This window comes from Meles meles, chromosome 2, assembly GCF_922984935.1.
Source record: "Meles meles chromosome 2, mMelMel3.1 paternal haplotype, whole genome shotgun sequence".
Taxonomy (NCBI): domain Eukaryota; kingdom Metazoa; phylum Chordata; class Mammalia; order Carnivora; family Mustelidae; genus Meles; species Meles meles.
The window spans coordinates 102,821,694-102,965,872 of NC_060067.1; the positions used below are offsets into that span (position 1 = coordinate 102,821,694).

The window sequence follows — 144,179 nt, forward strand, 5'->3', positions numbered from 1 at the left end:
TTCCAAGGGCCTTCTGACTCCTTGGAGAGCTTCTGAGTATCCTCTAGACCCAGTACATGGCAGTCATCCCTGGATCCTCCTTCACCATCAACCTGGGAATTCCCTTTGGGCTGTCTCCTGTGTGGAAACTCCTGTTTTCTGAATGCCATGTCTCCTTTTTTTTCCCATTTAAGCAGAGCATATCTTCCATTATTTCCTTGAGAAAGGTTGTAAAACTCTAGGTTGAAAATTCTTTTCTTTTGGAACTCTGAAAGTATTGGTCTATTTGTCTTCTAGTTCTCAGTGTTTTTCTTGGTACCCTCAATTAATTTTCATTCCTGACTGTTTTGGACTTCCCTTCTCCCTGGAAGCTAATAGGGTTTCCAAACAATAGTACTATGCTTTGTATGTTCAATTTTTATCCACTGAGCTGGCAGTAGGGAAGGATGACTCAAGTCCTTCACTTCTAGTATATTTTGTTGAATAATTTCCTTGGTTACTTCTTCTTGTGATTTTTCTCTTTCTGGAATTCCTAATATTTGGATGTTGGGTTTCCTGGACTGTTCTTTCTTTTAAAAATTCTATTTCTATTTTGGGGGATTTTTGCTCTGCATTCACCAGGTATCTTCACCTTCTCTTCCACTCCTGCTATCTTGTGTTTAATTTCCAAGAGCCCCATTTTGGTTTTGAATACTTATGGCATTTTCATTTCATTGATAAAGCCTTTAATATGTAGCTTTAAAAATCGCTCCTTAAAAAATATAACAACAGGGGCGCCTGGGTGGCTCAGCGGGTTAGGGCCTCTGCCTTCAGCTCAGGTCATGATCTCAGGGTCCTGGGATTGAGCCCCGCATCGGGCTCTCTGCTTGGCGGGGAGCCTGCTTCCTCCTCTCTCTCTCTCTCTCTCTGCCTGCCTCTCTGCCTGCTTGTGGTCTCTATCTGTCAAATAAATGAATCTTTAAAAAAAAAAAAAATAACAACAAAGCTATTATCACCAAAAATGTAAACCTTTAATATCAAGTATCCAGGGACTTCAAATTTTCTCTCTTGCTATATACATTAAAAATTCTTCTCTATATGAGTCAGTGGTCAAATATATTCCATATATTTAGTTAATTAATTATTTTTTAAAGATTTTATTTATTTGAGGGGTGCCTGGGTGGCTCAGTGCTTTAAGTCTCTGCCTCCGGCTCAGGTCATGATCTCAGGGTCCTGGGATCGAGCCCCGCATCGGGCTCTCTGCTCAGTGGGGAGCCTGTTTCTCCTTCTCTCTCTGCCTGCCTCTCTGCCTACTTGTGACCTCTCTCTCTGTCAAATAAATAAATAAAATATAAAAAAAAATTTATTTATTTGAGAGAGAGAGAGAGAGACAGAGAGTGACAGAGGTAGCAAGAGAGAGCATGAGTGAGGAGGAGAGGGAGAAGCAGAGTCCCCACTGAGCAGGGCCCAACACGGGGCTCAATTCCAGAACTCTGGGTTCATGACCTGAGCTAAAGGCAGACACTTAACCGAGCCACCCAGGCACCCCAAATTCCATATACTTTAATTGCTTAATAGTTATCTTAAGTTTCCTTTTAATCTTTAGTTCATTTTTCCCCCCTTTAATTGAATTATTTGAGAATCAGGTCATTATAATGTAGGGTTTTCCACAGTTTGGATTTGACTGCTTGCATTTATGGTGATTTTACACCTTCCTCTTTCCTCTGCATTAACTGTAAACTAGGTAATTAGGCCTGAAAGCTTGATTAGAATCAGGTTTGACCGTGAAGGGGCATTAATAGTACAGGAGGCAAAAAATCATCAGAAGGCAAAAAAGTTCTGATGTTCTTTATTTTCGTGATGTTAGCAGGCGTGAGCATCATTGTCTTTATCCATTATTTCATTAGAAGGCAAAAATGGTAATATCATAATCCTCTCTTCCCTTCATTTATTAGCTATATTTCTACAAGGAGAACTTCCTCTCATCAATGTTTTAAAAAGGTTTATCTATTTTAGAGAGTGTGTGCATGATGGGCAGAGGGAGATGGAGACAGACTTTCAAGTGAATCCCTGCTCGGCACAGAGCTTGACATGGGGCTTAATTTCAAGACCCTAAGATCATGACCCAAGCTAAAACCAAGAGTTAGATGCTTAATCAACTGTGCCACCCAAGTGCCCCTCTCATCAAATTTTAACTACCTGACTTACAGTTAATGCAGAGAAGGCGGGGTACATATTTACTTCTTTCATTTATTGGTTTTCAAAATAATGAGCTGGTTCTCTAGCATCCTCCAAAGCTGACAATGAGTTCTCTTTTAATTATCATCACGTCAACATCTACATTTAAACATTTTATTTGTGTCAACACCTTACAGTTATTATCCCTTTATTGGTCTAATCCAATTTTGCCATCTTTGATGTGAAGGAAGCCAACTTCTTGAAGTTGGCTTCTGAGTCCTTTTGACATAATCCTGTGGTTTTGTTGTTGTTTGTTTCATTCTAGTGTTTCTTGATAATTTCCTTGTTTCTGGTTTGACAAGGTGTTACAAGCTCATTCGCACGACTGATGCCTGGACTCATGAATTTGAACTGAGACTATCAAAGTAAATGCACAATATAATTTAACCCTAAAAATGTCTTTCACTGGAAAATCTCAGAATTATGGACTGAGAAGCAATAAGCACACCTAGAAGCCCAAATTGTGCTGTCTTTCTATCATTTCCCTCTAAATATCATTTTGTAGAACTAGTTGGAAAAATGGCTGATTCCAAATGCGGTGCTTTGTTCTCATTTGAACTTCCAAGTTCATTCCTGTTACTGGCAGAATTGAGAATAATATTGAAATTCAGTTTTATATGTAGACTTCAAATGGAACATCCCCTAGCAAAAGCTATAGGGAACCACTGATATTTTACATGGTTAAGTAAACAAAGTCAGATTTCCATTTTAGAAGTACCACTCTGACAGCAATTCAAGAATTGAATTGGTGTGTGTCACGGGTGTGGGCAGCCGCTGCACAGGTGGGAGGATGCCTAGTAAAGCGTATTAGTTGTCATTCATCTTGGCAAGGCCTAACAAAACACAGCAACAGTGGGAGAAATAGAGAACCTATTTCCTAGCTTTTATAAAGTAACAGCTTCAGGTCTTAGTGATTGAAGACCGTGTATGTGTGGAGGGGCATGGAAGGGTGGGAGGTGGAGAGTACGAGAAGCAGAGCTTCAAACAACTCTTCGTGCCAGGGAAAGTGGTGGAAAAGTCCTTAGAGTAATGAGATGGGGGCGAGAACCCGTGGAGGAAGCTCCCCCATATCCCAGCCCATTTCCCCATTAACTAGTCCTGTAATAATTAGGTGAACTTGAAAATGCCCTGTACAGGTGGGCATTCTACCCTGTGGTAACCAGCAGACTTCCCTAAGCCTGGATTTCAGTCCTCTTAAGAATTTCTGGAAAAGCTAGTCAATAGGAGCCCATTTGGCCTATCGGCTGAGAATCACTGGACGGAAATCTCCGGCTATGAAGAGAGGTCTCCAAATGGGAAGGAGGCACCTTGCAGATAACCACGAATCCCAGTGAAGATATTAATTATTGATGACCAAGGATGGGGTATTGACTGTTTTTTGAAGTTGTGCGCCGCTGAGCAGACTTTTAAAGCCACTAGGCGGAACGTGTGACGAATGAGCTGTTCGGTGAATCATTTCTTCTCTTTGTGAGGCTGTAAAATCCCTTTTTAAAGGTCACCAGGGTGACAAGGATAGCAATTGGACACATAGGAGACCGGCAGCCAAGCTAAAGGAGTAAAAGCTAGAGGGGCAAGAGACTACATCAGTGTCTTCTCCCAACCAGCATCAGCTGAAAGGGAGCCAAGCGCGCTAAAAGCTGAGAGCAGGTATCTTCTTTGCCCTTCCGTGGGCGGCCGGCGCCGGCCACTCGCTTCCAGACTCAGCGCCTGCGCAGCACAAGGGGGGAAGCTGGGGAGAAGCCAGGAAACTTCCACGACTACTTTCCCAGGCCCCGCCCCTTCCTCAGAATCGAGAGGGAGGAGCGTCGCGCGTGCTCCGAGCTCTAAAGCCCCGCCCCCAACTCTGGCCTAAGGTTCGCGCCCGGCGCTTCGCCCCTCCCTACATACCTCAGCTCCAGACCCATTTCGGAGGCGCGACCGACGCGCCACGCAGGAGGCACGAGCACGAGCGCGTGCGTACGTAAGCGCGCGCCGACCCCAGCGCGAAGAGGCCCCGCCTTCCCGTCCCGCCCCCTCCGGCCTCTCCTCCAGCTACGTTCGGGAAGGTTAGGATCCCAGCACCCGCGCGCACTCGGCGGTATGGAGGTCCCTGGGAGCCTGTGCAAGAAAGTCAAGCTGAGCAATAATGCGCAGAACTGGGTGAGTCGGGGCAGCGGAGCGAAAGAGGCTCTGGGAGGCTGTGGCTGCAGCTCGTTCCGGAGCCGCTGCTTTCCTCCCGCCTCCTCTGCATCCTCCGTGGAACTCGGGGATGGTACCCGAGGCCGCGGCGCCTCCCAGCTGGAGCGGTGGGGATACCAGACAGGCTGGCGCGGCGGGGGTCTCTGGCTGGGCGCGGTGTGCGGTCCGACCCACCTTCTGGGGGCGAAGAATGCCCTCTTCCCCAGCTCCTCGGCTCGGGAGAGACCTGGAAGATAATCTTTAGAGAGTGAGCTGTCGGCTGCTGAAGCGTAAAACTCCGACGGGGGATGCTGCCCGCATCCCTTGAAGTGGCCTGAAGGTCTGCAGAGGAGGAGGAGGCGGGTGCGTTTGGTGCGTTCTGGTTTATCTTGGCTCTGCCAGTGCACTTAGCCCAGGTTTGGATCCATCTCCACGTCTTTCCATTTCTGAGTTTCAGTGTGAAGGGAGAGTACCCAACAATGTGGCCATTCATGAGTTGAGACTGCTCTGAACTGAGGTTCTTTGTGGCTCGGTATTAAATTGGAATGTCTAACAAATAACATGATGCAGTTTTAAGGACTCGATTTCTGGAGACAGTAAGGTATGGGAAGACTAATGGTTTATAACGTTTAGCAAGAACTGCCGGTTGGATTTGATGGTCTAGTGCTGTGCCCTCAGAAGGTTGCTTCCTTCCTTAATTCTTTGATGATCAACAGCCTTAAGATTTTGTAAGTATAGAGCAGATTGCAGTGGGGGAGGGGGAGGCAGTGTCCAACTTTTGAGTCAGGAAAGGAAATGGTTTTCAATTTAGATGGGTTTTTATTTCACAGTACAATACCATCACGAGGTTTAATTTTAAATGCAGCTTTGCAAATCATCATAACCCTTGATGAGTCAAAGAAAAAAAGCCATTTCAGGCAAATACTCGTTTGAAGTCGTGAAATTACCATATCTGTTCTTACCAAGGATTCTCATCTGATTCCTTTCTCCTTTTAACCTTAACATGATAAGAAGGGAAAGGAGATAAAGGTGAATTACAACACTGGAATGAGCATTGGAATGAGCATTGGGCTACTGGCATGGTCTTTGGTCCCAGCTTTGTCATTTGGTAGCTGAGTGCTCTAAGGGAAAACCGTCTATCTCTTTGAACCTCAGCCGACTTAACAAGGATGTAATAGTGTGCGTTTCACTGGGCTGTTTCGAGGAGTAAACAAAATAATGAATTTGAAGTTTCGATGAAATCACTACCATGTAATTTAGTATTGCTCCTATACCTTGAAGTATTAACTAGTTAGGAAATAAGGTTGGCTAAATTAAGGTATTTACAGATAATTTCAGTTACACCATCCATTATTTATCAACTTTTGCTGAATAGGTGTGTGTTCTTTGTAGAGACCTGTGCTGCTCATGGAGAAGATGAAATATGAGGGACTTCGTGCTTACCTTCCAGTTGCTCATGGCCTGGTTGGGCTTGTAAGTGGCATTTGCCAGGTGATGAATATATCAGACCACAGTGAGTGGTGTAAGACATGTTTTATCGCAATTTAGAGCAGAGATTAGTTCATCCTGGGTGTTTGGGGAGGGTTTATGGAGGTGAAATATACTCAGATTTGTGAGTCAGAGGGGCACTGAATAAGTAAGGGCTTGGAATAAGAATTAATATTATTTTTACTCCAGGAACAAAGAAGAAACCTGTTTATTCTGGGGAATTTAAAAAAAAATACATTTTTATTTGGGGCATCCAGGTGGCTTAGTGGGTTAAGGCCTCTGCCTTCGGCTCATGGTCCTGGGGTCCTGGAATTGAGCCCCGCATCCGGGCTCTCTGCTCAGCGGGGAGCCTGCTTCCCCCACCTCTCTGCCTGCCTCTCTGCCTACTTGTGATCTCTGTCTGTCAGATAAATAAATAAAATCTTAAAAAAAAATATATATATATTTATTTATTTGAGAAAGGGGCAGAGGTCTAGGGAGAGTGAGTTGAGGGAGGGGCAGAGAGAGAGAAACTTTAAGCAGACTTCCTCCCGAGCATGCCACCCATCTTGGGGCTTCGTCTCCTGACCCTGAGATGATCTTGGCCTAAAAGAGTTGAACACTTAACCGACTGAGTCACCCAGTCATCCCAACTCTGGAGAATTTTTATTGAGGAGTGGAGTGACGTTTTAATGGGTAAGGTGGGGCTTTGCTGAGTTAAGACTTGATTCTGTGGGACATTTTTGAGGAGGCTAAATTTTTAATTTTATGGGCCTTAGAAGTCTTTTTTTGCCCCAATAGAGAACATCCCTCATATTTCCCTTTCACATACTTAAGTCAGCTGATAGACGCTAGTGTAAAGAACACATCCATACACTTTTAAGTTTCCATCACATGATGAAATTGGATTTCTAGGAAGCCTGGGCTACTGAGGAAATTAAATACTGCTAGAGCCCAGATGTGGAAGTCCTGGAGAACAGACAGGGTTATAGTGAGGTTTTAATGAGTTAGTAGATTTGAAGCATGCCTGGTGCATGAGCACTATTTAAGTTTTTCTTGGTATGAATTCGAGTGTGAGGGTACAAAGAGCTAAGCTAAGGTGGTGGTGGGAATAGTGGAATAGGTGCGTTAAAAACACTCAAAGAATAGTAAGAAGGAGCTAACTGGAATTAGGGGATGAAAGAGGGAGGCTGATTAAAAGTCGATCCTTAGGTTTTAGTCCTGGGAAATGGGGAGAAGGGTGGTGACATGCTGGGAAATGGGGAAGTAAGTTGGGGGCTGGGATAACAGTGATAATAGTTAAACACTGAAGGAGAGTGTACTGTGTGCCTGGTACTGCCTGAAATGTTTTACCTAAATTAACTTACTGAGTTTTTGCAGCATTTCTGAAGTGGGTGTCATGAGAGATAGTCCTTTAAAGCTGCCTGGGCTCAGATCTGGGCTCCACCATTTACTAACCATGTGATCTTTGGCTAGTCTCTTAATTTCTCTGTATCTATATCTATATCTGTATCTGTATAACATGGAAATGCTAGTCTCACTGGGGTGTTGTGAAGATTGAAAGGCGCTAAAATAAGAAAAATGCTTAGAAAAGTGTCTGGCATATAGTAAGTATTATGTCTGGTTCTTATTTATGTATTTATTTTTTTACAGTTACCCTCTTCATTACAAGTAGTATTTCTACATTACAGATGAAGAAACTAAGGCACAGAGAGGTCATAGAGTTTGTTAGTGGTGGATCCAGTTTTCAGCTTGCTTAGTGTGAGGGACAGCTTTATTAGATATGCTTTCCAGCAGAAATACAACGTGAGCCACATATATAGTTTAAAATTTTAGAGGGCCCATTATAGAAAGTAAAAGAAATAGGTTGAAATAAATGTCAATATTGTATTTTATTTACCCCAATATATCTAAAACAGTCATTTCAATATAAATGTAACTTCAATACTACCATAATCAATATAAAATTACTAAGATATTTCACTTAAATGTGTATTTTACATGTACACATCTCAGTTCTGACCAGCCTCTTTTCAAATACTCAGTAGGAACATGTGGACAGCACAACAATAGGGACTGAATTGGGTTAAGGTTGGAAATAAAGATTTAATGGTTAAATTTGAGTTAGAGAATAGAGAGAAAAAAGAGAGTAAGTCCTAAGCTTTGCGTAGTATCTCCTGTGAAAGAGCAGGTAAAAGAAGTGGATTCATGAGAGATAGGCAAAGACATGGGAAAATGTCATGTTACGGAATTGGGAATGTTAATTAGATTACAGGAAGGCGTCTCCATACGTCTACAATAATGGGAAAGAGAAATCAGGAGTGAACTTACTCCATTAGCTTCCTCTTAGCTCAGTCCAACAAAGCACTGGATGTAATGAATATCATTCTCAATCTGATAGAGCCTTTCTCCAATGGGATCAGCTTTTATCTGCCCTTGGGAGGAGTGTGTTAGCTGGGCTGAGGGAAATGTGGGGCACTCAGTTCGGGACCAAGTTTATTTACCCATTTGGTAAAATCATGTTGGCTAGAATTCCTTGCTTAGACCTGCCTCAGGGTGGAGTTGGAGCCTACTGCCCACAGAGTGATATGACATTCAGAAGCACATATAGTCTCCCTGTGGTTTGGCTTTCAATTTCCCTCTCTCCCACCACTCCCAAATTTTCCATAGCTCCCTATCTCCAGCCTCAATATCCCTTCCATACCTTCCATCCTCATGGTTTTACACAAGCCCTTTCCTTCTTCCTGAGATGCCTGTTAGCCTTTATTATGTACTAAAATCTTCAGAGCTGTGGGCTACTTTACCATATGGCATGGCTCTTCTGTGTGCACAGACTCTTGCATGTTGCTGAATTGTTTGCACCCCTGTATTATGTTGCATGCTGCTATTACCATGGATTATGTAGTGAGATTTCGTTACAGGTGTGCTGTGTCTACACTTTCCTCATACAGCAGGATGGGGATAAGGAGTATGGTATAGAGTAAGCTTTGTTGCTTCAGATATGAAAAGCCTATACAACATTAATATCTCTGCATAGCTTAAGTTAGAGAATGAACTCCGTACATGGTAGGGCTCAAATTACAGTTCTGTCATTAACCACTTATGTGATCATGGGCACATTACCTAATGCCTCTGAGCCTCCCTCTCCTCAAAGGTAAAAATGTGGATAATAAAACAGAGCTTATAGTGGGTATAACAGTACATCCCTTCTACGGTTGCCGTAAGGTTTAAACAGTCAGTGTATTTGAAGCACGATGGTGGTACCCGGCACATGAGCAGTATTTAAGGTGTTCTTGTTATTATTTATTTATCAAATATTTAATATCATCTTTGTGCAAGCCTTCGTTCTAGGTGCTGGGGATGCAGTGGTAGAAAAATCCTACCTCTCATGGATGTTGCATTTTCTGTAGCAGGGAGTTAATTAAAAGGTAAACAAATGAACAAGATAATTTTTCCTTTTCGAGTTCTACCTTTTCGAGCGATTTGTTCCTTATAGTGCTATATGCCTTTCCTAGAAGGCCAGTAGCCCGTTCTAGCTTTTCGAGCGATTTGTTCCTTATAGTGCTATATGCCTTTCCTAGAAGGCCAGTAGCCCGTTCTAGATTTTGGGGAAGACCGAGTTGGAACAAAAAGAAATGAACCTGCAGATATGGAACACACAGCTGATGAAAAGCTCGGAAGAGGCCAGTATACTCATTCTTCAAAACATTGGTCTGACTGTGGTCAGGCATAGGTATTGATCTTCCTTCTGGAAGCCAGGGAGATGCTGCTGGAAAAATTGCATAAAGAAGAGGGAAACTCAGCCTCTACTAAGAATGGACTCTTTATGTTGATTAACGCCAATAACAAGAATGATAGCAAGGTCTGGATCTGTGTTGTCTGATCTGATAGTTGCTAGCCACGTGTGGCAACTTAAATTTAGTTAAAATTAAGTGAAATAAAGAATTCTTCTCCTTCATTGCACTTGCCCCATTTCACATGCCACATTGCCATGTGGATCTAGTGGCCAGTGTTTTGGGCAGTGCAGTATAGGACATTTTTGTGGTCTCAGAAGATTGGACAGGGCAGGTCTAGATCTTTGGGATGGCTGCCAACACTTTTTTCTACTCTCTATATATTTATGTATTTTTACTTTTAGGGGGAAGGAAATATCAAGAGCTAGTGGCTTCTTTGGAATCCTGCTTCTGGGCAATTCTGCAGCCCTGGCTTCTGGTAGGGTACCACAGTGTTATCCTTCCCTTAGCAGAGCTGTGGCTCTCACTGTGAATTATGAAATGAGCTTTGCCTGGGTCTGTTACATTGACTTTTGAGGGGTAGTTCTCTACTTCAATGGTTCTCAACCAGATAAAATTCTGCCACTCCTAGGGGGGTTTTTGGTGACGTCTGGAGACAGTTTTTTTTGGTTACATGTATGCACACGCAGGCACTGTGGGGCTTCTGGCATCCATTGGATAGAGGCCAGGGAAGCTGCTAGACATCCCACGGAACACAGGACAGTGCCCACAGCAGATAATTACCTGGTTCTAAAAGTCATTAATGCTGAAATTGAGAAACAACTATTTTAGTCTTGGCTTTGAGTAAGAATAAGAGAAAAAACTGCCCAACTGTGAAATGCAAACTTAGTAATTTAAAGTAAAATCTAGTTGATAATACCATTTTCTCATCCACCAGCGTGGAAGTGACTATCTTTTGTTCTGAGACAGATCAATTATTTATAGCATACTAATGACAAAATAGTCAAACTCCAACCCTGAATCGTTTTGAGAGCAAGTTCCTAAGTAATTTAAGTGAAGAGAGTAACTTTTCCTTTTGGTATTTACCTAAGTCGTAGTTGTTTCTGTGAAATATTGTTTAAGGATACAGTTCTTTACCAAGTGAGTTTTAACTGAAAAAAAAATGCTAGGAACTTCGTTTGATTCCAGAGGTCTGGGGTGGAGCCTGAGATTCACTTCCTGACCGGAAACATCCTTCCAGTGAATGTGAATATTATACATTTATAGAAGTCCAGTTTTTAATTTTTAGGTGAATGTAGCCATTATTCTGTCTCTTCTCTCTAGTTTCTTTGATGCTTGCATCCCTTACCTCAGTCTCTCATACGTTTGTACAGTTGGTTGTTTTTTCACTATATTCATGGAGTTATATCACCATCACCAATATCCAATTTTAGAACATTTTCATTGCCCCCAAAAGAAATCCCGTACCCATGAGCATTCATTCCCCTTCCTACCCCTTCCTCCTCTGTAGCTCCTGACAACCAGTAACCTACTTTCTGTCTCTGGATTTCCCTATTCCAAACTTTCCTATAAATGGAATCATACAACCTATGGCCTACTGTGTCTGGCTTCTTTAACTTAGCATAATGTTTTCAAGGTTCATCCATGCTGTAGTGTGTTATCAAACTCCATTCCTTCCGATGGTTGGATAATATTCCATTTTATGGATATATACAATTTTGTTTAACCGTTCATCAGTTGATGGACATTTGAGTTATTTCTCTTTGGCTATTACGGGTAATGTTGCTGTGAACATTTGTTTACACATTTTTGTGTGTACTCTCCTATGGCTTTAGTAGTTAATTTCAACTTCTGAGGGAGATGTTAGTGTATTTTTTTTTTAATATTTTATTTATTTATTTGACAGAGAGAGAGAGATCACAAGTAGTCAGAGAGGCAGGCAGAGAGAGAGGAGGAAGCAGGCTCCCTGCCGAGCAGAGAGCCCCATGCGGGGCTTGATCCCAGGACCCTGAGATCATGACCTGAGCCGAAGGCAGAGGCTTTAACCCACTGAGCCACCCAGGCGCCCCGTTAGTGTATTTTTGTCTTTCCAGTTTCTGAGCTTCATCTTATGTGTAGTTACCCTGGAGGGAGGCGCAGGGGTCTGTCATGGTGTAATGATTTCTTTATGTGTTTATAGTTTGTCTCCTCCTCCGGAATGTTTTTCTTTTATGCCCAGTATCTAGAAGGGATCAATCACCAAATAATCTTGGATTTATTTCTGACTTGTAGGAATTTCTTACAGCTGGGCTTTCCACCTGGAGGTCATCCAGGGGCCCTTCCATTAAAGGTATTGACGTTATAAAATCCCCGTTAAATATTTAAATGTTACTTAATCTTTAAAACAGACCTGTTGGAGAGCTGTCATGTATATACAGAGCACGTGCATGATAGTTGACGGCAATCAGGTAAGGGTACCAGGAACTTTGTTTGATTCCAAAGGTCTGGGGTGGAGCCCGAGATTTACTTCCTGACCAGAAACATCCTTCCAGTGTCTGCTGTGCGACATGTTTTGCTGTAGGAAGGTTTTAAGCGTAGCATTTTCAAATTTTCTCAGCCTCCAGGAATGTATGATCTTCACTTTTGCTGTTTGACTTTGGCTTGTTAATGTTCAGAAGATTAACTTCAGTTGTCAGTAACTGCACGATGTGATTGGTAACTCTGTGAAGTAAAGGCTTCTCCTTGTGTGTACTCTACCATCTCTCCAGTTTATTCACGCGATACTCTGCCATCTCTCCATAGTACGTCTTGAGACATAAAAGAAACATGCCTGTTACCATTTTAGAGATTCTCTTTGGGGACCACACTGTTTAGCAGTCAGTTTAAGGGGGGTGGTAGAGTGGCTGATGGATGTGGAGTCCAGAATTATGCTTGATATTTGGCATATGCTCTGTGCTTTTACAGATTTCACTTAAAAAGGCAGTTTTTCATCAGATCATAGTAAACTCACAAGGCATACAGTTCTTTAAATGACATCATAGGAGAAGTTAATTTCTCCCATAGGGAAGTGGATAAAATAATAAAACCGCCCATGTGGAAATTAAGGTGGGTCAGAAAAGGTACCCAGGGCCACTTGTGTGTGTCATGGCAGACATTTGTAGAATGTGTAGAAAATGCACTCCACAAATATCAGAGGCCTTGTGATGTTAGCCTAGAAACAGGACCAATGGTTGTTTAGCCCCAAGTGGAGAAAGTGAGTAAATTCTCTTGAATGAATTATCCCACTTCTGCTAGACTAAAGATTTCTGAATGTCAGTCAGCATTTCATTTGTAAGTTATACAGAGAAAACAAATCATGCTTTAAAATAAATGCCTCAGATCTAACTAGCACTGACTAGGCACACAGAAAGAGGTTGGGCACTGGGGAAAATAGAACTGTTAACTCATGTGCTTGACCTACCCTCCCAAGAAAGTACAACTATATACACATAGAAAGGCAGCTGAAAGTATAAGACAGTCTCGAAAGAACAAATCATATGGGCAGTAAGTATTACAGGGACTGCTGAGTGTATGTACCAAGCCACATAAATATTTCTACAAACCTCGCAGCCTCTTAAAGAAATTTGTAAGCCTGATTTCTCTGTCTTGTGGAGAGAAGCTAGGCGACTGAAGACAGAGTAGGAATATAGAATCACTCGGCCTTAGTGACTCACTAAGTGAGTGTCCTTTCTTCTGGTGGAATTCTAGGAGGATTTGGCTAGCAGGGGTGGAAAAGAAGGGAAAGGGGACTAAAAGAGTTTTTCTGTTGGAAGTGGCCTTTAGATTCTCGGTAAAATTCAGGCATAATGCCACCACCTTGCCATTCCAGTAGTTTTTTAAAAATGCACTTTGATTTACTCGGAGAAACTGGGAGGTGGGAGATTGTGACAAATCTTTTTTAAGAGTGTTTTTTAATATGAAAAATCTCAAGCACACATAAACATTAAGCCTCCTTAGACTGCTATATCTGCCGCCAGAAGTTTTTTAAAGATTGGAGGAAGGAACCCTGAGGTAGCATTCTTTTCTCATGGTTAAAATAGACAGCCTCTGTTTATCTTGTATTTTCTCCAGATCACATCCTCCATTGTTTATAGCTTCTCAGGTAATTTTGTACATTCTACTCAATTTAAAAAGAAAAACAAGACATATTTTACAGGGCCAGAGTGAATTAAAATTCATCCAGTACATATTTCTTCTTGCCCTAAAGCAGAATAACTTGGAATAAACCCCAAAGCAAAATGACCCCAGTCAAACAGGTTCTGCCAGTGTAGGCAGCTAACTCACCAAGCACCCTCCTGAAACCACCCCCTTAACCCCCTCCCTCAGACTGTGCTCCCTTCTCCCCAGGCAGCTGGGCTGGGAGCTGAACCTAGTGACTGATGGAAGAGGTGTCACTGATTTCCAAGAGACGAAGACTTCCGTGTATGGAACCTTGTTTTTGTTTAAGATCTTGGAAATGTCGAGCTGGAAAATAATGATTACTTCATTAGTTCATTGAAAAGAAATAGGTAGGAGAGCCATATTATAATTTTTCAAAAGTGATTATTGAACATGTAGAGCATAATTTTATTGGAAATGCGTTTGTTCATGAGATGATTAGTGGGGGAGGGGTGCAGTTTTTGTGGTGTGCCTTTTAAAAGAATTGTCAGATTGTCCCTTTGGTTACAAAGGGTTTTCTGCAATGAGTGATAGTAGGACTCAGAAAGGTAGAGATGCTTTGTCTTGTACACTAGGAGGATCGTGGAGGGGGAGGTGGGAAAAGAGATCCGGCACCTCAGGCAGAGACCATTTTTAGAAAGGACTACCATCCAAAAGTTGATCTGGACAGAAATATATTCCTTTACAAATTCATACTTTTATTTTTATTTTTATTTTTTTTTAAAGATTTTATTTTATTTATTTGACAGAGAGATCACAAGTAGATAGAGAGGCAGACAGAGAGAGAGAGAGAGAGAGGGAAGCAGGCTCCCTGCTGAGCAGAGAGCCCGATGCGGGACTCGATCCCAGGATCCCGAGATCATGACCTGAGCCGAAGGCAGCGGCATAACCCACTGAGCCACCCAGGCGCCCCAAATTCATACTTTTAAAACAGCCCCTCCCGTCTCCCCTCCCTCCCCAAACCACAAAAAACCATGGTTCCTGCTTCTATAGTTGCAAGGCTGTTTATTCCCTGTTTTGAAGACCCACCCCCCCCCCCCCCCCCCCCGCCCCGTCTGGCCAAACTACAGCTCTGGTTGGATCTACCCAGGTTGTTCCTCCTTCCTTCTGTGTCCCTGAAGTGGCTGCAGAAAACAGGACCTGGTGACTGGTGTTGCTTTGAATTGATGATTGTTGGCTTCACGTGAGTCATTCGGACTACATGGCCACCATCCTAAACTTCCCTGGTCCCTTGTGCTCACTCTGCGCTCTTATCTGGAGGCGCTAACCCCAGAAGTCATCACAAGTCTTAAGTGTCCTTGTTTTGCTGAAGGCTTGGCTGGCCACCCTGTCTGAATGTCACTTCTCTGAAATTTCTTCACGATTTTGCTTTGTTTACTTTTTTCTTTTCAATATTTGTTCCTGCCTAACTTATATAATTTATTTATTTATCCTCGCCCCCTCCCATTAGTCCAGGGCTTTCAAACTCGAGCTCGCATCCTAATTGATTAGAGGTTTTTAAAATACAGATTGTTGGGCCTTACCCCAGAGTTTTGGATTCCCTTGGCCTTGGGGCAGGACCTGACATTTCTTTTTTTTTTTTTTTTTAATATTTTATTTATTTATTTGACAGACAGAGATCACAAGTAGGCAGAGAGGCAGGCAGAGAGAGAGGAGGAAGCAGGCCCCCTGCTGAGCAGAGAGTCCGATGCGGGGCTCGATCCCAGGACCCCAGGATCATGACCTGAGCTGAAGGCAGAGGCTTTAACCCACTGAGCCACCCAGACACCCCAGCCTGACATTTCTAATAAGTTCACAGGAGAAGCTGCTTCCTCAGGGGCCACATCTTGAGAATCACTGCACTAGAGACTAGATAAGTGAGAACTAGATAAGTCCCATGAGGACAGTGATTTTTATTGGTACTGTTTACTGTTGTTTCATCAGCACCTAGAAGAATGTTAGGCATGTGGTATGCATTTAGTAAATAGTTGAATGAGTGTTGAATAAAACTGTCTGGAAAAGTCAGAGCTATAAGCAGTATCAAATACAAACACCCTATCAAAAAATGCTGTCACATACCTATTTTATAAATACATGCTTCTAACTACTGGTTATTTACCCTAAAGATACAAATGTAGTGATCGGAAGGGGCACATGCACCCGAATGTTTATAGCAGCAATGTCCACAATAGCTAAACTATGGAAAGAACCTAGATGTCCATCAACGGATGAATGGATAAAGAAGATGTGGTATACACACACACACACACACACACACACACACACACACACACACACACACACACACACAAAATGGAATACTATGCAGCCATCAAAAGAAACTAAATCTTGCCAGTTGCCGTGATGTGATGGAACTAGAGGCTATTACGCTAAGAGAAATAAGTCAGTCAGAGAAAGAAAATTATCATATGATCTCTCTGATATGAGGAATTTGAGAGGCAGGGCGGGAGATTGTGGAGGGTAGGGAGGGAAAAAATGAAACAAGATTACAAAAAGGCACATCAAATGAAAACCACAAGGAGACAGATACCTCTATAACCCACTAGAATGGCTATAATCAAAAAGACAGTAACAAGTGCTGGTGAGACTCTACTGAGAATTTAGAATCCTCAAACATTTGCTGATGAAAATGTAAAATAGTATAGCCACTTTGGAAAACAGCACTTTTACAAAATGTTAAAATATAGTTACTATATGACCAAATAATTAATTTCATAGATATATACTCACAAGAAAGGAAAACATATCCAAGCAAAACATATATACCTAAGTTCATAGCAGCATTATTCAAAAAGCCAGAAAGTGGAAAAACCCAATTGTCCACTGGGTGAAAATTAGATAAACTATTTGAAAATTTATGTATCCATTCAATGGAATGTTACCTGGCATTAAAAAGGAATAAAGTACTCAAACACATAACAATTTGGGTGAACCTCAAAAAAATGATACTGAATTTTTTTTTTTAGAGAGTCGGGGGCAGAGAATAGAGAATCCCAAGTAGGCTCCATGCCCATTGTGGAGCCCGATATGGGGGTCAGTCTCACAGCCCTGAGATTATGACCTGAGCTGAAATCAAGAGTCATATTCTCAACTGACTGAGCCACCGAAGCATCCCTGAACATCTTTTAAACTGCCTGTTTTGTCATTTGTATTTTTTCTTTGGAGAAATGGCTATTCAGATTCTTTGAGGCCTGTGTAAATTTATGTTGTTTTTGTTTAAGAAGAGAATATTGGAAGAAAAATTGCATTCCACTTTTTTTTGTGGAATAACCACAAATAAGCAGTGTGTCTACTTTTTCCATCGTGCATTTCATGTTACCTACAGACCTTCCACGTTTCATTCAGGAGTCTCCTTAGATGCTTCCTTTTCAGACGCGTTTGTTCGTCCTTCTGTGTAAAGAGGCATCCATCCCTGATCCCTCTTTCCAGTCTTACCCTGTTTTATTTTCTGAATGCACTTGCCACTCTGATATTACAATAAATTGCTCTGCTTTGTCTCCTGCAGTGGAATGCAAGCCCAGTGAGGGTAGGGACCCTGTTGAGTTCACTTGGTATACTGGTAGGGCCTCAGTAAATACTGGCTGAATGAATGATTGAGTGGAAGACTGGGCTCTGGAGTCCACCACTCCCTTGTTCTGGGAACTTGGGCAACCCGTTTTACTTTTCTCAGGTTTAACACCTTCATTTGTAAAGCCACGGTACTAAAAGTCTTTGTGTTCCTCGGTGGTTCTAGGGTTAATTTCACTGGTGTATGTAACGCACCAAAGGCCATGCTAGGTACTATAAAGAAAAGAAAGCTGTTAGTTTTAATCTTTCTCCTTGCTTTTGGCATGTTATATAGAATAGTGACAGCAAGGAATATGTGTTTACTTTTTAAAGGACTCAGGTGAATCAAAAATTTGTTTCTTTTTTCCAGGGGATGCAGAGAGCAACTAATGTCACCTATCAAGCTCATCATGTCAGCAGGAACAAGAGAGGCCAGGTTGTGGGGACCAGAGGTGGTTTTCGTGGTTGCACAGTTTGGCTGACAGGTATGGTCAAGAGAGATAAACCAGCTAATTTCAAAAGCAGTGTTTTATAGGGGCGCCCGGGTGGCTTTAGTCAGTTAAATGTCTGCCTTCGGCTTAATTCAGGATTTCAGGATCTCAGGGTCATGGGATCGAGCCCCATGTTGGGCTCCCTGCTCAGCAGGAGCTGCTTCTCCTTCCTGCTGCTCTCCCTGCTTGTACTCTCTCTCTCTGTGTCAAATAAATGAAATCTTAAAAAAAAAAAAAAAAAAGCGGTATTTATAGATAGCCTTGAACCGGAATGAAGCATATTTATTTAGATTTTGAGCTGCCTTGTATCTGGAACATCACCATGTGAAACTAACAACATTGCTGGATTATAACATATTTTAATAATTCCCTTTGTTCTTTAGGAATTGCTGAAGGGGAAAACCAGAGTGCATCTTAAAATGACTTTCTAGGGGACACTTGGGTGGTGCAGTTGGTTAAGTGTCTGATTCTTGGTTTCTTCTCAGGTCATGATCTCAGTATCATGAGATTGAGCCCTGCATAGAGCTCCACGCTCAATGTGGTGTCTGCTTCAGCCTCTCTTCCTCTTCCTCTGCACCTCCTCTTGCTTGTGTGCTCATGCATGTGCTTTCTCTCTCTAAAATAAATAAATCTTTTTATTAATGCACACAAAATTGCTTCCTAGTTGATAACTACATTACATTCTATAAACTTTTTGCATGCAAACAAGACCTAGATTCTGCCTTCAAGAAGCTGATGATGTAAACCATATGAAGAGAAACAATGAGTGATAAAGAATTTCTCATCTGTTTCTGTCATTCACCTTTTGGTTTGGCCTCTGTTTGTCTCTCGCACTGGTTCTCCCAGAGTCTCCCTTTAGGCCCACCTGGTGAAAGGGTTAATTGATCTAGATTTTGGCACTTCTAGAATCATATTTAAAATTTTGATGCATGTTACCAAATAAACCACCAAAATTTTATATCTGTTACTCTCCTACCAACAGTGTGGGAGGAGTTCCATTTCCCAGTGTCTTCATCAACGTGGATATTACCAGTACTTAAAATATTTTCTGGTTGGTGAAAAGCAACGTTCTTGTTTTGTGTGTGTGTGTGTGTTTAATTACATGCTTTGATTGTAGACAAGTCTGTTTGTTTCTATGTGAAGGAAGATACCATCCTCACATTCTTCTCATTCTTATATCTAGATTGTTGATAAATTGTTACTTTTCCATTGTCCAGGTTCATAATACTTATTCTTAAATTTTCATAGTTCTTCATCTTAAATTTTTATAATTGTTTGTTTTTGAGTACTGTAAGTAAATTGATTCTGTATCGATCAACTCACCATCAGTTCTTTTATTATGGTATGTCCAGTCATGAGCTCTTTCTCTAGGTCCAGTTTTAAGTGTTCGTATTTCATCATTAAGTGGTTTTTGAAAGATAGTGTTCACTGGATTCTGAATTTCCCGAGTTTTTATGTTTGAGAATGTCTTTTACAACGATTTGACTGGGTCAAATAGATATTTGGTTCAACTTCTTTTTTTTTTTTTGGTCTTGTAATTATTAAAATATTATTCCATTGTCTTCCAGTATTAAATGATATGAAGAAGTGTGAGACTCATTTGATTTTTTTTTTTTCTTTTTAGAAACTTTCCTATTTTCATCTGGATCCCTGAAAAATTATCTCTTTTCCTATATTTTAGGAGTTTTGCCTTTCTCGTTTAGGCCCTTACCCATCTGTGGTTGATATTTGTATGCATGTGAAGGAGGGATCTATTTTCTTTTTTTTCCATGTGGATAATTGTTTGTCTCAAGAACATATATTGATGAGGGCATCCTTTTTTTCCTGCAATGCCAGCTGTCATATGTCACATTTCCACTTATGTGTGGATTTATTTCTGGGCTCTCTGATCTGTCCTGTTGGTCTATTCCTCTATTATTACCACATTGCCTTTTTACTATATATTTATAAGTCTTGAAATCCAGTGAAGTAACTTCTCTTACCATATTCTTCATCAGTAATATCTTGACTTTTTTTCTTTTTGCTCTTTTGTAATTGGTTTAACCAGTTCCTCCAAAATCTGGTAGGGACTTAGTTTGATATTACATTGTATCTAGAGGTCAGTTCAGGGGAAAATCAATCTTTAGAAAAATTGGGTAATGCTTTTCTTGAACATGGCTTATTCCATTGATCTTATCACTTGGTGATGCTTATAAATACTGTTCATCAGATTTTTTTGGTGCTTGTTTTATGATCTCAGATCAGTTTTCATAAATACAGATTTGACAAGAACATCTATTCCCTGATGTGTATAATATTTTGCAATGTTCATTATATCAAACTTGTTAATTATGTTGTCAGATTTTCTATAACCTTTGTTTTTGTTTTGTTTTGTTTTTTTTTTTTTGACAGTAGTTTTGGAAGCAGAAATAAAGATTTCTCTTTGTTGCAATTGAGTAGCTTAACCAGGATCTGTCAAGCTATTGAGAGGTTTGCCATTTTCCTGGAATGCAGTTTGTTTTTTCTCAGATTTTTATTTCAGATAAACTTTCTTTTATATTTTTAGATTGGTTGGTCTCCTAGTTTCCCAGGGGTGCTGTAACAAGTTATTTCAAACAACGTGGTGGCTTCAAACAGCAGAGATTTATTCTCTTACAGTTCTGGAGGCTGGGAGTCTGAAATGAGGATTTTGGTGGGGTTTGTTCCTTCTGTAAGCTCTGAGGGAGATTCTGCTGCAGGCCACTCTCCTGGCTTCTGGAGGTTGTTGGCAGTCCTGAGTGCTCCTCGGTTTATAGATGTAGTGCTCCAGTCCCTGCTTTCATCCTCATATGGCCTGGTAGTGACACCATTCACTGGATTTAGTGCCTATCCTAGTACTGTATGACCTCATTTTAATGTAATTAGATCCACAAAGACTCTGTTTCCATATAAGGCCACATTCTGAGGTTCCAGGTATATATAAATTTGGGGGAGGGGGAATTAGTTATTCAGTCCAGTACATTTGGTTTCTTTTCTTCAGATGTACTAATTTTCCTTATCTAGTTCTGGATTATCTCTCTTGTAATTTTGTGTTAAATTTTCTCTAATTGCTCTAAGTTCTTTGCCTTCCTATCTGTGTTTGCTATAATCATCTCAATGAAACTTTCTATGTCGGTAATTAAATTTTCAGCAGTCTTCTTACTTTGTTTCAAATACATACATAAGATGAATATATATACAAGTGTATGTATAAATAGGTACTTTTATTATCATTTAGGTTGTCTCGTATAAAAAGTCTAAGAGTTCAGGTTTCACGGTTTTTTTCCCCCTCATAGTGCTCACTGCCAGTTAAAAACAACAGCAAACAGAACCCCCGCCTCCCTCTCTTTATTCAGTTACTATTACTGTGTAACAAATTACCCCAAAACTAGTGGCATAAAACAACCGTTTTAATTTGCTTACCATGTTGTGGGTAAGGAATTGAGGAGGGCTCAGCGGGGCGGTTTTCCTGACGTCTGAAGGCTCATCTAACTAACTAACTAACTCACTCACTTGATGCTGCCTGTCAGCTGTGAGCTTAGCTGACTGCACCACCTGCTTGTGATCTTCCTGGCATGGTGGCCTCAGAGTGTTTAATAGCAGGCTTCTCTCAGATGCAGAGTCCAAAGAGAACTGCGTAATAGCTTTTTCTGACTCTGCTTTGGAAGTCACACATTGTTGTCATTTTTACTACATCCTTTTGGTGATAGGTGAATCCTAAGACCAGCGCAGATTCAAGTATAGGGAATTAGGGAACGTCTTGTTGTGACAGTGGTGATGTCACATTGTCAGAGAGGTTTTACGGTGGGAAATTCTGTCGCAGCCATCTTTGGAAAATACCATCTGCTATAACCTTTAATACAAAGTGGGTTTTTTTTTCTTTTTCTTTTTTTTTTAAGATTTATTTGAGAGAGAGCACGAGCAGGAGGGGCAGAGGGAGAGGGAGAGTTCTCAAGCAGACTCCACACTGAGTGACCATGAGATCATGACCTGAGTGGAAACCAAGAGTCAGGTGCTTGACCTGGTGTACCCTCCAGGGATCTCAATATACAAGTTTTTAATGTATAAAGCAAGTAATACTATTGATCCTCCTAACATATCATCCACTTTTTTTTAGTCATCCTTCTAAACTACTAAACTATCATGACTTCTTTCAAGGGAATCAGTATGTGAGACTTCCTTTTTTTTTACATTTTAGTTATTTATTTGAAAGAGAGAGATCACAAGTAAGCAGGCAGAGAGAGGGGGGAAGCAGGTTCCCTGCTGAACAGAGAGCCCGATGCGGGGCTCGATCTGAAGACCCTGAGATCATGACCTGAGCTGAAGGCAGAGGCTTAACCCACTGAGCCATATAGGTGCCCCAGGACTTCCATTTTTTTTTTTTTTTAAAGATTTGCCTGGGTGGCTCAGTGGGTTGGGCCGCTGCCTTCGGCTCGGGTCGTGATCTCAGGGTCCTGGGATCGAGTCCCGCATCGGGCTCTCTGCTCAGCGGGGAGCCTGCTTTCCTCTCTCTCTCTGCCTGCCTCTCTGTCTACTTGTGCTCTCTCTCTGTCAAATAAATAAATAAAATCTTTAAAAAAAAAAAAGATTTATTTATTTATTTGACAGAGAGAGAAATCACAAGTAGGCAGAGAGGCAGGCAGAGAGAGAGGGGATAGCAAGCTCCCTGCTGAGCAGAGAGCCCGATGCAGGGCTCAATCCCAGGACCCTGGGATCATGACCCGAGCTGAAGGCAGAGGCCTAACCCACTGAGCCACCCAGGTGCCCCCCAGGACTTCCATTTTTATGTCTTGCGTCATTAGTTGTGAATTCTGTACTTACATACTCATCAGGGTGGCAAGTGTTATATGCTTTCCTTTTCCTTTTTGTTATTTAGTGAGTAAACATTGGTAGAGGAAAGTGAGTTGAAGTAAGGATATTCTCTCAAGGTTAATTATATTATAAATTGGACTTGCAGATACTTTTATCATGGAAGTCTATGGGATGTATCGATCCTGGGATATAAAGATAACTTTATAATATTATTTTTACTTACTTTTGTCCTTTTTATTGCTTCCCCAGAAATAATTTGGGCGTATCACTCTGTTTTTACTTTGGCACGTGGCGTTGGAATAGTGGTAATGAGAACAAAGTGAATATCTACTCTTTGAAAATGAGTAATTTCTAGGATACCTTTGGGCATAGACAGGTGTTATTAAAAACATAAATGCTTGAGTAGGAAACCCTATAATCTTGTATCAAAATGGTGAACGGCCTGCTGTTGCAGCATTAAGCTGGAGGGTATTCAGAAATGGTATCACAGTGTTGCAGTTCAAGAAACTAGTGTTAGTGTGAGATGATACAGTATGTGAGAATGATGACATGAAGGAGGCCATGAGGCTTCCTCAGAACCTGTAACACCACAGGGTGTTTCACACTGAGAGAGCACGGGATCTGACCAGGAGGAAACAGATTTTGCCTAATGAGCCGTGGATGTAATACAAGGAGGGTAGATTCTACCTTGAACCCCATCTGAAAGAAGTTCTTTGGGAAACACAACAGAAAGAAGAATGCGCAAAGAATAATTGTGGAGTTGAAATCTGTGGTTGCAGCTGCCCTCAAATATTTTTAAGAAGTTGAGTAAACCTGAAATGTGCCATTGAAAACTATTTGAGCTACAAATCTATTAATTTAAATAAACGTCTGTTGTGATTAAAAAAAAAAAAACCCAGAACATAAATGCTTATTTTATTAGAACTACAGATGCTTTTCTAGCTCAGATGTATATCTTATGGAGATATGCAGGAAAAGTGTTACTTAGAGATGGCTCTGAAAAATGAATGTAATTAAGCCTGTGATTTTAATTCCTTATAACTAAGTGGTTATCCTTCTAATGCTGCATTTGAACTCTGCTTGGACTGTTGGCTTCTAGGCTTATCTGGAGCAGGAAAGACCACAGTGAGCATGGCCTTAGAGGAGTACTTGGTGTGCCATGGCATTCCGTGCTACACTTTGGATGGTGACAACATTCGTCAGGGTCTCAATAAGAATCTTGGCTTCAGTCCTGAAGACAGAGAGGAGAACGTTCGACGCATCGCAGAAGTTGCTAAGCTGTTTGCAGATGCCGGCTTAGTATGCATCACGAGTTTTATATCACCTTATACTCAGGTACATGGCCTTTGTGCTGTTGCTGTTCTCATGTCGTTGATTGAGAATATGCTGTCAGGGAGAACAAACTGTTTAAACACGGACGTGTGCATTGAAGATAAATTCAGATTAAAATAATTAACCTACAGCATTTCTGTGCTGTGACTTCTGAGTAAATTCAGTTTTGGTAAAACCTGCTACGAGCCCCCCCCCCCCCCCGCCCAAGTATAACCAAACGTGTTGACCTCAAGCCAGTGGCCAAATTATTTCAAGCTTGTCTTTTCAATTCAGTAAACATACAGTAAATACTCAGCATGTGTCAGACATCAGGGAGAGTTTTCGGTTTCTTCATGTGGGCCTGACTATGGCTTTTTTGCTCCTAGGTCTTCAGGCTCTTCTTTCCTTACACTCTTCCTTTTATTTTAGCACCAATTCACCATTTTTTAAATTTTTTGTATTTCTCTTAAAAAATTGTATTCTCACTGTGCGAGTTTTGTTTCCCTGCCTAGAAGGCACTCTTCTGCTTCTACTGATCCTTCTTTTCTCCTTATCAGTTGACTCCTGTTTGTGCTTTGAGAGTCAAGTTAGGTGTTTCTTCCTCCTGAGTACCTTCTCTTGGTCCTTTGGGCTTACCTGTCTTTGGTGCCCTTATTATTGTACCATAGTGCATTGTTCCATTACAAATACCAGGTCATTGGTTGGTGGTGCTAATAGCAGCAGTTGTAATAGTAGTAGTAGTAATATAAAAATCATAACAGTTAACATTTATTGAATACCAACTAGATACTATGAATTAATCGATTTAGTGCTCATCAGCCAATGGAGAAGGCAGACATGGGGTGCCTGGGCGGCTCAATCAGTTAAGTATCTGACTCTTGGTTTTGTCTGAGGTCAGTCCTGAGATCAAGCCCCACATCAGGCTCTGCACTCAGCGTGGAGTCTGCTTGAGAGTTTCTTCTCCCTCCCCATCTGCCCCTCCCCCTGTTCACTCACCCTCTCTCTCAAATAAATAAATAAATAAATAAAATCTTAAAAAAAAAAAAAGACAGCTGTGAGGAGACAGGTGTAAATAACCCAGGGTCACATATTGTACATGGTAGAGCAAGGATTTGTACCCAGACAGTGTCGCTGGAATCCATGCTCTTTCTCACCATACCTTGTTACCTCTAAAACCCACTGGCTCCTTGAAGTCTGAAACACATCTTATTTATCTTTGTAATCTTGATGTCAAGTCCGGCTCCTGGAACAGAGTAGATACTTAGTATTTATTAAATGACAGCATAGCTCAGATGTGAAGGAACAGGTGAATTACTAAGTGGCTAAAGGCTTTGCGGCCAGAAACAGTGAACTGGAATTCAGCTCTGCCTGTTGCTGTTATGACCTTGGCCAGTTGACTTGACCTTCATAAGCTCAGATAATGCCTACTTCATAGCGCTACTTCATAGGATTAGGTAAGTCATACATCCAGAGCTCTCAGCACAGTGTGTGGTGCGTAGTACGTATTCAGTAAATATAACATAATAGCACGGTTCTAGTGCTATATTGTGAATTTGCATGGTTATTTAGACGTTTTTTTAAAAAAGCAACACTAAAATATGAGCTATTAGAGTTATAGGGAAGTATAAGATGGAGTGTTAATTATAAAATTCACTTAATTGAACCATGGCAGGAATCCTAAAAGGTCCTGTGAGGACTACTTTTCATTTTCCTGAAACACTGGAAACAATGTCAGTGTATCATTTTAAAGGATACCAGGTTATGAAGTATATAAAAGAATGATAGTTGTTTGAGTTCTTGAATTCTTGGATATGCACAGTTTTCAGAATAATATAGTAACTGATACTCCTGTACTTTTGGGAATTTGTGCAGCTCTTGGAATAGGAGAGGGTAACACGGGATTTGGAGAGCTGTCAGCTGGGTCTCTAAAAGCGTATGTTGATCTGCTTTTTGGCCTTCTTGTCTCCATAGTATGGAGCAGAATTTGTTGATCTCATCTCTAAAGGCACTAATAGTGAGGTTTGGACTCTGCTTAGGATGTGTCAAAATTTGTAATATTTATATCAGACCATGTAATATAGCATATGTATATTATTCCATGTCACCATTGAACTTGATCTTGGTTCTAAAAATAAACCTGGTGGTTCCTAGCTAGTCTCGTGGGAGCCTAGAGATGGGAACAGTTGCAGCATGTTGCAGCAGGAGATGAGGTCGATGTCTGTGGAAGGTCCTGTGGAAGAGGTGCCACTTGAAATGAGTCCTGGAGGAATCAGAGCACACCAGTGAGATGCGAGGGAGGACGCCACTCTGGCAGAAGAGACTGCCGTGTCTGCCGCAGGATGGAAATGTCAGGGAGCTTGGTCTTTTGGGGAACTGTAGGTAGTTTGTTATGATTGCTGTGCAGGATGAATGTGAGGGGAGATGAAGCTAGAGTGGTTTGCAGAGGTCCGATGATGAACCTTCACTGCTCAGAACTTTGCCTCCCAGGGGACTGAACAGTTTGAGATTGTTCTGGTAAATGCTGTCACTGGGCTTGCATTTTAGGAAAAGTTCCCTTTGAAGCCCGGAATAAGCATGGCCTGGAGATAGGAGACCAGTGAGGAGGCTTTTGGAGTGAATTTAAGCAGCAATAATGGGAATGGAAAAGATGGAGCATTTTGAGGGCTCTTGAGCCCATAGCATCAGAAGGGCGTGGTGCTGAGTTTGGGGTGAACATGAAGGCTGGTGCTTTCTGAATAGAAGGTGGAATGATTGAGGTGGAAAATACAGGATGGGGAGGGAGGAGATGACGATTTTATTCTAGGTGGGTTAGGTTTGAAATTCTAGTGGCGTATCTAAGTGGGCCATTGGAAAATTGGTCTTGGAGCTCAGGAAAGCTGTGTAGAATTGAGAAAGATTTAGGAATCATTAACTTTGTTCATTGAAACCTACTTAAAATTGAGTATAGAGTAGTTATATAGAATGAGAAGAGAGCCATGGCTAGAAACTTGGAAACACCTTCATTTAAAAGGACACTTGGAATCAGTTAAGGTCACAACTTAATCATTCTGCTACATGCTGTGGTGGTAAAGCTAAGGAAGAGTTAACCAATATATCAGAATAAGATCCCTGACAGGTATATAGTGGATACTCCGAGAAGCCAGAGGAAGTAAGGGCCCTCAGTCATTCTGGGCATGTGGGGTGAGCTTCCTGGAGGAATTCACCACAGAGCGGCGCTGTGAGCAGCACATTGCTTTAGGCAGAAGAGAGCAGTGGAGGGTTTCTGGCAGGACGGATGGCTAAGGCATAAGGCCCAAACAACCTGGTAGACCAGGCAGGTATTAATTATTAATAGAACATGAAGTGCAAGACCGAGAATGGTGGGGCCAGGTATAGAAGGCCTGATGCCTGGGGTGCCTGTGTGGCTCAGTTGTTAAGCATCTGCCTTCGGCTCAGGTTGTGATCCCAGGGTCCTGGGATTGAGTCCCATATTGGGTTCTCTGCTCCACGGAAAGCCTACTTCTCCCTCTTCTACTACCCCTGCTTGTGTTTCTGCTCTTGCTCTCTCTCTCTGTGTCATATGGATAAATAAAATCTTAAAAAAAAAAAAAAAAGAAAAAGAAAGGCCTGATGCCTCCCACTAAGAAATTTGGGTTTTACCCTGATGGTCATGGGCAATCTCTGAAAAGCTAGTGGCATGGTTGGGGACAGTGTTAGAGTATGGCTTTGAGTAGAGCAAAGCTAGAAGCCAGCACACTTTTAAAAGGGTGTAGCAATTGACCAGTTGGGGAATGAGGTTGAGCTAGGGAGTAGGGAAGAAATGCAGACTGGATTGGTATAATAAGTAGAGGCAAAATTTGAAGGACTTTGTGACAGAATGCACAGGGGGCAGGAGAGTGGGGGCAAAGGAAGGAACCAGAACAACTCTTTTTTCTGGGTGAATAGTGTTCCCTTTCTTGATCTGGGCAGTATAGGCAGGATTCTAGCTTGGGGGAAAAAGAGAATGAACCCCGTTACGGACATGCTAAGTTTGAGGTGGCTGTGGGATGTCCAGGTGGGTATGTTTAGGAGGAAGTTGGAAATGTGTTTAATTTTGGGAGAAAGGGCAGGGCTCAGACTTAAAAGTTGGTGTAAATGTTGTGGTTGACATTGTGAGGGCTGCTGAGAAAAGTGCTCAAGGACTTAATGTGAGCAGTGGGCTCCTGATGGACTGTGGGCAACAGCAGTATTGAAAAGATGGGATAAGTAGGAAGAGCCCGGGGAGCCTGCATTAGGAATGATCGGGGCATCACTGCCATACACAGGGTTAGTAGTGTGGAATGCAGCAGAAAGTCCTGTCGTTTAAAGGCTGAAGAGTACGCATGATTAAGGGATTTTGTGTAATTTGTTAGTTCACTTGTTTTTCTTTCTTTCTTTTTAAAAAGATTTTATTTATTTGAGAGAGAGCACATGTGCGCACACAAGAAGGGGGAGGGTCGGAGGAGGAAGCAGAGTCCCTGCTGAGCAGGGAGCCCTATGCTGGGCTGGGTCCTGGGACACCTGGATCATGACCTGAGCTGAAGGCGGATGCTTAACCGACTCACCCCGGTGCCCAGTTCACTTGTTTTTTTGTGGATGAGTGACATGTTTGTTGCCTCCAGGAAAAAGCTGGTGGAGAGGGTGGAGGCTGAAGATTTCAGATGGGTTGAGCAGGATTCGCTTGAGGGATGGGACTCCGGAATCTGATGGGAGGAGTGGCAGGAGTGAGCGAGACAAAGGTAGCTGGGCAAATAGACACACTTGTGGCGGAGAAGAGATAGAGAGCGTCTGTGCCTGTGGATTTTCTTGTTGAAATAAGGAAGAGGAGAGTGCTGACAGTGGAAGTAGGCATGGTTTGTCAGAGGGACCATAAGAACTGAATGCTAAAGTGAGCTGGGGGGGGTCAAATGATGGGCATGGTGGGGGCTGACTTTGGAAACATCGGCCCTGCTTGTGTACAGAGTATGAAGGTGAGAAAATCAGTGGATCTCTGGGGAGATCCCAGATCTGGTGGTGGTGCTTGGACCAGAAAGAAGAGGTTGACTTAGAAAGGGAACTGTACCAGAGGACAGGGCAGAGCAATGAAGGTGATCACCAGAGAGTTAGGGGTTTAGGGGTAGGGCCGAAAAGTAAAGTTTTGGGAATGCTCAAGATGAGAAGTGACCACAGGCCACTTCTATACCTGGCCCCACCATTCTCAGTCTTGCACTTCATGTTCTATTAATAATTAATACCTGCCTGATCTACCAGGTTGTTTGGGCCTTATGCCCTAGTTAATGTTTGGCAAGTGGATAACCCCTCAGGGTTCTGAGTGGACTTCTTGGGAAGTGAAGTTGCTTTCAAGTCTGCTTAGGCTGAGGTTGAATGTGTTACCAGAGAGAGGCCTGATGACCTCTGCATCAGGCTGGGCTGTGGCTTTGGTTCCTCATAAAACTTGGTGAAGTTTTTTATGGGACATCTATTGTTTTCTCTTCTGAACTCCCCAATATCTTGGATTTTTAGAATAGTATGCCCCTTAAAATTGTTTTAAAGAAAGAGTATATTAACCTAAGAATTATATATATATATATATATATATATACATATATATACATATACATATGAATCTAAGGATTTCATATATATATATTTTTTTTTCTTTTGAAAAATTTTATTTATTAGAGCACAGTGAGGGGGAAGGGCAGAAGCAGAGAGAGTGAGAAGCAGACTCCCCACTGAGCAGGGAGCCTGATGCGGGGCTCCATCCCAGGACCATGACCTGAGCGGAAGGCTGACACTTAACCAACTGAGCCACCCAGGTGCCCTACATATATATATATATATATGTGTATATATATATATATATATTTTATATTTATATTTTATTTATTTGAGAGAGAGCACCTCTCTCTATTTATTTGAGAGTGTGTGCCCAAGTGGAGGGAGGGGCAGAGGGAGAGAGAGAATCCTTAAGCAGACTTCCTGCTGAGCGTGGAGTGCGATATGGGGCTGGATCCCGGGACCCTGACATCATGACCAGAGTCAAAGTCGGAAGGCTTAACTGACTGAGCCCCCAGGTGCCCCTCAGTTTATACCTTGAAATATAAATTGTTCTGTTTAGCATTTGTTTTCCACTGATTCAGCTGTATGTCTTCTTTCTAAGGATCGCAACAATGCAAGGCAAATTCATGAGGGTGCAAGTTTACCTTTTTTTGAAGTATTTGTTGATGCCCCTCTGCATGTTTGTGAACAGAGGGATGTAAAAGGACTCTACAAAAAAGCACGGGCTGGAGAAATTAAAGGTAAGTACTGTTTTTTTTTTTTTTTTTCCCAGTTTGTCTTTACTTGCTTTTTTTTTTTTAAGGTTTTATTTTTTAAGTAATCTCTATACCCAGTGTGGGGCTTGAACTTGATCCTGAAATCAAAAGGTATGTGTGCTGTACTGACTGAGCCAGCCATGCATCCCTTTGTGTGCATATTTTATCCTGCCGTATCTGAGACTGATCATCTTTACTAGGACACTGGGAGTATTCAAACAACTTGGAGCTCCTTGAGAAGAAAAAGTGGGTCTTGCTCTACTCTTGTGTCTTTGAGACCTACCAGCACTACCTGGCACTGCGTGTACTCGGGGGTATTTTTGATCATATTGGAATCTTGCTCACAAGACAGAGTTTTAGAAGGTTGGGACCTCAGAGACTGCTGGAAACCTGCTTGATATAATTAGGTGCCTAGCATTAGACTGGATATCAGTGGCTAGCTGCTGTCCGTTCTGCTTTTTGTTCCAATGAAAATGAAGGAAATTCCATAGCTAATGGGAAGGATGCTTGAATTATAAACATCTTGAGAGCAAAGACGGTGTCTTGTTTTTATTTACATTGTGGTGCTTGGAATGGTCCCTTATTCATTCTGTGTACAATTGTTAAATTAGGGTGAATCAATATATTGCTGATTCCATCAAAATAGAGATACCTTGCTTTTTAGGTTTTATGATTTGCTTCTAAAATTTCAACTGTGGTGAACTTTTGTGCATAAGAGACATTAAGAACCTGTCTGCTGTGGCCTTTGATACCGATCATAGTAATCTTCTAGACGTTCTTGAACATTAGTTATGTTCTGCTGTTAACAGAGGACAGGCCAGCATTAAAAAAAAAAAATCAAGGATCAGTTCCTCAGTCAGCACTGTGCAGGGATCAGTGATTCATGCAGGTAACTTTGATGCCTTCCCAATCAGGGGTACGATAGCCTGGGGCGATCACAGGAGCTCCCTTGGGTTCTGTGAACTCGGCATTTTGTCACTCAGCTTTTGGAGGTGCTTAGGAGAAGGTGGAACAGGAAGGACGATTCTTATTATTCGGGCTGGGGCAAGTGCCACCTGTTGTGGTGAAATCTGGTTCCTTAGACCAGGTTGACAGCAGTTTTGCCACCATGGAGACTCAGTTTCACCCACAAAGCCTGTTCTTTCTTTGTTCAGCAGGTTGCCTAACCTGAATAGTTGACATCATTGGGAGGGGAACCATTTCAGCTCTTTTTATCATTGGTACCAACCTCTTGTTTGTCAGTGGCAGGCTTTCACTTCAGTTTTTCCCCACAGAGATTTGGCAGAGAGAAGCAAAGTGGTGTGTCTGGGATCCTGAAGTCTAAGTCCTATTTTAATTGTACTTGGTTTTGTTGTTTTGGCAAGCATGGATGGGTGAGGAGGGTAGATTTGTCTCTCTGGCTCTGGAGTAAGCTACTGGGAACGGGGTAACATCTTGAATATTTTTCTGTCATTAGAGTTTAGCACAGTGTGAGGCCCAAAGACCAGTACCTGACACACACAGAGTAAATGCTTACTGGATACGTGAGAAGAGGGAGTGGAAATTGGATGTTCAACACACATCGATCAGTGCTTTCTATTCCTGAGGTAGATATTTGGTGCTGGGATGCAAAGATGAATAAGGTCACATGCAAAATACCTTGAGTCATTTACAATTTGTGTTCTCTTTTTGGGAGTGTGTGTATTAGCTTAGTTTTCTCTGTGTTACTTCTTTATTTTCCCAAGTGTTTTTAAATTCCTCTGACTAGGGGCGCCTGGGTGGTTCTGTAGGCTAAGCATCCGGATCTTGGTTTTGGCTCCGGTCCTGATCTCAGGGTCCCGGGATCGAGCCAGGCGGTAGGCTCTACTCTCAGTGGGAATCAGCTAGGGGAGTCTTTCCCTCTCCCACTGCCCCTATCCCTGCTTGTGTGTGTGCATGCACGAGTTCTCTCTCTCAAATAAACGCTTAAAAAAAAAGTCCTCTGAGTAGACGTTAATAAAATGTTCTTTAGGTTAACATATATGTGTGTGTGTGTATACATATATACACACACACACACACATATACATATATATGTTAACCTAAAGAACATTTTATATATAAAGAATATACACACACACACACACACACACACACACACACCTGTGCACAAACATTATGTTTCCCATGGTGTTAGAGTTTCTGATTATAGATTTGTTTGATTTAAAAAATCAGTTACTCATTGTCAGATAGTGCTTGAAAGTTCCCTGTCAATGCTGTTTCAGAACTGTGGTGGTAAGTGTTTGAGGACAGAAGAGATTGCATACATTCACAGACCTCAGGCTTATAAAAGCTTATAAAAGTCTTTATGTGACATTTACTAAACTGTAAATGTATCCCCGGGTCAGCCATTCTAATGCTAGATTATTTTCATGATAACTACTCTAGTAGTTATTATCTACTTAAATATAAATGTTGTTCTTAAGTATACGTTTACTATAATCACTTATAGGATAAATTAGCTAGCAGGGAATTCTTGGACTTCTAAAATGCTAACCCAGGTCTTCTAACACAGTTTTCAAGTTTTGCTGCACATTAGCATTACCTGGGGGAACGTTTCAAAATCCGTTTCCAGGGCGCCTGGGTGGCTCAGTAGTTAAGTGTCTGCCTTCAGGTCATGATCCCAGGGTCCTGGGATCCAGCCCTGCATCGGGCTCTCTGCTCAGTGGGAGGCTTGCTTCTCCCTCTCCCACTCCCCCTGCTTGTGTCTCTCTCTCACTGTGTCTCTCTCTGTTGAATAAATAAAATCTTATTTATTTATTAAAGATATTACTTATTTATTTGATAGAGATCACAAGTAGGCAGAGAGCCTGATGTCGGGCTCGATTCCAGGACCCAGGATCATGACCTGAACCAAAGGCAGAGGCTTTAACCCACTGAGCTATCCAGGCACCCCAATAAAATCTTTAAAAAAAAAAAATCTGTTGCCAAAGCTGTACAAGTGAAATCAGATGTCATGAGGATGGGACCTGACATTTCCATTGTGTAGCTGCGTTTGAGAATTAGAGCTTAAGAGCTAGTGTTTTAGGTCTGCCTGGGTGGCTCATTCGATTAAGTGCCCAAGTCTTGATTTTGGCTTAGGTCATGATCTCAGGGTGGGGAGATCAAGCCTTGCATTGAACTCCATGCTGGGTGCTCGCTTCAGCAGCACATATACTAAAATTGAACTCCATGCTGGGCGTAGAGACTGCTTAAGACTCTCTCTCTCTCTTAACCCCTCTTTCCCCCCAACCAAACACTCTTTCTAAACAGAAAAAAAAAAAAAAACCCACAAAACAAAATTAGTGTTTTGTTTTGACCAGAATTATTTTTCCCCAACTATTTTACTGTGGCTCTATTAGGAATATTGGTAATGCAGAAATCTCCTTCTTGGATTCAGGACTTCATGTGATACTTAGAAATATGAAATAGAAAAAAAATAACGTGGGCCATAGACTTGGAGTATATATTTTAGAACTCTCTTGGTATGGAGTATATATTTTAGAACTCTCTTGGTATGGAGTATATATTTTAGAACTCTCTTGGTGACTGTTTCTCTTAATAGTAATGATTTTAAATTCATGTTTACCATTCTGCCCCAGGGTTGACCTAAGCCCTCCAAGGCAGACAGGTCTTAAGTGACTTACGCATGAGGTGATATCAAGGGTGTAATATAGGAACAGGGTATGTTCAGCTCAGCCGGCCCATTGTTGACAAGCATCATGCATTCTTGCTTGACACTTCCTTGGTAACACATATTTAAGGGGAAAATCTAAATAGGGGTTAGTATCTAAACTAATTGTGTTTCATTATGGGATCTATTTTGTGATATATCACGATTCCCGTTCTTATTCATGTTTTGCCAAAGCTAGTAGTAGTTCATTTGTCTTTCCTGAACAGGTAATCCTGGTGGCAGAAGAAGCCTGCAGGCTTCAGTTTGGCTGTAGGTAACCCCTGTGACTATAATGGGCAGATAGACTTTGGTGTGTCAGTTTTGTATTGAGAGGAAGAAAACCTTGTTGAGTTTGACTTATGCTTAGGAGGTAAGTACTATGTCCTGTCTTTCCCTGGGGAAATGGAAAGGCTCTGGATCCCCTGGTCCTCATTCCTATTTCTCTGTTGGCATTTCAGGCATTTACTTAAAATATGACGGAAGCAGCGTAGTCAGACCTCATCATTCGGAGAGTCCATATTTGCAAGTTTTCCTACTCACTGAAGTTCTTTTTTTTCTTCTTCTTCTTCTTTTTTCTTTTCAAAGATTTTATTTATTTATTTGGCAGAGAGAGAGAGAGATCACAAGTAGGCAGAGAGGCAGGGGGAAGCAGAGAGCCCGATGCGGGGCTCAATGCCAGTCTCAACCCTGAGATCATGACCTGAGCCGAAGGCAGAGGCTTAACCTACTGAGCCACTCAGTGCCCCTACTCATTCAAGTTTTTTAGCCCCCACGTCAGTACTCAATGGTGCTTTGGCAGTCACTTGTGGACATATGCAGAGTGGGAAAAGTTATAGCCACCCCAAGGATGTGTGCCCAGCTGAGGCTGAGCAACATGATACTCGGCCTTCATGTTTCAGATTTTGTATCACAAAGAAGGGTCAACAAATTTTGTGATGACTGAGGCTTGCAGGAGCCTAACCTCATGTTTCCCCTAGGAGCCTGCGATGCAGATTCACTAATTTAGTGTCTGTGCAACATTATTGAACTGCGAATGAGAATCGACTGTGTATATTTAAAGGAGAAATGGAAGTTTAATCAGAAATCTTCCCAAGAAAGAAGTTTTAGTACCGTAATCCTAGAACTCCGAAAGGACAACATAAATATGAACTTTGACATAGCAAAGACTTGGACTGAAGAAATAAGCCTGTCTTAATTTCCACCTGCCTCTCTCATCTGGTCCTTTTGCAGGTTTCACTGGAATCGATTCTGAGTACGAAAAGCCAGAGGCTCCTGAATTGGTGCTGAAGACAGACTCCTGTGATGTGAACGACTGCGTCCAGCAAGTGGTGGAGCTTCTGCAGGAGCGGGTAGGAGAAGGTCAAAGTGGGAGTCCTCAGAAGAAGTGTATTTGTCTTGTCCTCTTCCCCTGCCGAAAGAACAGGTGGTGGCGATAAGGAGTACCATTTGTGTTTCAGGTTCTGGTGGTGCTGACGGTTTTCTGAGTGTGTGTGTGTCCCTGTGTTAGGTGCTGGGGGGGCACCAGTGCATACAACGTACGAAATATCCTGGTCAGTGTGGAACACAGGTGGCGTGAGAACCAGAGGCTCTTTTATTTATTCTAGCAGTAACTTTACCACACAGATAGCTGTACATTCAGCCGTGATTATTCAGCTCTACACCTTGACGTTACTGTATTTAAAGTTGAGGTACATAATGTAGCCAACTCTCCTAGTCTCTTAGAGAGTGCCTGGATTTTCCTGGTGCAACACGATAAGGGTGGTTGAGTTTTAGGAAGGGAAATGTTCCAGAGCATAAAGATCTTTCTCTGGTTCCTGAGCATATGGAAGCATAAAGATGCTGGCTGTTTTCCCAAGCACTTAGGCCCTCCAGGACGTCCATGATTCTCTCACAGTTTAGTCCAGGTTCAGTTTTTAGAAACTCTTTTCTTTCCTATTCGTATCTTCCCTGGTCCCAACAGAGGATCACGCAGTTTACTTAGTTGGGGAGGGTCTGGCCTCTGTGTGGTTGTCTGTAGTGACCCCCTTCCCTGGTCAGGATGTCCACACCTTTGCTGCCTAGTGCTGTGCAGGGACTCCTGACGTAGTGGTACGTAGACAGTGATACATCACTGTGCCCCATTTTGTCCTCTGTGGCCTATGGCATCTGAACCCCCTTGATTTTTACAATCCCTTTATCATAAACCTCTTTTGTGTAGTATCTCTTACTGGGTATATCAGACATACAACTTAAAAAATTACCCACGCCTGAGTATATTAAAAATGTCTAGCCTTAGAATTTTTTTCATATTGTAAAATTCTGCCAGATAATTAACCTGGGACTCACCTTCCTAATGTGAGGCCTCCCTTCTCTAAACATTTTAGCTGAATAAGTGAAATGATGCGTCACAGCACTGCTCTGATGTGTTCCTTTGGATGTGCTGCTGTGCTGTCTGCAGGTTCATGAGGCCCCATCCTGCGAGGTTTTATGCTTGTCTTTTTGCCATCGGGTTTCCTGTTACCCAGCTTCTGGGCTCTGGAGCTTCTCGATCTTGGTGCTGTGCCTGTGGCTTCCCTCTATTCAATATCCATTCTTTCAGCATCAGCAGTCAGATGTCTGCTGTATTTTGTCATAGTCCTAGGCACTGGTAGTACAAAGATTAACCAGGTGTGTCTCTGTCCTGTAGGGTTTACATTGTAGGTGATGGAAATAGGAATAAGCGCATACAGCTGCTAGAAGTTGTGTTAGAAACATGGTTTCAAGGGCTCCTGGGTGGCTCAGTCAGTTAAGTGTCTGCCTTTGGCTCAGGTCATGATCCTGGGATCGAGCCCCACATTGAGCTCCCTGCTCAGCGGGGAGCCTGCTTCTCCCTCTCCCTCTGCTGCTCCCTCTGCTTGTGCTCTCTCTCTGTCAAATAAATAAATAAAATCTTAAAGAAAGGAAACATGGTTTCAGCACGTGCATAGCACTCTGAGATGCACAGAGGAGTGGGTTAGAAAGGTTTTATATCCGATCTTTCTCATGTTTGCTCTTTTTTTTTTTTTTAAACATTTGATTTATTTGAGAGAGAGAGAGAGCATGAGTTCCAGCACAGAGAGGAGCAGAGGGAGGGGCACAAGCAGACTCCAAGCGTGGAGCCCAATGCAAGGCCTGATCCCATGATCCTGAGATCATAACCTGAGCTGAAGTCAAGAGTTGGATACCCAACCAACTGAGCCACCCAGGCACCCCTTGGTCATTTTAAAAAGATATTTTCACTGGCCATAGTATTCTGGGTTGGCAGGTTTTTTTTCTTTTGGTTCTTTAAAGATGGTGCTCCATTGTCCTCTGGTTTGCAGTGTTTCTGATGAGAAGTCTGATGCAGTTCTTTTCTTGGCTCCTCTCCCTGTAATGTTTCTTTTTATTTGTGCCTCAATTGAAGATTTTTCTCTTATTCCTTAGTTTTTAGTGATTTTAGTACGTTGTGTCTAGGGTTTTCAGTATTTTTAAGTTTTTTTTCTTTCAGTTTAGGGTTCTTTGGCTTTGGTTCTTTTATTAGTTTTTGAAAACTCTTGGCCATTACTGCTTCAGATATTATCTTTGCCCTATTCTTTTTCCTCCTGGGATTCCAGTTAGATGTTTGTTAGACAATCTAATATTATCCCATGCTTTTAAGTGCTCTGTTCTTTTACTCTTTGTTTCCTCCTAAAGATTTATTTACCTTCGAGAGAGAAAGAGAGTGGGGTGGGGGGAAGACGGGGGCAGAAGGAGAGGGAGAGAGAAACTCTGCACCGAGTCTGGAGCCCAATGTGGGACTCGATCTCATGACCCTGAGATCAGACCTGAGCCAAAACCAAGAGTTGAATGCTCAACTAACTGTGCCATCCAGGTGCCCTTCTCTCACTCTTTTCATGTTAATTTTTTAGTTTTAATAATTCTACTCATTTTCAAGCTTAGTCATTCCTCAGTTATATGTCATATATTGATTTGCACTTAAAATCATTAAACTGATAATCATTACAAAAATTGGGGGGGCGCCTGGGTGGCTCAGTGGATTGAGCCGCTGCCTTCGGCTCGGGTCATGATCTCGGGGTCCTGGGATCGAGCCCCGCGTTGGGCTCTCTGCTCCGCGGGGAGCCTGCTTCCTCCTCTCTCTCTGCCTGCCTCTCTGCCTACTTGTGATCTCTCTCTCTGTCAAATAAATAAATAAAATCTTTAAAAAAAAAAAAATTGCATCATTTTTTTAAATAGCGTGTACATCTCTCTATTGAAATTTTCTATTCACACACTGTCCACTTTTGCACTAGATCCCTTAACATAGTAATAATAAAGTCCTACCTGGTAGTTCCAACCACTGGGTCATTTCTGAATCTTGCTATATCTCTTATTGCTGGCTTTTCTTGTTCTTTTTGGCATATCGTAATTTTTTATTGAATGGTAGACATTGTGTGTGGAAGCATAGTAGAGATTGAGGGAAATAGTGTCTATGCTCTGGGCGTTTATATTCTTTTTCTGTCACACTGCATAGTGTGTATATAGTATAGTATATTGAGTTAATTTAGTAGCTTAGATGGATTTGGGTTTCTTTATTCTTTAGTTACTCATAAAGTATCTAAAGAATACAAGCGGTAGACTACCCTTGTGCCTAGTCTGGGATCTGGCCTCCTATGGGGTCTTTCTTAGTGTTTCTGCTCCACTCTGAGCTTTCAACATTCCCTGGATGCCTGCATCTCAGAAGGGGTCTCCCTACATGCTGTCACTCCTTTCTCAGTGGAAAGAGAGTTACGCTATTGCTCAGAACTCAATGCTAGGCTCACGATGGGGGAGCAGTGGTGGTTCTCGAGTCTGCTGATCCAGCCCCACTCTTAAGCAGGATCTATACTCCGGGGTCTTAGATGGGTCCTTTGTCAGTGTCGTTTCCTCTTCCTGCATGGTAGCCAACCTCTGCTTTGAGCCTGGGAGGTCTTAGTCCCGTGCATTAGCAGATTGCGGGTTTGTATCAATTCAGGATATCCTGGGCTAGGAGGGTTTCCTCCACATCCCTTTAGCTGGCCATTTTTACCTCTACTCCTCTTTCAGAAACAGTGGACCCTGGGAGGGTTTCCCTCCCTTCCCTATCAGCTGCAGGCCTTGTGGTATGAGACAGTGATCCAGGGAGTATGGGCAGAATTTTGTACCTGTGTGTCACCGAGGAGAGCTCTCTAGTTGTGAGACCTTCTGATCTTTCTTCCAAGCGTGCTGGTAGACCTGCTTGTGAGTGTAGAACTCCTGGTGTCTGTGGTTCCCAGGTATGCAAACCCATCACTAGTCCTTACTTGGCCTTGAAGAATGCTAAAAACAGTTAGCTGCTTTTTTCTTTCCTGCTTTTATTGCAGCCACCTCTTCCTCCCCTGTGCTCCTGAGGGGCTTGTTTATGGGTCTTGTCTTTTGCTGGGACTTGTCACTCTTTGGGAGCTGTTCTAGGGACTGTGTTAGGACCTCAGCTCTGTGATGGGCTCAGGAATGTTTACAATTTCATTTATTAGCTGGCCTTTCCTCTTGTTACGTGATGTTCTATTCCGGAATCTCTGTTTAATTTTCAGCCAACCGTCTATTCTTGCTCTGCTTTTAGACTTCCGGGGTTCTCTATGTTTCCAGTATTTTTCCTTTTTATTTGGATTGTAATTTGTTTGCATTTTTCTGTACATTGAGCCTATCTTTTTTTTTTTTTTTAAACTGGAGATTTATTAATGTAAGGAAGCTGTACAGAGTTTTATTTTCTGTTAGTTTGAGTTATCCAGTTTTCATATCCAATTAGTGATTTTTAAGTGTTTTATAGAACTTCAGGAAAGTACACAGATATTCTCATGTATAGTGTAGGGGGCTCAGGAATCTCTGAAGCTAGATAATTTCAGGTAGCACAGGCACTTCTATGGGATTATTAACATAATGTGCGGTGGGTGCTGCACTTATCTCCCTCCCTTGTCTTCCCTTTCATTCCTAACCACTTTTTTTAAAAAAAGAATTTTATTTATTTATTTAATTTGAGAGAGCGTTCAAGCATCAGGGAGCAGCAATTAGAGGGAGAGGGAGAAGTGGGCTCCCCATGGAGCAGGGAGCCTGATGTAGGACTTGATTCCAGAACCCTGGGATCATGACCTGAGCTGAAGGTAGACACTTAACTGACTATGCCACCCAGGCGCCCTGATTCCTAACCACCTCTTTGGGGCCTGGTGTAGAATAGCATCCTTTGGGTTTGACATTTCACTTACATAGAGGCTTTTTTTGGGGGGGGGTGGAAGTGAGCAGGCTATTCTGCTGTTTTTATTTTAAAAAATTGTATTTTGGGAAAATTTTGCAATTGTCTGTAAGTCTAAAAATAGTACAGAGAGTTCCTGTCTATCCCTCAACTGGGTTCCTCTTTCCTTAATATGACGGTAGAAGATTTCTCAAAATTAAGAAATGTATCCTGGTAAGATTCTATAAGCTAAAGCGCACATTTATGTGGCTTTCACGTTTTTCCACTAAGGTCCTATCCTGTACTGGGATTCAACCCAGGATCCCAGACTGTACTTAGTCAGAAATTGGGTTTTAACCATGATTCTGTGGAATGAAAATACAGACTTCATGTAGTGTCTGTTGTGCCTGGGACTTTGTAGTCCCCTACCCCCAATGCTTAAAACTTGAGGGCAGACTGTCCCTGTACGATTTTAGGCTCATACTACCTGATATTCCCTTAACTGGTTACCCTGTTTCCATTTCCTTATGCCTTTTATTCCATCCCGTATTGTTTAAAGAATCCTCTTTCTCAAGTTTGTCTAGTTGTTTTGTATTTTTTTTCTCTAAAGAATTCATTCATTTTTCTCATGGTTTATAGAATTAAGGTGATTTGTGTTCAAGGTTCTCCATAGTTTATTTTTATTTTATTTGTTTTTATTTTTTATTTTTATTTATTTATTTTTTAAAGATTCTATTCATTTATTTGACAGAGAGAGAGATCACAAGTAGGCAGAGAGGCAGGCAGAGAGAGAGGAGGAAGCAGGCTCCCTGCGGAGCAGAGAGCCCGATGTGGGGCTCCATCCCAGGACCCTGAGATCATGACCTGAGCCGAAGGCAGCGGCTTAATCCACTGAGCCACCCAGGCGCCCCTATTTTATTTATTTTTTAAAAGATTTTTATTTACTTATTTGACAGACAGAGATCACAAGTCAGAGAGGCAGGCAGAGTGAGAGGAGGAAGCAGACTTCCTGCTGAGCAGAGAACCTAATGCAGGGCTCGATCCCAGGACCCTGAGATCATGATCTGAGCTGAAGGCAGGGGCTTTAACCCACTGAGCCACCCAGGCGCCCCCAAGCTTCTCCATAGTTTAGCTCTAAGCTGCATATTTTCATATTATTGTCCTTAATTTATTTTGCCACTTTTAAATGAAGCCTTCTAATGTTTGCCCCTAATTAATGATTATACTAATTGCTCTTTTATGTGGCTGTTACTCTGTATTATGCCTGCTAGACAATTGGATAATTGGACAGTTTCCTTGAAGGTTTGAAAAAGAGGGGTAGAATAAAAAAACTAACATTTACTGAGGACTTACTATAAGGGCCATATATGTGGGGCTTTGTGTATTTTAACGTATTTGGGGTTTTTTTTTGTTGTTTTGTTCTGTTTTTTGTTTTTGTTTTTTAAAGATCTTATTTTTTTTTTGAGAGAGAGAGAGAGTGAGCGAGCACAAGCTAGGGGAACAGCAGCAGGAGAGGGAGAAGCAGACTCCCTGCTGAGCAGGGAGCCTGATGTGGGGCTTGATCTCAGGACTGTGGAATCATGACGTGAGCTGAAGGCAGATGCTTAACCGACTGAGCCACCCAGGTGCCCCAACATATTTGTTTTGATTGTTAGGATTTGAGGGCAAGTGGCATTCCTCCTAGTTTAGCTTCTAACCACTTCTTGCTCTAATTACTGTGACAGCTTCCAAATGGTCTTTGTGCTGAGTACTTTTTATATGTTTTCTAATTTTATTCACAGAGTAAACCTCTGAAATATTTCAGAAATATTGAGTAACTCTCTTATGGACATACTGGATTCTATACCTAGGATTCCAGGCGTATGATTTCCTAGGATTCATTTCCATATGCCTCTGGCTTTTACTTTCAGTGGTGTTCTCATTATACCTAAAGTGCAGTGTAATTAAATCCACAACCAGAAAGGTATTCTGGTTATATTAGTTTAAGATGGAGAAATTTTCTTGTGAAAAGTAGTTTTTGTCATAAATCTCAATGGTGACAGAAGAAACGCAAATGGTTCCTTAATGCAATTGCTTTTTTTTTTTTTTTTTTGGAGAGAGGGACTGAGAAGAGGGGCAGAGAGAGAGGAAGAGAGAGAATCTCAAGCAGGCTCCATGCCGAGAGTGTAGCCTGACAAGGGGCTTGATCTCATGACCCTGAGATCATGACCTGATCTGAAATTAAGAGTCAGGTGCCACCTAGGCACCCCTTTTTCTTTTCTTTTCTTTATTTCTCCTTTCTTTCTTTATTTCTCTCTCTCTCTCTCTCTCTCTTTTTTTTTTTTTTTTTTTTTCTTTTCTTTAGACAGAGGAGGGGCAGAACACATTTGCCTTCTTTTGGTACCATCCTCATTTGGGCAAAAGATATGACTTCATTTCCCTTTGAAAGTATGTATTTCTGTGTTTTACTTGGTTGATTCTGTTAGTTAATTTAATAGATAGTTAGTGCTTTATGTGCTAGGTACCATTATAAAACATGGGGATGTAGCAGTGAATTAAAGAGTAAAAATTCCTGCCTCGTGGACCTTAATTTTTGGTTCTTATCACCATTATCTATAGTTATAGACTAGAATGACCGTTTCAGTTCATTGAATTTTTTTTTTTAAAGCATGATACAGAATTAAAGAACATAGTTGAAGGGAGGCATACATACACACATACACAACTACTTCTGTCCTGGCGTTTGTTCTCCTGTGACTGTTTGTCTCACAGAGTTGCAACTCCGATGCACGTTAGGGCACGCAGGTAAGCCGGTGAATACCTGACAGTCTGCTCGGAGTTGGTGGTGCAAGGAGTCTTTGCTTGCCACACCCTGATGGCAGGGGAGCTTAGTGTCGCGCGTACCTTCTGAAGCAGCCTGTCCCTGCTGACCCTGGGGTGGCACAAACCGTGCAACTTCATTGTTAGCACAGAGGCATTTGTGAGGTTTTCCGCCAGTGGGCTATGGGAGCTCACGGAGCTGATCTTACAAAGCTAGACATGGAGGTGAGGGGGCTGACGATGTCGGGTGCAGTGGTGATAGTGAGGAGCGAGGGTGTGAAGATGAGAGGTCCTGCACTAACCAGTGTCACGTGTAAGACTATCATTGCACTAGAAGGCAGTGTCATGGGCAGAGATGGAAACCACTAAGAACTCCCACGGAAGCAAGGCCTTCAGTAGCTATTTCAGGAGCATTCCTACACTGAGTGTGTTAAAACTCTGAGAAGTGGGTTCAGTTATCCTCAATTTACAGATGGGAGGCGACTTAGAGCGGTGACGTTGAATGTCCCTGGACAGCGCCACGGGGGGTAGTGTTGGATTTGAACACCGCACGAAAGATGCTGCAGCCCACGCTCTTCTACACTGCCTTTCCTTATACCTGGATTCCTTCCCTTTAGTTGGTTTCTGAAACCTCAGTCCTTTCTGTGGCTCTCTTGTGCATTCCTTGACCATCTTTTCCGAAGTGTAGTTGGGATTGAGAACTCGAGAGTATTGGGTCTTAGAAGGAGTTGATATTATTAGAATACTCTTAGAGGACTTCAGAGCCACTCAGAGGCAGCGGTATCTGGAGAGGAAGGAATGTTGACCTTGTAAAGAAGGAAACTGCCTGTGCCTGTTTCCGGTTCGTGAGAAGTATTTGTTCTCTGTAGTGTAAAGTAGGATGTGATTGTCGGTTACCTGAGTTCCTTTTGCAAAGCTGGGGCCCATCATGCCAGATGGATTAATGTACTTTCCTGAAACCTAAATCTCAATGGTAAATGAGCACCTTGTGTTATTAAGCCATATAAAACAAAATCTTATTTTAAGTACATTTTATTTCCTCTTCGGGCTCCATTTGTTAGACTTTTAAGGTTTTTTTTTTTTTTTTTTGTCCCCTCTAACTAATTATCTGGTTCTCTGATACTAATTGGGTGTTCAGCAGTTGGATTCTGTGCTGACACCAAGTGTCCGTAGTTAGCTTGGATATTGCAGGCTAAGGGCTCAGTCCCACAGAGTGCTTCTTTAGATGCCAGCTATAAGTAGGGTGCCCAGATACCTGCATTTCAGCTTGCTGACTGCCCATTCATGGGGCACCCGGACCCCCCACAGCCTGGGTGAGTCATTTGACTCACAGAACTCACGAAAGCACTTTACTTGCCAATACCAGTTTATTGTAAAGGGTACAGCTCAGGAACCAGGCAAATGGACGAGGCCTATAGGACAAGGTCTGGGCCAGAGAGAGCCGTGGTGCCTCTCTGCACTTTGGGCACTGTTACCAACTCAAAAGCTCTCTGAACTTGTCCTCTAGGGGTTTCTACAGAGGTTCCATCACAGAGGCATGATTGAGTCTTTGGCCATTGGTGACTGAACTCAGTTCCAGCTTCTACCCAAGCCCAGAGTTCCGTGGATGGAGTTGAAAGTCCCAACCTTCTCATCTACATATGGGGTGGTCTTTCTTGAGGAGCCTCTTGGCCTGGAGTCATCACATTATCACACCAAACACCCTTAATCACTCAGGAGATTCCAAGGATTTTAAGAGCTCTGTGCCAGGAACTAGGGACAGAGACTAAATATATATTTCCCATTGTAATATATGGGAAACTTTTTATTGGAGCAGAGAGGGTAGCCTGATTTGGGGCTTTCTGGAGAACGAAGTTCAGTATCCATGACAGTCAAGGCATTTTTCTATCTGATGATTGTGTTGCTTTGGAGAGACTCTCCCGAAATGAATTCCACCAGGTATTGCTTCTTTAATCTTCTTTCTGTACAGTGGCTATTTTGGAATGGTGGGTATTTTGGTTAGCATAATGTTAAGTATCATCAGTCATCTCTACATTGTCTTAATTCTCTTTCGATCTGGCCTGTGTAATATAATTGGGGTAAAGAAATGTGTTTGTTTTTATTAATACTTAATTTCTCAGTGTTTGGTCAGAGCATCTTCAATTTCTTAACGTGCTTCAGTTGGCATATTTTCATATTTTTATTCAAGAAGATAGAAGACACTGAAAAATATAGAGGATTTTTGGATTTAAGTTTTTCCCCGAACCCTTGGATGGTCACTAGATGGCCTGCTGGTATCGCATTTTAACTTGGTGTGTTATGACATAAGGACGTAGGGTTCTTGCTGCTGGTTTTAATCTAAAGTGATATTTTAAATACTGTTTTTAAATCTACTAGGAACTCGAGATTTACTAGTGCTATAAATTATTTAAAGGTTTGTCTTTTTCTGAAATGGTGGTTTAGTGCTCTAAATGGATTTTATACTGCACATAAAAACCTAACTTCGCAGCTCAGTTTTAAAGTCTTGCCAGAATGCTGTTTGGTGTTCATGCTTGGGATGCATGTAGTTTAGATAATAGAAATTTAGTAGTTACATAAAATATGAATGAGTGCTAGCCTTCAAATCTGGTGAGCAGATTTGGCTCAGGAAAAAAGTGCCGAAAATACTTAAAGGCAAAACTTAGAATATGGAATCATCGTGTTTATTAACATGTTCGCAGTTATTTAGGAAGATTCGAAAGGGAAGACAAGGGCATTACTATTTTCAGGTAGTGAGTGTTTGTTTTGTTTGCCGGTTTCCAGATAAAAATAAACAACTCTTCTTTTGAGCAAAGATTATAGATACAGTATATGTTAGCTCTTAGATTGTGTTTGGTCAGTCAAGCAAAAAAAAAAAATTTTGAGTACCCATGTCACATTTTAGAATTAATATTTACACATTCATAATATTTAACTATTTATAGACCTACAAGATTAATGGTAGCATGTGAATTGTATACTGAGTCCTGACTCGGGGGGCCCCCCCTCTATTCCCTTCACCCATAAATGCGGGTGACTGTGGTGCTCTTAAGATTGGTGGTGAGGGGTTTAGGTATATAAGCACTTGCTCCAGGCCTGGTTTATGGTCTATTTTTATTTTAAAGGAAATTCTGTGAAGTAAAAGATTTTATATATAAAAGTTGAAGAAGAACGCATTGTTTTCTAATAGCTGACTGTGTCTCTGGAAATCGTAATGAACCCCAAATAAAATGGACCGCTCATGTGGCCGGGACTTCACATTATGTTGTCCAGATATCTTGTCTCACTTTGAGGTGGTTTTTGCTCCTTTTAGATGTTTAAGATTAGTTTTGGGAACTGAAAAGATTTGTCAGTAGAATGTGCTAGAAACTGGCTGTGTGTACATTTAGAAGGTTCTTTTTGTATTCCTGATAGCGAGTTCTCTTCTCTCTACACATAGAATCTATATAGAACTTGCTTCCTTTGAGCAAATGTTCCATGTGCCTCTTGATTCATGCTGTTATGTTTGTGCTAATTCAAAAAACATTCACTCAATGTATTTTTTTTTTTTTTAGAAGAGAAAAACAGTAGCAGCCTCTTGAACTTTAGTTTTGACTTTAGTTAGGCATTGGGAGATTTTGTATTTAAGTTGTAAGGCTAAAATTCATTTGAAAATATTGCTTGATGTGATTTTGAAAAGGGAATGATTGTAATGCTTAGAATGAAAAAAATTATCTTGACTCAAAATAAGAAAAAAATTCCTCCTTTGTTAAAAGGAAAGTGATTATAGCCTCTCTGTTCATGCATATAAAGCAGCACATTAACTAAAAATGTATTCATCCCAAATGGTTCATGGCTTATACGAGTGCACAAAACATTAGAAAAATAGTTTGGTTGAGCTCCTAGTGTAGATACTATTCTTTCATGTTCAGACTGGTTCTCTTGGAGACACAGGTTTGCTCACAAATTATCTGTATATTTGTTTTCTTAATTTAGGATATGGTCAGAAGAAAGAGATAATGTATAGAAACATTAGTTAGTTCTCCGTTCTTACTTCAAATGCCCCTTCAGAGGGAGTAGATTGACATACCCGGGTGTACTGACATACCCGGGTGTACCCTGCAGTGTGGTTCTGGAGAAGGGTGGTTCCCCGGTGGAGACAGCACAGCCTCGGGCCTGGGACATCACATGGGGGTCGCTGCTGCTGTTGCTCAGTATTTGTGTGCTGAATCTAGTGATTCTGGCTTAGGAAACCAGCTAAAATGCCCTGATGCATCCAGCAGAGATTAAAAGATTAGTCCCTTGGATGCTCTCCTCTGGCTCTCCAAAACTATTGACGATCATCAACGGTAACTGTAGTGGAAGAGGAGAATGGTCAGCCCCTACAACGTAAAAAAGATCTCCTGTCCTTACAATAATGTAGGCTCCAGGGGTGGCAAAGAAAACTTGATGTAGAATTTTTCTTGTCAGTGAAATCCTTCTCTTTCCCTGGACTCTCGCTGTTATTTATTGCCGGACTGTGGATTCTGGATTTTGAAGTTCTAAGCGGTCCATTGTGGTGGACATGGAGGTTTTCAGCGTATTTACAATGAGGCAGTTTGGAAAGTTGTTTGAAAATCGCTCACTTACCCTTCTTAGAAATGTTTAGAAATCTTTAGGCCTAATTGAAGTGTTCAGTATCTTTATTTTTTGTCTAGTACTTTATCAACATACAAAGATCACATACCAACAACCCTGGGAGTTGTGAATGTTTAATAAAATCATGAAGGTACACTAAGGACAATTTGTGTGACAAAATGTATCATAGCTTGTTTTCACGAGAGAAACAGTAATGGTTATTTTTAATTTTTTTTATTTTTGGAGAATAGTAGTGGGACCTTAGTTGGAATCCCAGCTCTAACATTTGTCAACTAACTACATGACCTTGAAAAAATACCCCCCCAAAAATTTCTCTGGCTTCAGTTGTCCTGAATAATAGTGCCTGTCCTAGAATTGCACTGAGGATTCTCTGAGTTAATGTATGTAGGATGCTTAGAACAGCTCCTGGAATGTGGCACGCTTGCTCGATTGAGTATTTATTGTGTGTTAAGTGCATTGGAAGACAGAACAGCAGGGATTCAAGCCAGTTATTAACCTTTTCTGAGCCTCAATTTCCAAATCTGTTCAAGGAAAATACGTCTATCTTCCTTGATAGGATTGTATGAGAATTAAATGCATCTGTTCCCAGGAAGCCTTTGGGACAATGTTGGTTTTGCAGGGAGTGTCCATCTAATGTCAGTCCCTGCAGTTCAGGTATTTTAATTTGCTGGATTTCACGGCAGACCTGTAATGTATGCGTATATATATATATATATCTATATATCTGTTTTAAACAGCTGGGAAGGAGACCAGTTCAGAGATGTGGTGATGACCTGCTAAGGTTGCACTGGTTGACCTCAGATCTCAGGTGTAAACATCAGGAATAACTAACCTATAGACCCTCTTGCTTTCTCTTGCCTCTTTTTGGTTTTGAAGATATGTCCCTAACGTTTTGTGATTAATGTGTTTAATTTTAAGTCTGTTTTATGGAACTTTATCACACTCTTCCTTGTGAAAGTCCTAATGAATGCCTCACTTTTTGTGTAAATTAATTTTAGCATTCATTCCAAGTGTGGAGGGTTTCAGTTCTTTATTTTGCAGCAGGAAAAGTGGGTATGTCTCAAGACGTCTTTGAGAGCTTTACGTATCCAAGAAGCTAATTGAACAGATAGAGGGCGTGCAGTTTTCCTAATGCATGTCATATTGTTCTTGTAGGAAAAGTGGATTCTGAATTTTTATTTTCTAGTCAATGAAATAATAGGTTTTGTATGGACTCCTGAAACCACCAATGCCCTGTAATGGGGAGGGAATATATAAAAATGACAATGATAACCATATGTGGGGTGGTTTGTTTTTCTCAATTCCAAATTCTCTTAACTGCTATAATTTAAAATAAATGTATTAATAGTCATTCCTGAAATTATTCCTTGTTATTGCACAGAATAGACTACCTTAAGCTATTTCTTTTGCCAGATTATAGGAAGTCGTTTTTTTTTTTCTTTCCAGTTTTATTGAGAAAAAATTGACATACAAAGAAAACAAGGGACTTTTCTATATGTGATTTCCTCTTCAGGTACACAGTGAAATCAAGTATTGTGTATAAATCGTGTATGTATACTTAACTGCTTCTTTGACTATTGGCAAAATTTAAGACATGCCTCTCTAGCTTGGCATCACTAGAAACAATATGCCTCGGGGTGCCTGGGTGGTTTAGTAGGTTCAGAGTGTGACTCTTGGTTTCAGTTCAGTTCATGATCTCAGGGTCCTGAGAGCAAGCCCTGCATCAGGCTCTGTATTCAGCGGGGAGTCAGCTTAAGGATTTCTCTCCCTCTCCCCCAACACCCCTTCCCATGCTCATGCTCTTGGGGGAAAAAGAAAGAAAGAAAGAAAGAAATAATCTGCCTCATTAATACAAAATTGTATAGTATTTTTATCTATAGGAAGCTGGTGGAAAGTGTCGTTCTTCCTTCACCATTGTCTTGAATGCCCTCATGTAGTATTTGCCCCATAAACCAATGAATAGCCTTCAGTTGCGGGTGCCTGCTGGAGGCTTTACTGCAGAAGGCCTGGCAAGGTATATGAAGTGCCCTGTGCTGTGCATGGCTTACGTTGTAGATACTCCCTTTTCCACTTTCTTCCTCCTGTGAACAGTGGGATGCTCGAGGGACAAAGGGGTCCCCCAGAAAGTTCCCATGTTTGCACACCACGAACAATTAGCTAAACTTGGTATTATAGCAAGCAGTGTTTCTTTCCTGTATTTAAATTGTATTCTTTTCTCTTTTCCTTCATGCTTACAGTCCTTATTCTTGGGTTTGTCCTAAGAAAGATCAGAAGCCTTGAATTTGCCAATGGGAGCAGACTGATTTTGACACATGATTTAGCTAATGCTGAACTATATCTATTTTGTTCCATTTTGGAGGAGAAATGTAGGAGCATCCGTCTTTCTAGATTTCAGAACCCATAGGGGCCGCTTGAGTAGTGGCACCAGGCCTTTCGTGAGACCATCCTACCTTTGATACACATATATGACTGCTTTTCTCCTCTGTTGAAGTTATTAACATAAATCCGTAAGTCCAAATACAAGTTGGAAGTTCCTTTCCACACTTAGTCAGGAAAATAGCAACCAGATTTGAAACTCTGGTTTGTCCATTGATACTTGTTTTGAATTGCTTTTGTTGTTGTTTTGCATTTTTTTAATGGGCTATTTTTAAGAGGAGTTTTAGGTTTACAGCAAAAGTGAGAAAGTAGAGTGAGTTCCCATATATCCCCTACCCCCCCGCCCCCGCCGCAAAGCACAACCTTTTGTATCAACACCCCTCACCAGAGTGTACATTTGTTATAGTTGAAAGACCTACTATGACACATTGTCACCCAAAGTTAATAGTTTACAGTAGGGTTCTACTTCTATGGGTTTTGACAGATGTATACTTACCCAGTGTAGTAGTATCATATCGTTTCACTGCCCAAAAAATCCCCTCTTGCCTTCAGTTCCCCTCAGCCTGCCCTCACCCATAACTCCTGGCAACACTGGTGTTTTTATCGTCTCCATAGTTTTTCTTTTTCCAGAACGCCACATAGTTGGAATCATACAGTAAGTAGCATTTTCAGATTGGCTTCTTTTACTTAGTAATGTGCATTTAAGTTTCTTCCATGTCTTTTCATGGCTTGGTAAGTTTATTCCTTTTTAGTGCATTCATTGTCTGGATGTACCAATTTATCCATTCATCTACTGAAGGACATCTTAGTTGTTTCTGAGTTTTGGCAGTTAAGAATAAGGCTGCTTTAAATATCTGGGCAGGTTTTTGTTTGGACATAGGTTTCAGCTTGTTTGGGTAACTGCCAAGGAGCAGTTTCTGGATTGTATGGTAAGTGTGTGTTTGGTTTGGTAAGAAGCTGCCAGACTATCTTGTAAAATGTCTACGCCATTTGCATTCCCATTAGCAGCAAATGAGAGTTCCTGTTGCTCCACATCCTCACCTGCAGCTGGCGGTGTCAGTGTTTTGGATTTTGGCCGTTTTCCTGATGACATGATGTGGAGTATCGTTTTATATGCTTGTTGGTCGTTTGTATATCTTCTTTGGTAAGGTTTCTGTTCAGGTCTTTGGCCCATTTTTTTTTTTTTAAATGTGTGTTTTAGATAACAGTCCTTTTTCAGATACGCCTTTTGCAAATATTTTCTCCTGGTCTGTGGCTTATCTACTCATTCTCTTGAGAATTATTTTGTTTCGAATAACAAAGTATTGCTTGGATGAGATACATGTATGAAAAGCCCTTAATCATTGCCAACTTTGTATGCTTATAAAAGTGACCTAATAGATTTGGCTTAAAAAAAGTTGAAGCAATTAAACACATTTTGGTAATTATTCCTTGGGGTCTGACAAGTGAGCAAGACTTGTAGAGATCCTCTAAGGAGCTGTGTTGTGATGATCACAGAAACATTCTTCTGTGTTCTTAGAGACAAGCACTGTCACAATGTTGTGTAAATGAGTACTCGGAGTTCACATGAAACTTCTAGACTCCATTCCAGATGGGATAAAAAAAAGCGCTATTTCTCAAACCACAACAGTGGGAGTAAAGCTGATGTACTCAGGAGTACCTTGTGGCATGACTGAGAAGGTGGCTTTGGTGGCTCTAGGGATAAAGATGCATACGGAAGCTGAAATAAAAGGGTTTTTGACATGTTAAAGATGAAAATGGTAGTATTTAGAGTGATTTTGTTTGTTCCCAAATTCTTCTTATTGTTACCTCTTAGTTGAGGTCACCTGTTTTTCGCAGTTGCTTGATTTTGACATCGGTGGCACATTCTCAGAATTTATTCTTTGTCACTAGGTAGTGGGATGTGATGCTTAAGGACTTCTTGTACGTGGCATATTATGTGTTGAGAGTAGACAAGCAGACCTCAGGAAAGTTGACTGGGGAGGCACAGGATTCAGAGCCCACCTTTATACTTTGTTTTGAAGTCTCCTTTTGGGGTATTAAATTTTCTTCATTAAGACATCCTTTGGAGAACTTTGAATTGTTGAATCAAACATTTAAATGTACTTTGTTTGTTGTATAGGATATTGTACCTGTGGATGCCTCTTACGAAGTAAAAGAATTATATGTGCCGGAAAATAAACTCCATCTGGCAAAAACAGATGCAGAGACATTACCAGCATTGAAAATTAATAAAGTAAGTGCTTTGTTGCTTTTCATACCACGTGATTTAGCCTTACATATAGTCATTATCAATAAATTTTGTTTAATAACTATGTTTGAGGGCATGGGTGGTGATGGTAGGGGGTATAATTGTAGTTTATGTCACAATTTCCAGGGGTGGGAAATGTATTTAATTTGTGAAGTCATATTCCCAAAATATCATGGCTTTGATTTGGTTTTGGTCATAATATGTACTTTATTTTTAAGTGGGGGAGAGGGGCAGAGGGAGAGGGAAAGCAAGAATCCTTAGGCAGGCTCCCTGTCCAGCACATAGCCTGATACTGGGCTCCATTTTATGACTCTGAGATCATGACCTGAGCCGAAATCAAGAGTAGGAAGCTTACCCGACTGAGCCACCCGGGTGCCCCAATATTTACCTATTTTGAAACAGCAAAGACCAAAGATTGTATAAAAGTTTTCGACTTAGGAGTGCCCGGTTGGCTCAGTGGGTTAAGCCTCTGCCTTCGGCTCAGGTCATGATCTCAGGGTCCTAGGATCAAGCCCCGTGTCAGGCTCTCTGCTCAGCAAGGAGCCTGCTTCCCCCTCTCTTTCTGCCTGCCTCCCTGGCTACTTGTGATCTCTGTCTCTCAAATAAATAAATAAATAAAATCTTTAATAATAAAAAGTTTTCAGCTTACCAGAAAGAATGGGTTCTTAATGCTTCAGAATACTCTAAGTACAATAATTAAAATGAATATTTTTTTCCCTCCAAACAAGTTTCATAATCCTCTGCCAAAACCCTGAATTTCTTTCTTATTTTGTTAAGAGTAATTCTGTGTATGTCAGCTCTAATATCATTGAGTGTCCCCCTCCCCAACTCCTTTCCCCCATCAAAAAAACTACTCAGCTAAACGGGGTATGATGACAATGGAAACTATAATTTATCATTTTGAAATATTAGAGCATTTTAAACTGTATCATTTAGATGTACTTTAAAAATGAGAGGTTAAGGACTGAGACCCTGGATCTTCTGATCTTGGATCTTGACTTTCCTAGCCTTTCTTTTAGTTTGTAAAAATCCAGAACACTCAGGGAAGCACCAAGTCTTAAAGTAGGGAGGAAAAGAAAACAAACAAACAAACAGAAAAAAACGCCCACCAACAAACTTCTGAGCTTAGAGAAAGCCTCTTTAAATAGTTATTCAAATACTCGATTAGGAGTAGATTACTTGATGCACTTTGTATGGCTGGGTCTGATCAGAAGCTAAGACATGCGGCGGGGGGTGGGGGTGGGGGTGGGGGTGGTGGTGGAGGAGATGGGGAGGGCTGGAGACTAGAGCCCCTCAGAAAGGTGACTGTTGCAAGGGAACAGAAGTTGTCACTGACATATTTTGCATCGAATAAACCCACACACACAGGGCTAGAGAGGAAATATGAGAATGAGAATGAATGAATATGAATCCGGGTCAGTCAGACTCTACAACCCAGAAACACAGTAGTTTTTTTAATATCGTGGTTTTTTTCTTTGCATGGCAGGATGAAAAGTAATTAATTAAAAAAATTCATCTTAAGTTAGTAGTGTATTAGTGTGGGCTGCCATAACAAATACTGTAGACCAGAGGCGTAAGCAAAAAAAAGGACTCTGCTAACTGTTTTGGGGGTTGGAGAGTCTAAGATCAAGGTGCTGGCTGATGTGGTAGCTGGTGAGACTGTCTTTCTGGCTCGTTGACAGCCCTCACTCTCTGTGTGGTCAGAAAGTGGAGAGAGAGAGCTCTGGTGGTGTCTTTCCTCTCCCTGTGAGGGCACCAGATCTGTTGGAGTAGGGCCCCACCCTTAATGACTTCATTTAACCATGTCCTGTCCTCATAGGCCAGGACTCCAAATAGAGTCACACTGGGGATTAGGCCTTCAATATAGGAATTCGAGGGGAGCACAGACATTCAGTTCCTAACATGTACCATCTAGAACTGGATTTCAGTGGAGACAGGTAATGGCCACGTCTGAGGGTTAGGAATAATTGATGAGAGGAAAGCCTGAAAGTAGGTGACACAATTTGGCCTATGCAGATGATTGTTCCTGTGACTGGAAGGAGGGGGATACCTGTTACTTGATTGTGAAGTGAAACACATTGGCCGGCATACTTAGGGAATAAATAGTAAGCTACATTTTACTGCACACCCCTCGGCCAGCTGCTTTATCTTTTCTCGTTTGAGAAACACATGCACAGTACGTGCGCACACACGCAGTTAAAAAACGAGCACATCCAGCTTGCCTTAATGATATATAGTCCACCAACTCCTTAATGTTCTGGTAGGAGATGCTACAAGTCTCGAAGATCAAGAAGTCGTACAGTCTTTGTAAAATGAGGGGTGCTCTGACATTGGCAAGGCACTTGTTCTGATAAATATATTTTTTTTAAGATTTTATTTCTTTATTTATTTGACAGAGAGATCACAAGTAGGCAGAGAGGCAGGCAGAGAGAGAGAGAGGGGAAGCAGGCTCCCTGCTGAGCAGAGAGCCTGATGCGGGGCTCAATCCCAGGACCCTGAGATCATGACCTGAGCCCAAGGCAGAGGCTTAACCCACTGAGCCACCCAGGCACCCCATTGATAAATATTTTTATGTAAAGTTTGCTTTAGTTTGAGGCAGTAGTTATCAAAGTCTAATTTCCAGACCATCACTGTTAGGATTTTCTGGGAACCCATTAAAAATACAAATTCTTGGGCCCCACAGCAAAGTGATTGAAATAGGATCTCTGGAGGTGGAACAATCTTTATTTTAATAAAGGCCTTCCCTGGGTTTCTTAAAGCACATTAAAGCTCGAGAAACACTAGTGGAGGAGATGCTGTCCTTATTAGAAATGCTTTGAAGCCTAATGTTATTTACAATTTTTAGGAGAAATGCACATTTTCCTAGTGCCCTTAATCTTGATTAGATTTGTATAATCTATAATCATTCTTGAGGTGTTTGTTTCCATTGCTTAAACTTCTAAAGATTATTGCTGCTTTTGTTCCTAAGTGTATGAAGTAGAAAACTTTCCTTTCCTCTCTCGTTTGCTAGGTGGATATGCAGTGGGTACAGGTTTTGGCAGAAGGGTGGGCGACCCCACTGAACGGCTTTATGAGAGAGAGGGAGTATTTGCAGTGCCTTCACTTTGATTGTCTTCTGGATGGTAAGACCCTTAACTTCTCTAGTACATTGAGCCTAGAAAAGAAATGACACAGATTCATCACCATTGATTAAAACAGTGGTGATGTCTTTAATGGAGGTAGCATTTTAAGTCTAAGTTACATCACTACTGAATACTCTGAGCAAACCGTGAGGTCTTTTCTTTCCCCATTTTGTTTTCCTGCATGTCATTTATTGCAGAGAGAAGGAAAACCTGGGGATTGGGGCTGAGAGTGGATTTAAAAAGTGAATATAGTTTCCCTGTGCTGTATCCACCGGAGCACCTTGATAAGTCTGTCTCTGAAAAGTGTACATCTGTACTGAATTTTGCTCTACTGAAATCCATGCTTGACTGTTCTAATAAGGGATCAGGGAGTCCAAGTTAAGGAGTCCTGAAACAAATGGTTAAAGGGATCATTCTTCTTTTAAAACACTGAAAAAGGAAAAGGTACCAAAGAAATTGATGTTTAGTATATTGCAATGACAGTTCAGCTACCTGAAACTTTGTATACTGTTGGTAAAATTAATTTATTAGATTAAAGAAAATATTTTTAAATGTCAAAGAGCTCTACTAAATTGCTACCATGTTCTTCTTTGTTATGATTTCTTTTAACTAAGGAGTGAAATTATAGTGAAATTTCTAAGTTTCATATAGTGAAATTTCTATAGTGAAATAACTAAGGAGTGAATATATAGTGAAATTATAATTAGAAATTATAACTCCTAGTCATTTTTCTTAAATTTTATCATATAAAAGTGTTAAATACTGCTTTTTGGTTTTTCTTCTTTAGAACCAATGGTAAAGTCTTTGTGGACTGCCTTCTTAGTAGTCATTTAGTCTGGGTTTGGTACAGATCTACCTGTTAATTTTCCCTTTTAAACTGTACCTATTGGTAACTTTAAAACAGCCAACCAGTTATCATAAATTTCATTGACATCTTTTGTCTAAGGAAGGCATGCTGTGATTTCCAAAAGAATATGCTTTTAGTAGGTATGTAAATAAGATCCACATATAAATTTGAGAGTGCATTTTTTTTTTTCTTAACCTGGCGACAGTGATTAGAAAAAACATTTAGAACTTGAAAGGTTGGAAACTGAGAATGTGCTTTTGTCTCACTGATCATACATTTTGGTTCAAATTGATTACTTCCTTTGTTTCTTGGCCAGTAATTGCTGACATTGGTTCAATTCTGATTAAAAACCAAGAAATAAAAATACCTTTTGGGTATTTTTGTCTTCCTGTCTCAAGGAAACCCAAGTATACTCAAGTACACTTGCCACTCACAATATATTTACTGGAAAGGTTTCCATGTTCCTGGAAAGGCCCGGAAACATCGTTCTTTGTCTTTGATATATTGGAGGTACTCAGTATATTTTGGGTGACTTTAGGTATAATCAGCTGATTCTTCCTTGTTAAAAAAGAGTTTCTTTTACTAATGTGGTTTTATGACCATTTTTTTCTTCCCAAAGACAGTTTCATGAATCGTTGGGAGAAGTATGTTGCTACACAGTGTTGCTGCTCTTAATGTTTGCTGTTTTTTTATTTTTTATTTTTCAACCTCTGTGGTTGTTTGTTCTCTCCTGATTTTCTTTGGCAGGTACTGTCACTGGACCCATAAATCTTATATTATTTGAAGAGTGTCCTTTGGAGTGAAAGGTGGCTGTGAGGCCTGTTGAGTAATGCAAACTGTGTGCTTTCTGTTCTTTTGTGCCCTGCAGGCGGTGTCATTAACTTGTCAGTGCCTATAGTTCTGCCGGCTACTCACGAAGATAAAGAGAGGCTGGATGGCTGTACGGCATTTGCTCTGATGTACGAGGGCCGCCGTGTGGCCATTCTTCGCAACCCGGAGTTTTTTGAGCACAGGAAGGAGGAGCGCTGTGCCAGACAGTGGGGAACAACATGCAAGAACCACCCCTACATCAAGGTCCTTAGCAAACCTTGCATTTTATCTCCATGTGCCTATACTGTGTGTGTTGAAGTGTGGGCATTACCTGTCTATCTACAATTCCTTTGGGATTGTTGATATTTTGCAGAATGGACACCGGATCTTAGATTAGTGTGATGAACACATGATCTTGTCATTTTGGGCTGGATAATATTTGTTCAGTAAGTCTTTTTTTTTTTTTCTTATGAGGTAAAAAGGGGATGACTGAGGGAGAGGGAAAAAATCCCAAGCAGGCTCCACGCCCAGCACGGAGCTCAATGTGGGGCTCGTTCTCACGACCCTGAGATCATGACCTGAGCTGAAATCAAGAGTCGGATGCTTAACTGACTGAGCCACCCAGGCGCCCCTAGTAAATCTTTTTTAAACATCTTCTATACATTAGGTCCTGAGTTAGGTACTGGTTCTGGGAATATAGGGCTGATGTAACAGTGGACACAGTCTCTGTATGATTGGAGCTTACTGTCTGGTAGGGAGCAGACATCATGTTCTGTAGGTAGGCTGCGAGGGCAGGGTGCTGTGGGAGCCGACGGCAGGGTGATTGGGGTTTTAACTGAACACTGTGTGTCTGGTATGAAAGCAGTGAAATCCAGTTAGTCTTTCCAAAGGGCCTCATGTATTTTACGTTTTGTATGTGAAATGTCATCACTGAAGTAAAATTTCTGTCATTTGTTTTAAAGTATACTTTGAGCTTCAAAAGAAATTAAGTGAAATTTTAGTAGGTTTGTCTAGAGAATTTTTAAGACATCTATTTAGGTCATGTCAGTGTGCTAAATCTTGTCTCATGAAGAATAAAAAGTGATAAACTTTTTAAGATAGGGAGATACTGTTTTAGAAAATAAGGAGTTTGAATTAGTGATGGTATCAGACATTCCTTCGGTATTAAAATTCTACAGTTATTAATAATAAATAGTAGTTTACAAAATATGCTTACTTACATAAATTCTTTGAACCACAAAGCAAACCTATAAGGACAGGTGGCATTTCTATCCTACATATAGAGAAATTAAGACTTACAGGGGATAAATATCATGACCAGAATTATACAGCTAACAGATGGGATGAGGGTTTGATTTGAATTCAGGACTTTGGGCTTCAAAGCCCTCTTCCATAATCTGTAGCAGAGAGCAATTATTGGTGTTTTTTCTACTTTTATTTAGAGTAATCCATAAACTTCTTGGGATACTTAGTACTTGGTATGCAGCCTTGAGGATCCAGCAGGGTTATGATAGGAGGAACTGTGAAAAACAGAATTCCAGTTTTAGGAAGGAGGAGGAGCAGACTCCGTGCATTTGAGAGATGACTGGTTGTTGAGCAGGAGAGAGGACCTTGGGAAGACAGAGGGGCTTAGCGTTCTACCCTGAGATGATAAGATCTTGTTGGGTCATGAGTGGTTTACATGTATTTATGCTTCGTGCTTTTCAAACCACATTTCTGTCGTTTACACTGTCCTTACAGTGATCCTTGCAGGTAGAATCCTGGACAGTCTTAGGCTGGGTTCAAGTTGCCCAGAGTGACAGTGGTGTCCGTTTGTGCCTTGCTAGGAGTGGAGAGCTCACAGGCAGCCTTGGAGCATGAGTGAGGCCCAAGCAAAGTGGTGTTTTAAGAAGCTTGGCCTGGTGGTCTTGTGCAGGATGTTCCCAGCCCATCCCCCCTTGCTCTGGTACTGGCCACGCTCTCCAGGTCTCCAGCCTAGAGTTGTGCCCTGCCTGCAGTCTGCTTCCTCATGTCCATCACAGTCTGATCTCCTCGGAGCAGCCGGAGTCAGCCTTTAAACTATATCTGAGCCTGTCACTTCACATTTTCAAACTCTCCAGGGGTTGCTCGATGCAATTAGAATAAAATCGAAGTGCCTGTGAGGCCCAGTGGGGCCTGGCCCTGGCCTTATTCGTGGTTTCTCTCACTCTACCTCTGCTCCTCCCCCTGGAAAGTTCTGACTTTCCTGGCCTTGGGCCACATTAGCCTTCTTTCCATTCCTCTAAAGCTCCAGAACTTTGTTTCTGCTTCAGGACTTTGTACTTGCTGCCCCTCTGCCTGAAATACTTGAACTCCATGGCTGGTTCCTTTTAGTCACCTTGGGTTCATTGCCACCCTCCTCAAGAGAGACCTTCACTGACTCTTCACTGAAATGTCATTGAGTCTAATCCCCAGGAGCTCTGCTCCATTGCCCTGGTTGTTTTCTCTTTAACAGTTTTCACTAGCCGACATTTGCCTGGTTTCTGCTCGGTCTGTCCCACTAGAATGCAAACTCTGTTAGATTGAGGTCTTTCTCTGTCCTGTTTGCTGCTGTATTCCCCAGTGCCTAGTGCAAGCCCTGGCATGGGCCAATTACTCGATAAATACTTACTGAGTGAATGGTTTGATGGGTGGGGAAGGACTTTCTGGCAAGCAAGACCATAGCAATCTAGGTGCGTTATTGGCTCATATGCTGAAGGGAGGGTGGGCAGGGGGTTGAGGGAGGAATGGTGAGCTGGAGCTGTGCTGTGGAAATGGACAGGTTCCAGAGGTTACATCCCTCCTCTCAGGGAAAGAGCAAGAGTAAAGCTGTGAGAAATTTGAGATGGTGTGGAGATGGGAAGGTATGAATTTGTGGTCAGCTCCATCATCACTTGAATTGCTCAAAAGTTTAGGATCGGAGAACACAGAGGCTGGGTTGACCCAGGGTTACAAATGTTTCTGTTCATCAGCATACAACAACAGTGAAGAGAATGTTTTCACCTAACAAGTCATAATTTCTCATTGTGTCACAGAACCCTCTGGGGGTAATAAAATACATTTTAATTTTAAAGCATCTCTAATCCCAATTCAGCTGATAAGCCAAACAGATTTACCGTTGGCCTTAAGATGAGGGTAGTTTACAGCTACATGTAGCTCATGTGAGAAATGTTCTTACTTATTTTGATCTTGGTTTCTGTTTAAAAATGTTCTTTCTTCCATTAGATGGTTATGGAACAAGGAGATTGGCTCATTGGAGGAGATCTTCAAGTCTTGGACCGAATTTACTGGAATGATGGTCTTGATCAGTATCGTTTCACTCCTACTGAGCTAAAGCAGAAGTTTAAAGATATGAATGCTGGTAAGATATGGATCTCATTATCTAACACGGGACTATTTGGAGTCTCTGCTTGATGGGAAAGTTCTAGAATTTTTCCATTGCTTACTAAAGTATAAAAGAACATCAAGTAAAGATAAATGCAGGATGGAGTATGTTGAAGTGGTAGTTGATCTAAACCCACCTGGGTAGTTTGGTTTTGTGGGTACAGTTTGATTGAACACTTTGTATACTGTGTGGGAGATGGTTGACCTTTTATTTGTGTATTATAAAACTCACATGCTAAAGCTGAGTAGAACTATGGAAGAGAAATTATTTGAGTAATTCACTCATATCAGTGTGCTTTATATTTCCGAATATCTTTTTTTTTTTTTTAAAGATTTATTTATTTATTTGACAGAGAGAGACAGAGAAAGAGGGAACACAAGCGGGAGGGGTGGGAGAGGGAGAAGCAGGATTCCAGCTGAGCAGGGAGCCCACTGTGGGCCTTGATCTCAGGACCCTGGGATCATGACCTGAGCCACCCAGTTGCTCTATTTCCAAATATCTTATGAGTCTAACATATCACTGCAGAAAATTAATAGAACAACAGTATCATGTTGGCTATTCATTCAGCAAATGTTTGGTGTACATCTTTATACCAGGGTGCCAGGTGCTGGGGATCCATAAATAAATAAGACAGGAGCCTATGATGTAGAAGACAAGGACAGTAAACAGATAACAGGGAAGGTTGTCGAAGAGTGGTTTAGTAGTGGTTTCAGATTTCTGGATTAACATGAAATGGAGTAGTACGAGTAGAGTCCGTAGATGCTGTTCTTTATACTGCAGAACAGGGATTTTTATACCTGACAGCTTGCGATCCCGAGGTCTTCACACAGAGGTATGTGAGTAACGTGTTTATACTGGTGCAACCACGTACCCAAATCCCTGCTTCCATGTCAGGGACTGGCATTCATTATAGAGCTTGGGATCCGAAGAATTTGAAAGATCCGTTACAGAAGTAGTTAAGCCCTAAGCCTTGGTGTCGCTTTTTAAAAACACTTTCTGTGTAGAAAGGGAGTGTGCAGGGCTGAGAAAAGTTAATGCAGTGGCTTTTTAAGGAGCTAGCTAACCCAGCCATATTGGTTAACCAGAAGCCCCCTTCCGAGTGACTGCAGAAGCTGGGCAAGAGCGTTCATTTCAGGAGTTGTGTCTAGCTTCTGTGGATTCCAGAGTCTGGTGCACACACTGTCCCCTGCTTTAATACCAAGAAGTCATGTGGTTGTGGAGAAATTACTTTTTTCTCCAAGACTCACTTCCTTCAGTTGTAGAAATAAGGGTAGTAATAGTACTTAATTCATAACATTTTATTTCAAAAAGCAAAATGAGGGGTGCCTGGGTGCTTCAGTTGGCGAAGCATCTGACTCTTGATTTTGGCTCAGGTCCCGATCTCAGGGTTGTGAGATCGAGCCCCACGTAGGGCTCTGTGCTGAGCACGGAGCCTGCTTAGGATTCTCTCTCTCCTCTCTCTCTGCTCCTCCCACAAAAAAGGGAAAAAAAGTGAAATGAGATCAGTTGCGTAAGGCACTACAGATGGTCTCTGGCCCATAGTAAGAGGTTAATGTGTCATAATTTCTGAGTCTGAAGGGAGTCTGACCTGTATTTGTGTAAAGGTTAAAGAAAGAGTATCTATTTATTCTTAAGCTCTACTGTACTTTGCTGGTATTTGAAATAAGAGCTTAAAATAGATCAGGAGCTGGAGACCACACCCTGTTCAGAGCTGTGCAGTTCCCACCCAGCCTGCCTCATTTATTCACAGTTTCTGCTTGGCCCCTGTATGTCCTCTGAGCACAGGACCCCTATCCCACTCTTCTACACCTCCCCACCCCCCGGCCCTGGGGCCTCCTTGACCTCACTATCTCTGAATCTGAAGCTACTGTGCAGGAGTTTCTCTGAATGGTACACTTGGTGCCCGCCTACACTATAGTGTTTTCTTCTTTTTTGCTAACCTGTTTTGGGCCCAGTCACAGGGGAATATATTGTGATTGCTGTAAGTCAGTGAGAGCACCTCATTCTCTTTTCAGTGATTTAAGGGTCCTTGTATAAGTTTGTTCTGGCCATTGAGATGTAAGAGAGAAAGGTTTCCAGAAAAAGGGTTTACTTTCTTTTCTTTTTAAGAGTTTATGAGAGCGTGCGCATGCGCATGAGTGGTAGGGAAGGGCAGAGGGAGAAGCAGGCTTCCCGCTGAGCCAGGAGCCTGATGCAGGGCTGGATCCCAGGACCGTGGGATCATGACCTGAGCCACCAAAGGTAGATGCTTAACCACTGAGCCACCCAGGTGCCCCAGGGGTTTTCTTCTTGACAAGAAAGTGGCTTAGGACAAAAAGTCGTCTTTTCCTAACCCTTTTTTTATGCTTCAGATGCTGCTGGGGAAGGGTACAGCGTTTGGAGCTTGGGTAACTATTTCGTATCCGTGAGAATCCATGAGAATCTTAAACTGGCTGAGTTTCTGATCCAGTCCTAGAGTCCTCTAATTCCAGATTTCTTATTCAAATACTTAATGTATGTTTGAACTATTTAAGACACTTCTAGTTGGATCTTATTTCATCTGCAACCAGAATTATCTTATAGTTCAGTACATACGGGCTTTTGCTTTTTTTCCCTTTTTTTCTGGTGAACAAGAACATGTTTAATGGAAGATGTGCTGAGACCACCTCATTTACTTTAATTTTTTGCCAAAATTTGAATTCATAACTGTAATTCATGTTCGTAAGTTAATTGTTGGCACTGGCGAGGGGTCTTATCAAGGAGTTATTCGTAATTGGAATCTTCAATATTGCATCTGTTTTTCAGTCTTCTTTGGGAGCCAAACATTTTAAGTCATTTAGAGAATTTGTTGCATAATGAGTGATTGCAACTTTGTTTAAAGTAGCTGAGAGCCAGTTATGCTTACATCAGACAACAAAGATTGTGGAGTATTATTTTGTTTACTTTTCCATTTTAGACTAAGGCAAATAAGCAACAGACCCAGGAGTTTCCTTTGTAGTTCTTGTTCTGTCTTTTAGGAGGGCCATTAACAAGTCCTCTCCTGGCGTGTTTGTGTCTCATACATAGTGCAAGGAGAGAAAACAGAATCTTTATTTTCTCTTTTACCCAGGGTTTCTTTTCCTATCTCTTCCTCTTTCTCCTCCTCTCATCTTTGAAGAAGAATTTTGATGATTGGACGTGGACTGTTGTCTTGTGTTCATTACTGGTATGATGGCATTTGCTGTCCTGAGCCAGTTCTGTAGCTGGAAGGATGGAGTGGTCTTTAATAGCTCCGTCAGTGATTGCAAGGTGACACTGTTCCAGAGGGCAGGTTCTTTCAATCACTGGTGGTTGACCACTGTCCTGGAAAGAAGAATGGATTTCACTTAAGCCAAGTAAGAGCCAGTTAGTATTTATTACACACAGAATATTGCTTTCTTGTTGGACTGCCAAGGGAAAGTTGACATAACTTCTTTCAGGCTAGTACCGGTATCATAGTGTTAAAGAAATCTGAGAAAGCTTTGTTCATCTTACAAACACGTTTTTAAAGTAAATTAAACTTATTTTTTAAAGATTTTATTTATTTGATAGAGCACAAACAAGGGGAATAGCAGGCAGAGGGAGAAGCAGGCTCCCTGCTGGGCAGGAAGCCCAACATGGGGCTTGATCCCAATACCCTGGGTTCATGACCTGAGCCGAAGGCAGACACTTAACTAACTGAGACACCCAGGCACCCCTAGACTGTTACTCTTATTCCCCAAAGTATCTTAGCAATAAATTGTTTAACATTCTTGAGCTTCGAAATGCTTTCAAATTGTAGTAAAAAAGTGTTGAATATACAGCTTTTTGTTAGCTGGGCTCTTTCCTTGCTTATTCTTTCCCCTTCCTGTCTGTTCTGTCTTGTGTCTGTGTGTTAGGGTTTAGGGGAGGTGATGGAGGGGAGCTGTATCCTGCTTCCATCATGTGGGAAACATTAGCCGGTAATCAAAGAATACAGAAAGTTGGGGGGAGCTCCTTCTCCATAGCATCCTGCTTCAGCACTGTGATCTGGCCATGCCTCCATCCCCCTGCAACCAGCTTCCAGTCGCTGCCTCTCCTCACAGCTTCAGAAGCACTGTCTCCTTCCAGTGCCCTCAGGAGTGGTAACAGGATGCAGAGCTGCTAGTCTCTAGAGGTCTCATCAGTCCTTCCAGCTTTCCTTAACCCTGAGCACCGTTCTTCAAATACTTGCTTTGTGGAATTATGTTGAGAGCCTCATCTGAGTGTGCCTTGACCAGACTGATAGAGGCTCCCTACACTTTGGATTATGGTATCTCCAGCTCACTGCCATTATGGCCAAGAAAGTCTAATGTGGGGCGTCCGGGTGGCTCAATTGGTAGTGTCTGCCTTTGGCTCGGGTCATGATGCCAGGGTCCTGGGATTGAGCCCCACGTCGGGCTCCTGCCTCTGTGGGAAGTCTGCTTCTCCCTCTCCAACTTCCCCTGCTTGTGTTCCCTCTCTTGTTGTGTGTCTCTCTGTGAAATAAATAAAAATCTTAAAAAAAGTGCCTTCTCTTTTCTTTCTCTAATGCCTTCAGAGACTATCTGCTTCTGCCTTACACTTCTCATGAATCATTCTCAGCTTTACCTAAAATATCCTTCTAATGTCTCCATCCATTCATTAAAGTGTAGTTTGTAGGGATGCTTGGGTGGCTCAGTTGGTTAAGTGTCTGACTCTTGATTTTGGCTCAGATCATGATCTCAGGGTTGTGATAGTGAGCCCTGTGTTGGACTCCATGCTCAGTGGGGAGTCTGCTTGAGAGTCTTTCTCCCTCTCCCTATGCCCTACCCCCTTCTCGCATGTGTGTATGTTCTCTCTCTCTAATAAATAAAATCTTGGGGAAAAAAAGGTGTTTCAGTTCATGAAAAATGCTAATTAGTATGTTCGTATTTACTCAAGTGACCTGTCTTATTTTTCCTCCCCTCATAAGCAATTTAGGTAAAAGAAAGCCAGTAACTTAGGACCGTCCAGAGGAAGGAGGGGAAATCAAGCTCTTTCTTACTTCCAGCTCTCTTCAAAAAAACCTGCCACAAAAACAAACATTAAACGCATAACCTTCCCTAACAACTCTAGAACAGTACCCTTGTTCAGCTACCACATTGACTGAGGGGAAATCAGAAATGCCTGTTACTAGAGCTTTGGGGTAGATAAAGTGGCAGATAATAAAGCTTGGGTGGGACTGGAAGAGGAGACTTATTAATTACTGCTGTATGTAGGACAGTTTTACACAAGTTGAGAGCAGGGAAGCAGGAAGATGTTGTAATTCTGTGTTAGTGGTTGGGATGCTCCCAGGGCTCTGACTGTGGGCGGGGCAGTGGAGCACAGTTCTGAGAGATGTGGGGACAGCCCTCCTGTGAGAACTGAGGCTGTCTTTGGGCACTTGGCTACGAAGCTGCAGAGTAGGGTCACAGCCAGGTTCTTGGCATCTTGGGACAGTAATGTTTGCTGGTGGTGATGCTGGCTTAGGCAGCCCATGTCCTGCACGAATCCAGGAGACTCCATGCTCATCCTCTCCGCACCACCAGGAAGAACTCATGGTTGCCATTTCCTTCCCCTGTCACAAATCAGCCATGCTCAGGAGAACCATCTCCTGTTCTTCTTCCCCTCCCATTTTCTGGAAGGAAAGAGATCAGACAGTACTGGTTTCCTTAGTGTGTTGGCTGCTGGACTGGAGGGAAAGGGACAGAACCTGAATTACTGGGCTGTCCCTTTCTTTAAACATGAAATACTGAAAGAATAGGTTTTGGGGGTTAGACCTGCGTTTGGCTTGAGTAATAGAGAAGGTGGAAGGATGGAAGGAATGGGGACAGTAATGGGCAATATATACTGAAATGCTTTCAGTCATAAATCACTCTGACTGATGAAGTGGACGGTCAGGATTAGAGATGCAGCTAACAGAAGCCATCTGTGGGTGATCGGTAATTGAATCCAGGGGAATGGGTAAGTTTCCAGAATGAGAACATGAGGAACTTCATACGCCCCAGCCAATGAACCTGTTGCTCCAAGAGGGACCAGAAGATGTCAGAAACAGGTGATCGACCCAAAAATGGCCAAGCAGAGGATAAAATATCCTACATCTATGATTACAAGTGTGTAAAAATGTACATATAAGGAGAAAACTAGGAGATTGTGCAAAACAACCAAAACCAGCTCTATTAGGAGAGTACATTTGTGGGTGATCCCCACCCCCTCCCGAATGTCTTCAGCGTTTCATGGTTTTTGCTTTAAAGGGTAGAGAAAGGGCTGGTGTCATGGTTAGCGGGCTATGAGGACAGTGGGGTTGGGTCTCGATGTCAGAGGCAGTGGAGAGGATTGGATGGTGTCTCCTGGTTTTGGCAGGGGTCTCATACTCAAAGGAACATTGGTTGAGTGAGTGGATCCAGCCCCGTTCTTCTATCTCTTGATGCTTCACACTGTCACCAGACTTATCTTCTGAAAACAAAGACACAGTCATGGCCTGTTGGAGTTGAAGGACCTGTGTTGCTTTTATCACACATTCCTTCTCTGATTAGTGAACGCTTGCTTCTCCTCTCTGACCAGATTGTAAGCTCCTGGGCCCAGGACCAGTGCTGTTTTGGATCCCTACCACAGGGTTAGCATAGCTGTAGCAGAAACCCCCATGGCCTGCAAAGCCTAGAATTTTCACTCTGGCTCTTTATGGGTAAGGTTGGCTTCTATGGATGGCGTCAGCAGCTTCATAGTGTGCCCTCCAGAAGTCAAGATTATGGAATTCCTGGTCTTTCCCCAGGAACACGGTTACAGAGGGCTAAAAAGAGATGGAAGTCATAAATGTCAGTAGTAAATTCCAGTCATCTTTTAGATCATCTCCCATTTTCAAGCACAGTTGAAACCACGGACTTATTGTAAGTAGAAAGGCAAATATTTGACACCAAGAGTGGTGTGACAGTGGGGAAATCACTGGTCCTTTAGAAAAAGAGGATGAGGACGTGAGGCTATAAGTATTAGTGGCCCCAGGTCCATAGTGACTCATAATTTTTTTTTTCCATCCTCAATGGAAAATTGATGGAGGAAAATTTAATAGTGATGCGTACTGGGTTGAGTTAGCTGGGACAGCACCCTGGGAATGTCAGCTTCCAGTGGATCAGGTGCTCTTATTACATCTTTCATCCACGTCAGTTCTCTAGTGGAGAAACCAGATGGGAGGGATGAAAATGCAGTCTGGATCTAACAGACAGTTAAAGCCATTTGTGCAGTTCCTTGATAATTAAAAGGGATTGGGTAGAAGGTTAGGAAAGACCTGGTAATATTGGCAAGAAAAAAATGCACAGACAGATCAAATGGTCATTGGGTTTCTGAGTAGAACTGATATGAAGGAAATAATTCTGCCTGGAAGAAATTTTGGCAGTCACATCCTTTATATGCTGCTAATGTGAACTTTCACTAAGTCATCCATCTTCACTTTATCTGTTAAATGACCAGTGGGAAGCTAGATTAATTCTTTTTGGAAAGAAAGCCAAATAGATAAATTATTAGGATCGGTGAAATATGTGTATTTGAGACCATTTATTTTATATGTTTCCTTTTGCACATCCTGCCATATAAATACTCCTGCCAAATGGTGATTTTACAACATCAGATTTGACCTGATTGAAGTCTAGGCATGTAGTCATCATATACCTGAACTGTAACACCCAGGGGGGTCCTCTACAGAGACAGATGCCTATTCCTGATTAAGGAGGACAAAAGCTAATGAGCACAGTGCTAACGTGCCCTCCTCTTGGAGGCATTAGCTGAGTGCTAGTTTGTATCCGAGTGGACCTTGAGCCCGGGTAGAACAGTGGCTTCAGTTTCTTGCCAGGAATATTTAGATATGTTTTTTCTCCTCTTCCCCTCACCCCTTTCCTCTCTCCTCTCCCTTCTGTCCTCTCTCATCTTGAATGAATTAAGGAATTTAGATGTACAAGGGGCCGCAGTATGCATCTCACTATGCTGGGTGCTTTATATTATTTTGTCTTCATAACAATAACCTTAGTATCATCCCTATTTCAAAAACGTACGAAGTGAAATTCAGTCCTTAAAGGCCACAGTCCATGGCTAGAAACTGTGTACTTACAATATGAATCCATAATTAACCCTGTTCTAAAGTAATGCTTTTTTTGGTACCCTGCATGTATCTTCTCTTTTAGACCTTATTACAGAAAATTTCAAACTTAACGCTACTTGTAAGTAGGTATCATAGTATACTGAATCCCTGTGTGCTTCTAGCCCAGCTTCAGGAGGTAATCAGCTCTTGACTAATCTTGTTGCATCTTTGCCCTCCTTCCTACCTCACCCCTGCATGTGATTCTGAAGCAGAGCTCAGACCCCTTTTATTTCATCTGTTTCAGTACCTATCTCTTAAAGGCAAGGACTTAAAAAGGACAGCCATGATACCACTTTTGCAGCTTAATAATAATTTAATGTAATCAAACACTTACTTACAAATAACTTAATGTAATCAAATAGCCACTCAATGTTCAAATTTCTGATAATTTCATAATAATCACTTTTTACTTTTTTGTTTATTTAATCAAATAATCACTTTTTAATAATTTGTTTATTTAAAATATTTTATTTATTTATTTGGGAGAGAGAGAGAGAAATAGAACAGGAGCTGGGAGGAGAGGATTCAGAAGCAGGCTCCCCACTGAGGAGGGAGCCTGACGTGAGGCTTGATCCCAGGACCCTGGGATCATGACATGAGTTGAAGGCAGGTGTTTAACTGACTGAGCCACTCAGGCACTACTGTAGTCAGTGGTTTTTTTTTTTTTTTAAGTAGTTTTTAAAATAGTTTGTTTGAATCAGGATCTAAATATAAGGATCCTGCATTGTATTTGCTTCATATGTCTCAATGTCAAAATTTTTCACTTTGTTTTTTAACTTTTTATTTTGAAATAATTTTAAATTTACAGAAAAATTAGGATACAGAATAGGAACAAGAACTCCTGTATATTTATCCAGAACCTATAGTTACTAACATTATACGTTATTGGCTTTCTCGTTCTCACTCTCTTTAAAAGTTGTAGACATGACGGGATGCCTCATTACCCCTTAGTTAGTCCGCATGCATTTTCTAAAAATAACGGTCTCTTACCTTTCTATAGCATGCTCATCCACATCCAGAAAGTAACATTGGTGTAGCACCGTCTAACCCTTATACTCCATTCAAATCATGCCCTTGTCCTAATAAGGTCCATTATAGCAAAACCAACAGCAATCAGGTTTTTTTCTTCCCCACCTTTCCTTTCTGGTTCAGGACTCAGTCATGTCTCTTTACAGTCTCTTTGAATTTGGAAGGGTCATTTAGTCTTTATTGTGTCTTTTATGACCTTGACATTTTTTAAGAGTACATATCATTTACTTTGTTGAATGTCGGTTAGTGTGGATTTATCTGCTGCTTCCGCATGTTTTGATTTGGGTTACACATTTTTGTCAGAGATACTACAAAAACAGTTATGAGCTCTCAGTGAGTACATTGTATCTGGTGGCTTACAATTTTGATTCATGTTGAACTTTTGTTTTAAGGTTAGCTTCTTAAAAAAAAATTTACTTTTGTCTCTTGTTTAAGATTGTGTTTGCCAGGATTTTCCGCTATAAAGTTAACGAGTTATTTTGTGCTTATTAACTAAAAAGTGTTTTGGGTGAGAGATTTTAAAACTATAATATCCTGTTGTTTGAAACTATAAATATCCTGTTGTTATCAAACTTTTACCCACAGTTTTTTTTTTAGCACATTACAAATATGGCCAAATGGTGATTTTTCTAATTGTCATTCTTCCGATGTTTATTAGTTGACCTACGCAGCGGTGGAGTTTCCCCTTCTCTCCATTAGTTTGTTGATTTATTTTATTCTTGATGGACTCAGATTCCTGTTTTACTCAATAGGTTACAGTTCATTACTATTATTGTTTATGTTGGTGTTTAACTTGTCCTTGTTGGGATTAGTCATTGGGTCAAACTGGTTGCTCTGTCCTTTTGACATGCCCCACGCCCGGGGCATCATTTTTCAAGCACTTCCTTTCTTTGTGACACACAAGATGTTCCAGCTCATGTTGTAAGTTCCTTGCCCTGGCACTAGAACCAGCCATTTTGCCAGCAGTATTTAGAATGTAAAATTGGTGCTTTTGTGTTGCTCATCATCATTGGATAGTGGTTGCTTATAGGACCTTTCAGTGGGTGAGCTGAGAAATGTGCATTATGTGTTGGCACAGAGACACTCAGATACCAGCACACAGATGCTTATGTTTGTTCTGTCTCCTCTCTCTGGCTGAAACCCCTGAGCTCACACTGATACTTTCAGTCTTAATCCAGTAGCACATAGTCTATTCTAACCTTTCTCCTGCCTGTGTTTATGCCTTCCATCTCCTGCAGTTGAGAACCCTGGCTCCTCTTATCCTCACTATGTTTATGTGTTTGCTGTATCTCACTGTGTGTAAGGAGTCTCCCAAACAAGCGGTCTGCTGGGGTCCTGGGCTTGCAGGGTTGAGCTGGGCCAGAGTCCTCTCTCCCCAGTGGGAGTCTGGAGTCTGTCCCCTACCCACCATCCGTGCAGTGACTCACACTGGCCTAGGAGGAGGATGCATTGATGCTCAGTAAGTGGGTCTGTTGTGAGCAGGCTGTTTATTTAATGTATTTTTGTGAAAGAGAGAGAGGGAGAGCGAAAATGGGGGGGGGGAGGGGTGCGGAAGGGGGAGAAGCAGGCTCCCTGATGAGCAGGGAGCCTGACTTGGGACTTTATCCCAGAACCCTGGGATCATGACCTAAGCTGAAGGCAGCCGCTTAGCCAACTGAGCCACCAAAGTGCCTGTGAGCAGGCTGTTTATAAAGAATGGGCAGGGGACACCTGGGTGGCTCAGTTGGTTGGACGACTACCTTCGACTCAGGTCATGGTCCCGGAGTCTCGGGATTGAGTCCCGCATCGTGCTCCCAGCTCCACGGGGAGTCTGCTTTTCCCTCTGACCTTCTCCTCACTCATGCTCTCTCTCACTGTCTCTCTCTCAAATAAATAAAATCTTAAAAAAAAAAAAAAAAAAAAGAATGGGCAGCATTAAGTGAAGGGAAGAGAGGAGAGAGCTGAGTGAGTGACATGACTCAGGCCAGAATCAGTGTGGGTGAGTAAGGTCGGACAGTAATCTCCTAAATGGTGAATTATATGCTCTTCATTTGTTCTTTCGTGAGGGACTGGAGTATATACAGTAGAGTCAGGAAGTAAAATTGCCTCTTGCTCCCAGGGTTAGGGGAGCTCTGGAGCTTTACTTAAAGATCAAAAAGGTATTTTGGAGATTTTTTTTTTTTTTTTTTTTAAAGTAGGAGCCCAGCATGGCCCTTGAACTCATGACCCTAAGATCAAGACCTGAGCTGAGATTAAGAGTGTGCTGCCCAACCAGCTGAGCTACCCAGGCACCCCCTGTTTGGGGATTTTTATATCTATATATAAAACAAGATTTGAAGTGAATTCAGGGTAGAAAAACTTTCAGGTTTGTACTCCTCTTCCCATCTCCTTAAAGCAGAATAATTTTTACTTATTTATTTTATTTTTTAAGATTTTATTTATTTGACAGAGAGAGAGAGAGACAGCAAGAAAGGGAACACAAGCAGGGGGAGTGGGAGAAGCAGGCTTCCTGCTGAGCATGGAGCCCAATGCTGGGCTTGACCCCAGGCCCCCGGGGTTGTGACCTGAGCTGAAGACAGATGCTTAACGATGGAGCACCCAGGTGCCCTAAAGCAGAATAATTTTAAATGCTCGTATATTTGTATCAGGACTTTCTTGTTCTTTGTATCTCATATCAGCTATTTCTTGGGTGAAAACCAGCCTTGTTCATGTATAAAGGGTAACTTGAGAACTTCAGAGCATAACAGTAATGCTGTAAATCTTGGAATATCACAGGATGTGGCTCCTCCCCCACCCTTCAACAAACCCCTAAGCCCCTGGTCAAGTAAGGTGCCACAGATTTCCTCCTATGGCCTTCTGTCATCATGATAGAAGAGGGTCAGAGTTGAGAACTTAAGGGGGAAGATGTTTATACTCTTTGGTTTAAAATTATTAGGAGAGGGGAGGATATTCTTCTCCCTGAGTCAGGCTGGGATCATCATGGTGTAATGCTATACCAGATGTTGGCAGGGCAATAAAATACAGAGCTCTTCTAACTGGGCTACCATTCTGTTCTGTGAGATTTCTCTATGACCCCAAAGAACCATGCTTTCTGAGAATGTCTCCCGATGGCAGCCCCTTGCAGGAGTAGAGTCAGGGTTGTATGCAGAAGATACCAAGAAAACCAGCTTAATCTAGCAGTTTTCATTATTTGGGTAATAGCAGTGACTCTTGTAGGGTATAGTGTTGTTGCTAAACTGTAACCCACAATCTAGATCTGGCATCACAAAAAAAGTCAGGTTCCAGTCAAAGTAATCAGTTTAATGAGCATATTTGGATAGTAAGTAAATTTTTTAAACTGTAAATTTCTCTACCTTTCTGCCTCCCTTTAATAAAGCAGTGTCTTAGGTCCAATGGAGGGATTGATCTGGTGCGTAATTAAGGCACAGGCCAGGAAATTGCACCCACTGTAAGCACTTAAACTAGGAATTTGGGACCAGAAAGTGTGGTGGTTATTCTTGCTTGCCAGGAATGCAGAAAGCGGTTGGTGCAAATCCATGACCATCCTCTTACACATTCTCAGGCATTTGATTTGCAAAGTAAAAACCTGGTGGAAGGAGATAGGTCAAGTTGGCCTTGGAGTAAATGGTCAAAGCAGGACATGTTTTTTTTTTACCTGATTGGGGGCTCATATGTTTGCTTAATCCTAGGCATCAAACTTTGGGAAGAATTGCTTGTCCTTGGGAAGGTAAGCCATGAGAAATGGACTCTTCCTGACTCTGGAAATTCTCTTTTCAGATGCTGTGTTTGCCTTTCAATTACGCAACCCAGTGCACAATGGACATGCTCTGTTAATGCAGGATACCCATAAGCAACTTCTAGAGAGGGGCTATCGACGCCCTGTCCTTCTCCTTCACCCTCTTGGTGGCTGGACAAAGGATGATGACGTTCCTTTGATGTGGCGTATGAAGCAGCATGCCGCAGTGCTGGAGGAAGGAATCCTGAATCCCGAAACGACAGTGGTGGCCATCTTCCCATCTCCCATGATGTATGCTGGGCCAACTGAGGTAGACTGCTTTTAAGCTTTTCAGTGCAGCGGAAACCATGTTTACTAACACAGCTAGTGCTGGTTTTCCTCTAATCTGTCAGTCTGTTCCAGACATTGAGCATGCCCGGAGTACTCTCACACTCCTGTCGGGAATGCTCTTTAGAGGTTACCCCCCAAAACGGTCTTCTTGGGAATGGGAAAACAGGGAGAGGCTTCTCTTGCTGTTATTGTGGGGTTTGGTCCCAGTTTTGAGAAGGAGAGAATGTTCCCTGCAGACAGAGGCCTGGGAGAACTTGGGAGGGTGTGACAGGGTCTCCTCTTAAAATTGTTACAGGCAGAGCTCTGATAATACCCATCTCAGCCCTTTAACAAAGTACTGTCATTCTTCCTCAGAGACAGATTTGGTCTGATTTTTGCTGCTTCTGAATTTTGGAAGGGCCAAAGGTATTTTAGCAGGAAGGTAAACATGGTGCCCTTTAAAAATCATTCAGAAGCCATTCTTCATCTGTTCTTCTGTGAAGGACTGGTGTTTAATAGAGTCAGGAAGTAAAATTACTTCTTGATACAGGGTGCGGAGAATGTTCTGGAGCTCTGTTTAGTGGTCAAAAAGAACGTTTTGAGGTTTTTTTATGACCATACATACAGAAGAGGACTTAATCAGGTTTTTGCTTCAAGGCAGAATGGGCCTTCAAAAAATACTTGTTGAATGGATGAATAAGTCAATGAATGGCCTAAAAAACAGTGTGTGGGAAATTCTTAGGCAGCTTTTTGTTGAATTTTCAAGATGAGGAATAGAATGCACATTATTATTACATTGTTTTTCAGCCCTTGAAGGGAGATGGATATATTTAGATTTATTTGGGAGGTAAACCCTCTTAAAAAGAGTCTGAAAAATTTATATATATTCTGTGATGTCTTCCTCCAAAGAAGTTTAGGAAGTCTAGGCAAACTTAGGAAGTTTAGGAAGTTTAGGCTCAGGTGTAAAAATTTTTGTTGGAGCCTTGTTGTTGGTCAGTATGCTCTTACCGTCTCTTTATCTACGAAAAACCAAGAAAAAAAAATAAAAAAACCCTGAAAGATTAAAATGTATTCAGCTCTTCTTTTAGAGCCGGTCTAAATAATTCATTGGAACTTCAGTTGGTAGAACTCCTCATATGCTTAGAACTCCTCATATGCTTCTTTCCCTCTTTGTGGTATCAGGGGTTCATGAGAATTAGGCAGGGGATCACCCTTTCAGTTTCCTAGAGATCAGCACAACTTTTGTCTCAAAGAGGAACTACATTGTTTTGGAAATAAAGTGACAGATTTTGTTCCAGTAGTTTTTCATCCTTTCCTTTGGTGCTGTCTTCATCATCATCATTTTAAGGAATCCAATTCTCCAGAATTCCAGAATTCTAGAATTATAGGATGATTGATTTTTAAAGTGGGAGTGACCCAAGCGAGTTTAGGTCAGGAATAGGCCACCTAGGAAAGTAAAGGGATTTACTTTCCCAATTCGGGAGATATTTTGTCGTCTTTGTGTTTCATTTCTTATTCCCTATCTAATAGGGGAAGAGAGATGACATTTTAGCTAAACTAAAAATTGCTTTTAGAAAGGTGAGGATGAGAGGGTAGATAAATAGTAAAAATAGCCAGCTGTGCCAAAACAGATTATTCTTCCCTGAGAGAACACCACAAAGGATTAAAGCATGCTGTTTTGTCTACATTGGAAAGATTCCTAACGTCTTCTGATTTCAGAAGCAAGTGTGTTTCTTAAAGATTCAAAGGTGAAGGTACATAAAGGCACCTTTGGGGTGCTGCTAGCACTTTGGCTTCCTTGAGAGCTGTGTTTTTGCAAGCATAGCTGACTAGTTAGTGAGCTGGCTGCCGCAGGCCCTTCTTTGGCCTCAGAACTGATGCCTGTTGCCTCCCACCAGGCGTGGCCTGGTGAAGACCATCCAGCATCCAGGCCTGCTGTCGAGGAGTCCGGGCATGGTTCTGGTTGGCCCCCAACTGGCTTGTAATCTCAAGCTAGGCTTCTGTAGACTTCTCTGGGTAATGTTTAAATGCGCAATAAATGGTTATTTAACTGGTACATAAAGAGGTCGGACTAAATGTTCTTGAAACGTTTTTTCCAGGAAGTTCTCTAGTTTGTCTTACTCTCTTTTCACTTCATATTTAAGTATAGTATACACGGGAAGCAGTACACATTTCATAGATACACGGTTAAGTGGATTTCTTCCGTTTGAACAGTCATACAACCGGCATCCAGACTTTCAAAAAACACTCTTATCTGCATCCTAGAAGTTGTCCTTCCTGACCTTCTGTTCCCTCCCTGTTCTCCCCCAGGGGTCCCTGGTATCCTCACTTCTCACCTCAGGGATCCAATTTGCTTGTGCCAAAGCTTGGATACTCTGGGAAGCAGATTCTGAGAGCAAGATTAGCATTCAGGAAATTTATTAGAGTGAGCCTTTGGGATCAACGCCTGCGAGAAGAGGAAAGAGAAGAAGGGAGTGGGATTGGGCAGAGGGAAGAGTGAAGCTGTGATTCAGTCTTAGTGGAAGCCTCAGTTCTGAGGGCCTTTCCAGAACTCCACACAGGGTCAACTGAGGCTTCCACTGTGTGGAGTTCTGGAAAGGCCCTCAGAGATGTTCCATGTTGCACAAGGGATAGGCATTTATGCCACCGTGTTGACCAGTGTTTGGCTGCCTAGGGAAGGAGTATACCCTTGGGCACTACTGTTCTTTGTGGAGGCAGTTTCTGAAGAGGACTGACAGCTGCGGAGTCTGTCCTGGCTGCTCTCCCAGATGCTGGGGAGTAGTCCTCTCTTCCTGGGGGTGACCTGAGTGTTGCATCAGTGTCCAGTCCAGCCTTTTTATAACCGAAATCCTACAGTATATGCTTTTTTGCGTCTGGCTTCTTTCACTTTACATTGTATTTCTGGAACTCAGCCTTCTTGTAGTGTAGAGTTGGTTGTAAGTCGGTCATTCTCAGTATTCCTTGTGTGACTACACCTAATACTGTTGGTGGTTGTGTGGGTGGTTTCCAGTGCTTTGGTAGTAGGAATAGCGCTGGCGTGAAGATGTTAATGCATGTCTTCCGGTGGACATTTGTGTTGTTGTATACTGAGGGGTAGCGTTGCTGGGTTATGGGGTATGCATTTGTTTGGCTTAGTAAATACTGGCAATGAATTCTAATGTGGTTGTACCATTTTACTCTCCCAAATGAGAAAATAAGCATTTCCTCACATATACTTGATAATCTTTTTTTTTTTTTAAGGGCTTCATTATTTATTTATTTTATTTATTTATTTACTTGAGAGAGGGAGCGAGCAGGCATTGCTCGTGAGTGGGGGAAGGGCCAGGAGGGAGAGTCATAAGCCAACTCGGAGCACAGAGCCGAACCCAGGGCTATATCTCACCACCTTGAGATCACAACCTGAGCTGAAACATGAGTCTGACGTTGAAGCAGCTGTGTCACCCAGGCATCCCTTGATGATCTTTTTGATTTTACCCAGTTTGGACCTTTAGCCTGACTATTTAGCCACACATTTTCTAATAATTTACTATTTCTTAACCAGCCTCAAAAATGTTTTCATTGAATTGGTTTCACTAAAGAGGAAATGGAGGAGCAGTTAATGAGTCTTATTTATATATAGTGAGTGAGAAACAGAATATAAAAATAGCTCATTTTTAATGAGCTTTTACTATATCTGCCTGGCAATATGTCAAGGGTTTTACTTGTATTAGCTAACTTAATCCTTGCAATAACACTAAGAGGGGTAGGTATGATTATTATTCTCAGCTTACAGATGAGGAAACTGAGGTAGAGCTGTAAAAAACTTGTTTGAGCCGGGTGGCTCAGTTGGTAGGCGACTACCTTCAGCTCAGGTCATGATCCCAGAGTCCTAGGATCGAGTCGGCATCGGGCTTCCTGCTCAGCGGGGAGCCTGCTTCTTCCTCTCCCTCTACCTGCTGCTCCCCTTGCTTGTGTGCTCGCTTGCTCTCTCTCTCTGTGTCAAATAAATAAATAAAATCTAAAAAAACCCCAAAAAACTTATTGCAGATCCACGGGTATGTTGTGGTGTATTATTAAAATAGGTTTTAAAATAAGTGGCCACATAGGTTTTGAAAACAGACTGGAAACAAATTTTAAAATATCCTAGAGGAGTTCCAAAGCCATGAGGTAGGATGGCTCTGGCTGGCATTCGTTAGAGGAGGAACCTCGGTACAGTGGCTTTCAAACGTGTGTTTTATGACAGCCTAGAACGGTGAGTTGTGATATTCTCGGTTCGTCTGTATTCCTGCTCTTTGTATTCTTGGGATACCTGCCTCATGGTCTTAGTGACATCTGCCAGTGTTTTTGTTGTTGTGGGTGAGTAGGATGATGTAAATCATTTAACGGGTTGCCTAGTTGGTGACAGCACAAGGTGATGAATATCAACTGCTTTTACTAAAAAACAGTAAATCCTTTCCTGCAAGTTCTCAACACCCCCGGGTTCTGTCCCCACTTTAGGGGACCTGCCCACACCTCAGGGCTCTTGTTGGTCTCTGAAGTCCCGGAATTCCAGCTTTGGAAGAGAGCCTGGAATGGCCTCCTCTGGCACAGACTTCCTGTCCAAGCACGCGTCCTTTGATTTGGGATGTCCTTCACTGTTTGAAGGAATATATAAAGAGCATGAAAATAAATAATAGAAAGACAATGAAAATAACCACAGACGCATACATGGGTATGTGTCTGTCACACACTGAATAGATGCTCTGCCTTCATTGTATCACCTCATACCTGCAACAGCTCGGTGAGACAGCTTTATTCCCATTTTGCAGAGGAGGTTGCTAAAGCTCCGAGAGGCCAAGTAGCAATGGTGGCCCATCAGAGAACGTCAGAACTGGGCAGTAGTTACAGTAGTAAAAGTGGATTTTATTCAGGAACTATTGCAGTGAGGGAAAAACGACCTCAGTGTAGAATTGGGCTCAATTCCGAATAAGATGTACACGAGTGGGGATTGATAGCCAAGGGGCAGAGTGGGTGTTAGGGGGGCAGTATTCAGTGGATTGAAAATCACCAAGAAAAAAACATCAGAAATTATAGGCAAGAGCTGATTGTGCTTAAACAGACCTTGCAGGGTTCTTCTTGCTGAAAGCATGCCAGCTGATCGAGCATCACTTCCGGCGTGGTGGGTGGTGGGGAAGAAGGATTTGATCACATGTCAGGGATAGAGAGTTTCAAAACTCAGCAAGAGTTTTGCTAAAACTGGGTAACACAGGCTCTACATGGATGGACACTGAAGGTGGAGGCTTGGAGGGCTTGGAGGGTCTCACTAGAGTTAGGTCAAGCAGAGAGTCAGGCCCTCACTAGCAGGAGTGCAGAGCTGGGACCGAAATTCAGGCCAGTCTGATTCCATGGCCTGCCGTTCATTTCTCCAGAGCTGCTTGCCACCTGGAAGTCTCTGAGGGGCCTGTGGTCAGCAGTGGGTGGGAGGGCAAAGGAGTCAGGGGCCTGCACAGAGCTCTCAGAATTTCTAGAAGGGTCTGAAAGCACCTTAAAGTTGCATCTGCCTGTAGATCTCTATCTGGAGTATCAGGAGCTAAGAGGTACGGTTCTTGCCAGGAAGCTCTGGATCTGGTACCTGAGCAAAGGGCAGGTTTCAACTTCTGAACTTCGAAAGAGCCAACTAGAAGTTCTAGTAAACCTCTCTGTATTTTAAACCCTTAAATGTTTTACTGATTTGTGGCCTGGCAGGATGGAAACGGTTAGATGGAGTGGCTTGTGAAAACTATCCATTTCTCTTTCTCAAGTGCCCCCCTTGAGTGTTTCACTTATTTGGCTTATTCACAGCCTTAAGTGAAGATTTTTTTTGTAATTAAAAAAACATTCATTTTTGTAGCTTTTCCAGTGACATCAGGAAAACGTCTGCCAGTAATGCTTATTTGCCAACTAATAATAATAAAATAAAAACAATGACTGTCCTTTAATCATTTTCTTTAGGTCATTTAGAAGGCATTGGTACCAGATTTGTTTCCCTAGTACAAATGCTTTTCAGAGCAGTGTGCAGCTGTGGAGCCTGTCTGGTTATCAACAGGATGTCCCTGATTTTCCAGTCTGTAAATTTAATAGCTTGATTCCTAAATTCCATTTTAGAAATTAGGTGGGTGGGGGGTGGCGTGTATAGGGAAAGTTACTTTTCTAATGCCAAAAATGTGTTCTCTGTGGACATTTTTGTTTTTGTGAGGTATTCATTGATTGTAGGAGATTGTGGTGGTCCCGTCTCACAAAATAATAATAAGTTCATTTTTGTAGAGGATAAATAATGCGTGAGTGTGCTGAAAGTACAATGCATTGTGGAATGTGACTGTGTGCCACTAACAGCTATATCCTTGGGTTAAGACATTTGAGTGAGGATAACGAGTTGAACTTTGGAGGAAACACGGGATTGGACGTAGGGATTCCTCTTTGCCATGAAAGTTATCCATGCTTTATTTCCTTAATAGAAACTGTTTCTGCGCGGATAAGCAGATGTCCGACACTGGGACAGTAGGAATATTCTGCCTCCTGGATGACAGTGTATTTATTTAATTAGTCTGTGCTTTATACCAGTGTCTGCGGCTTAAGTAGGATGTGTGTTTGGATATAAATCTGTTCCTCCCCATAAGCACTTCTAAGAGTTCCAACAACCTAAAGAGACATTCCTTCTGGAGATTTAAGCCTGATTGTAAGAGCCATTAACTCCCCAGTTTTAATTGTAAACTTCGATTTCCTTTGGGGTGTTTGATAGTTTTGTCTTATTTATTGTATTCCTGTTTCTAGAGTTGTGCAACACAGGCTCTTACTAGGATCTCTGGGGTCACATATTACTGAGTTCTCCTGGGATATAAAGCACATTAATATTTCTGTGGCAGTGTGAATGATTTTTCACACCAAATGGGATCAGTAGAGCCCATAGCTAACTTCATGTCAATTTTGATCAGTTTTGCTACGAAATTAGTTTTAAAAACTAGGTACATGGAGGTTTTTGAATTTTAGGTGCATGTGTTACCTACTCGTGATAAGTTCACAAAATGTACTAGATCCTGCTTTATGCCTTAAACTTACACAATGTTATGTCAATTATAGCTCAAGAAAGCTGGAAAAATAGGATTTCAGGTATTTCAATAAACAGTTGTGGGTAAGGATTTAGAGTCTGAGAAACAGTTAGAGTCTGTTGGTATATATTGAAAGTAACTTTGGGGATCTGTATAGTCTGATATTTTATATATTTTTAGCTTATATCTGGTTTCTTGATAACTGAAATTAACTAATTTAATTCAGAGACATTAGATTTTACAGGTGTTTTAGGATGCTTTTCAAGGGGGAGAATGCCCTTTTTTTCCTCCTGATTTTCTAGGTTTTCTGCTCAGGATCTGTTCTTGTTTCTTAGTGAAGCAGCATCACATTCCAGTATCGTCTGTTTGTCTCTTTTTCTTGCAGTTAGGTTGTCTGTACTGTTCCTTTCCTAAGGGTAGTGCTAACCAGGATTTGTCCTCCCGACATCCTATCTGGCTGTAGGACCTGGCACAGTTAAGGGGCTCAGTAAGAATAGGTATGCCTGAGTTTGGGGGTGAGAGATACCCAGGAATAATACTCGTTCCCTCAGTTGTCATTTTGCACCTTAGACATGTTACTGAAACGTGCCAAGTCTCACTTTTCCTATTTGCGAAATAGGAATAGTAACTGATTAATTTGCTATAAACATTAAATGAAATAATATTTACAGAATACTTTGTACAGTGACTAGCATATCAGGAGCTCAATAATTGGTACCTTTGTTGATCTTCTCTCATCCTGGTAAAGAACTTCATGAAATGTTTTCCAATGCTTTACCACCTTTGGTTCCTTAAAATAATAATTGGTGAGATGGTGGAGAGGCAGAGCAAATCAGGCACTTCTGTCTTTTATCAAAAGTAAATTTGGGGGGCGCCTGGGTGGCTCAGTGGGTTAAAGCCTCTGCTACAGCTCGGGTCATGATCTCAGGGTCCTGGGATTGAGCCCCACATTGGGCTCTCTGCTCAGCAGGGAGCCTGCTCCCCCCTCTCTCTGTGCCTGCCTCTCTGCCTACTTGTGATCTATCTCTCTCCCTCTGTCAAATAAATAAATAAATAAATAAAAAGCTTAAAAAAAAAAAAAGTAAATTTGGGGGCCCCTGGGCTTGAGAGGCAGGAGTGAGATGGGGAGGCTGAGCCATGGTGGATTTACTCTCCTTCCCCTCCATCCTCCCAATCTGCAAAGCTGGGCTCAGCCAGGGAAGCATAATTTATGAGAAAAAAAGCAGTTTGGTTGCTGATGGTTGTGAACAAATACATCTCTTACATTTGAGTTGTGTTATTTCAAAGACTCAGACAGTTGAGATTCCTTGCACATAAATGGAATCTTTGGGAGAACTTGTAATGAAGATCACAGCTCAGTTTCTTGATTTGCAGAATGAAGGATTTGGATTCCAGTCTAAACTCCCTTTCAGCTCTTAAGATTGTGTGATGAGAGTAATTGCAAATTGTAATTCTCTTCTGCAAACTGGAGAATGAAACATCTAAGTAGAATTTGTAATTTTTGCATTGCATGTCGTCTGTGTGACTCTCATGAAGGTTGAATACTGTTCAGTACCCATACAGAGTAATAGAAATTGGTACTAGTACTAGTTGGCACAGTTAAGATCGAAAGCCATAGGAACACATAATCTAATGATGGGAAGGGTGAACCTCTTTTTTCATTTGCCTCTCTAGATTTTCCCAGTCACTTGAGTTTAAAATGATTCCTACTGTGGAGGAATCAGGAGACAGGTCATTATGATTTAGGAATTTCAGGAAAATAGATTAATATTAGAGAGATGTGACACTGTGGAAAGAAGAGAAAGGAGTATTTTAACATGGAATTTGTGAGGTAAATGAAGGTATAGATTGTTTTTAACCCAACAAAAATAGGTCATGGATTGACTTTGTAAAGAATTTTTGTACTATTGAAATAAGTATACTTTTGATAGTTTGGGAAGGAAAATTTGCCCATTTATGTAAGAAAATAGTTTCTATGCCTAAATTCTTTTATAAACCAGCTGAGTATTTGATTTTTGTTGTATGGAATGTTGACTTTAATAAAATTTATTACAGGGGCACCTGGGTGGCTCAGAGGGTTAAAGCCTCTGCCTTCGGTTCAGGTCATGATTCCAGGGTTCTGGGATCGAGCCCCGCATCGGGCTCTCTCCTTGGTGGGGAGCCTGCTTCCTCCTCTCTCTCTCTGCCTGCCTCTCTGCCTACTTGTGATCTCTCTCTGTCGAATAAATAGATACAATCTTAAAAAAAAAAATTTATTGCATTTATATAAAAGTAAATTTCAGAGTGAATATATAAAGAAAAGGGTCACCTAAGCTGGACTTAGAATTGTTCTATTTATTATCCTCAGTTCTTTCTTACAGAGAGTGTGTAAGGGGTTAGGGGAGGAGGGAGAGGCAGAGGGAAAGAGAGAATCCCAAGCAGGCTCTATGCAGCCCCAACATGGGATTTGATCTCTTGACCTTGAGATCATGAAAGAAAATGAGAGGTGCCAGTAAATTAGCTGCCAGCTAGAATGAAGCTGTCGACACTGTAAAGGAAAATAACGCAATTCAGACTGCTTAAAAGAAATCATGCACAAGTCCAGCATGTAGTAACAAATAATTACAAATATGAAGAAGCAGGAGGGTGCGATCTATAACCAGAATAAAAGCTGTCCCTAGACACATACCTCGAGATGATGCTGTTGTAGGAATTAACAATTAATAGCATTAAAGCTTCTTAAAAATTTTTTTTAAATTTATTTGAGAGAGAGAGATCATAAGTAGGCAGAGAGGCAGGCAGAGAGATAGGGGGAAGCAGGCTCCCTGCCGAGCAGAGAGCCCCATGCGGGACTCAATCCCAGGACCCTGAGATCATGACCTTCGGCAGAGGCTTAACCCACTGAGCCACCCAGGCGCCCCAGCATTAAAGCTTCTTAAAAGCAAATATGGTCTAATGGATGTGGAATCTCAAAAATACGGAAACTATATAAAAAAGAAATGGAAAGTCAAGGACTAAAAAAGTAGATCTGAAATGGAAACATCTGTTGGATGGATGTAAATGCAGACTGGAGTTGGTAGAAGGAAAGGTCAGTGAAAGAGAAGTCAGATCAATCAAGTTACTTGAAAAGATGGGAGAAACAAGCAGAATCTCAGTGACCTGTGGGCAGTATCAAGCTATCTAACACATGTATAATTGGAGTAATGAAAGGAGAGAGAAAAAGAAATGTGCCAAAAAAGGTTTTTGAAAAAATGATGGTTAAATTTTTCTAAAATTGGTGGAAAATGTCAACCCTCAAATTCAAGAAGCCTAATAAATCTTAGAATAAATCCAAAGATGACCACACTTAGGCACAAGCAGTCTGCTGAAATTTCACGATATAAAAAGAATCCTGAAAAGGAAGCTCCTGGGTGGCTCATTGGGTTAAGTGGTTTAGCGTCTGACTCCTGGTTTCAGCTCTGGTCATGATCTCAGGGTCATGAGATTGAGCACCTTGTCTGGCTCCGCGTTCATCGGGGAGTCTGCTTCCTACCCCCTCTTGCACACTTTCTCTCTCTCTCTCAAATAAATAAATACAGTCTTCCAAAAAAAAAAAATGAAAAACCAAACGATGAGGGAGGGAGAAAGAGAGAACAGTAGGGAAATAGTAGGAACGATGGCTGACTTCTCAGGAGCAATATGAACAAGAAACAATGGAGTGATATATTTAATAAAAAGAAATGCCTGTTAATCTAGAATTTATATTCAAGCAAAACAAAGGTGAAGTAAAGACATTTTCAGGTAAATGAGAGTTGAGAATTCTATTAGGGAAAAAAATTTTCCAGAAATCTTCTGGCAGACTTCGTCAGAGGTCCCATTGTTTGCTCAGAGGCCCACAGTGTATGGCCGGCTGTATGGCTGTACAGCAGGGGAGGCTGCAAAAACAAGGACCTGGCACTTTCATCCTCTAGACTGAGGTTTCTGTCATCGAGAAAGAGATTGGGGCGAAGGAAAGTCAGTTGTTTTATGGGCAACCAGCACTGTTTGCCACGTAGGAGTTAAATTACTTTTGTAATCAGAAAAAAAGCCAATCTGTTATTTGGCACGCAGATGCAGGTAAAGTAGAAAATAAGTCACATGTTAGGTTGGCCACTTATGGATTCTTAGAAGACTTTATAGGAGAGCCGTAGACATCACTTGTATTCCTTCTTCCTGTGCATTCAGTATTCCAAACCTGCTTGCCACATAAAAAGATAATACATCTTGACCTCAGTTGTGCTGGAGGGATAAACAGGCAGCTCTCACAGGGTTTCAGTGACCACCTTCTACGCAGCATGTCATCTTTTTCATAGAGCAAGTGAATTTCCTTTGGAAACACTGGCTAGGAAGTAATTAAATGCAACTGAAATTGTCATGGACTATTTCACAGAGTAGTAGTAACAGTGGCAATGTTTGTGACTGTCCTTTGTTGAGGGCCAAAGGGTGTCTTGAGTGTTTTCAAGCCTCCCACCAATCTGATATGTTAAACATTATCGTTTTCATTTTTATAATTTTGGAAACTGAGGGTTCAGTTTCAAGTCCAAACTTTACTAAGGACATTCTGTCATGAAGGGGCAAAAGCAGGTTTTAAATCTAAGTCTGATTCTAAAGCCTGTCTTCCTAAACTAGATACAGGATGGCTATGGGCTGACTTGCATTCTTCCGATTAAAGCATATTACCTTTTCAGTGGGTTGTAAGTTGATTCATACCAGGCATTCTTGGAAGAGTTACATGTGATTTGTTTATTCCTGGTTGTTAACAGTTTTAAAAGTATTCTTACAGGGAAATCAGTCCCTAAAATACAAATCGAGGGCGCCTGGGTGGCTCAGTGGATTAGGCCGCTGCCTTCGGCTCAGGTCATGATCTCGGGGTCCTGGGATCGAGCCCCGCATCGGGCTCTCTGCTCCGCGGGGAGCCTGCTTCCTCCTCTCTCTCTGCCTGCCTCTCTGCCTACTTGTGATCTCTCTCTCTGTCAAATAAATAAATTAAAAAAAAAATCTTTAAAATACAAATCGAAATTATTTGGTCACTTGGCAGGAGAATGTTGACTCTGTCCATGTTTGTTAGTTTACCTTTAATTTACTCATTTAACATCTAGAAGAAATTAAAGAGGCAGTTAAATTTCGGGTATTTTATAAGCCAGAATCAGAACTGGCCACTGCCAGTTGCTTTGTGATCCTGTAAGGTACTAATTTTTCTGGATTCAGTTTCCTCTTCTTGTAAAAGGGCAGAGAGGGTTGGATTAAATGTTCTGAGCTTCCTTATATGTTAAAATTAAGCCTACATCCTCGGTTCATTGACCATTTGGTACTTGAACGATTTACTTATCTAGATATAAATATTTAATGAACAAAGTAAGTTCACCTGAAATCAGAGAACTTCGATTGCCTTTTTAATTTAACTCTGTAAGCAGTAGCTAATTTGCATGAGGCTGAAATGATTTCCCACTTAAGTGAAATTGCCAAGTAGTTAATTGCCACGTTGACCCTTTGATAAAAATTCTGAGTCGGAACTAGCAAATGTCTTGTGTGTGTCTATAGTGAAGGGGCAGAGGGGAGTGACCAGAATTTTCATCGAAGTGCTGAATCTGAGAGTGGTTGGGGGAAGAGGGGTCATATATGATGAACAAAAGTCTTTTATCATTGTGTTTTGCCATCTTGTTCATACAAAACTATTACAGCTCATTGCAAACAGTAGTAATGCTGCATAGTGGAAAACATATAGTGATAGGACTTTGGGGTCCTCTTTATTTAGCTAGCATATGGGGAAAGAGAACTAGGATAGTGCTCATGAGGTTTTTGAATGTTCCATGTTTGGAACTGGCACATACCATTTGGGCTTTCATTTTTTTCGGCCAAAACTCTGCCACATGACTACACTGCAAGGAATACTAGGGATTATATTAAACTGTGTTCTCAGTAAGAAAGGTAGTATAAGGTCCTTAGAAATATGCGTATATGGAAAAATAAGTGAGTGAAAAAAAAAGTCAAGACAATTATTAACTCTAGGAAAAACAAACAGTTGTATAAGGAGGGGAATAAAATAAAGATGGTAATGGCTAACATTTATTGTGTACTTTATACCAAGTACTATTCTAAGTCTTTACGTTTCATATATTAATTTTCTTAAAAAATTTATGAGATAAATGCAATTGTACTTCCAATTTTACAGACAAATGTTGATTTCACCAACAGTGGTGATATCACTGTATTTATTGGATAAATGGGATAGGGAATGAGGAAAATGGAGTAAGAGTCAAGCATCATCATAGTAGGAAATATAAATAGTCAAATCAGCAGTATACAAATGCCATTTAGAAACACAGGGGTGCCTGACTGGCTCAGTCAGTGGAGCACAGAACTCTTGATCACACCCCCATGCTCGGTGTAGAGATACTTAAAAATAAAATCTTAAAAAAGGAAAGAAGCTCAGGTAAAAATCAGTAGAAATGACTGAAAAAGCTGAAACTCCTCAGGGTGATCAGTTTGAATGTTGGGTTTGGGATTGTCCTTATGTTATTGCACTTTCTAAACCATGTCAATAAAAATATATCTTGGTCTAAGATGAACTCCCAAGAGAGAACAAATGACAACATTGTGTGGGTGGTCATCATTTATATCTTATTTTCACCTAGACCAGAATGGTTGTGTAAGTCTCTTGAGTGGTGGAGCTTAATGCTGAAAGGGAGCCGAGGCCAGATTTCTAGACCTGGGTTTCCTCTGTGTTTTCTTGGCCAAGTCACTTAACCTTTGCGTGATCATTTTCTTCGTATGTTAAGGAGAATGATGCTCTCTTACAGCTACTTTAACCTCTAAAGTTCTACAGTTCCAGGTGTTAAATGAATTATTTTTTATTTCTCCACACTTGCTAGTGTGGCTGTCTCTGCTTCCAAGCTCGTTTTGGATGCTGTGTAGCCGTGGAGTCACAGGCAACACCTGGTTTTACTCTTACCTGGTATCTGGGATATGAGTCACTTACTATCAGGTTTCCTCAGTGCCAGTGTGTGTAGGTAAGGATTCATATAATTGAAATCCTTGCCATCCAGTAGCCTTTTTTTTTTTTTTTTAAACCTGTTCTAATGTAACAGAGATGAGTGTATACCTTACAAGTTTATGTATGGTTCAAGGACTTCTTACAGCGAACGTACTCTAATTACCAGCAACCAGGATCCTGGGTTGCGAGACAGAACCTTACCAGGGACTCCTAGAGCTAACATCAAAATGGATTAGATACAAGCTCTTATTTCCAAAGTTGGTAATTTTCAATTACAAGATGAGTAAGTTCTGAGGATTGAATGTTCTGCTTAGTGATTATAGTTAATAATACTATGTTATGTACTTGAAATTTGCTGAGAGTAGATCTTAATTGTTCTCAGCTCACACATACACACGAAAGTAACTGTGAGGTGATAGATGTGTTAATTAACTTGATTGTGGTCAATATTTAACAATATATATGACTATCACATCATGTCGTATGCTTTAGATATATACCGTTTTATTTGTCAGTTATTCTCAGTAAAGCTGGGGGGAAATAAAGAACATTACCGTTAACCCAGAAGCCCCTTCCAGTTGCTTCCCTCAAAGGATAAACTGCTAGCCTGACTTCTAAGAGATTGGATTTTGAACTATATATAAAGGACATATTGTGGTTGTGTACAAGCATACATATAGACACATGTACATTTACATATCTCTTAAGAGGCAAAAATATGTATAAATAAATATGCATAAACATCTATACACATTTATGGCTTTAGATTTTAGTGGGAAGGGCTTGCCAATATTGTTCCTGGCTTTCCAAGATGACATATTTAAATTTGTTGAGATTTCCTACTGATATCCATTTTATAAATACTTCAGGTCCTTCTCAATGTATAATGGTGTTATGTCCTGATAAACCCATCATAAGTTGAAAATACCGTTAAGTCAAAATGTAATTAATACACCTAACATACCACATATCACAGCTTAGCCTAGCTTACCTTAAATGTGTTCAGAACACTCATGTTAGCACAGTTGGGAAAAATCACCTAACACAGAGCCTGTTTTATAATGAAATGTCAAATACTTCATATAATTCATTGAATGCTGTACTGAACATGAAAAACAGAATGCGCAGAATGGTCGTCAGTGTGTGGGTTGTTTACCTTTGTGATCGTGTGGCTGATTGGGAGCTGTGGCTCACTCCCCCTGCCCGGCATCATGAGAGAGGATTCTACTGCATATTGCTAGCCTGGGCAAACACCAGAATTCCAAGTTAGAGATATGGTTTCTCCCAAATGTGTATATTACTTTCGCACCATCATAAAGATGGGGACCATAAGTTTGGGGCCATCTGTGTCCATGTATTTATTATCCATTTACTACTTCTAAGTACTGGCCTAAAAGCAAATATGAAAATATATGAAATACGAAAAAGCAAATATGAAAAAATATGAAAACTTTTATTCCAGGTCCAGTGGCATTGCAGAGCACGGATGGTTGCAGGAGCCAATTTTTACATTGTTGGACGGGACCCTGCTGGCATGCCTCATCCAGAAACAGGGAAGGATCTGTATGAGCCAACTCATGGTGCCAAAGTGCTGACAATGGCCCCTGGCCTAATCACCTTGGAAATAGTTCCCTTTCGAGTCGCAGCTTACAACAAGAAAAAGAAGCGTATGGACTACTATGACTCTGAACAGTAAGTTTTGCATTCACAGATCTAGGGAACGCCCTGTGTTCTAAGCTGCTCCCAGGGCACGTTGTCTCAGCTTTACAATAACTTGACTGATGACAGACTTTGTTGTACGCATTTGAGAGAAAGCCCAAACCTAGGAAACTAACTTCTCAATATGCTAACAGTTAGAAGCAGAGATAGAAATTAAATCTGGGGGCGCCTGGGTGGCTCAGTCATTCAGTGTTTGCCTTAGGCTCAGGTCATGATCCCAGGGCCCTGGGATCGAGCCCTGCATCGGGCTCCCTGCTTAACAGGGAGCCTGCTTCTCGCTCTCCCACTCCCCTGCTTGTGTTCCCTCTTTTGCTATCTCTTTCTGTCAAATAAATAAAATCTTTTTTAAAGAAAACTTGAATCTAGTTTTCATGGTTCATGATTTCAGGAGTTTTGTTTTGTAGTTACTAAGGGCAGTATTGACATTTCTTTGTGTGCCATATCTACTGTATGGTGTAGAGCATGTAGAAGGAGTCTAGGGACTTAGTGATGATTAGTCTGGTAAGCCCAGAAAATCTATTCAGTGAGAGAGAATTTAATATTTGTACAATCCTTATGGGACAGGCACTGTCCTGATTGCTCTGTAGGTAATAAACTAATTATTCCCCACAATATCCTATGGTATTGTTATCCCTGTTTTATAGATTAGTAGTAAGCTGAGGAATACAAAGTTCATATAACTTGCCTAAGGCCATAGAGTAGTAAATGGCACCCTGCAGTTGAACCCAAGCAGTGTGTCTCCTAAGCCTGTGCTCTTGACCGCTAAGAGTGCAACTTCTTTCTTTAAAAATCTTAGAGGAGGGGTAAAAAACAAACAAACTTTTAGTACAGATTATTGGTGGTATTGAACATGTATCTATGGCCCTTCTGTATTGATCTTTATAGACAGTATCAGTCTAAATTTAGAGTGGTGGTAGAAGGCCTTAGAATAGGAAGTCGGGGGTTCTAGCCCTGTCCTTGCTTGGTGACTTGAGAGTCCTGGGCCTCTCCGGCCTGGGTTCTTCTCTAAAGTGATGCAGTGGAGGAGCTGATCCATCTTAGCCTAAAATCTGTACTTCTTTCCATGATCTGTAGCACCTAATGATTTTTACATTTTAGCAGATACTTGTTTTGTTGATTAATGCTTATTTAGTACACATTACATCTCCTTATGTAGTATATGTACTTTTTTAGCACAAATTACAATTCATGTTCAAGTAGAACAGGTATTTTTTATATATGTTTTCTTACATTTATTTCTACTGACAGGTGCGAACTGAAAGTTGGCCGTGGTCTAAAGCCCTTTGATCTGAGAGCCCTCATCCTTTCTCTGTGATACTTCACAATTAATTCTGTATTCAGGACTAATGCTGACCCTGCCCCCGTGTCCTCATTTGGTGTGGCCCATTTTGTTGATGGGGACAAGAAAGAAAAAAAAAACCCTTTCATAGATCAAAACATTTTCTTGTTTCTAAAAGCAATATAAAGTTTGGTGTCATTGAATTTCTTTGTGATAAATGATAAATTGTCTGGGTAAAGAAATATTACCATTTACAGTGGCACTTAAGGGATTTATTGGCTTCCTGTTTAATAATGCTCTAAATAATTCTGGAGAAAAACAAATGCACAATGCTAGGTGATAGCAGGCTTTTCAGAGTGATGAACTATAGCTCAGATTAGGAGTCAGTGAACAGGAGAGGCTTATGTAACTGATACAGGCAACTCCTAATTGTACCTGTGGCCTAGATGGGGGCTTGAAGACAGAAGCTCTTATTTTCTGAAGATCTGCTATGTGGCCCACATTCCAGCATACTTCTGATCCACACCAAGAGAAGAATTTGCAATAATGCAGACCATTTTTACTTTTTTAAAGACCGGTGTTCGCCAACACGTAGAAATAGTTCTGAATCGTGGCATGTTGTGTTTTGTTTTGTTCTAAGAGTATATATGTCTGGGTATGTCATTTGTGTGTGTGTATATATGTATGTGTGTGTACATACACTTAGTGCACACATGGTGCAATTTCACTGTCTTAAAAACAGTGCAACTAGGGACGCCTGGGTGGCTCAGTTGGTTAAGCGGCTGCCTTCGGCTCAGGTCATGATCCTAGTATCCTGGGATCGAGTCCCACATCAGGCTCCTTGCTCAGCAGGGAGCCTGCTTCTCCCTCTGCCTCCGTCTGCCAGTGCTCGCTCTCTCTTTCTCTGTCTGACAAATAAATAAAATCTTCAAAAAAAAAAACCAATGCAACTATAAGAGGGGTGTGCTGAGAGTTGCAAATGGGCCTTTTCTTCCAAAGGGATGCTTTAACAAGAGAATTTTAAGAAAAATAAAAGCAATTTTAGTAAAATCTTGAACTATATTACCACCATAGGTGATTGAAACTGAAACTATAAATTAAATATTAAGGAGAGTGAAAAAAAAAAAGTTTCTAAAACAGTCCTGCCCTTTTGTGGTTAAAATTATGTAGAGCCACCATCAGGGATTCTAATTTACTGATTCTGAGGAGAGGCCTACACACCAGCAGTTCTTTAGAAAGCTCCCCAGCCGAGAACCCTTGATGGAGGGTAGCATTGCTTTCCACAAATTTGAAGATTTTTTTAAAAATTAATTAATTAATTAATTTGGTAGAGAGAGAGATAGAGAGCACAAGTAGGCAGAATGGCAGGGCGAGGGAGAGGGAGAAGCAGGCTCTCCGCTGAGCAGGGAGCCCGATGCGGGGCTTGATCCCAGGACCCTGGGAACATGACCTGAGCCCAAGGCAGCTGCTTCACTAACTGAGCCACCCAGGTGCCCCACTTTCTACGAATTTGTAACACATAGAGTGTCAGAGGTGGACTGGGCTGGGAAACCTTTTACTTCTCATCCAGCATGTAGCTGATTAGTTTGTGTACAAGATAGATGTTAACGTTCCCAAAAGTAATGATTAGTTACAGAGAGAGAAATAGAATCATCCTGCCAGTAACTAAGTAGTTAAAACTTAGGTGAGTTTCCATGTTGATGAGTGAAGGAAACAAAACTAACTAGAGCTGAGCTGTTCTTTTACCCTTCTCCTTGTTCTGCTGTCTCATTACTGCGGTTTCTTTGCATGCATGGTCAGGTGACTCTGTCACCCAAGGGATCCAGAACCCATCCATGTGTAGTTGACTGATGGGGTGGGAAGCCCTTGATAACTTTCATGTTTTGTTAAATCTATGTAGTATTGCTTTAAATCTCTCTCTTAATCATTCAAAAACTAAATAATTACATCAGTTCTCATAAGATTTTCCAGTGATGAATTCTATATTAGTTGCATGAGTGGCTCATTTTCTTGGAATTTTTTTGTTACCAAATCTTAATAAATTGTAACTTGGGAAGCCTTAAAACTGCCTTAGTTTTCTAGTTTTTTATATTTGTGTTCAAATATAATTAAGTTGATGGGACTATGTTGGAAAGTGATTAAAATTTTATGGAAAGGCGATAGTCTTTGATGTAGTGAGAAAACACAGTTATTAATTATGCACATATGAGGTTGTCTTATGTTTGATTAATGGACATTTCTCAATGCCAGCTTTTATGTAATTAATGATTTTGTAGGTTTTGATTTAATTAAATACTAGTGTAAGACAAGCCTTAGGGAGGAAAAAAAAACAAACTTTATGAAGATTTCAAGCAAGATATTGATAGGAATTATGATAAAAATCATCTGTTTTTACTTAGGAAGTTAAGTAGGTTTATATTTGCTATAATAGTGATTCAAGGAAATTTAGTTTTAGGACTACAAGATTCAATCCCATTCTTTCAGACATTACAAACAAACTTTTACAGAGAATTCAGTTATTTGTAACGTTTTCTCCTTTATGCAATAGATCTCTGTATTTGGGTAGAAAAATGCAAAATTATGGTTAAGATTATTGCAATAGTGACTCAATAAAAAGCACTACATGAGTGAGAGTAGTCTTATGGAAGTGGGTGAATGAAGGGACAGGTGGCTGAAAGTGTTTGTGATCTGGTTATTTTCACATTATCAGTAGAGTATTTTCATAGTTTTAATGCTGGAGTAGATCTTAATTCATATATTATTGCTGTCATTTAAAAAAATACTCTAATTGTAGGCGTCTCTCAAGGCTTTTTGATATAGCCTTCCCTTCTCTGTACTTTCCACAGGAAAGCTCATCATCTGTAGTGGTTTCTGTGTGATGACTCTTAAAGCTTTACTTTGGTGTTTCCAAGTTGCTAATTGTGTTAGCTTTCTAATGCTGCATAGCACATGACCACAAAGTTAGTGGCTTCCAACAGGACTACTTATTATTGTACAGTTCTTTAGGTCAGAAGTCTGGGTGGACTACATTGGGTTTTCTAGCTGGGCTGGGCTCTTATCTGAAAGTTCTGGAAAGAATCCACTTCCAAGATGACCCTTGTTGGCAGAATTCAGTTCCTTGCAGCTGTGGAGCTGAGATTCCCATCGTCTTACTGGGTATTGGCTAAGGGTTGCTCTCTGCTCCTAGAAGCCATTTTATGTCCTTTCCTGTGGATACCTCCATCCCAGCAATAGAACCTTCTTCATGATGAATCCTTCTTATACTTCAGATCTCCCTGACTTTCCCTTCTGTTACCAGCTGAGAAAAGTCTTTGCTTTCAAAAGGTTCCAGTAATTAGGTTAGACCCATTCAGATGATTTCACGATTTTAGATCATTTGATTAGTGTAACTCATTGCAAATGACCTATAGTGGTAGTAACATTATTTGTCTTCATTCTTTCATGGACCCCCTCCTTGGAAAACATTCTAGAGAAGTGAGAAGCTTGTGTTTTCTAGAAGTAAAATAAAAGTAACCTTTTTCTCTCACGGTTAATATTAAAAATAATAGGTAGAATATCCTAAGGAAATATGTGGTATTTTCATTATAAAACCCTGTAGTACTCATGTTCTGGCTTTTTAATCAGTTGTAACGTCTGAAAGAAGTGGGTCAAAGGGAGGGAGCCATGCATTGAAAGGTAACCAACAATATAAGGGTCCCAATTAGAACTCTGCTGTGCTAGAATAAACTATATGGGAGGAAGATTTATTATTTTTAATGCCAGGGACAGCAAAGTTGCCTTGAACCAGAGGCCAAAGATCTGTTCCTTCTCTCTACCCCAAAGCCCTGACCAGCTTTGACTGTTCTGATGAGATAAAGGAACATAAGTACTAGAGAGTAAGTAGAAAGAGCAAATGGGATAATTCTCGGGAAAATACTTCCCTTAGTGCTTAAGAAAGCAGCCTGGTGGAAGGAAAGTAGGCCTTGGTCATGTGTGCTCGCTCTTTCAAACCTTTGTTCCTGGAAGGTTGCTTTTTTCTGGGTGAGTGGGGTGCCCTGCCTATGATGCATTTTTGGGTGGTAACAAATGAATAGGATGCATACCCTCAGTGGTCAGCCAGCTAAAAAAACAAAACAAACACATATTTTTAAAAAAATTTTAAAAGCATTTAAAAGGTGAAATAAACAATATTAACAATTTAAAAATAACACTCATGCCTTTGTGCTTTGATTTTTTTTCTGTGCTTTGATTTTATTCTACATTCGTTTAACACAGTTGAGTTTATAACACAGTTGAATTTTTTTATCCTGCTTTTAATTACTTACTTTTCATGAGCATCTTTTCACACGATTCGAAGCTCTCTGCACACATTGCGGTGGCTCCTTGCTCATTCTGGTGCCAGACTGTGCCGCGCATCGCAGTGGCTGTGTGCACAGGACAGGGCTGAGTGGGGGGACCTGGAGGCGACGCCATGCTGCAGAGCAAGACTGGCCCACAGGCTTCCTAACAGCTCTCATTTATCCTTAGGTAGCATCTGCCTGTCATACCCGGTCCCACCTCTTGCGCCCATTGTCCAGCACACACGGGGTACAGTGTTTCTACAGCAGGATTTTCAAATGCTGCATGGTTGAGACCTGCTTGTGATCCTGGCTGTAGGGTGGTGCCGTGTCGTCCCTGAGCTCACTTACCTGCAAACAGCTCCAGGAGGAGCCACCAGTGTTATGTTTGGTGTCGTGGTTTTTTTTTCCCCTCAGTCTGCTTTTCTTTTTCCTGTGACTTTGGGATCTTCTCACTTTTCTTATGTTTTCTGCTCCTTTGGAGGTAGGACTGGGCTTTCCTTATTATAGCAATATCAAATCAGTTTCTTTCTTAACAACACACCATTTAGCAAGCTTTCTTAATCTTGGCATTATTGACATTTGGGGCCAGATAATTTGTTGGTTGAGTGAGGGGTCCACTGCATTCTAGGATGCTTACCCTGGGGAGGGGGAACTGAAGTTGTAGAATCACCTCTGTTGAGACTCAAAGATTTGTAACAATATTGGCATATTTGGATACTTATGTTCTTTTTAATTATTTCATCATTAGTGACAAGTCCAAAATATGCTCTTTTATTCCCCCTTTTTTAAAATCTCTCCAGACATTCTACTTTCATATTTGGAGCTGATCTGCATGTTTTGAGAGTAATAGAAGTCCTGGCTTCTATATACATGGGGGTAGTCATATGTGTCTCAAAAGTGGAAAACAAATCACAAGACAAAGAGATCCTGGTGACAAATATGAAGGAAATTATTTAATACGATCACAATGTCCTTGTTACCTAGCAGTGTCCTGGGTTTACCTAATTTTCTTGTTAACTCATGCATGCATAAGCTGTTTGGGTCATTAATTTTGAAAAACCCTTTGAAAATATATTCTGTCTATACCCTACAACTAAGTAGGCTGTATACTGGAAGGACACAGGAACATCGGTGTGCTGTTCAGAAGAGGGGAGGGCACTGTGCTGAGAGGAAGTTTTCCTACTGCCAGAGTTCAGCCATGGACCTCACACCAGGCAGTTTGATGTGGATGATGGCCGTCTGAGGGTGTGTGAGTTTAGCTTTCTGAAAATTGGAATCCACTATTGAGTAATCAGAGACTTCTTTCAGAAGCAGTTGAAAATGGTGATGCTCTTATTCCCGGTTGAAAGCACAGAAGCCCCATTTTGCCCTTTAAGATATTTTTGGGTCCTTTTGAAACCTGTCCGTTGGCACTCAGTTAAAGACTTCCATTCATCTACACTGTGGTAGATTAGAGGGTTCATGTCCCTATTTGGTGACGAAAATTGAGTTGACTTCAATACACTTTTTAGGACAGTCCTGGAAATTTGTTATTTGACTGAATGTCTAACAGGAGCTGTTCTCTAGCTTTTACTTATAAGATTGAGGTGCTGGGAGGAAAACATGATAAATTAAGGATTTTGGTAAGTAGGTTCTAGAAAATTACATTTTTTTTGTGTATTTCAGTTGGTTTTTGGTTTGAAACTAAAAATTGTTGAATTTTTCATGGATTAGCTGGTGCTTTTTAGTTCCTAGAAAGAAAGCCGTAAGTAACTTGCTATCTGGTTTTGAAGAGATAACTCTTGATCTCATGCCTAAGAATTCTTAGTGTTTTGATCCACACAGTATTATATATGAGCTGCTTTCAAGTTGGATGAAGAGTTAATTAGAACCAAAATAGTTCTTAGATTCACTCACAAGTTACTACTGTAATTTTTCTATCAGAGAAGAAATTCACCTTTGTTTCTCTGATTGCTTATCATCCAGTTAGCATTTTTTAACGAGCTGATCTAATTGAATATGAACCTTCAAAAGATACACTTGATAGGCCATCTACTGACCCCAGCTCTTGTCCATTTGAGCAGCTCGTGCTGGTGGCTCTGATGGCTGCAGATGTGGACTAAGAGACAGCAGATGCTTGTAAAGATTTAACATCTTCAACAAGTGGCCAAGAGTCATTGTACTTTGGAGTTAGTCAAGATGCTGGCCACATGTAGTCAGTACATCCCACATGGGACAAGATGCTGGTGCATCCCACAAGGCACAAGGTCCCACGTAGTTTGCTCGATGGCGTGCTTTTCCCCCTCCCTGCCACTCGAGCCCCTTTCTTTCTTGAAGAGCTGTGGATTGTAAGAATCTGTGACCAAGTGGTTTTGAGAAGGAAAAAAAATCCAACATATTTGTGTTTTCTTTTTTCAGGTGCCATGGGAGATTGGTTAACTAGTGTAATTAGATAGCTTATTAGAATTGCTTTGTAGTGAAAGCCTCGGGGTCATTTATTTAGTAGCCTTCTCTGCTTCTGGCAGATTGCTCATTACTCACAGGTAAAGTGGAGAGCTAATTTTAGACTATTCCCCACATGTCTGAGTTTTCACTTGATTTAGTTATTTCTGTAAGGTGATGCCTAATTAAAGATGAACTGCAAAAAATTTGATTATGGGTAATGTGACTCTAGTGCCAGGTCCTTGCACCCGACTTCTGATAAAAAGTAAAATCCTTCTGTGACAGTACAAGTATGAGGTGGAGGAAAAGAAATGTGTTTTCTGTAGCCAGGGTGGAGTGAAACCGCCACCATGTGGGAACAGAAACTCCCATTTCATGTGATGAAGAAATGTTTGTGGCATGCAGGGCAGATGGAGTGTGAAATAGCGTCAGGAAAAGAGGTACCCAGGGACCTTGGTTTTAAAATGCAATTTCAGAAGGAATGCAAGCAAACTTCTGGATTCCAGACAGTTTGGCATCATGGGGAAGAGAAAGGGCTGTAATTGGTCTGGCTTTTTTCCTTTCATCAGATAGTTAGGACAGAGTCATCCCACAGCCGTGCTCGCACATCTTTCTCTTTGCCTTCAAGAACCAGCACTTGGTTCATGGGACATAAGGTTTCCTTTGTTGAAATCAGACTTTAAAATTAATGTGGCCATAAAGCTCTAGGGTCCTAGTTTTCCTCAGCAAAGATTATTTAGGGTGCCGATCAGTGAACCTCCGGAGCTAAATGAACCGATTTTACACTGGGTTGGAGTGAGGATGTTTAGATACAATTGGATAGCTCTCTGGACCACTCTGCCCTCTTGGCTTCCCCTCTGGCTCTGCCCTCAGCAGTAACCTGGCTGGCTTGGAGACAGAATCAGCAGTGTTAATGGATTCTGTTATGAATATCCATCCCCACATAGCTTCTTCTTACCCTTGAAGACAGGCTTCATATCTTTATTGAAAAGGTTGAGACCATCCTGCATTAACTTGCCTCGTCTTCTTCTAACCCCATACCATCACTGTTTCTTATTTCCCTGATGCTCCTCCTTGTCCAAGCCCCCCTTCCTGTGTCCTTCATGCCAGACTTCCCTCTCCATCTTTCATTTCTCTCCTGGCTTTCATCCTCTTCCCTTTTTTCAGTCTTGCCATTTATTTTTTTTTCACCTATAGAGTCAGTGCTTTCTAAGACCTTCCTTTTCTCTCTGTCAAATAAATAAATAAAAACCTTAAAAAAAAAAAATCTCATCTTTTTTCCACTCTGTCTCTCTGCCAGTTTACTTACTCTGTCTCTTTTCTTCACCATCTACTAAAACTCCTCACTTAAGAAAAAAATTCTGATTTGTTAGTCCAGTGGGGTTTCTTTCCTCATGGTCATTTTTCTCAGCCTCTCTGTGGCCTTAACACTTTAGAATTTCTCTTCTTCTGTGACCTCCCTATTGTCTTGGTTTTCCTTCTACTCCTTTGACAAATGCTTTTCCTTTTACTAAGTCGCCTTTCTTTGGGGAACTTACCTGGTTTCTCCAACTCAGTTTTCATTTTAGTATTGATAAATTTACAGATTGTTTCTAGGCCCAACCTTACTGAATGTTTTGAAATCTCCTCTCACAGTCTTGCTTCTTTTCTAGGCCCATCTCACAAACAGTTAATTTCTTTTTCTCCCTTTAGGCTGTCATTTGTGTAAGAGAAAGATGTTGGCTTATTTCCTGTGTCAGCTGTGCCATCTGCATGGGCCCTGTGTTCTAGAAGATCTGACTTGTCTTGCACCTTGAACAGATGAGAGAAGTGAGAGATAGTCCCTAGATTGAAACTATTTGGATCCATCTTTTAAGGAATACCTGTTAACCTTTCACTTTTATTGATCATCACTGAGAATTTATAGACATTTAAAAGAGGTTTTACCTAAGCAGATGAGAGCTGTTGAAATGTTGAGCTGAATGCGTGTGTATATCTTTCTGTCTTTTTGGTAGTTGAGGGAATAGGAAGCAGGCAGGGTGACTAGGGAAAGATGTTACATGCCTGAATTTGAGTAGTACTTTTCTGCTTAACGGCAAGAAGTGATTTTCCTGTAACTAATGAAATGAGTCACACCATTTTGTATTGCTATCCTCCATGAAATAGTATTCCAGAATAAAATTTTTAGATATGTTCAAAGTGGGTTGGGGCATTCACTAAAGTGTGGGTATTTCCTTGCAGAGTGGGGCCAACAGCTAATCGAAGAGGAAGAACTTGATTCAGGAAAGAGTCGTGTTGATCTTAGGAACTAACAGTTGAGGTCAGCATAGGGCCAGACCGGGTGAAAGAGGTACACAGAGCCTGGTGGTCATACCACCAGTTGCAAGGTTTAGAAGCCGCATGAGCAATGGGGTCATTAAGCACACAGACAAAATTAGAAAAGCAGAAAGAGAAACCAGAAACCGGTTCCTGGTTTGGATCGTGAGGAAGTCACAAAACTTGGTCTTTCTTGGTCTGGAGCCCACTGTCTGCGGGCTCCTAGGTAGATTAAATGAACCAGGTTAGGAAGGTGGTATGTGGGTTCCTCTGCCTAAAGTGGAAGTAAGCAAGGTCAGAAGACATCTGAAGATGATTATGGAAGAGATCATTATGAAGGCTACGTAGAAATCTCTAGTGTGAATAATCTAGATTTAGATAAAAGGGAATGTACAAGTAGCTTGAATTCACCACAGCAATAAAAAACCCTGTATTCCCCCTTTATTGCCAGAAGATGAAGAGTAGTGACTCATTAAGACTATATGTGGTTCTACATTGAACTAGTAGAATTTGTCTGTACATAGACCTTTTCATTCTTTTATATTTTACCAAATATTTACTGAGCTCCTGATAGGAAAGTTAATAAAGTACCCAATCACTGGTTCATAAATATTTCTGTGTCTCTAGCACCATTCAGATATACTCTTTTTCTTTTTCTTTTTTTTTTTTTTTAAGATTTTATTTATTTATTTGACAGAGATCACAAGTAGGCAGAGAGGCAGGCAGAGAGAGAGGGGAGGAAGCAAGCTCCCCACCGAACAGAGAGCCCAATGTGGGGCTTGATCCCAAGACCCTGAGATCATGACCTGAGCCAAAGGCAGAGGCTTTAACCCACTGAGCCACCCAGGTGCCCCCAGATATACTCTTGACTGTTAATTAATGCTGCTGTGTAAGTATGAATGAATAGCCATTATAACTACCTTGAAACCAGAATAGGAAGTGTAATACTGTAGCAGCATCTTATTTATCTGCTCCTCAGGGCAGTATGCCAAATAATTAAGGTTTCAAGTTAAGGTTAAATTTCTGAAAATTATTTAAACTCACTTTGGGTAGATATTTTTTAAATTAAACTTTTACTTATAAAAATGATTGATATTTGATAATTTTATTTGATTTTAATATTGATAATTGATAAAAATCATTGTAGAAAGGCACAGAAAACATGAGCAAAATTAAAAGCATTTGTGATAATACTGTATGGAAATAACCACTATTAATATTTGGGTATATTTCTTTATAGTCTTCTTTCCACACACTCTGTATTTTAACAAAATCACATTTGTTTTACACATACAACTTTGTGTCCTGATTATTTTACTCAGTGCTGTACCATAATTTATTTAGAACCTTCAGCCTTCAGGTCATTTTTACAATATTTTACCATCCCCAAACAACGTTCAGCTAGCTACCTTTATGCATAACATTTGTGTGCATGTGGTTATTTCCTTAGTGTAGATTCCTGGCAGTGTGATTATTAGTTAAAAACACATACTTGGCGTCCCTCTAGAAGCATGTGACAGTTTATGATCTATGATCCCCAGGTTAACGCCACAAATAATGAAGTGGCGAGGGAGCATACAGCTCCTAACTGGGAGTAAACACAGCCTGTGATCTGGTGCCCTAAGTGATCTAGAGCTCTTGATGGGTCCTGGTCTGCTATGTAGGTTGGTTCTCCTTGTTTGAGGGAAGAGGGTGAAATTCCTAGTAGACTGCGTAGTAGACTGTAGCCATAGGTGCTCAGTACTTAGGGGTTTAAGGACCTTTGTGTGTTTTTGAATATAAGAAGATGAAAAGATAAACATCTTTTTTATGGTATCTTATCAGTGGGATAGTATGTATTACTGCTACTTAACTTGCTTTTGCTGTAAAACAATGACAGTTTTTCTCTTAATGCCCTGTTATGCATTTGACCTTTCAGATTCAGACTTCCTAAAAAGTTTTCAATCTGTGGTAGTTAAATTGGATCTAATACTTTCTTGTTTTTGTAAATTTCTAATTCTAAATTAGTAATTGGTATGGGCTGGGGAGGAGGAAGTAAGGGGCACAGGTGGGTATGGCTGTAAAGGGGCAAGCCAAGGGATGGTCATGGTTTTGGAACTGTTAATGTGTCTTGACTATGGTGGATACATGAACCTACATAGGTGATAAAATTGTATAGAACTAAATACACAGAGCACGTGCAGAACTAGGGAAATCTGAATCAGGTTGGTGGGTTGCATCCATACTGGTAACCTGATTGTGATACTAGGCTATAGTTTTGCAAGATGCTGCCACTGGGGAAACTGGGTAAAGGGTACATGAGCTCTCACTGTATTATTTCTTACTATTGCACGTGAATATACAATGACCTTAGTAAAAATTTCAATTAAAATTTGTTTCCTAGTTCCAAAAATGGATAATGATTGATAGCGTGGTGTTTTTTTGTTCAATGGCAAATCTGAAATCTGATCAGTCATTCATTTTACAAGTACTATGTTTTATCCAGACTTTTTTCCCATTAAACTTATCTACCATGAACAGAAGAACAAAAGCTTTTTAAAGTTTCACTGTCACTAAGATTCTAAAAATGGGAAATCATTTTCTTTTCTTTCTTTTTTTTTTTCTTTCAGCCATGAAGACTATGAATTTATTTCAGGCACACGAATGCGCAAACTTGCTCGAGAAGGCCAGAAGCCTCCAGAAGGTTTCATGGCTCCCAGAGCCTGGACTGTGCTGATGGAATACTACAAATCCTTGGAGAAAGCTTAAGCTGTTGACCTAGTCACTCCACCTCTGACACTTCACTGAGTAACAGGAGGGGACCACATAATTACTGTTGGCATTTCTTTGTGGTGGTGTCTGTCTGGATACACTTCCTAAAAACAGACCACTTTCCTTAACTAGCATCAGTTTTGGTCTGCCTTATGAGTTTTGTTTTGAACTAGTGTAACACACTGCTGGTTTTAATGTATCTTTTCCACTTACTATAGTTAATATTCCTACAGTACAATTTTAAAATCTTGTCTTTTTATATTATATTTATGCTTCTGTCTTACGATTTTTTCAAGCTGTTATATTAGTTGTAACCAATAGTATACACATTGAATCTCATTTTTCATCCCTTGAAAAAAGAAAAAATTCACTAAAAATAAACTTGGCTAGACTTTGTTTTGGGAATTTTACAAAACATCTGTAGCAATTAGATTTTCTTTTTCTACATTGAAAATATAAACTGCTTTCTCCTTTCCTTCTAATAAGCTATTGATCTCTCAGCTAGCTGTTATAATCTATTCTTATGATCTGTGTAAGCCCCGAATGAACTTTCATTATTCAATAACATTAAACTTTTTGGCTTCTTATTTATGTGATATTTTTGTTTTGTTTACATGAAACCTTTCCTTCTTGAGAGACATTTCTGATGGAATAGGGAAATTGCAGGCATCTTTCATTTCTGGAGTCTAATAATTAGTTCCTGCACTGTGTTTCATAGTGAATTTTTAAATGGGAGAATAACGCATTCTCAGTCTATCCAAAAACTCAACCAGTTTCCCCAGATATCTCTCATATTCTTAAACACCTGAGGTGGTGGTACCAGTAATAGAGACCCAATAATGGGAGTTAGGGAGATGACAGTTGGTCCATTTGGGGAGGGGGCAGTGTATCAAGTTTGCTTTTGTAGAATATCCTCAAGTCGACTATTCAAGTGGAGATGTTTAGTTAGAAGCTGGATGTACAATTTTGGTTGGGATGCCAGCATTTTTTTTCTTTTTAAAGTAGTTATGAGCCCAGTGCAGTGCTTGAACTCATGATCCTCAGATCAAGACCTGGACTGAGATCAAGAATTGGACATTTAACTGATTTGCCACCCAGACACCTAGCCACCTAGGCATCCTGGGGATGCCAGCATTTTTTATTTGTAATCATACTTTCTATGAAATATCATGATCTGGTCTTAAAAATTTAGCATTAAAAAGAGATGGCAGGGGCACCTGGGTGTCTAAGTCATTAGGCAGCTACCTTCGGCTCAGGTCATGATCCCAGGGTCCTGGGATTGAGCCCCGCGTAGGGCTCCCTGCTCAGCAGGGAGCTTGTTTCTCACTTTCCCTGTGCCTGCTGCTTCCCCTACTTGTGCTCTCTCTCTCGCTGTCAAATAAATAAAATCTAAAAAAAAATAAAAAAGATGGCAGAGTATACGTGGAGATAGTATATTAAGGTGAATGAGAATAAAATGCCACTGGGCAGAGAAATAGAAGGAAAAATGCAAAAAAAAAAAGTAAAAACTGATTACAGAAGGATTCAGTTAGTGAGAAAGTTGATAAATAGAATGAAGACTATGAGTAGATACTTTCTAGTGGCTAGGTTTATTCACTAGTAAATACTGAATAAAAATATTCACTAGTGGGTGATATTTAGTATATGGATAGATATGTTTATGGGAACAATTAGAGGTGACGGTTGATGAGGTTTTGGTGCCACATTATCTAGGTCTCTATTTAGGGAGACCCCCTTTATGTAAGTCTACAAAGGTTGAAGGGCTCCATAGATATTCCCTCTCCAACCACAAACAGCTAAGGTATAACATAGCACCTTTGCTAATTTAGAAACTCTTCCTAAAGTGTTGAATGTATAGGGAGTGATGCCTAGATAATAAACACCATATGAGTCACAGTTTCATGGTGGCAGTGGTAGAGCTGAGATTCTGGGGGCTGCTAGTGTCAACTGGAAGGGGAGTCCCTGGGGATGGGGTGTCCTGTGCGGAAGTAGTATCCCATCTACAATATTCTAGTGGTGTGACCTTGGATGAGTCCTCCATACCAGCCTCCTTTCATTCCTGATCATTTCCTAAGCCTCATTCTTAGGCATTTTCCATCAATTCTGTAAGACACCCAATAGCCTTCCTATAAATTCCTTTGCTACCAAAATTATCTGGAGTTTCTATTGTTTGCCACCAAAAACCCTGATTATAATATAAGCATGTGAGGAAAATGTGTATTTCATGTAAAAATCTTGATAGTTAAAATTTCAGCAGCATATTTTAAGAGTTAAAATGTAGAAGAAAACATTTAAAAAAAATATTTGGACTTTGGAAACTTGTCCTTTCAAAACTACAAAAATGTACTTGTAAAATCAAGATGAAAACATGAAGAGAAGTTAACAGCATTAGGGTGAAATGTGGTCTAAAGAGGAACTTTCTGTTCTATCACGTAATTGTCCTTTCTAAATCTCATCCCCACTGTGCCCCCTGGCCCCCAGCCCACCAAAGAGGGACATGATGAAAATGTGATTCTAGGCCCCTGGGCCATTGGGATTGGCCACACACTTGAGTGTTCCAGAGAGATGGGAAGAAAATAAAAGCACCCAGTGATGCTAGTCCACAGGTTGGTATGAGTGTCTTTAATCTACACCTCTGATACACACAGACATTTAATTTTTCCTCTTCTGGTCTCATAAAAAAGAGTACAAACCAATTTTTTAAAACATTCAACCGTTTCACCAAACTTCTCTGCCAAGTGGTCTTGGAAATCTCAGTGCCATTTTTATCTATCCATCAGCTGGAAAAGGGAATGGAAAAAGATTCTTTTTTTAAAGAAAGGAGGAAAAGAAAGTGCAATCATCTTGGCAGAAATATAATGTTTTAAATCTGTCAATTCTCTGTTCTACTCTGGTAATCAAGACCACATATTTGAGTTTCATTTTCATCCAAGGGGAGAGCAATTATGTCTATCTCTTGGAAGTCAGCATTCAGATACTTTATCAAGAAAAATTCGGAAGTCATGCTCCCCACATATGGTCTATTTTTATTAGCACAGATGTATCCAGGGGTGAGTTGGCTCACAAAGTAAGGAAGTATTTGGCCACTGGGCCTCTTTTATGTGTGTGGTATATTTCTTAGAAATATACAAACCGCTTTGGTTATGTTTCGGCTGGATTCCATTCCCTGCTCCACACATTCTTGTCTTGAATATAATTATATTTAAATTGCACAAGGAACATCCTGCCCACTTAGCTCCCAGTCAGTCTTCTCTGGACTGAAGTAAAAGCCTCCCTAAAGATACATACCTGAGGGCTGATTAAGCAGGGCGTGTGAAGATCCAAGCCCCCTCCTTGTCCTAACTTCCTGTTTCCCTGGATTCCCAGAGAACTTAGGGCCTAGATTTGAGGAAGCGAAATAGGAAACATGAAAAATTTCATCAGGGATCTTCATCTCCCAGACCTGCACCAATACTGAAGCATCTAAAATGATCTGCCTTTGACAAGAAAAGGAAGACATCTCCCCGAAAGGAGCTAGAACATGGGCTCCCTCTCTGCATTTCTCACAACAGCTCTGGCTTATCCTCTTTGAAAAGTGTTCTCCAAGAGCGCAACCACTCCAGTTGCCCAAAAGAACGTAGGTATCTCTAAAAGTAAACACACTGGGACCTTGCTGCCCAATCAGCTCCCCCAAGGAAAACCAACGAGTTCGAGTAAAAAAAAAAAAAAAAGAAATTTTTTGACACCTGGTTTCACGGCCTAGGTTCCCAAAACTTGTCCTAAAAGACTTTCAGCCTCAGAGTTGACTAGTGCTATTTTGTGTGATATTTATGTACTACATCAGCACAGATGGAGGGATTTAAACTGTTGATATGTTGTGAGCTAATTCCAATGGGCTACTCAGAGGTACCCGTTAAAGAACTTTGAGACAGAAAAGGTTAAAAGCTTGGATACCTAGATGTTTTGGCTGAAGCCAAAGAACAAGCTTAAGGGAGAGTATAGCTTTGTGATTAAGAATTCAGGCTTGGGAATAAAGTTTGACCAATTCCTTGTTCGTTTTGTGAACTGCAGCTTCACGAGGCCTCAATTTTCTTAACCTATGGAGTGAAGGTTATAGTCAGGAATTCTATGAGGCAATGTGTGAAAAGCACTGCTCCTTTGTTATTATTATTATTATTATTATTATATGTAAAGATGTAATCTTTTGGCCAAGAAACAGTGATACCAGTATCTGAGAGGAGATAATCTTGTAATCGTTGCTTCATAATACCATTCTCTAGCCTACAGAACAAAGTGACTAAGCATTAATGTCACAGATAAATCTAAGTCAGTCAGAACAGTGTTCCTGTTCAGCCATACTTTTTTCCCTCACTTTTTCCTTGTGTCCAATTTCTCCTGTGTTTCCTAGATTAAGAAAACAAGTACATTTTTGCAAAGAGAAAAAAGAAAAATACACACATTTGTCTAAAACAAGCATCGACTAATTCAAATGCAAAAGAAAGAAAATTATTGAAACAATAGCACTTTGGGAAACCATCAAAAGATGTCTTAATGAGTGGGGATGCCTGGGTGGCTCAGTCGGGTAAGCGTGGGCCTCAGCTCAGGTCGTGATCCCAGGGTCCTGGGATCGAGCCCCGCATCAGGCTCCCTGCTCAGTCAGGAGCCTGCTTCTCCCTCTCCCTCTGCCTGCCGCTTTCCCTGCTTGTACTCTCTCTCTGACAAATAAATAAATAAAATCTTGAAAAAAAAATGTAATGAGTGAAAGTCAGGATTAGGGAGTTTATTCTCAACATTAGGTTTAATGAGGAAGGTCTGCTTTAATTAATGTGCTCATTAGTTTTATTAAAGCTGCATTTTATAAGCGTTACACTTTTCATATAAAAGCTGAGTTCAGCTTGTTTGACACCTCTGGTCAAACACAAAATCTTAAATATATTTGACTTTTAGAATTGCCATACAAATGGTGCGTCATATATTAACTAATTATTTTCATCTTCTAGGGATATAATGTATTAGGAATATGAAGTACAAAATTATATATTGTTTCCCAGAGTTTTGCATGTAGGGATTCTTTTTCAGTTCATATAGTCAAAAGATCTCAAGGGGCACTTGCGTGGCTCAGTTAGTTAAGCAGCTGCCTTTGGCTTAGGTCATGATTGCAAGGGCCTACTTAGCCAGAGCGAGCCCTTTCGTTGTTTATGCAGTAAACAGCCCTGCCCCCTGAGGAGCTTACTTAGAAACAAGTCTGGGAAACCAGTAAAATATGACTGACCAGCCCCTGATAACAGAGCCCATATACCAGGACGTGTCACGTTGGGGAGGTAACAGAGCCCAGAATACAAGGATGAGTCAAGCCAGGTGGAGCCATCCAATCAGGAAAACACCTCCCTAACCAACCAAGAATGTGGGCCCTGCCTTTTGGGCGCCAAGTCTGACCAGAGAGATAGGCTAGTTCAAATAGCTACTATACGGTGAATTATAATTCAATTGGCCACCTGTGTGTGGCTAGGATCAACCACATGGCCTTTCCTTTATGAAAGTTAGTCTGTGAGGCTGGGAGGGGTTGCCTTCTCTGTGAGAGGGGGCCCCGGCTGGTTGGTTTGGTTCTTGATGCTTGGCGTGAAATTTGTATCAGTCTCGTCCTTTTGTCAATGGACCCTTCAATGATCTCAGTCAGGGTCCTGGGATCAAGCCCCCAATCCGGACTCTACTCTTCTCAGTGGGCAGTCTGCTTCTCCCTCTCACTCTCCCCTCTGTGCTCTCTCTCTCTCAAATAAATAAATAAATAAAATCTTTACAAAATAGATCTCATAGCTAAGAGGATGAATAAAGAATACAGCATAAAATTTAAATTTAAAATCTTAATAAACATCATCGAAATCTTAACAGCAAATGTTTCCTGAGTGCTTACTATTTTATTTGCCAGACACTGTGCTAAGAGCTTTACATGTATTATTTTGTTTAGGGCTTGTAACAATAAGTGGCATAGCGAAGAATATTAAGAAAGGAGAAGGGAGAAACCAAAGCTTAAAAAATGAGAATTGGAGGGGCGCCTGGGTGGCTCAGTGGGTTAAGCCGCTGTCTTCGGCTCAGGTCATGATCTCAGAGTCCTGGGATCGAGTCTGCATCGGGCTCTCTGCTCAGTGGGGAGCCTGTTTCTCCCTCTCTCTGCCTGCCTCTCTGCCTACTTGTGATCTCTTTCTGTCAAGTAAATAAATAAAATCTTTAAATGAGAATTGGAATAAAATTGGAATAACATCATTTTGCTAGAAGAGAGATGAGAAAATAACTTTGATAAAGAGGTTGGGTGTTGGATAAATGGGCCAAAACAAAAATCTCCGTGTTAATAATAATTGAGTACAAATGAAACTGTTGGAGGAGGTGGTAGGAGGACTGTGAATTCCTCACCCAGGAACTGACCCTGGGCACCTGGAGGCTCCTCAGCCCTCCCCTCTGCTTTGAAAGGTACCTTTTGTGGCTTGCCCTTCCCAGAGTGGGAGCCGGTTTCAAGGATATAGACTTGAGAGAGAGGGTGTTTGGGGGACTATCTAGACAGTGTATATGAGTGAATCCTGTTTACACTTCTCTACAATCTTTGAAGATTTCGGAGGTAAGTTCCCTGGCCCCCTAGACTTGCCGCCGACCCTCTGGAGCAGCCTGCCTCTTTGTTCCGTCTCTCCTTGCCCTCCCTTTATGGCGGCTTGGTTCCGAGTTCTCTGGAAGTTCCTGTGTTCCTGAACCCAAATGTCCCGGTGATGATAGCCACACCATTTGTAAAATACTTAGCAACAAATTAAGAAGAAAAGAACAGGGTCTAGTTGAATAAAACTGTAAAATGTTATGAAAAGATATAAAGCAAGATCTAAAAAAACTGAAGCATTTTGCTATGGTACTAGGTGAAAAGGCTAAATACCACAGATGCCAGTCTTCCTAAGATTAATAAGTGTTCGAGGCAATTAAAACCTCAATGAATTTTTGAGTTTTAGATGAAATGATTTTATTAGTTCATTTGGAATAATAAATACCAAAAATAAGCAAGAAAATTAACGTGAGGGGAGACTTAACTCATCAACGGACCCAAAGATTTATGAAAGATAGTAAGTGGTTGTTTTAAGCCACAGAGCTTTGGGGCGCTTTGTTATACAGCAATCACTAATTAATATGGGTATTACAGCTCAAATAGGCTGACTCAGTTGCTCTCCCCCGAGGAACATGGCTGGGGAAATTGGGGTTGTGATTGAAGGTAAAGAGAAATAAAGGAATTTGGAGTAGGGACTAGAAGCTTTACGATTAGAAGGATAAACTATAGAATCAGCCAGAATAGTGGTGGCAAGGTAGAAAGTAGAATTAGGTGACAGTGTATATAGGAAAAAGAAAACAGTGCTGGGTTCCTGAGCTACAAAATGGATGATGTTCTCGATAAAATACAAAAAAGATAAGCTGAGTTCCCCGGATCAGGGGCTGGCCAAGGATGACCTGGCTTGCCTCCTGTCTTTGTAAACCCAGCTGTGTCAGAACACGGCTCCGGGCATTTGTTTAAGAGTTGTCTGTGGCTACGTCTGTGCTCCAAAGCAGAGCTGAGCAGTTGAGTCTGGGACTTTTAGCTTGAAAAGCTGAAAATATTTGCTGGCCCTTTATAGGGAGATTTGCCAATCCCTGCTCTAGAGGGACCGTTACCTCTCCAGCATGGGGTTCAGACAGCAGAGCTACTAGAGGAGGGGAGAGGCTCTGGGAATGGAGCAGTCCACACCGTCCTTCGTCTGTACCTCTCCGCCTTCCAATCCCTTCCCTTCTCTGACTTGGAGGGGAGTGGGACGGTAGGGGGACGTGGCTAAGGGAAGGAGACCTGAGACCCAGACCTTTCAGTAGATTGAACCCCACAAAGTCAAAGAAATCAGAGTGACGTATGCTCAGTTGCCTCCTATTATGGGAGTGAGATGGGTTGTTTACGACAACCCATGTCCAAATAATTCAACTGTAAGACATTCAGCCAGACGCAACTCAGGGCTGGGTGGACTGAACCGTTCACTGAAAAGACCTGATTTTTCAGTGTCGTGTCGACTCAGCAACATTTCTTCTAGTCATAGCAACTAAAAATTTGCGAATACAGATATAAAGTAGATAAAATGCAGAGAATAGGGGCACCTGGGTGGCTCAGTGGGTTAAGCCTCTGCTTCCGGCTCAGGTCATGGTCTCAGGGTCCTGGAATTGAACCCCGCATCAGCTCTCTGCTCAGCAGGGAGCCTGCTTCCTCCTCCCCCTTGTCTGCCTCTCTGCCTACTTGTAATCTCTGTCCGTCAAATAAATAAATAAAATCTTTAAAAATAAAAAAAATGCAGAGAATAAAAATATATACGAATTAGAAAAACAATAATTCCAATAGTAGTTTGTTTGCTTCTGCACTTGCAATGACTATCCAGGCAATTACAGATTCACAAAGGTTGGTGGCTAGAGTGTCAGATTTATCGGCAGAAACACCAAGTGTGTCGTGCTGACCGATCGCCATGCGTGGGGTCAGTGTACCTGAGCTGAATATCCTATGAGATCATTCACCTTTGCGTTTCCTGACTTCCATGTTTTAATTCGTAGCCTGCACATTGTATTAACATTTTTCTTCACATTTAGTTTCCTTTTAAAAAATGAGAACAAAAGAAAAATTTTAATGCTGCATTCTCTCAAGGCAATCACCATATACTGAATAATAGCTGTGCTGGGAGTCTTAAGTTCCCTATATTTTTAAATCTTCAGAACAATAGGGAAAGGATTTGGTTCCTCTTATATCTCTAATGGATTAAAAGTACTGTGCTCCAATGGAGTATTATGCCTCCATCAGAAAGGACGAATACCCAACTTTTGTAGCAACATGGACGGGACTGGAAGAAATTATGCTGAGCGAAATAAGTCAAGCAGAGAGAGTCAAGTATCATATGGTCTCACTTATTTGTGGAGCATAACAAATAACATGGAGGACATGGGGAGATGGAGAGGAGAGGGAGTTGAGGGAAACTGGAAGGGGAGATGAACCATGAGAGACTATGGACTCTGAAAAACAACTAGAGGGTTATGAAGGGGCGGCGGGGGGGTGGGGGGGTTGGGAGGTTGAGGAACCAGGTGGTGGGTAATAGGGAGGGCACGTACTGCATGGAGCACTGGGTGTGATGCCAAAACAATGAACCCTGTTATGCTGTAAATAAATAAAATAAATAAATTAAAAAAAAATAAAAGTACTGTGCTCAAGGTTTTCATAATAAGTTTTCTGTTACTGCCAGAAATAAAAGAGAATGAAGAACCTCAATAAAGAAAAGATAATATAGCTTAGAGATGAACTTGTAAATTCAGTTTTGAGTGACTAAAATTACATTAAATGGAAACTTTCAAAAGGCAATCTTTTGGAAAACGGGTCTAGAATAAGGACTTATCACTGTGATAACTCTGAAAGACGGCAGAGGTGATATGGTGAAAGTAAGGAGCTCTGTTTATAGGGGAGTTTGGGGTATGATGTTAAAAAAAAATGTTTAAGTACTTGTTCCAGAACTTTCCATATAATAGGTATTCAACATATGTTTGCTTCCTTCCTTTTCGATGTGGAACTTGGGAGTTGTCCGGCCTTTATTCCACCTTCTTTATAGATGGGGTCCTGATTGTGTTGAGGGTGGCAAAGGGCCAAGCCCCAGGGGACAGGTCATGAAGCACTTGGACTGATCATGACAGTCTTGTGTTCAGGTCTCCCAGCCTCCCCTGCAGCATTCATCAGCCATGAGGACCAATTTGGGCCAAGAAGACCTAAGAGGAGTTCTTTTGGGCTGGGGGCTTTGCTTTCCTCATGAGAGAGAGAGACACAGCTAACCACACAAAATTTCTTTTCTTTCTGACCAGTAAGCAGACAGGAATGTTTCCTCGAGAAGCTCTATAACAAGAGGGGATGGATGGCATTTAGCAATTTCTGTTCAGTTGTCTAAAGTCTAAAGAAATGTTTTTCAGACCGTAGCCTTGACCCATCTGTATTAAAGTCACCTGGGTTGGTATCTCTGGGGTGAAGCCAGGGATATGCATTTTAAATATGTGCTTTGTGTCCTTCTTATGTACCCTCTGGTCTGATATCTGGTGCCATAAAATTTGAGGTGGAAAGTTCTTTTGAATTGAATTCTTTTGAATTGAAAGGTTAAATGTTTTGATTTGGATATGCATTCCAATGAAAGACTTTAATAAGCTTTGGAATTGATTATAAGCTCCGGAAGTGTGGTTTAGGAGAAGTTATTGTTTAGCATCACTGAATAAAGCCCTGATCCTTTGGACATTTTTGAGAAATATTTAAGTTGAAAGTAACTGCTGTATTTTCCATTACAGGCAGAGGTGGAGCAAGGATGATCCTGTCCTGAACCAGGGCTTTGATACGTTTCTCTCCTTTGCTACAAGGTTCAAACATATTTGATTTCCCATAAATAATTCTCAGGGATTCCTGAAATACTAAGGCCCATATAATCTTTTTAAGAAACAGAACAAGACCACGGCTCACAATAAGAACTTTTTTAAAGCCTTTTTTTTTCTTTTGGATCCTACATTGCCTCTTCAGGTGTTTGCAGTTTGCTTGGTGCAAGACTCCATCTGGGGAATTGACAAGACGCTCCAGGTGGCCTCATCTGTCTTAGTTGAAAGCTTCGTAATCAATTAAATGAGATTAAAAAGGAAATAGGTATCTGTAGACATCTCCAGATGCCCCCAAAGTTGATCCTGCCATAGAGGACCCTCTGATGCTAGGGAAACAGGCCCTGTGTCTCCACAAAGTGTCGTGTTTTGTTGCCCCTTCAGCTGAGGTGTCAGGGACACAACATAAGCATTTTTCTCCTCAGACCCAGGTCATTCTCCCGTTCTCTCAGTATTTCTAGCTCTCTTTCTCCATGGCAGTTCTACTACAACGGAAATGTTACAAAATAAGAGAAGAAGGAATATGTAAAGTCTCAGAAAAATGCTCACACTGGAGGCAGGTAGGCCTCATTTTGTCTTTTGGGTTTCTTGTCGTTGCTGTTGTGTTGAATTTTCCTCAGGCTCTGGGAAAATGCAGGGCAACTTTGTCACACTCATGGAGTCTGGGCATCTCTTTACCACGAGAGACAGCTCTCTGCCTCTTTGGCTGCCAGGAATCACTTGTGGAAGATTCCCACCAGCCAATCCTGAAGTAAGACTCGGAATATGATTATGGAGACTCTCTTCCCAAGCAAGAGACTTTTGATGATAACCAAGGCTTCTGATTTGGGGAACTTACTTAAAAAATGAAATTGAGGGGTGCCTGGGTGGCTCAGTGGGTTAAAGCCTCTGCCTTCTGCTCAGGTCATGATCTCAGGGTTCTGGGATCGAGCCCCGCATTGGGCTCTCTGCTCAGCAGGGAGCCTGCTTCCTCCTCTCTCTCTGCCTGCCTCTCTGCCTACTTGTGATCTCTGTCTGTCAAATAAATAAATAAAATCTTTAAAAAAAAATGAAATCGATTTAAGTGTTAGAGAAAATCTTGTCACAAAAAGTTGCTGGTTACACACTAGTGAAAAAAAATATTGGAAGAGGATCAGCTATACCGGATTTATTATTAATGCATATTAAAACACCCTAAAGATCTTGTTTTACTCTGGCTAGAATGCAGTGAGATTAGACATAAGGTGTCAGGGTATGGGCGCATTTTGCTGGACTCCAAACTGTCTAACTTGGGCTACCTGAATGTTCAGGAGAGTATCACCTTCGCCTGCATCTGGCAGTTGGGGAATTGCTGAGGTTTTAAAAATTTTTAAAAGATTTTATTTATTTATTTGACAGAGACACATAGCGAGAGAGGGAACACAAATAGGAGGAGTGGGAGAGGGAGAAGCAGGTTTCTCGCAGAGCATGGAGCCTGATGCAGGGCTTGATCCCAGAACCTTGAGATCATGACCTGAGCTGAAGGCAGACTCTTAACCTACTGAGCCACCCAGGCACCCCTGCTGATGCTGGAAATGAGAGGCATTTAATATACGTGGAGGGGCGAAGCCTACCGCAGTAAGAAGGAAACATTTACATCAGACCCAATAGGAGCAGCCACTATAGGTTTTTACCCACGAGTGTAAAAGGAGGCAAACAGGGTTTGGTAAATAACTCTGGCCATGAGGTGCTGAGTGGAGAGGAGAAACTGAAGAGCTAGGGACAGAAGGACCTGGTGAAGGGCTGTGCTTTTTCCCACAGCGGGCTTAGGTGTAGAGAGCAGTAATGGAGAAGGGAGGATGCCTTTACCATCGATCCAAAACGACTCCCTGGGCCTTGCAGATGTGACCTGTTTTTGGTGGCCACGCATGCTTTCCCTTCATTGTTCTCACAGGTGAGCTTTGAACAATGCAAGTCCAGTAAGACCAAGTCTGTTCCTTTTGCTTCGGCTCCAAATACTAGATGTGTCTGCTTTTAGAGTTGGTGCCTCAGCAAAACCTCGGGTGGGGGTGTCCCTCTTTTTCCTCTTCCCTGGGGGTCCTGCCTCTAATTGGTCTGCTAACACTGCCTCGTTCTAGGATACTCCCACCAGATTCTACGAACACCTGTGCTGCAGCCTTACCGTTGTTTCTAGGAGAACTGCAGGTGTCCTTTTTTCCCATCCTTCTTTCTTCCCCCCCTTTCCTCCCCCACCTTCCTTTTTTTTAAAATATTTTATTTATTTATTTGACAGAGAGAGGTCACAAGTAGGCAGAGAGGCAGGCAGAGAGAGAGGGAGAAACAGGCTCCCCAACTGAGCAGAGAGCCTGATGAGGGGCTCGATCCCAGGACCCTGAGATCATGACCTAGCCGAAGGCAGAGGCTTAAACCACTGAGCCACCCAGGTGCCCCCCCCTCCCTTCCTTTTTAAAAGATTTTATTTATTTATTTATTTGAGAGAGAGAAAAAGAGACCACGACAGGGGTTGAGGGGCAGAGGGAGAAGCATACTCCCCGCTGAGCCTGGAGCCCAATGTGGGATTTGATCTCAGGATCCCAGGATCCCAGGATCATGATCTGAGCTGTTAACTAACTGAACCACCCAAGTGCCCCAGCAGGTGTCTTTTCTTGAGTGGAATTTCCGGGTGTATGAGGATGAGCCCTGAGGAAATAACACTAACAGGTGGCATTTGCTGTGGGTTACAATGTGCCCATTGTACAATGTGTACATTAATTCTTCTAATCTTCACAGCCCAGTGGTATGTGTTAACACCATTGTCCCTGTTTCACAGATGCAAAAACTGACATTTGGGTTAAGTCTTAAGGTCACATGCCAATAGGTGTGGGCTTTGGAACAGGAACGGGAGTGTGATTGATTCCAGAGCGTAGCTTTGTGTGAAACATGGTTTCTGTTGAGGGTTTAGGAGGTGTCCAGAAACCCTTTGAGAGGTGTAGGTACTTAAAGATAACAATATAAGACTGAGATAAGAATAATAAATAGTTGGACATCTACGGTGCACCAGGTTCTGTGTTGAGTGATTATCTCGTTGCATTCTTTTTTTTTTCTTAAAGATTTTATTTATTTATTTTATAGACAGGGATTACAAGTATTTGGAGAGGGAGGCAGAGAGAGAGGAGGAAGCAGGCTCCCTGCTGAGCAGAGAGCCCAATGCAGGGCTCGATCCCAGGACCCTGAGACCATGACCTGAGCCGAAGGCAGAGGCTTTAACCCACTGAGCCACCCAGGTGTCCCTTGTTGTATTCTTGAAACAAACTGAAGAGCTAAATAAAATTTCCATTTTGTAAGTAGGAAAACTGAAGCTTAGAGAGGTTAGGGAAATTATTCAAGATCAGGGAGCTAGTAAAATGCAAAGTCAGTTCTAGATTCAAACTTAGGAATTTTGCAAAAATGGCACGCATTTGGGGCTATGAGAGAACGCTAGTTGATAAGTGTTTTCTGATTCTTATAGGATGATTAGAGTTGAGGCTATTCCTTAACCTAGACTCCCAAGTTTTTTTGAAGCCCTCCCCATCAGAGTTGCTTCTGATGCTTGATTAAAGTGTGCATCCCTAGACCCACTGAAGCAGAATCTCTAAGGAAGGGGTGGAAAGATTGGTGTTTCTGAGAAGCTGGCAGAGTTCCAGGAGCAAAAGCAGCAGCATTCCTTGTCTAGGGGTCTAGATTGAAAACTTGCATGCTGGTGCTCCTGCCACGGTCTGTTGGCTGAAACAAGTCACAGGGCTGCCCGGATTCAAGGGGTGGGGAAATACAGTTGATCCTTGAACAACATGGTTTTAAACTGCAGGGATTTTTGTTTTGTTTTGTTTTTGACAAATACAACACAGTACCATCAATGTATTTTCTCTTCCTTATGATTTTTAAATTTATTTTCTTCCTTATGCTTTTTAAAAATAATGTTATCTTTTATCTAGTTTACTTTGTTGTAAGAATACATTATATAATACATAGAACATAAAAATATATATTTTTTAAGGTTTATTTCTTTTGAGAAAGAGAGAAAGAGTGAGCATGCAAGTGGGGGGAGGGGGAAAGGAGAGGCAGAGAGAATCCTTAGGCAGACTCCCTGGAAGCATGGAGCCCAATGCCCGGGGGCAGGTGGGTGGGGGAGCTCGATCTCAGGACCCTGAGCTCATGACCTGAGCTGAAATCAACAGTTGGTTGTTTAACCAACTGAGCCACCCAGACTTTCCCCCAACATATGTTAACTATTTAGGTAATTAGAAAGACTTCCAGTCAATAGCAGTTCTGGGCAAGTCCAAAGTTGTAGGTGGATTTTTGGCTGTGCAGGGCTGGCCACCCCTAACCTCCAATGTTGTTCTAGGGTCCACTGTAGTCTCTATCTCTTGATGGAAGGAGCTGCAAAGTCAGATTGCAAGATCACATTGCAAACACTAGTGGGGAGATATTCTGTGGTCATTTATTTTTTGCACTTTATTTTTTCGGGAATCCCACCAAGCAGTGGGCTTGACATTGCCCCCCGCTCTCTTTCATTTCCTACAATCTTGTCCCAAAGTATTGCCTTTCCCATGATACAGAGAATACTGGGATGCTTAATTTTACAGAAAAAAAAATAGTGGATTTTATAATGAGATGGGAAGAGACTGCGGAAATCCTTTTGTTTTGTTTTGTTTTTGTTTGTTCGCTTTTTTTTTTTAAAAAGATTTTACTTCTTTATTTGAAAGAGAGAAGTGAAAGAGAGCGTGAGAGAAGGTCAGAGGGAGAAGCAGACTCCCTGTGGAGGTGGGAGCCTGATGCAGGACTTGATCCCAGGACTCCAGGATATGACCTGAGATGAAGGTAGTTGTTTAACCGACTGAGCCATCCAGGAGCCCTGGAATTCCTTTTGTACCTTAACAATTACACTACATTTTTCATGGCAAAGTACTAAAGCATTGTTTAACTTCAAGATGTATTTTACAATTTTTTAAACACAAAGACAGACGAGTGTTCTGAATTTTCTGTCCTTTTCTGTGCAGACAAGGGGTTGTTAGTAGTATGTCACCCAACAGACATTTCTTGAAAACATAAACACACTTATTCTATCCTCCAAGTTTAAAGCGATGTTTTAACAATGAAAAAGAAAGTAATTGCTTTTCAAAAGAAACTCCTGGGGCGCCTGGGTGGCTCAGTGGGTTAAGCCGCTGCCTTCGGCCCAGGTCATGATCTCAGGGTCTTGGGATCAAGTCCCATATCGGGCTCTCTGCTCAGCAAGGAGCCTGCTTCCCCCTCTCTCTCTCTGCCTGCCTTTCTGCCTACTTGTGATCTCTCTCTGACAAAAAAAAAAAAAAAAAAAAAAAAAAAAAAAAAAAAAAATTTCAAAAGAAACTCCTGCTATGAACAAAGCATTTTTAAATTGGATGTTTGGAAATGTTCCTGCTGTTACGTGATTTTATTGTCAAAAACAATGTAAATGTGTCATGTACAAATTTTCCTCTCTCAAACTTAAAAAATTCGAATCTAAATTTTCTGTTTAAAAATACCCTTCAGGGGCGCCTGGGTGGCTCAGTGGGTTAAAGGCTCAGGTCATGATCCCAGGATCCTGCTCCGCAGGGAGCCTACTTCCTCCTCTCTCTCTGCCTGCCTCTCTGCCTAGTTATGATTTCTCTCTGTCAAATAAATAAAATATAAAAAAAAATAAAATAAAGCTTTGCTTGACCTTTAAAAAAAAATACCCTTCAGATGGAGAGTGTGAATGAGTTTTGAAACAATTTGGTAATAGTAAGAAAACGCAATAGTTTCTGGTTCATTCACAAAGAAACAGACTGGTAGGGGCGCCTGGGTGGCTCAGTGGGTTAAAGCCTCTGCCTTCGGCTCAGGTCATGATCTCAGGGTCCTGGGATCGAGCCCCGCATCGGGCTCTCTGCTCAGCGGGGACCCTGCTTCCCTTCCTCTCTCTCTGGCTGCCTCTCTGCCTGTCTGTGATCTCTGTCTGTCAAATAAATAAATTGAAAAAAAAAAAAGAAAAGAAACAGACTGGTATCAGAAAAATGAAAATTTACTAGTGGTATTTTAACAGAAAAACATTGAAAATTAAACTCCCAGATTTATAAGAAATTATATAGTTTCACCCTGTGGATCAAAATATTTGCAAAATAGCAACATCATAAAACGTTCAGCTGCAGTTTAAAAACATAACAAGTTCCATTTAATCATGTGTGTTCACTAAAATAATTAATATTGATGTTAAATTTTAAGCGTAAACAACATTCTGAGGATTAATAAATACAGTTTAAATTTACTAAAAATATAGATTACATTTATCTTTTTCAAGTTTGAAGTTCAGATTTTCTATTTTCACATTGCATGATTAACAATAACTCACAGCACAGTGGATACACTGGTTAAAAATAAATGATCACACCTATTAAGTTGGCTCTTATCAAAAGACCACAAAGTGAGTGTGGGTAAGGCTGAAGAGAAACTGCAAACCAAGGGCATGGGGTGGGCTAGTGATGCTGGTGGGAATGTAACACGGCACCAGAGCTGTGGAAAAGAGCCTGGCGCTTCCTCACAAGGTTACGTGTGGACTTACCATAGGACCTAGCCCTACAGTTTGGAGGCCAGATGTCTGAAATCAGGTGTTGGCAGGACCATGCCACCTTTCGCTGAAGATCTAGTGGAGAATCCTTCTTCGCCTCCTCCAGCTTCTGGTGGCTCCCTGTGTTCCTTGGCTTACAGATGCCTGACTTCAATGTCTGCCTCCCTCTTCCCATGGGCTTCTCTGTACATCTGTGTCTTCTTTTACATCTCTTAAAAGGATACTTGTCATCGGATTTAGTATCCACTTGGGTAATCCAGGAAGATCTTCTCTCAGGATCTTTAATTTAATGATATCTGCAAAGATCCCTTTTCCAAGTAAGGTCCCATTCACAGGTTCTGGGGATTGGGTTGTGAACATGCCTTTTTGGGGGCGTGGGGTGGGGAATAGGTACCATTCAACCAACTAAAAATCTCAGGATATTAAAAGGATGTTGGCAGCTTTTCAAAAGAAAGAGCCAAATGTATGGAACCAGAAGCGAGCAATAGAGAGTCATATCAGGAATTCTGCCAGAACCTGAAATCCACCCTGGCACTTCACGGGCTATAAATTTGTACAATTCTTTGCGATGGTTTCAAAATTGTTTTTTCTACCTTTTGTTTTATCAGTATTAAAAGGCAGAACAATTAGAACTTTCTTAGCATGAAATCATGATAAGTGATACTAACTGCTCTAACAATCTAAAAATGTTGGTGGATTAATACAAAAATAGTTTATTTCTTGCACTTATTACAGTCTGCATGCAGATCATTGTTTTTTAAAATTAACATATAATGTATTTTTTTGCTTCAGGGGTATAGGTCTGTGATTCATCAGTCTTACACAAGTCACAGCACTCACCCTCCCCAATGTCAATCTCCAAGCCACCACAACCCAACCTCCCCTTCCCTCCAGCAACCCTCAGTTTGTTTCCCGAGATTAAGAGTCTCTTATGATTTGTCTCCCTCCCCGGTCCCATCTTGTTTCATTTTTCCCTCCCTTCACCTATGAGCCTCCATTTTGTTTCTTATATTCCTCATATTAGTGAGATCATATGATAATTGTCTTTCTCTGATTGATTTATTTCACTTAGCATAATGCCCTCTAGTTCCATCCACATCATTACAAATGGCAAGATTTCATTTTTTGATGGCTGCATAGTATTCATTGTATATATATTTATACCACGTCTTCTTTTTTTAATATAATTTAAAATTTTTTTATAAGCATATAATGTATTTTTATCCCCAGGGGTACAGTTCTGTGAACCTCCAGGTTTACACACTTCATAGCACTCACCATAGCACATACCCTCCCCAATGTCTATAACCCCACCACCCTATCCCTACCCCCCTCCGCCCCGGACACCCTCAGTTTGTTTTCTGAGATTGAGAGTCTCTGATGATTTGTATCCCTCCCAATCCCATCTTGCTTCATTTATTCTTTTCCTACCCCCCAAGCCCCCCATGTTGCAACTCCACTTCCTCATATCAGGGAGATCATATGATAGTTGTCTTTCTCTAATTGACTTATTTCGCTAAGCATAATACCCTCTAGTTCCATCCACGTCGTCACAAATGGCAAGATTTCAATTCTTTTGATGGCTGCATAGTATTCGTTGTGTGTGTGTGTGTGTGTGTGTGTGTGTGTGTGTGTGTGTATCACATCTTCTTTATCCATTCATCTGTTGATGGACATCTTGGTTCTTTCCATCGTTTGGCTATTGTGGACATTGCTGCTATAAACATTCGGGTGCATGTGCCCCTTCGGATCACTACATTTGTATCTTTAGGGTAAATACCCAGTAGTGCAATTGCTGGGTCCTAGGGTAGCTCTATTTTCAACTTTTTGAGGAACCTCCATGCTATTTTCCAGAGTGGTTGCACCAGCTTGCATTCCCACCAACAGTGTAGGAGCGTTCCCCTTTCTCTGCATCCTCGCCAGCATCTGTCCTTTCCTGACTTGTTAATTTTAGCCATTCTGATGGGTGTGAGGTGGTATCTCATTGTGGTTTTGATTTGTATTTCCCTGATGCCAAGTGATGTGAAGCACTTTTTCATGTGTCTGTTGGTCATCTGGATATCTTCTTTGCAGAAATGTCTGTTCATGTTCTCTGCTCATTTCTTTTTATTTGTTCTTTGGGTGTTGAGTTTGCTAAGCTCTTTATAGATTTTGGATACTAGCCCTTTATCTGGTATGTCTTTTGCAAATATCTTCTCCCATTCTGTCAGTTGTCTTTTGGTTTTGTTAGCTATTTCCTTTGATGTGCAAAAGCTTTGGATCTTGATGAAGTCCCAATAGTTCATTTTTGCCCTTGCTTCCCTTGCCTTTGGCAATGTTCCTAGGAAGAAGTTGCTGTGGCTGAGGAGGAAGAGGTTGCTACCTGTGTTCTCCTCAAGGATTTTGATGGATTCCTGTCTCACATTGAGGTCCTTCATCCATTTTGAGTCTATTTTCGTGTGTGGTGTAAGGAAATGGTCCAGTTTCATTTTTCTGCATGTGGCTGTCCAATTTCCCCAACACCACTTGTTGAAGAGGCTGTCTTTTTTCCATTGGACATTCTTTCCTGCTTGGTCGAAGATTAGTTGACCATAGAGTTGAGGGTCTCTTTCTGGGCTCTCTATTCTGATCCATCGATCTATGTGTCTGTGTTTGTGCCAGTAGCATACTGTCTTGATGATGACAGCTTTGTAATAGAGCTTGAAGTCCGGAATTGTGATGCCACCAACTTTGGCTTTCTTTTTCAATATCCCTTTGGCTATTTGAGGTCTTTTCTGGTTCCATATAAATTTTAGGATTATTTGTTCCATTTCTTTGAAAAAAAATGGATGGGATTTGATAGGGATTGCATTAAATGTGTAGATTGCTTTAGGTAGCATAGACATTTTCACAATATTTATTCTTCCAATCCATGAGCATGGAACATTTTTCCATTTTTTTGTGTCTTCCTCAATTTCTTTCATGAGTTCTTTATAATTTTCTGAGTATAGACTCTTTGCCTCTGGTTAGGTTTATTCCTAAGTATCTTATGATTTGGGTGCAAATGTAAATGGGATTGATTTCTCTTTCTTCTGTCTTCTTGTTGGTATATAGAAATGCAACTGATTTCTGTGCATTAACTTTATATCCTGACACTTTACTGAATTCCTGTACAAGTTCTAGCAGATTTGGAGTGGAGTCTTTTGGCTTTTCCACATATAGTATCATATGATCTGCAAAAAGTGATAGTTTGACTTCTTCTTTGTTGATTTGGATGCCTTTTATTTCTTTTTCTTTTCTGATTGCTGACTTCTAGTACTATGTTGAATAGCAGTGGTGACAGTGGACATCCCTGCCATGTTCCTGACCTTAGCGGAAAAGCTCTGTTTTTCTCCATTGAGAATGATATTTGCGGTGGGTTTTTCATAGATGGCTTTGATAATATTGAGGTATGTGCCCTCTATCCCTACACTTTGAAGAGTACACCACCTCTTCTTTATCCATTCATCTGTTCTGTTCCATTGATCTATGTGTCTGTTTTTGTGCCAATATCATACTGGTTTTGATTATTACAGCTTTGTAATATATCTTAAAATCTGGAATTGTGATACCTCTAGCTTTGTTCTTCTTTTTCAAGATTGCTTTGGCTATTTTGGGGTCTTTTGTGATCCCATACAAATTTTAGTATTATTAGCTCTAGTTCTGTGAAAAATGCTATTGGTATCTTGATAGGGATTGCACTGAATCTGTAGGTTGCATTGGGTAATATGGACTACCCAACTCTTGTTTTCCACTCAGATCGTGAGTTCAGAGTTTCGATATCAAGGCTCTGTACATCCCTCCCCACCCCACTGGGCTCTGCACTCAGCAGGGAGTCTGTTTGAGATTCTCTCTCCCTCTGCCAGTCCCTGAACTTCTGTTTTCTCTAAATAAATAAATAAAATATCTTAAAAATTTCTTGATTTTTTTTCTAAATATAAGATAAATCATAAGGACTTTTATGAGAAAACATGATAAAATAAAAACTGAATAATAACTGAAAGAGGAAATTAGGACAATGAGAACATGAAAGTGAGGGATATCTTATATAGGCATTTATGTTCTATGATCTTGAATCCCTTTCCTTATTTTTCATATGACCAAAGTTGCTGTTCCTTCCCTCATTGTACCTGCTCATAATTCATACTCCAGATCTATGTCTCTGTGCCTGAATCAAATAATGCATCATAGTGGAAATTCTGTTTAATTAGTCTCACCCATAAAACTTATTTTTGCTCTTGATATTTGGCTAGGAAGTAGGAAAGAGTCTATTACATTTTATATAAAATGGAAGCATAGAAACCTTAGGTAAGATTGTCATGCAAGCAATTGTCACAATGTTTAAGTTCCCAAGACAGATTGAAGGTAGCTCTGGGAGGGATCCCTTAGCAAATTGTTGTTGAGGGATCTTGATTTTAAGCTCATAAAATGACAGAGTTCTTGATTTTCAGCCCATGGTTGGTTATGGTTAAATAGTTATTCAGTGTGACTCTGAGCCAAATGTTCTCTTTCTCCGACAAGAGTCAAAGCCAAGTATGTCTTTGGGGGAAGTGACTTCACTTCTCTGAGCCTTAGTTTTCTCACCTATAAAATGAGAATCTCACAGGGATTTGGGGGTTGGTAAGATCAAATACTTGAAAGGGGCTAACTCAAAGTTCCTGGGACATAGTAAGGCATTCATAAATGTTCATTTGGAATTTTATTCTGGTGTACCAATATTTTCTAGTCAGAGCCTGGGTCCTGCTCTGATGTGGCACTTAGGTGGGCAGTGGGGGTACAGATCATAGCTGCAGAGGAAACAAAAGCCAGTGAAATACTACAGCCTGGTCTCCCAACTCTGCTATAGCGCGTGGTAGTCAGCTTGTTCTAGAACATGTGGGATTCCAGATATGCATATTTATAACCTTAGACATCATCAAGTTTTAAGTGAACTTTCAGTCTTAAAGGGAACAAATAGAGTGGTAGGTTAGAGGGCAGCATAAGTAGGCTTATCATCTTAACCCAATGAGTATGTTTGGGGATAAGAAGCCAGGATGAGAGAATACGGCCACACATCAAGTGATGATTTGGCCCAGGGTGATGCTGGGGTCTTCTTGGCAAGCACAGCACTGAGCTTGTCAGGGCTCTGAGGGTCTGCTTTGTTCTCTCTTTCTCCTTCAAGTATCTCAGATCCATTTGCCAGGGAAGATATGAGCAAGACAGGTTGGTCCCATGCCTGGAGCTGTCTCATCGGCTTCGTTTTGCTACATTTCTCTTTTTATCCATCTGGGTCCAGGACTATGCACAGGGTAGAAATAATTGCAAAGGAAGCCTTCAGCTTCTCTTCTATACAATATAGAGGGGAAGTAGGGATTGGACATTGGTCTTGAAGAGTTCTTCATAAGACTACCATTTTTCTGAGGGCGCCTGGGTGGCTCAGTGGGTTAAAGCCTCTGTCTTCAGCTCAGGTCATGATCGCAGGGTCCTGGGATTGAGCCCCGCATCGGGCTCTCTGCTCAGCGAGCAGCCTGCTTTCCTCTCTCTCTGCCTGCCTCTCTGCCTACTTGTGATCTCTCTCTGTCGAATAAACATTTAAAAAAAAGATTAAAAAAAAATTTTAAGACTACCATTTTTCTGGGTATGGGAAAGACAGATTAAGAACTGCCATCTTTGAAAATGTCACAGAGGACAAAAGATGGTACAATTTTCTCTGTCTTCGTTGTTGAGTTTATTGAAGATTGAGGAGAAAAAACATCTGTTCTGGCTCCTTTCTGTGTAATTAAGCTATATCTTTCCCTGACCATTAGGTAGTCAATACAAGTCTATTGCCCTCTGAAATTCAGGTTCCTGTAGGCAGGGGTCTAAAACCAGTTCACAGATTTTATGAACCCCCTAAAATTTACATTGCATTGCTCCAGAGATGCACTGACTACCCCCTTCCAGTTATTATTTCTCCTTTCTCCATGGCAGAAACCACACTCTTCTTTTGGGAGGTCACTTCCTTGCTTTTATTTATAGTTTTATCATCGAAGCATACATCCCTAAATACCAGAGTTTGGTTTTGCTTGCTTTAAAATTTTGTATATATGCTGTCATCCAGCATGCATTTTTAAAAAAAGATTTTATTTATTTATTTATTTGACAGAGAGAAAGAGGCAACAAGAGAGGGAACGCAAGCAGGGGGAGTAGGAGAGAGAGAAATAGGCTTCCTGCTGAGCAGGGGCCCTGATGCAGGGCTCGATCCCAGGACCCTGGGGTCATGATCTGAGCCAAAGGCAGACACCCAGTGACTGAACCACCCAGATGCCTCTCAGTATGCATTTTTAAAAAAGATTTTATTTATTTATTTGACACAGAGAGAGAGATCCCAACTAGGCAGGGAGGCAGGCGGGGTTTCGGGCGGGGGGTGGTGGTGGGGTAGAGAAGCAGGCTCCCTGCTGAGCAGAGAGCCTGATGCAGCCAGATCCCAGGACCCTGAGATCTGAGCCTAAGGTAATGGCTTAACCCCCTGAGCCACCCAGGCACCCCTCTCAGTATGCATTCTTTTGCCTGGATTGTAATTTTTGGTTTTATGTTTGTGAGATTCATTTCTTGTTGTTACCCGTGGCTGGTAAATCTAGGTAACAGTTATGAGTTGTGGTCTACCCACATCGTGTTTATTTTATATTTTATTTTATTTATAAAGAAAGTAACGAAACAAAATTTGAGTATCTACTTTAGGTTAGACACCGTAAATCTGGATGTTTGTGAAAGAAGAAAGCGAATGAATGTTGTGTGCTTTGGTTTTTATTTGCGGAGTATTCAATGAGGGAATTAAGTAATATACAGCATATAGAAGATAATCTTGGATCTAAAGGCTTGCTCCTTGGTTTGAAAATACAAAGTCATACAGGTATGTGTTTGTGCATTTGCTTGGATATCTATGAAAACCTCTATTTCATGCATGGAGAGAAAAAAAAAAGGTCTCTTTCACACAGTAGATGATCAGCCCCTTGTCTAAGAGTGATAAAGTTTTCGGTATTTAGCTACTTTAATGTGCTGATGCATTAAGAGGAATTTACTTTGGTTTGTTACAAACTTAGACCAACAGTTATAACCTTTCCTCCCCAACAACAGAGATAAGGGAAGACCAGAGTATTGATAAAATCCATCCAATTCTATATATTTGATTCAAAACCAGAGACACACAAAACTTTTACATTTATAAAGTACAGAGATTAGGAAGCACATGCCTGCCTTATCTTCTACAGGCCTTCAGCAGATCCAACTTTATGTACTGCTTCATCTAAAAATAGACCTTCAGCTCATGCTTTTGCAAGTGAGGAAAGTCCTGGTGGATTTTCAGGAACAGCAGCACCTCTACTATCATTCTCTTTTTGCCTGTAAAGAATGGTTTTTTGGGGGCACCTGGGTGGCTCAGTGGGTTAAAGCCTCTGCCTTCAGCTCAGGTCATGATCCCAGGGTCCTAAGATCGAACCCCGCATCAGGCTCTCTGCTCAGTGGGGAGCTGCCTCCTCCTCTCTCTCTCTGCCTGCTTCTCTGCTTACTTGTGATCTCTGCCTATCAAATAAATAAATAAAATCTTAAAAAAAAAAAAGAATGATTTTTTTGTATGTTTGACAGCATCAGGGTCTAAATCAGAAGCATCATGAAACAGTGTCCCAGCAGCTTGGAGCACATATCCATGCTCATAGTTCAGCAAAGTGAACTTACTCACAGAGTGGTGCATATGCCTTTTTTGGTGCAACAAAGAAGGTCTTGCGGGCTCTGCACCACACACTTCATCCACTTGTGAAAAGCTGTCTTTGTGTGTCCGTTTTGACTCCAAGGGAAGAGGAATCAGGACTTTCTGTGTATTACCGGTATTTAAACCATTAAACAAACAATGATTAATCTCAGTTCATGGCGAGCACTCAGTGGAAGTATTTGCAAGTTGTAACTCTAGGCTACTGCGTTCTGGCAGCCAGCATCTGTGCAAACAACATTTGCTCCGGCATCCACAACTTTTGATAGGCATTTTGGCGACATTACAAAGGCCTTTCTGCCACCAAAAGGCCTCCTTGCCATCACGGTATTTGCTGACACGGAGGAAAAGCAAGAACTCTTCTGACCTTGTTTATCCAATGAACAAGGCCCACAATGAGGAAGACAGTTTAAGCTTGCTCATTTCCAGAGTATAAGAATGGACATGGATACATTATGTTCCTCTGAAGACAGAGGGATCAATAAATCCTCCTGGCCACCTGAGTTATTGAAAGAAATTACACAGAACTTTCTTTCCCCTTTTTCTTTTAACATACATTTCCCCTTTTTAATTAACATACAATGTATTATTTGCTTCAGGGGTACAGGTATGTGAATCATCAGTCTTACATAATTCACAGCACACATCATAACACATATGCTTCCCAATGTCCATAACCCAGCCCCCCATCCCTTCCTGCCCCCCTCCCCAGCAACACTCAGCTTGTTTCCTGAGATCAAGCGTCTCTTATGGTTTGTCTCCTTCCCGATCCCATCTTGTTTCATTTTTCCCTCCCTACCTACCATGGTCCCCCACCCTGCCTCCCAAATTCCTATTATCAGAGAGATCGTATGATAATTGTCTTTCTCTGATTGACTTATTTTGCTTAGCATTGCTTTGCATAATACCCTCTAGTTATATCCATGTCATTGCAAATGCAAGATTTTTTTAATGGCTGCATAGTATTCCATTGTATATATATACCACATCTTATTTATCCACTTATCTGCTGATGGACATCTAGGTTCTTTCCATAGTTTGGCTATTGCGGACATTGCTGCTATAAACATTTGGGTGCATGTGCCCCTTTGGATCACTGCATTTATATCTTTAGGATAAATATCCAGTAGTGTGGGTCCTAGGGTAGCTCTATTTTCAGCTTTTTGAGGAACCTCATACTGTTTTCCACAGTGGTTGCATTCCAGCTTGCATTCCCATCAACAGTGTGGGAGGGTTCTCCTTTCTCCACATCCTCACCAACACCTGTCCTTTCCTGACTGGTTAATTTTAACCATTCTAACTGCTGTAAGGTGGTATCTCACTATGGTTTTGATTTGTATTTCCCTGATGCCAAGTGATGTGGAGCACTTTTTCATGTGTCTGTCGGCTATCTGGATGTCTTTGCAGAAATGTCTCCTCATGTCTTCTGTCCATTTCTTGATTGGATTATTTGTTCTTTGGGTGTTGAGTTTCATAAGTTCTTTATAGATTTTGGATACTAGCCCTTTATCTGGTATGTCATTTGCAAATATCTTCTCCCATTCTGTCAGTTGTCTTTTGGTTTTGTTGACTGTTTGCTTTGCTGAGCAAAAGCTTTTGATCTTGATGAAATCCCAATAGTTCATTTTTGCCCTTGCTCCTCCTGCCTTTGGTGATGTTCGTAGGAAGAAGTTGCTGCAGCTGAGGTTGAAGAGGTTGCTGCCTGTGTTCTCCTCAAGGATTTTGATGGATTCCTACCTCACTGAGGTCTTTCATTCATTTTTTTTTTCATTTTATTTATTTTTTCAGTGTAACAGTATTCATTCTTTTTGCACAACACCCAGTGCTCCATGCAAAATGTGCCCTCCCCATTACCCACCACCTGTTCCCCCAACCTCACACCCCTGACCCTTCAAAACCCTCAGGTTGCCCCAAACTCCCACCCCTGACCCTTCAAAACCCTCAGGTTGTTTTTCAGAGTCCATAGTCTCTGATGGTTCGCCTCCCCTCCCCAATGTCCATAGCCCGCTCCCCCTCTCCCAATCCCACCTCCCCCCAGCAACCCCCAGTTTGTTTTGTGAGATTAAGAGTCATTTATGGTTTGTCTCCCTCCCAATCCCATCTTGTTTCATTTACTCTTCTCCTATCCCCCTACCCCCCCCATGTTGCTTCTCCATGTCCTCATATCAGGGAGATCATATGATAGTTGTCTTTCTCCGATTGACTTATTTCACTAAGCATGATACGCTCTAGTTCCATCCACGTCGTCGCAAATGGCATGATTTCATTTCTTTTGATGGCTGCATAGTATTCCATTGTGTATATATACCACATCTTCTTTATCCATTCATCTGTTGATGGACATCTAGGTTCTTTCCATAGTCTGGCTATTGTAGACATTGCTGCTATAAACATTCGGGTACACGTGCCCCTTCGGATCACTATGTTTGTATCTTTAGGGTAAATACCCAGTAGTGCAATTGCTGGGTTATAGGGTAGTTCTATTTTCAACATTTTGAGGAACCTCCATGCTGTTTTCCAGAGTGGTTGCACCAGCTTGCATTCCCACCAACAGTGGAGGAGGGTTCCCCTTCCTCCACATCCTCGCCAGCATCTGTCATTTCCTGACTTGTTAATTTTAGCCATTCTGACTGGTGTGAGGTGATATCTCATTGTGGTTTTGATTTGTATTTCCCTGATGCCGAGTGACGTGGAACACTTTTTCATGTGTCTGTTGGCCATCTGGATGTCTTCTTTGCAGAAATGTCTGTTCATGTCCTCTGCCCATTTCTTGATTAGATTGTTTGTTCTTTGGGTGTTGAGTTTGCTAAGTTCCTTATAGATTTTGGATACTAGCCCTTTATCTGATATGTCGTTTGCAAATATCTTCTCCCATTCTGTCAGTTGTCTTTTGGTTTTGTGAACTGTTTCCTTTGCTGTGCAAAAGCTTTTGATCTTGATGAAATCCCAATAGTTCATTTTTGCCCTTGCTTCCCTTGCCTTTGCCGTTGTTCCTAGGAAGATGTTGCTACGGCTGAGGTCAAAGAGGTTGCTGCCTGCATTCTCCTCAAGGATTTTGATGGATTCCTTTCTCACATTGAGGTCCTTCATCCATTTGGAGTCTATTTTCGTGTGTGGTGTAAGGAAGTGGTCCAATTGCATTTTTCTGCATGTGGCTGTCCAATTTTCCCAGCACCATTTATTGAAGAGGCTGTCTTTTTTCCATTGGACATTCTTTCCTGCTTTGTCGAAGAGTAGTTGACCATAGAGTTGAGGGTCGATTTCTGGGCTCTCTATTCTGTTCCACTGATCTATGTGTCTGTTTTTGTGCCAGTACCATGCTGTCTTGATGATGACAGCTTTGTAATAGAGCTCGAAGTCCAGAACTGTGATGCCACCAACTTTGGCTTTGTTCTTCAATATTCCTTTGGCTATTCGAGGTCTTTTCTGGTTCCATATAAATTTTAGGATTATTTGTTCCATTTCTTTGAAAAAAATGGATGGTATTTTGATAGGGATTGCATTAAATGTGTAGATTGCTTTAGATAGCATGGACATTTTCACAATATTTATTCTTCCAATCCAGGAGCATGGAATATTTTTCCATTTTTTTGTGTCTTCCTCAATTTCTTTCATGAGTACTTTATAATTTTCTGTGTATAGATTCTTAGTCTCTTTGGTTAGGTTTATTCCTAGGTATCTTATAGTTTTGGGTACAATTGTAAATGGGATTGACTCCTTAATTTCTCTTTCTTCAGTCTTGTTGTTGGTGTACAGAAATGCAACTGATTTCTGTGCATTGATTTTATATCCTGACACTTTACTGAATTCCTGTACAAGTTCTAGCAGTTTTGGAGTGGAGTCTTTTGGGTTTTCCACATATAGTATCATATCATCTGCGAAGAGTGATAGTTTGACTTCTTCTTTACCAATTTGGATGCCTTTAATTTCTTTTTGTTGTCTGATTGCTGAGGCTAGGACTTCTAGTACTATGTTGAATAGCAGTGGTGATAATGGACATCCCTGCCGTGTTCCTGACCTTAATGGAAAAGCTTTCAGTTTTTCTCCATTGAGAATGATATTTGCGGTGGGTTTTTCATAGATGGCTTTGATAATATTGAGGTATGCGCCCTCTATCCCCACACTTTGAAGAGTTTTGATCAGGAAGGGATGCTGTACTTTGTCAAATGCTTTTTCAGCATCTATTGAGAGTATCATATGGTTCTTGTTCTTTCTTTTATTAATGTGTTCTATCACATTGATTGATTTGCGGATGTTGAACCAACCCTTCAGCCCTGGAATAAATCCCACTTGATCGTGGTGAATAATCCTTTTAATGTACTGTTGAATCCTATTGGCTAGTATTTTGGCGAGAATTTTTGCATCTGTGTTCATCAAGGATATTGGTCTGTAGTTCTCTTTTTTGGTGGGATCCTTGTCTGGTTTTGGGATCAAGGTGATGCTGGCCTCATAAAATGAGTTTGGAAGTTTTCCTTCCGTTTCTATTTTTTGGAACAGTTTCAAGAGAATAGGAATTAGTTCCTCTTTAAATGTTTGGTAGAATTCCCCTGGGAAGCCGTCTGGCCCTGGGCTTTTGTTTGTTTGGAGATTTTTGATGACTGTTTCAATCTCCATACTGGTTATGGGCCTGTTCAGGTTTTCTATTTCTTCCTGGTTCAGTTGTGGTAGTTTATATGTCTCTAGGAATGCATCCATTTCTTCCAGATTGTCCAATTTGTTGGCGTAGAGTTGCTCATAGTATGTTCTTATAATTGTCTGTATTTCTTTGGTGTTAGTTGTGATTTCTCCTCTTTCATTCATGATTTTATTGATTTGGGTCCTTTCTCTTTTCTTTTTGATGAGTCTGGCCAGGGGTTTATCAATCTTATTGATTCTTTCAAAGAACCAGCTCCTAGTTTCATTGATTTTTTCTATTGTTTTTTTGGTTTCTATTTCATTGATTTCTGCTCTGATCTTTATGATTTCTCTTCTCCTGCGGGGTTTAGGGTTTCTTTCTTGTTCTTTCTCCAGCTCCTTTACGTGTAGGGTTAGGTTGTGTACTTGAGACCTTTCTTGTTTCTTGAGAAAGGCTTGTACTGCTATATATTTTCCTCTCAGGACTGCCTTTGCTGTGTCCCACAGATTTTGAACTGTTGTGTTTTCATTATCATTTGTTTCCATGAATTTTTTCAATTCTTCTTTAATTTCCTGGTTAACCCATTCATTCTTTAGAAGGATGCTGTTTAGTCTCCATGTATTTGAGTTCTTTCCAGCTTTCCTCTTGTGATTGAGTTCTAGCTTCAGAGCATTGTGGTCTGAAAATATGCAGGGAATAATCCTAATCTTTTGATACCAGTTGAGACCTGGTTTGTGACCCAGGATGTGGTCTATTCTGGAGAAGGTTCCATGTGCACTAGAGAAGAATGTGTATTCTGTTGCTTTGGGATGAAATGTTCTGAATATATCTGTGATGTCCATCTGGTCCAGTGTGTCATTTACGGCCTTTATTTCCTTGTTGATCTTTTGCTTGGATGATCTGTCCATTTCAGTGAGGGGAATGTTAAAGTCCCCTACTATTATTGTATTATTATTGATGTGTTTCTTTGATTTTGTTATTAATTGGTTGATATAGTTGGCTGCTCCCATGTTAGGGGCATAGATATTTAAAATTGTTAGATCTTCTTGTTGGACAGACCCTTTGAGTAGGATATAGTGTCCTTCCTCATCTCTTATTATAGTCTTTGGCTTAAAATCTAATTGATCTGATATAAGAATTGCCACCCCAGCTTTCTTCTGATGTCCATTAGTATGGTAAATTGTTTTTCACTCCCTCACTTTAAATCTGGAGGTGTCTTCGCGTCTAAAATGAGTTTCTTGTAGGCAACATACTGATGGGTTTTGTTTTTTTATCCATTCTGATACCCTGTGTCTTTTGATTGGGGCATTTAGCCCATTAACATTCAGGGTAACTATTGAGAGATATGAATTTAGTGCCATTATTAGCCTGTAAGGTGACTGTTACTGTATATTGTCTCTGTACCTTTCTGATCTACTATTTTTAGGCTCTCTCTTTGCTTAGAGGACCCCTTTCAATATTTCCTGTAGAGCTGGTTTGGTGTTTACAAATTCTTTCAGTTTTTGTTTGTCCTGGAAGCTTTTTATCTCTCCTTCTATTTTCAATGATAGCCTAGCTGGATAGAGTATTCTTGGCTGCATGTTTTTCTCGTTGAGTGCTCTGAATATATCATGCCAGCTCTTTCTGGCCTGCCAGGTCTCTGTGGATAAGTCTGCCGCCAATCTAATATTTTTACCATTGTATGTTACAGACTTCTTTTCTCGGGCTGCTGTCAGGATTTTCTCTTTGTCACTAAGACTTGTAAATTTTACTATTAGGTGACGGGGTGTGGACCTATTCTTGTTGACTTTGAGGGGGGTTCTCTGCATCTCCTGGATTTTGATGCTTGTTCCCTTTGCCATATTAGGGAAATTCTCTCCAATGATTCTCTCCAATAGACCTTCTGCTCCCCTCTCTGTTTCTTCTTCTTCTGGAATCCCAATTATTCTAATGTTGTTTCGTCTTATGGTGTCACTTATCTCTCGAATTCTCCCCTCATGGTCCAGTAGCTGTTTGTCCCTCTTTTGCTCGGCTTCCTTATTCTCTGTCATTTGGTCTTCTATATCACTAATTCTTTCTTCTGCCTCATTTATCCTAGCAGTGAGAGCCTCCATTTTTGATTGCACCTCATTAATAGCTTTTTTGATTTCAACTTGGTTAGATTTTAGTTCTTTAATTTCTCCAGAAAGGGCTTTAATATCTCCAGAGAGGGTTTCTCTAATATCTTCCATGCCTTTTTCGAGCCCAGCTAGAATGTTCAGAATTGTCATTCTGAACTCTTGATCTGACATATTACCCATGTCTGTGTTGATTAGGTCCCTAGCCTTCGGTACTGTCTCTTGTTCTTTTGTTTGTGGTGATTTTTTCCGCCTTGTCATTTTGTCCAGATAAGAGAATATGAAGGAGCAAATAAACTACTAAAAGGGTGGCAAAGACCCCGGAAAAATGCGCTGTAACCAAATCAGAAGAGACCCCAAATTGTGGGGGGGAGAAAGGGGATAAAAACAGCTTCTGAAAAAAAAAGAAAAAAAAAAAAAGAAAGAAAAAAATTTTAAAAATAAAACAAATAAAAAATATAAAAAAGAAAGAAAAAATATATATATTTAGATGAACTAGTCAAAAAATGTTAAAAAAGAAAAGGGTAAAAGTTTAAAAAAAAATTAGCAGAAGAAGAAAAAAGAAAAAAGAAAAAAAAATTGAAAAAAGAAAAAAAAATTGAAGTAGCCGCAAGACTAAAGAATCATGGGGAGAAAGCCATGAGTTCCGTGCTTTGCTTTCTCCTCCTCTGGAATTGCTCTGCTGTCTTAGGAATTGAATCTGCTTTCTCCTTGATAGATGAACTTCGTCCTGGCTGGATATTTTGTTGATCTTCTGGGGGAGGGGCCTGTTGTAGTGACTCTCAAGTGTCTTTGCCCGAGGCGGGATTGCACCGCCCTTACCGGCGGCCGGACTAAGTAATCGGCTCGGGTTTGCTTTTGGGAGCTTCTGTTCCCTGAACGCTTTCCGTAGAGTTCCGGAGGACGGGAATGAAAATGGCGGCCTCCCAGTCTCCAGCCCGGAGGAGCCGAGAGCCTGGGGCCCCACTCCTCAGTGCGCCCCCAGAGGACAGCACCCAATCACTCCCGTATCCCCAGCCTCTAGCCGCGCTCCGAGCTCACCCAGCCCGCGACCAGTTCAAGGTAACCCCGAGCTGAGAGTTTAGTCCTCGGCTCTGTCTCTCCAGCCAGCTTCTCCGTTCTAATACCTGCTAGCTCTCCGACACTCCGACACCCCCGATCCTTCTGTGACCCTGCGGGGCCTGGGGCCACGCTGGCCCCGCGTGGGCTTCACCCCGGTTTAGCCCCTGGAGCAATGTCCCTCAGTGGAACAGACTTTTAAAAGTCCTGATTTTGTGCTCCGTTCCTCCGCCGCTTGCCGGGAGCCGGCCCCTCCCCCCGCGGTCTATCTTCCTGTCGTTTTAGATTCACTTCTCCGCCAGTCCTACCTTTCAGAAAGTGGTTGATTTTCTGTTTCTAGAGTTGCTGTTCTTCTTCTCTTCGCTCTCCCGTTGGATTTGTAGGTGTTTGCAATGTTTAGATAAGCTATCAAGCTGATCTCCTGCTACCTGATGTAGTCTCAGGCTGCTACTTCTCCGCCATCTTGACTCCTCCCCCCCTCTTTCATTCATTTTGAGTCTATTTTTGTGTGTGGTGTAAGGAAATGGTTTATTTTCATTCTTCTGGATGTGGTTGTCCAATTTTCCCAAGACCATTTGTTGAAGAGACTGTCTTTTTTCCATTGGATATTCTTTCCTGGTTTGTTGAAGATTAGTTGACCATAGAGACGAGGGTCTCTTTCTGGGCTCTCTATTCTGTTCCATTGATCTATGTGTCTGTTTTTGTGCCCATACCATAATGTCTTGATGATTACAGCTTTGTTGTTTTTTAAAAAGATATTTTAAATTTATTTATTTCATAGAGATAGAGCAGAAGTAGGCAGAGCAGCAGGCAGAGGGAGAGGGAGAAGCAGGCTCTCCGCTGAGCAGGAAGCCCAATGTGGGGCTTGATCCCAGGACTCTGGGATCATGATCTGAGCTGAAGGCAGACACTTAACTGACTGAGCCACCCAGGTGTCCCAATGATAACAGCTTTGTAATAGAGCTTGAAGTCTTGGAATTGTGATGCTGCCAGCTTTGGTTTTCTTTTTCAACATTCCTCTGGCCATTCAGGGTCTTTTCTGGTTCCATATAAATTTTAGGATTATTTTTTCCATTTCTTTGGAAAAAAATTGATAGTATTTTGATAGGGATTGTGTTAAGGTATTTGCATTTAGGTAGCATGGGCATTTTCACAATATTTGTTCTTCCAATCCATGAGCATGGAACATTTTTCCATTTCTTTGTGTCCTCTTCAATTTCTTTTTTGAGTACCCTATAGTTTTCTGAGTACAGATTCTTTGCTCTTTAGTTAAGTTTATTCCTAGGTTTCTTATGGTTTTGGGTGCAATTGTAAATGGAATCAACTTGTTAATTTCTTTTTCTTCTGTCTTGCTGTTGGTGTATAGAAATGCAGCTGATTTCTGTGCATTGATTTTATACCCTGACACTTTACTGAATGAGTTCTTTGCATTGATTTTATATCCTGACACTTTACTGTATGAGTTTTAACAGTATTGGAGTGGAGTCTTTTGGGATTTCCACATAAAGAATCATATCACCTGCAAAGAGTGAGAGTTTGACTTCTTTGCTGATTTGGATGCCTTTTATTTCTTTTTGTTGTCTGATTGCTGAGGCTAGGACTTCTAGTATTATGTTGAATAGCAGTGGTGATAGTGGACATCCCTGCCGTGTTCCTGACCTTAGGGAAAAAGCTCTCATTTTTTCCCCATCGAGAATGATATTTGCTACACAGAACTTTCTTAACATCAGAAATTCATTTTTTAAATTCTGATGTTCTGTACAACAAATTCTGACTTGGTGCTCGTTCCTTACTATTTTAAATAGGAAATACATGTATGATACACCACTCCCTCTCCACCCCCCCAATTTCCTTGAATGGAATGATACCAGTTATTATGTATATGACTTACGTATATAAATAACAGAGTGTAAAATGCTTATGATAGGGAGTCGTGATCACCAAACAATAAAAACAACCATTGATAAAGAGTTGCTTTACATGCAGTAGCACGTTGAGTTTCCTCTGTGTTGGCACTCTTCAGCTTTCAAAAATTCTGTGTGTGTCTGACATTTTAACAATTGTACTTGGAATTGCAGAATTTTCTTATACATCATTTTGTTTAATATGTTGTAACGAATGTGATGGTTTATTTTATGTGTCAACTTGACTGGGCTAAGGACGCCCAGAGAGCTGGTATAACATTATTTCTGGATGTGTCTTTGAGCTCATTTCTGGAAGAAATTAGCATTTGAATTGGTGGCCTGAGTAAAGAACGTCGGTCTCAGCACTGCAACTGGCATCTTCCACTCCCTTGAGGGCCTGAATAGAACAAAAAGGCAGAGGAAAGGCAAATTTGCTGAATAGAACAAAAAGGCAGAGGAAAGGCAAATTTGCTGTTTGAGCTGAGACTTCCAACTTCTGTGGTCTGACTTCAGTGGTCTGGGTTCTCTGACCTTTGGACTTGACTAAGACTTAACACCCTGTGCTCTCTGATTCTTGAGTCTTTCACTGGGACTTACACCATTGGTTCCCCCAGTACTTGGGCTGAACTCCACCAGCTTCCCTGGGTCTCCAGCAGGCACACAGCTGATTAGGGGATTTCTTGGCTGCCACGTGAGCCAATTCCTATAATAAATTCCTCTTACATAATGTATCAGCATATATCCTATTAGTTTTCTTTCTATGAAGAACCCTGATAGAATGAATTTTAGAGATAGAACTCTAAATCTTTTTTTTTGTATAAACATCAGCCAAAATAAGTTGTGCTGAAAGTTACATATGAAGTTAGGTAGAGAAAACCAAAAGACGTTCTGCCATAAAACATTAGCTAGGGAGATGTTCTGTGGTATATGACTATACAAGACTCTTATTTTAAGTGTAGAGCCATTAACCTATTAAATTCTAGTACTTGAGTGTTTACTGTCATTGAGTGATCTGTAGGAATAGCCATTTTACACTGCAGATGTGCAGGTGGTGTTTCATAATGGTGTTAGGTCCATTTCTGTTTTTGCTTTCCCTAATCCCCAGAGGCCTCTAGCCTACCCCAAAAGAGGAGTAGTGCATCTTGAGATTTTGTTACTTTACCCAGCTATGGGCATATGGGGGAGAACTGAGCATGTAACTCTAAGGAGGAGGGATGGAACAAGGAACTGGCCCTGAACAGCATTTCTTATGGGTTTACAGGAGCAATTCTCTATGTGACTGATGTTGGAATAGCAGACACCAACAAGTGACATTTACCAGGGTGGGTAGATTAGAAAAAAACATTGTCTTTGAGGGCAAAGAGATTTGGTTTCAAATCCCGGTGTCCCCACTTACTAGCTGTTTGACCTTCAGCAAGTTTCTGAACCCCTAAGGTGCATTTTCTTTATCTACTAAAAGAGAATGGTTAGTATAACTACTTCAGAGGGTTATGTTAAAGACTAAATGACACAAAAACCTATAAAGACTCATCACGTAATAGACTGTGATGGTTAACATTGTAACAATTTCGAGGGAGTTTTGGATGAGATTAATACTTAAATCAGTGAATTTAGGGGAAGCAGATTGTCTTCCATAATGTGGGTGGGCCTTATCCAATCAGTTGAAGGACAGAAGAGAACAAAAAGACCAGCCTACCTATGCAAGAGAGAATTCTCCAACAAACAGCTTTGGGCTTCATTTGTATGGTTGGCTCTCCTGGGTCTCTAGCCTGCTGGCTCATACTGAGGATTTAACTTGCTAGTCTCCATAACTGGATGAGCCAAAACCTTACAATGAGTTTCTTTCTTTCCTTTTTTAAAAAGATTTTATTTATTTATTTGACAGGGAGAGAGAGAGAGTGAGAGAGGGGACACAAGCACGGGGAGTGGGAGAGGGAGAAACAGGCTTCTTGCTAAACAGGGAGCCCCATGTGGGGTTCAATTCCAGGACCCTGGGATCATGACATGAGGGGAAGGCAGATGCTTAATGACTGAGCTATCCAGGTGCCCCTGAATCTCTTTCTTTATATGCATCCTATTGATTCTGTTTTTCTAGGAAACCCTAGCACAGAGATCCATAATAACCTAAGAACTCAAAAGATGAGACTTATCTGAGCTTAGCAATTGCATGTCTAACATAAAACCACCAACCAAATCAACAAACACCCACTAGTTTGACAGTATAAATACCCTTAAACAGGAATAAATTCCAAAAATTCATATACCACTAAATTAGCACCCAGGTGATTTAAAATACTTTCTCTTCTACTTACTGCAATTTTTCTTTAGGATACAATAGACAATGATGTTTTCTGCAAAGTCAGAAATCTGAGTGACTGCACTTTTTTAAAAGAGTGGATACTTCAGACACATGAAAAAATGCTCATCATCACTAGCCATCAGGGAGATTCAAATTAAAACCACATTGAGATATCATTTTACACCAGTTAGAATGGCCAAAATTAGCAAGACAGGAAACAACGTGTGTTGGAGAGGATGTGGAGAAAGGGGAACCCTCTTACACTGTTGGTGGGAATGCAAGTTGGTGCAGCCACTTTGGAGAACAGTGTGGAGATTCCTCAAGAAATCAAAAATAGAGCTTCCCTATGACCCTGCAATTGCACTGCTGGGTATTTACCCCAAAGATACAGATATAGTGAAAAGAAGAGCCATCTGTACCCAATGTTTATAGCAGCAATGGCCATGGTCACTAAACTGGAAAGAACCAAGATGCCCTTCAACAGACGAATGGATAAGGAAGATGTGGTCCATATACACGATGGAATATTATGCCTCCATCAGAAAGGACGAATACCCAACTTTTGTAGCAACATGGATGGGACTGGAAGAGATTATGCTGAGTGAAATAAGTCAAGCAGAGAGAGTCAAATATCATATGGTTTCACTTATTTGTGGAGCATAACAAAGAACATGGAGGACATGGGGAGATGGAGAGGAGAAGGGAGTTGAGGGAAATTGGAAGGGGAGATGAACCATGAGAGACTATGGACTCTGAAAAACAACCTGAGGGTTTTGAAGGGGCGGGGGGTGGGAGGTTGGGGAAGCAGGTGGTGGGTAATAGGGAGGGTATGTATTGCATGGAGCACTGGGTGTGGTGCAAAAACAATGAATACTGTTACGCTGAAAAGAAATTAAAAAAGAGTGAAAAAATAAAAAAATAAAAAATAAATAAAAAGAGAGAGATTACTTTAAAGAATAAGATTTTTTTAAAAAAAGAGGGAATATTGGGAGAGGGGGAGTGGGCTATGGACATTGGGGAGGGGAGGCGAACCATAAGAGACTATGGACTCTGAAAAACAACCTGAGGGTTTTGAAGGGTCAAGGGTGGGAGGTTGGGGGAACAGGTGGTGGGTGATGGGGGGGCACGTTTTGCATGGAGCACTGGGTGTTGTGCAAAAAGAATGAATACTGTTACGCTGAAAAAATTAATAAAAAGGAAAAAAAAATTAAAAAAAAAAAGAGGGAATATGATTTTGATTTATTAACATATTTTAATTAAAATTTTGTATTTGAAAGGAAAAAAGTGGATACATTTTTATGTTTAATGTCATTCTTCTATTTATTTATTATTTATTTATATTTATTTATATTATTTTATCTATTTATATTATATTATTTATTATTTATTTTATTATTTATTATTTATTTATTTTGTATATTATTTTTATTTTTTAAATTAACATATAATGTATTATTTTTTTCAGGGGTACGAGTCTGTGATTTGTTAGTCTTATATAATACCCAGTGCTCATTACAACACATACCCTCCCCAATGTCCATCACCCAATTACCCCATTCCTCTCCCCCCCACCCCTCCAACAATCCTCAGTTTGTTTCCTAAGATTAAGAGTCTCTTATGGGCGGCACCTGGGTGGCTCAGTGGGTTAAGCCTCTGCTTTCAGCTCAGGTCATGGTCTCATGACCATGGGATCGAGCCCCATGTCACGCTCTCGGCTCAGCGGAGAGTCTGCTTCCCCCCCTCTCTGCCTGCCTCTCTGCCTGCTTGTGATCTATCTCTCTGTTAAATAAATCTTAAAAAAAAAAAAAAAAAAAAGAGAGTATCTTCTGGTTTGTCTCCCTCTCTGGTTACATCTTGTTTCATTTTTTCCTCTCTTCCCATACCATCCTCTGCCTTGTAAAGGTGAATAGTTCTGATGTATTGGGACTTAGCATTTCTTCTCCCTCCCCTCCTTCTCCTCCCCCCCCCTTCTCCCCTCCTCTCCCTTCCCCTTCCCTTTTTCTTTCTTCCTACTCTTTCCTTCCTTCCTTCCTTTCCTCTTCTTCTTTCTTTCTCCTTCCTTTCTTCCTTTCTTTCTTTTTCTTTCTACATTTCTTGATAAACTCCACTGAACAACTTGGGGCTGAAGACTATCATATCATATTTGCAACCTCAGAGGTTGATGACAATGTCTGATGCATAGAATCTATCTCCTAAATCTTTAAAATATTAAAACATAAAATATTAAAATATTAAAAAGAGAAGATCTAGGGAGTTCAGCTTACTGGCCCAATGATATTTGATAGACCTTGAGTCTCATTTTGTCTACAGTAGGTGGAATTACCTACCCAGTGAAAGTGTGGATCTCAGAGTAAAAAAATGTGTTCCCTAGGAATACAGTAAAATTGCTACAGTAAAATTTTGCATATTTGGGAGCAGTGGGATAGGGGGTTCTGAGTTGCAAAAAGTTGGCAGTACAGAATTAAAAGAGAAATGACTTTCTTTACATTCATGAATAACCTGGGTTAGGAAACATCCCTAACCCTTGTTTATGTCTCATAGGAAGATTCCTTCTAATAAGTTGTGTTAGGAAGTATAACTCAGGAGATTTGATATGTTTCTGTGGTGCCTTTGCTGCAGCTGGTCACCAGAGGAAACTGCTTGGTAATTTGCAGTGGAGGGCAATGCCCCTTTTCCTCCAATAGTGGTCTTTAATCTCCATCAGAGCCTTCCCAGAATGGGACGATTACCCTCCATTTTTCCCAATGGCATTCAACTTGCTAGTCTTCCCCATACTGAACAGCCAATGGACTATAAGGAAGACATAAAAATTGATTTTACTAATGGGTCGGCTCTACCTCAAAACCAGTGGTTCAGTGAAGAGTGAACCACGCCTGTAACTATTGAGCACACCTGTCCCAAACAAGGCCTTACAAATTTAGACATTCAATAGAAGAGGAACCCTTTTGAGCACCCCTCCCCACCCACTTGCTCTCTCTTTTGCTGTCTCTGTCTCCCTGACTCCTGCTCTTTTTTTCTGCAGACTTCTAATTTCAGCCCTGAAATCCTAATGTTTTCTTTGCTCTGGGAAACTTCTTGTATTTTTACAGTTTTGAAAACTCCAATGGTTTTGGTTTTGGATTGTTGATACTCTCCCTTGCCAAACTTGGCTGATGTTGAAAGAGAAGAGGAAGATCTAGGGGATGGGAGCAGAAGGGGACCCTGGACTAAGTTTTGTGCTCTGGAAGACCCTGTTTATTATAAATATATACACAAGAGGTAAATTGATTGATTGATTGATTGATTTAACACAAATATACACACACAAAACAGATTTATTTATTCAGTTTTTAATTTATGAGTGGATGGATACCTCTGCCCTTTGAGTTCTGGAGCTCAGTGCAATTATAGCACCACCCAGAGCCCAGGGCCCATGAAATGGTTTTTTCATCTCTTGCCCTCTATCCTCGAAAGAAAAGGTGACCATATCTCTATGCCATATGGATTGCACTGCATGCAGGAAGGATTTGAATGGCAAAAATGCCTAGGTAAGAGAAAAGAATGAATTAACTCACCAAGCCCTTCCTCCTCAAAATCGGCTTTTCAACTAGCATAAATGCAATAGCTTCTTTGCATAGTGAAGTATCATTTCCCAGTAGTGTCTAGAGTCCATTTTCTTCTCTTTATGCTTCAATTTGTGGATCCAGAGATACTTATGAAATTAGCAATCTATTCTCAACCGTTCGTATCTGGTCGCTGTAGATCGCTTTTCAACATCACAATTCCTGTCACTTACATTTTATACATGTAGGTGTAGATGTAATATTGGTGAAGAGTGATGGCAATTCTTTATACTGGCAATTGGATGGCCATTGAGTGTTAGAATCACAAATGATTTGGTTTTTATAAATATATTTAATAAGATTTACTTGTATTTTTAAAGTATTAAAATTTATACTGATTCATATAATTTTATTTGATATTTTAACTTTCCACAATAATAATTTTTATTTTATTTTAAAATAATTATTAATTTTTGAATATATTAATTAATTAATGTTGTATTAATTTTATTAATTTTGAATATATTAATTTTGTATTAATTTTGAATATATTAGAACAAAATCATTGTTTTTGAAAAAATATACAGGTAATTTTAATTTAAAATTTTAATTTTCTTATTTTTGATGATGGTATAGATAAATTTTTATATAGCTTAAATATCATTACTTTAAAAAAATTTGTTAGATTTTTATTGCTGGTAGAACACATGTGAAAATCTTCATTATAACAACATAATTAATGATTTTCTGAAATGGAGGTAAGAACACTTAAAGAAATACATAAAAATTTGTGAAAAATATGGATCTTTTATTAGTCATACAGACCTCATTGCCTCATCAATGGAACATTCAGACATGTAGTATAGTGAGTAAATTTTGTCTTTCAAAATCTTTTGCCAACTTTAAGTTGTATGAAAACCATAGCTTTACACTATCTTTTCAGTTTTGTTATGAATGTATTTGTCAAGGTAGGAGGAAAAAATATACTTTACTCAACAGGTTGAGCTTTCACTTTTAAATTCTTGGATAAATGATATATGGCCCACCTACATTTTTCCTGAGAAAGAGAAAAGCAGTCCGGGACATCAGAGACCTGGCTTCAGGTGTCTAGGAGCCTAACTTGTTACGACCAGGCTGTGGTGTTCTCAGTGGGAGAAATAATTTTTGAGAAAACCAACATCAGACCAGGTCTCTGCCTGTGATGGAGCAAGACAGAAACATGAATACTCTGGAATCATGTTCTGGGTGCAAGAATATTTTCTAGTGTCAACTACACTTCAAATTCAAAAAAATTTTTTTTTCCAAGCTGAAAAATGACCAAACATTCCCTTCTCCTAGTTATTAACGAGAGACTTCTACTTCTTTACCCATTGAACTCAGTTTCCACTCTCTTCTCATTTTCTAGATAAGAATAATAAGATCCTCAAGCATAAAATTATACCAATTTCCTGCCAGCATCCAATCCTTAGTAAAGTCTCACTACTGCCTTAAATCTCCTCAAAGTCACTTAATCCAATACCCTCCTCCTAAGAAGGCCCACATTCCCCATGATGAACATTCTCTCTTGTTGCAATGAGTCAGAATTCCCATCGTGCCACAGAGGACTTCCTGGTGGTCTTTGGCTGGAGGGCTTTGCCAATACTCTTGCTTCCAGACTTGAGAATATTTAAGGGAGGTCCTGCCTGGAATCGGGATTCCAATTCCTGTTCAGCTCCCACACCTGTTGGAGTTGTTGCTGCTTCCTCACCTAGTTACCAAGGACCAAACACACTTCAAAGGTCATGAT

The 144,179-nt window shown here is 41.0% G+C and overlaps 1 protein-coding gene across 3 annotated transcripts; it reads left to right on the forward strand.

The window, feature by feature from the left end:
• The first annotated feature begins 4,076 nt into the window (after positions 1-4,076).
• Positions 4,077-102,785, forward strand: PAPSS1 (3'-phosphoadenosine 5'-phosphosulfate synthase 1). 3 transcript variants are annotated; one of them, XM_045998490.1, is made up of 13 exons: positions 4,077-4,335; positions 5,746-5,826; positions 17,647-17,761; positions 23,676-23,911; positions 30,027-30,165; positions 35,081-35,199; positions 51,937-52,050; positions 55,076-55,187; positions 56,903-57,108; positions 60,067-60,202; positions 73,113-73,381; positions 88,877-89,106; positions 102,057-102,785. In XM_045998490.1, the coding sequence occupies exons 1-13, from the start codon at positions 4,276-4,278 to the stop codon at positions 102,193-102,195; spliced, it is 1,956 nt and encodes a 651-aa protein (XP_045854446.1). In that variant the 5' UTR covers positions 4,077-4,275; the 3' UTR covers positions 102,196-102,785. The 3 variants fall into 3 exon arrangements, with proteins under 3 accessions (XP_045854446.1, XP_045854447.1, XP_045854448.1); XM_045998491.1 differs by lacking the exon at positions 5,746-5,826 and having other exon boundaries at positions 4,083-4,335; XM_045998492.1 differs by lacking the exons at positions 4,077-4,335; positions 5,746-5,826 and adding an exon at positions 9,171-9,248.
• The last annotated feature ends 41,394 nt before the right edge of the window (positions 102,786-144,179 follow it).

What these genes read in the sequence shown, in the direction of transcription:
- PAPSS1 (XM_045998490.1), top strand. Translation starts at nt 4,276, where the DNA reads ATGGAGGTCCCTGGGAGCCTGTGCAAGAAAGTCAAGCTGAGCAATAAT. An exon ending in ACGGGCTGGAGAAATTAAAG is followed by an intron (nt 30,166 to 35,080) that starts GTAAGTACTGTT and finishes GTCCTTTTGCAG; the next exon opens with GTTTCACTGGAATCGATTCT. An exon ending in CTTTGATTGTCTTCTGGATG is followed by an intron (nt 55,188 to 56,902) that starts GTAAGACCCTTA and finishes TGTGCCCTGCAG; the next exon opens with GCGGTGTCATTAACTTGTCA.